The 121,896-nt window shown below is 46.7% G+C and overlaps 1 protein-coding gene across 1 annotated transcript; it reads left to right on the top strand.

Annotated features, from left to right (window-relative positions):
- The first annotated feature begins 12,967 nt into the window (after positions 1–12,967).
- Positions 12,968–98,623, top strand: RCAN1 (regulator of calcineurin 1). Its single transcript, XM_004474472.4, has 4 exons — positions 12,968–13,225; positions 91,954–92,127; positions 94,129–94,288; positions 96,879–98,623. Exons 1-4 carry the CDS (start codon positions 12,983–12,985, stop codon positions 97,049–97,051), a joined length of 750 nt encoding a protein of 249 aa, XP_004474529.1. The 5' UTR covers positions 12,968–12,982; the 3' UTR covers positions 97,052–98,623.
- Positions 98,624–121,896: the final 23,273 nt, after the last annotated feature.

Here is a 121,896-nt window from a genome sequence, read left to right as displayed (position 1 = left end):
TTGCTGATGTGGGAGGAGCGGGGTGAGGGGGTGGGGGGTAAATGGGAACCTCATATTTTTTGAATGTAACATTAAAAAAATAAAGAAAGAAAAAAAAAAAACGGAACTCTAAGAAGCAGCCTTACAAAATTTGCTCTTCTGTTCCTTGAAGGGACGTCGCCCATCATCCATTTATTTCTCCATTCCTTCATTTGCACCTTCCTTCACTGTTTGTCAAGTGCCTGAGGCTGAGGATGCACCCACAATTATAGGACGGTTTCTGCCCTCGAGGGACACAAAGGTCCGGTGCCTCCTGGGTGCCTGACATTATGCTGGGTCCAAGGGCCCACCACCGCCCCTGTCCGCAGGAGGCTCACAGCTCAGTAGAGAAGAGAGACGACCGAGATGTGACAGCACAGGATAGCTGGATGTGACAGGGAGGCGCTCAGTGACAGCATCACGGCCGGGCACGCCCCATGCCCCATCACTGAGGAGGGGCCAGGGGACCGGAGGCTGCTGGTCGGGCTGCCCGGTCCTGAGCAAGCTCCTGCTGACCGAGAAGGCGCCCAAGTCCTGGGCCCTGCCCTGCCGGAGCTTCCTGGGAGGAGCAGCGACTCCGCGTCTAGAGACTGGCTTCGAGGCAGGCACCAGGAGTCCAGATTCAGCTAGGAGGCCGCTGCGGAGGAGGTGACAGGTACGGCGGCGGCCTGTGTGGGAGGCCCGGGCACGCGCGGGCGGTGCTGGGGACAGGACTCTGTGCTTCTGACCCCAGCGAGGAACCACAGGGTGGAGGTGTGGGAAGCGCCGTGGTGGCCGCAGGCCCGAGGTCAGAGGCCACAGTCCTGGTGCCCCGAGCTGTCCCTGGCATAGTCTTGTCTGTTCCCTGGTGATCTGTCCTACTGGGTCGAGATGCCATGTGGCAGGGCAAGACCCCCGCTCACTGGAGTGAGAGAGAAGTGTCGGGCTTCGGTGAGTATTTGATTTTTTCAAAGAAAAGGAAGGAACAAAAGGAGGAAAGAAAGAAGAAAGGGGGGAGGGAGGGAGGGGAAGGGAAGGGAGGGGAATAGAGGGAGGGGTGTGGGAAGGGAGGGGTGTGAGAAGTGGGGAGGAGGACTGTGGGAAGGGAGGGGAAGGGAGGGGGTGGGAAGGGAGGGGGAGAGGGAGGGATGTGGGAAGGGAAGGGAGGGGGAGGGGTGTAGAAAGGGAGGGGTAGAAAAGGAGGGGGAGGGGAGGGGTGTGGGAAGAGAGGGAGGGGTGTAGGAAAGGAGAAGGAGGAGGACTGTGGGAAGGGAGGGGGAGGGAGGGGCGAGGAAAGGGAGGGGTAGAAAGGGAGGGGGAGGGCTGTGCTGAGGGAGGGAGGAGAGGTCATGCTCTGCCGCTTCACTGTGCGGGAGACCCCGGTGCTCACGCTGGCTCGGCTTCCGTGCCTCGGGGGTCGCGGGCACCTGCGGAGACCGCGGGAGCCCCAGGTAGCGGCGACGGGACCGCACACCTCCTTTACTTCCAGCGGTGTTCTGTTACTGCGGTTCCCAGATCCCCCTAAGTGGGCTGGTGGGTTACGCTGTCTATGAACCTAGCTAGTCCTCATTAAAATGGACAAGCTCTTACACAAATGCCTCCAAAGAAATGGCAGAAGCGGCTTCTCAGGAAGCCGGCGGCGGCGGACCCGGAGCAGCCAGCAGAGCGCGCGCCTCCTTCAGCCGGCGGGAGCCCCTGCCTGCCAGATTCTGAGGTGAAAGGCATGCCCGTAGTTTACAAATAAATAAATTCACAAACGTAACCTGACCCTCGGGCTCCATTTAACAATGCGCGAGGAAGTAGCCAATTTTGCTTTTCCTGTTGCTCTGTGGTGAGAACACTTCTTTTTAAACCACGACTTTGGAAAGTTTTCTGTCATTACGTGATTTTATTGTCACAGACGATGTGTGACCTCTATAAAAGCTCTCTTTCTCACACTTTACAACTTGGAAGCAAAATTTTCCAACGTGTTAGAAAGCTTCCAAGGAGTTCTGTGGGTTTTTAAACCCATTTGTTCAAAACATGAAAGGAAACATCTCTCAATTAATTTGCAAGAACGACTCATTGACATCAAGGAACATGGAAATTTACTCCCTGGATCTGAGTCATTTTTTAAAAAAAGTAAATTGCACACTCAGTCGATGGGACTGAAAAATGAGTTTTGTGATTTAGAAAACAGAGCACAAAGAGGTTTCTCACAATCTTCTGCAAGGATGAAACATGTTTGATCACACCACTGTCACTAAAACAAAGCTAATAAGTAATTGAGAGTAACTGAAGATTTTTGAGAAAACGCCACCTTCCGCCCTTGTCCCTGCACAGTGTGCCATCCACAAAGCTCCTGATAGTACAAAAAAGTCAGACCATGCTAGTTACTTTCTGCTCAAAGGCTCCACCGGTTCCCCAACCCAACCAAGTGAACATCAAGGTTCTCACTGCATCCTACAAAGGCTACTATGCTCTGACTCCATCAACCACATGGCCTCTCTGACCTCGGCAAGCCCGTCCTCCTTTGTCACTTGCCATAGGCACACTGGCCTCCACATTATTCCTTCAGCTGGTCAGGCAGCTGCTGCCCCAGGGCCTTTGCACTTGCTCTTCTGCTTGCATGGTTTTTCCAGACGTGGGCATGATGCTCCCATGCTTCCTCAGGTCCTCGCTCAAGGTCTCACCGGGCTGCTTAGCTGAAACCAACCCCCCACCCCCAATTTCCTATGGAAGCTAAGGACAGCCTACCATCTTTCCCCTGGGGGCACAAATAAACCCTGCCTTCGGAAACAGGGGTATTGTCTTGTATCATAGGATGGACAGATAAATGTGGCCCGACTCCCTTCTTGGGAGTGCCAAGAGGTAAACAAATGCCCCAGCAGGTAGTGCTGTGCCCACACACTCTATCCCTTTTCTACACTGAGCACACATCAGCATTCCCAGACTAAGTTTCATGGCTCCTGGCCCAGCCCAACCCCTATATCTGCTCCAGGTGGGAGGCAGTGAAGTCCTTCCTCTATGACACCAGCACAGGTGGGGTGTGCACAGACCATCTCCCTGCATCGGCTGTGGCTTGAGACGACCCCCTGGCCGTGGAGGACCGACACCCACTAATGAAACTGGCCTTGCTGGTCTCTTTGCTACTGAAGTAAACGTTGTCCCACCCAGGGCCTGAGTGAGCTGTGCTTTTGTGGATGACCCTGATGCCTGCCAACCATGGAGTGGGGGGACCCCAGGACTGCTGTTCCTGGCGGCAGGCATTGGGATGCTCTCCTTCATCCTCCATGGCATGAGAACCCTCTCCTGGAGGTGGTAGCAGGTGTCTTTCTTCTGATTGACAAGTTAGTGCAGTCGGCAGGGCTCTGACATTTCCTATCCCTCTTCTCTGCTTTTATTGTTCCCTCTTTACATACATTCATATCACCAACATACCTCATGTTATATTTAATTCTCTCATTTACTGTCCATCTCCCTCAACAGATGCACCTACTACCATTTGTAAGTACACTTCATGAGCAAAGGGAGTTTTGTTTGTTTGTGTACTGCAATAGCCCCATGTCTTAGTTTGCATGTGGCTAAAACAAATAGCATACAACAGGTTGGCTTAAACAATGGGAATTTACTGGCTCACAGTTTTGAGGCTAGAAGTCCAAAATCAAGGCATCAGCAAGACAATGCTCTCTTTCCAAAGACTGTGGCATACTGGGGCTGGCTGCCAGCGATCCTTGGTCCTTGGCTTCCAGTCACATGGTGATGTGCTTTCATTTCTCTTCTGGATTTCACTGACTTCCAGCTTCTTCTCCACATGGCTTTTTCCTTACGCGGCCAATAAGAAGATTAAGGCCCAACCTCATTCAGTTGACCACACCTTAACAAAAAATAACATCTTCAAAGGCCCTGTTTACAATGGGTTCACATCTGCAGGAATGGACCAAGATTCAGAACACGCTTCTTTCTGGGGCACATAATTCAACCTACCACACCCCAGGATCTACAACAATGCCTGCCTCACTGTATCCTAATGAGAGTGAGGGCCCCCAAAATCAAAGTCAGGATGGGATCAAGCCTGAAGGAGGTGGACTTCGTGTCTGTCACTTTAGCCCTGCCCCTGGTGAGAACAGAGCACAAATTCATCATTCAGCCCGGGCTGGCTGAGCACACTCAGGCCACAGTTAGTGCTGTAGGCAAATAGACGTGGCTCCTACACTGTAGGGTAGTATCAAAGAAGGAACGCATGGGAGCAGCTACCAAACATCCCCGCCGAAGGGCACTGAGAGAGGAGCCCAGGATGTCTCACCCCAGCCCCTTAAAGGAAAGTGCTCTTGTTGGGATAGAGACGATGACATCTGCCAGGTCCCAGGACCGGCTGGCCCAGCACACGCAGCAGCCTTCCACGGACTGGGGTGGGAGGGGAAGAGTCATTCATTCATGGTCCATCTAGCGGTCCTCAGGACAACTCCAATGTGCAAAATAGCTAAGCGGTCCCTGCCCTCTATACCTACCCTAGAAGCTGCTCAGAGAGGAAACTCTATTTACCTGTTGTATTAGTCAGCCAAAGGGGTGCTGATGCAAAATACCAGAAATTGGTTGGTTTTTATACAGGTGCTTGTTTGGGGTAGGAGCTTACAGATACCAGGTCATAAGGCATAAGTTACTTCCCTCACCAAAGTCTATTTGGAGCAAGATGGCTGCTGACGTCTATGAGGGTTCAGGTTCCATGGGTTCCTGCGTTCCTGAGGCTTGCTTTTCTCTGGGTCCAAGGTTCCTTCCTCCCTGGGGCTGGCTTCTCTTTCCTCTGTGTGCTGACTTCCCGGAGCTCCAGTTTAAGTCTTCAGCATCAAACTCCAACATCAAAACTCCAACATCAGAAAGCCTCAACTCTGTCCTTTGCCATGCCTTTTATCTGTGAGTCCCACCCACCAAGGGATGGAGACTCAATGCCCTAATCACAACTCAATCATGCCCAGGTACAGATCAGATTACAAACATAATCCAGTATTTCTTTTTGGAATTCATCAATAATATCAAACTGCTACACTTGTCATCACATTGTTAAAAGAGTGTCACATAAGACAGTTCCAGCCTTCTACCCTATGGAATCTAAGCCCCCTCAATGGGAAGCAGAGTGGGCCTCACTATCTCAAAGTCCTCAAGACTGAGGAGCAAACATACATAAAGGGAGAATGCAACTAGGACTTACATTATCCTGGCAATGGAAGAACTTGTAACATTGATATAAAGGCAGTGATCACCAGGGGTTCTCTGAAGGGAGGGAGAAGGAATAATAGGTATAACATGGGACATTTTGAGGACATTGGAATTGTACTACATAACATTGCAATGACTGATACAGGCCATTATACCTTTTGTCAAAACCTATAAAATTGTGCGGTGCAAAGTGTAAACCACAATGTAAACTATACACCATGGTCAGTAGCAATGCTCCAAAATGTGTTCATCAATGTAACAAATATACCACACTAAGGAAAGATGTTGTTAATGGGGAAAGCGTTGGGGGGAGGAGTGGGGTATAAGGGAATCCCCTATATTTTCTATGTAACTTACATATAATCTAAAATCTCTTTAGAAATAAAGGGGGGTGAGGAAGACTGTTGCATAGAAGAGACGTGGGGAGAGCTGGGACCAAGTGTGCACCTGCAACCCTTCCTTTCTGAGTCCCCACCCTGGGCACTGTTGGGACATTGTGTCTAGCCCCCACACCACCTCAGGAAGGAGTCACCTATGTCAACATTTTATATACAAGGAAACGGAGACTTTGGGAGGTCAAGGGACTTCCCCAAAACCACAGAGATAATGAGGGACAGAACTGGAATTCCGACCAGCTCTTTCTGGCTTCAGGGCACTACACTGGATTGCACGGGCTGTGACAGGAGCAATGGGGCATTTTGAACCTTTAGAACTCACTGGAATGGCATGGGTCACCTTCGGCTGAGGCAACGTGATCCAGCTTTCTCTGTGGGGTGGTGGGACACGCTCCCCGTGATTCTGGATTAGTCGTATTGATCTCGTTTTAACTAAGCTCATCTGCAAAGACCCTATTTCCAGATAAAGTTTCATTCACAGGACCGGCATTAGGAATTGAGCATACCTTTTGGGGGAACACAACACAATTCAACCCATAACACATTTTGAGGAATTTGATCTCAAATTCTTCTTCTGTGGAAGGGCTGACCCTGCAGTGTATGTGCTCAGGGAGACACTGTCACCTGAGAATGAGGATAATAGGAGCTGGAGAATTTCATAAGCGAGGAAGCCACTTTGCAAAGAGAAAAGAAAGAGGTAGAGGTGCATGGAAAGGTCAAGAAAAAGCAAGCTGGCCCTAAAAGGCTGCTGGCTCCTGGACAGCCATTGAGTACTGCTTCTTGAGCTTTCAGAGGTCTGGCTGCCTTCCTGCCTTTGGCTTCCAGGACATACCCTATATCCTTAATTTAAAATCTCCCTTCTTTTAACTGGTTCCAGAGGTTTTGGTTAATTGCAACCAGAATTCTAATTAACACAGAATCCTAATATAGAGGCCACACAAGTCAACACACTTGAAAAGAGAACTTAGAGTAATGTAAAAGTCAATGAGCTTCCTTTCCAAATTTGGAAAGGCAAAATAACCAAATTCTAATATTTCCCCCCAAACCAAACTTATTACTCTGGCTTTCTAATTAAAAAGAAACAGAAATAATGTAAATTTACAACTCAACAACAGAAAGTCAAATAGCTCAATTTAAACACTGGACAAAGGATTCAAATAGACATGTCTCCAAAGAAGACATGCAAATGGCCAATGGGCACATGAAAAGATGCTCAACATCATTAGCCACTAAGACAATGCATATCAAAAGCACAATGAGATACCACTTCTGTCCACTGGAATGGCTATTATTAAAGAAACTAAAGATAACAAGCACTGCTGAGGATGCTGAAAAATAGGAACCTTCATACACTGCTGACAAGGAATGTAAAATGGTGCAGCCACTGTGGAAAACGGTTTGGCAGTTCCTGAAAAGGTAAACACAGAACTACCCCACTAGTAAGTATACGCCACAAAGAATTGAAAGCAGCAGGGACTCAGACAGATATTTATACATCAACGTTCATAGCAGCAGCATTAGTGACAATAGCCAAAATATGGAAGCAACCCAAATGTGCATCAGCAGATGAGTGGATGAACACAATGTGTTATATTCATGCAATGGAATATTACTCAGCCTTATAAAGGAACGAGGTTTGAATACCCTATAAAGATGAACCTTGAAGATGTCAGGTCGAGTGAAATAAGTCAGATACAAAGGAACAGAGACTGTGTGATTCCACTTACATGAAATAGCTAAAATATGAAAACTCATAGGGACAGAAAATAGAGTACAGGGTACCAGGGGTAGGGGGCAGGGGAAATGGGGAGGTCATGCAAATGGGTGCAGGGTGGTCCTTTTTTTTTGGCAGGATGGAAAAGTTCTGCTAATGGATGGTGGTGAGGGTGGCGTGGCATTGAGAATGAGATTAATCCACTGAATGGTATGCTTAGGAGGGGCTTCCCCTGCCCTGCATAGCTGCTAGTCTGTTTCTGGTGGGAAGGGAAAGTTTATGTTGTATGTATAACAATGATCTGTATTAGTCATCCAAAAGGAGTTCAGAAGTACCAGCAATCTGTTGGCTTTTATAAACGGTATTTATTTCTGGTAGAAGCTTACAGTCACATGGCCCGAAAGAGTCCAACTCAAGGTACCTGTATTAGTCAGCCAAAGGTGCTGATGGTTTTATAAAAGGTATTTATTTGAGACAGAAGCTTATAGTTTCCAGGCCATAAAATATAAGTTACCAAAGTCTAGTGCCATGTGTTGGAGCAAGATGGTTGCTGATGTCTGCGAGGGTTCAGGCTTCCCGGCTTCCTCTTTTCGTGGGGCTCATTTCTCTCTGAGCTCAGCTGCCCATGTGTTTACTTCCCGGGCTCCAGCTCAAAACTCTGAAACTCCCTTCTCTGCAGTGCATTTACTCTGCACTACCAATGTGGCCCAATCAAAGCCTCAGTCATTATTTAATCAAGTAAGAGTGAAACCTCTGAATCCAATATAATCTAATATGTCCAGAGGAACAAACTAGTTCACATAATCCAATATTTTTTGGAATTTATAACCAATGTCAAACTGCTACAGTACCCCAAGAGGTACTTTCTCACCCAAAGTCATTTGCCCACGTTAAACAAGATGGAGGGCAATATCTGCAAGGGGTTAGCCCTCCTCTTTCACTTAAGGCTCTGTGGTCCCATCTTCCTCCAATCTCAGCTGTAGGCTCACAAGGCTCATCTCTCTCTGGGCTCAGCTGCAGCTGTAAGTTATCAGGCTCATCTCTCTTCCCAGGGCCTCTGCTGTGTCTATGGAGCTGTCTTTATTCCTCTGTGTTCTTCTCCTGTGTGTCTACTTCCATGTGAGTCTGTTTTATCAGCCCAAGGAGGCTGGGACTCAATGCTGTGTTGTACTCTAATGACGTGGTTGAATCAAAGCCCTAATCGTAACATAATTTAATCAGACATCTCAGCTGAATGTAATCCAATCAAAGGGTATCACACCCAGAGAAACAGAGCAGTTTACAATCAATATTTCCTTTTGGAATTCATAAATAATATCAAACTGCCACAGGTGGAATGGGAAAGTTTATGTTGTATGTATGTTTCAAAAATTAAAAATAAAAAGAACTAAAGTGACAATGAAAATCAAATGTAATACAACATTCTGTGCAGGATATAATAATGAAGGAGAAACATCTCAAAGGGACATTACCGGGACCAATGAAAAATTGGAATATAGATGTTAAGGTTTATATTAATGTTAAATATCTTGAACTTGGTAACTATACTTAAGGTGGTTACATAACTGAACATCCTTGTTCTTAGAAGATATACATGGAAGTATTAAATGTTTGAGCATGATGTATACAACCTACTTTCAAATGTTCAGAAAATAGATGAAGGATGGATAGATAGATAGATAGATAAATAATATAGACAGAGTTAAATGGTAAATGTGGCAGAATGTTAAAATTGGTGGATTTGGCCATCAGGAAAGGGGTTTGTTGGAGTTCTCTATATTGGTTTTGTATTATTTTTGCAATTGTCCTGCAAGTTTGAAATTATTTCAAAACAAAATGTTTAAAAAAGAAGAAATAAAAATAATGGAGATTTAAAGAGTGAAAACTAAGTAGGGAAAAAAGTTTCTTTCTCCAAAATAAAACAAATCAAAACAGCCACAACAAGATTGCATGGTATTCTTATTCATTTCATAGTAGGTAATAAGTGAGGATCTTGCTAGTTGAGTTACTTAAGGAGTTTATTCCTTTGAGCAGTTTTTGGAACAGATCATTCCTTGAAAAGTAACCACCCACTCAGAAACCCAGCTATTTGCCTTCTACCTTAAATAAATTTTTAAAATGTCTATAATTTCCCATTATGTGAAGAAATGCCCTTGGTTCATTAAACAAGCATTCAGCAAGTGCTTACTGTACACAGCCCCATACAATTTCCAGAACAAAAGAGGGAGTCAGTGAAAACTGTCATACTGTGAAACTTTCCCACCTGGCAAATGAATAGGTTTGTTTACCTACACACAGACATAACTGGGCTGCAATCATGTAATAAGAGACAGGTGCTAAGAACAAAAATAACCAAACTTAGCTTTCTGAGGGACTCTTTTTATATCTGGTCATTGTAAATGGGTGACACGAAAGAAGTGCAAGAAGGAGGAAAATGAATAGGAGGTAGGATATACGAATTAAAATTTATGCTACCTCCTCCCATCATTTCAAAAGGATCCCTGAGAACAGTTCCTGGCTCATTTTGGTTCCTCTCCCTTCTGTGTATGTGAAGAAATGGATCAAGGCAATGAAAAGAAAAGTCTCTCCAGGTAAATATTGAAGCAAGATGCCGGGATAGCTCCAATGCTATAGCTGCAACAAGGGGGACAGGTGACAATTCCCAAAGAACGCTGGGGATTTCTATATGTTTTAGGTGGGAACAGCCTCTTAAAAGATTACCTTTCAGTTCAATTGATTTCATTCTTAGAAATGGATGTACTAATACCCAAGGAACACGCTTTGCAGTTTCTTCCCGAGCTGTTGACAGATCACATCTTCACTGTTTTTCCCTCCTGGGGAGAGGCCATTGATTTTGGTGTTAATACATTAGTATCTGTGAATGCACATGGCAAAGCTCTCTGTCTTTCTTTAACTTACAAGACATGGCTGAGGTATCCATTACCCTGAAAATTTATTTTCTATGTGGAAATTGTATTTTCTATCTGTCATCTTATTACTAAATGTCACCTGCAATAGGATAAGGCTGCTGAGCTCCCAGGTGTGAAAGCATGATGGTAATGCTATCTACTGAGCTCTTCTATCATTTTGCACTGGTGTTTTGAGAGTTCTCCAACCCAAAGCATCACGCCCAGTGCTTTCGCGGAGGATCTCGGGGCATGACCTCTGGTGGGCTGCACAGGGAATATTGACCCTGCTCCCCAACTGAAGCCCCAACCACTCTTATCTTCTGCTCTCAATCTTCCTACCTCTTTCTTTCCCTTCTTTTCCTCTGCTTTAGTTTTCCTCTACTCTTTCCCACCATTTTCCTTTGGTCCTTCCCATTTATCTGTTTCCTAAAGCCCTAAGGTTGAAGGCAGCACTGCAGATAGCGCATAAGAGCAACTTAGTATCTTCCTTGGCCATCTGCTGCCCATTTCCTTGCAGGAAGACCATTGAGTCTCTTTGAGCCTTGGTTCTAAATTCTGGAATAACAATAGCTGGTGGTGAGGATTATATGAGCTACTCTATGTGAACAATCATTAACTGTTTAAGTGCTATCCAAATGAAAGTGGCATTCTTAATGGCGCTACATAGACAAGCAGTTGATATGTTCAGTGATTTAAGAAAAGCTTCCTTCATTGCCTGGCTGCCTGGGGAGGGAGAGAAGGAGAGAGGTGGGAGTCCAAAGACACTGAAGGAATGTTTGTTTTTGTGTGTATCTTAGTAATGACCAACTGCATTCCCAAGTGGATTAGAGAAACTTTTGTATCCGCCATTCTGCAAGAGGTTGTACCTGCTCGTTCCTCTCTTGGCCCAGCGGAGAACCAGTTGTGATGTTTTGCTCTGTGTGCATTTCAAGTTTCAGATCTGCTGGTGGTTTTCCTTTGCATGTTTTGTCCCCCAGGCCCATTCGGCATGCTGTCAGTGGCTTACTGGGAGCCGGCAATGAAAGGGCACACTGTCCTGAGGATGATGACAGCAGGGACACACCCAGCAACGGGTTGGCTGGGCACTGTTTTTCCAAAACTGGTGCCTCATCCCCTTTGTTTCCCTTTTCAGAATGTCTGGCTGAGTTTACAGAGACTTTTCGGCTCTGCAATGTCATTCACCCTCCATTACTTCATCTCATCCCGTGTGGTCTTTATCACATTCTATTTTTTTAAAAAAAACAATTTTATTGAGATATAAACTCACATACCATAAAACTCATCATTTAAAGTATACAATTCTGTGGTTTTTAGCTTAGTCAAGAGTTGTGCAACCATCACAATCCAATTTTAGAACATTTTCATCACTCCCCAAACAAAACCTGAACCCATAAAGCAGTCAGTCCCCATGCCTCCCCACCCCCTACTCCCCATCACCCTCCGGTCTGTGACAACCACCAATCTGCTTTCTTCTCTGTGGATTTGTCAATTCTGGACATTTCATCTAAATAGAATCACCTAACATACAGCCTTTTATGTCTGGCTTCTTTCACTTAACATGTTTTCCACGTTCATCCATGTTGCAGCATGTATCAGAACTTCACCCTTTTATATGGCTAATTGTATGTATATACCACCTTTGTTTCTCCGTTCAAAAGTTGATGGATATTTGGGTTGTTTCCACTTTTTGGCTACTGTGAATAACGCTGCAAGGAATTCTGCTGTACAAGTATCTGTTTGAATCGCTTTCCTTTTGGCTAAATACCTAGGTATGGAACTGCCCAGTCATATGCTAATTATATGTTTAACTTTTTGAGGAATGGCCAAATTGTTTTCCACAGTGGCTACACCATTTTACAACTCCACCAGGAAAGCTGGAATTCAGACCCAAGTTTTCACTCTACTAGACTGCCATGGCAGTGAAGGAATTTTCACTATATTGCAGGAAGAAAGAGAGGTATAAGCTCATTTGAAGTCCTTTGCTTCTCCTCTACAAACTCCCCAAAGGGAAGGTCTGACGCTATTATGTCTTTTATCTCTTCTTGTACATAGTACAGAGTGGTAATTCAAAAAATTTCTTCTAAGTATATAAGTTATGAATAAGGACATAATGACGAATAAACTGCCACATAAAAGTAAGGTATTGTTATCAGGGTCTAGTTCAACTCTTACTTGCGATACATATGAACAATAATTGCAAGCACGCAACAACCTCCCAAGGGTTACCACACACGGTAATGGGCAGGACTTAAATTCCCGAAAGCTGGCCCATGTCCTTTAAAACGTCACCGCATGGGAACCACAGAAGCGCAACCTTCCCAGCCACCATCCGGGCGCCCAGGACCCTGCTTGGCACCATTTAGCAGGCACCAGCTGTCGGAAGAGCGGAACTGGCTAAAAAGCCTTTGCCCCTAACTGACATGGCCGCCATTGAGGCTTCCGAGTTCTGGCGGCAGAATGAGGGGCACGTGAGGAGAATCCCGCTCCTTTATTGGCTTTCTGTACTGGGAGGGTGGGCCTCAATAACCCTGCAGGGGCCGGCTTTAAAGGGCCCACGGCTAAATTCCCAGAGCTCCGCCCTCGGAACTGGGCGGGCAGCGCGCCGTGCGGGGTTTCCACCCCTCCCGCTCGGAACCGCGGCTTGCGGGGCGGGCACTGGGAAGCCGCGTCTGCGGGAGCGGTGGTGAACCGCTCAGGGTGCGGCGCGAGCCCGAGGGGGTTAAGCGCGACGTTCGCGGGCGCGGCGCGGACGGGAGCGCGCGGGCGCGGGGATGGAGGACGGCGGGGCCCGGCCGCGGCTCGGGGCGGAGGCGGAGGCGGCCGGGGCGCGAGCGCGGCCGGGGGGCACGCTGCGACCCTTCGCGCCGTTCCCGGGGGCGGCCGAGGCCGACGAGAGCGGCGGCGACTGGAGCTTCATCGACTGCGAGATGGAGGAGGTGGACCTGCAGGACCTGCCCAGCGCCACCATCGCCTGCCACCTGGACCCGCGCGTGTTCGTGGACGGCCTGTGCCGGGTGAGGGGCGGAGGGCAGACACCTGTTGCCCGGGGAGGCGGGCGGGAGGCTCCCCGCGGGCAGGGGCAGCCCCTCCAGCCCCGGAGGCCGGCGGGCGGGGAGGCGGCCCCGGGACGCGGGGACACCCCGGGGCGCCCCGCCGCGGCTTCTCCTCCTGGGGCCGCGAAGGTGCGGGTCCGCGGACGCCCGAGCGCCTGCTTGGCCGCGCGCAGCCCGCCGAGGGGTGTTTTGGGGGCTCGCCTTTGACCAGGGCTGGGGACCGCCTCCCAGCGACGCTGCTGTCGCCCGGCGTCGACTCGGTTTGTCGGGGAGGGGGACAATCAAGGAACGACTTGGCCGCGGAAGTGGCCGGGAGCCCGGTCCTGGGGCTTTCACCACCCATCCCTGCAGTTACTGCGTCGGGGGAGAGGGGGGGTCTCCTCATTCATAGGCATGAGGAGACAGACGGTTGAGCGGCGACGTGACTCACTGCTCATAAATAGGACGTCGCTGCCTTCTCAATCTGCCCTATTGGAAGAAAAGCCTGTGTTTGGGTGAGGATCCGTGGTTGCTCATTATCCTGCGGATGGCCAGTTTTGGGCGGATGGTGTTGAGGGGGAAGGGGCTTTTAGGATATTTAGTCACGAATCTTAATTCCTGGAGGAGTGAGTGACACAGGCCACCATCAGGGACACTCAGCACATGCAGAGCTGATTCCCCCCTCCCCCTCAAGTCTACACAAATTAGACACTTTGAAGGGTGAGGGGGCAGGTATGAGTAATCAATGGTGGGGAGGAGGAATTTATTTCAAATCTTCGACTATTGTGCACAATCAAATTTTGGACCATGTGGGCTTTGCAGAAGGAAACACGTCTTTGGGAGATGGCCCATTAGGAGAGAGCTGTCAGAAAGGGGGAAAAAAAGCAGTGATGCTTTCAGTGCTTGGCTTTGGGTCTGTTTGTACTGTCGATGAACTGTAGTTGAAGGCCACTGCCAAGAGGAAGCCACTGTGGAAGAGGGAATAGTGTGCTGAAGTCCCATTTATTTATAATTTATATGCCCATTTACTTTCGGAAAAGATTTACAATGGCTGTGTGCTTAGGTAAGCTTCTGCGCATGCTTTCTAGAGCAACAAATGTCCTGAACACAGGGTCTTATTCATCTTACGCTAAAATCTTTTCTTGTCTGCCGGCCATTTCAAGCCTCTCTCCTGGGGGTTGGAGGCCTCCTTTGTGACGGAGCAAGGTCGGGTCATGTTAGAGTCCATTGATTTGCGTGGGTGTCCAGCAATTCATCGTTTTAATTTTCCCCAGGAAGTGTTGGAGTGACTCCTAAAAGTGCCGTGTATGAAAATTTGCCCCTGTGGCTAGTTATTCACTTAAGAAACGGTTCTGGAGGCTCTAGTATAGGGGATAGCAGTGTGCCTTGCCTTCAGGCGCTGACACTCTTGTTGGAGAAGACCCCCACCACTGGAGATGAGGACTGGGGGAGGAGGAAAAGTCCTATTTTACACTAGATGACCAAGGAAGGGCTTACCAACAAGGTTTCTCTTTGAGCAGAGACCAGGTGCTAGCAATCATTCCTAGCAATCATTCGTTCATTCTTTTGCTATTTGTGGAATGTTTCCTTTGTTCTGGGCACTGTTTTAGCCCATGGGATGTGGTGGGGAACACTGTGAGTTTATGTTCTAGTGGTTGAGAAGGAGATCTGCCATAGAAAAAGCAAGTGAATAAGGTAATTTCAGATAGCAATGAGTACAATGGAGAAAAGAAAACAAGGCGACAAGATAAAGAGTAAAGGAGAGGAGGGTGGGGAGCTGAGTCATAGCAGTCAGTCCTAACAGACACTGACCATTCCAGAGGCTTTAATGAAGAACTGGGTAATTGGAGCTGGATTGGGGGAATCAGCAAAAGGAGAAGTGTTGCTGGAACCCTGGGGAGGAGCCACTTGGCAGGAGCTGTAGTCCTGAAGGTTTGCAGCCCCCACCAAGGATGGAGATGCTAAAGCAGGGAGCAGGCAGGGAAGAAATGCCCCTGCTCTCCCCCAGCCCTGAGCAGCCAGGAGGGAAGGGAGCCCAAAAAAATACAGACCAGAGGCAGGGTCAGGAGGGTGGAGAGGGATGGAGACTGACTCTGGGGACAGGACACATACGGGTCAGCCTGCATGGAGCCACTTTAGATTGAATGGCCTTGGAAGGCCTCTCTCTCTGAACAGCTGGGACTTGGCTGATGGGAAGAACCTTGTTGAGATATTCGTGTGGCCGGCTGTCCAGGCACAGGGAATAGCATCTGCAGCATTTCAAGCGCAGGGATGCATGCGATGTATTCAGAAAGCCTGAAGGCCTGCTTTAGGAGGTAGGGAGTGATTGAGGTTGAGGCTGGAGGGCAGCCAGGAGCCATTCACCTGGAGGGTTGGGAGCTACCATGAGGATTCAGATTTTATTGTAATTGCAAAGCTGGGTAGAAAATGGCTTGTGGGGAAAGAAGCTGGGTGTTCCCGAGGAGAAGCCAGGAGATTGGTTAGGATGCTGTCGGAGTGGTCTAGGGGAGATGGGAAGTTGGCTGACCTAGGGGGTGGTGAAGATGGAAAAAGGGGCAGAGCTTCCCCTTCTCTCCATTTGGAGGCACTGGAGCTTAGAATGGAGAAGGGCTTTGGCCTGGGTTGCCCATTCATTTTACAGGAATAAGATGTAAAGCAATAGGTCAAGACTTAAAAAACCAACTCAGCTAAGGTAGTTGGTGTACCTGAGGGCAAATAGCTGGTCAGCAAGGCCACCCTAGAGCGAAAAGCACTGCAGGTCCTTGTTCCTTCCAGTTAACAGTTTCTCATTTAGCTAAATCCATCCCTCTGGAGGGAAGACAATTATTCTAAAAGCCACTCTTCCTTGAGGCTGCCATGTTCCCCCTACTTGAAGACTGGTGGAGAGTCATATCTGGTAGGTGGACCACTCACAGACCTGGGCCCCCTTCATCCGCTCTCCTATCAGCACTGTGTTGGGGCCATCTGGGTGAGACGACTGTGGAAAAAAAGGACTGCAGCAAATTTCTTTGCATATGTTTATATCATTCTAGAACCTTAGTCTTGGAGGAAAGGAAGAGGTTGACTTGAACTACTAAGTCATTTGGAAGTTTACATCTGAAGCTTGTTTGTGACTATAACCATTTGGCCCGCTATGTAAGATTTCTTTTTATTAGCTGGATTAGCATCAATATTGTAAATAAATTAAAATGAATATGTTAACTAAGTGTATACCTAAGAAGTAACTAAAACTGTATTGTCATTAATTTAAAATAATGTTATTGAAGAGTTTCACACTATTACAAATGAACACTTTTATTAAAATAAGGGTATTTTCTCTTTGTACCCAGATTTGCTTAGCATAGTCCATTACTGTACTCTTTCTGTGACCCTTTTTTCTTGTTTTGTTCTGTTTTGCTTAGAAAAGCAAAGCAGTGCTTTGAACTAGTAATTACATATGCTTTTGGACTATTGGCAGTGGTTAAGTTGGCTTGCTCGAATACGGGTTTAGTCAGTTGTCACCAAGCTAACCAGGAATTTAACGAGTTCCCAAGAAATATTGTTAGTTTCCAAGCAGTAAATATAGTTCCATTAAATAATGGAAATTAATACTGTTTTTCTTCTGCTGTTTATTTGATTGCTAGAGCTTTGCCCAAAGGCTAAATCAGAAAGTGCTAATCATAGAAAAATTTACTCTTTCCTATTGAATAAACTCAATTTTCTTAAAAAACAAAACCAACAAGCCCACTTAAGATTTGTGATACTTCCATGAGCTTCTTTTAGTAACAAATTATCTGATGGGCATAAACGGAATGTAAGTATGGCCTCAAAATCTTTCTATCCGTGGCTACCCCTGACCAGTGACCAGAATCTTAGTTGCACGCTGGAATCCCTGGGGAGTTGGGCAAAACTTCCCCCACCTGGGCAGCCTCCAGGGCAGTTCATTGGAACCTTGGAGGTAGGCAGATGGGAAAGCTCCCCAGGTGATTGTAGGTGGTAGCCAAGGTGGAGAACCACTGGCCCACCTGGAAGCGTTAGGCCTGACCAGAGCATCCTTCCTGTGCAAAGATCATTGAACTGGAAACCTGGGTTCTGTGACTGGCCAGAGAAGGAATCCTTTCTGTGCCTTGAGGTCCCAAGTCTGAAACTAGAGTCAGACTGTAAGCTCCCTCCTGAGCAGCATCACAGCGATCCTGTGCCCTTGGGCAGGTGAGGATCTGCCCGAGGGATCTTGCTTCACCTCGGATTACCTTCCTATGCCTTTCTAGGCATTGGTTTGTCAGTCCATGTCCTTGTCCTCCTGACACTTTGTATTTCGTGAGACTAGATGTCCCTGATCTATAACGGGATGTCTGAAATGTTTTGGTGCATGTACTTGGCTGTGTGTCTGCCCTTTCCTATGGCAAGTCGGTCTGGTAGCACTTTGTCAGCTGTGACATGCTAGCAGGGTAGTGACAGTTGGGTTGTAGTACAGTATAAAATCCAGTCATTTTTAGGCCATTTCCACTTTGTATCCTGGTGTCATAGCACACGGTATCTCAGACTAAATTATGCATGAAAATTATCTAATGGACCATCTTCCTTTTCCCCTTTAACTTTAAGGTTTAAGGCCTTAAACCTTAAATGTGGAGAGAGAAAATCATCTTATCTCCAGTAGGTATGGTTTCATTTATCTGGGCATTTTCAGATTGTTTCTGTAAAAAAGAAAAATCTGTGTGTTCATATGTAGAAAGTTGAATTTGGAAGTCACCTACTTTCCCCTGATTTTAGAATTCCCTCCTCTTCAATAAATCAAACGTTCTTTCCTCGCCTTAGCTTCCTTTAATCCGCCTCCCCACTCCTCTCCCTGGCAAGTGTTCGGTTCCCTTTTCAACTTAATCTGCCACCTCCGTACATTGCTCAGAGCATTTTTCTTTCCTTCAGTAGCAGTTGCTTTAAATGTTATTACCTGCCACTACAGGCTTTTCAAGCCCCAAGACAATTACATAAGGGAGTGAAAAATAGGCTTTGTGATAGAAGAGAATAGCTAAAGCGAGCCTGTGGATTCCAGCGTTGATGTGTTTCAGGTTGTATTCTTCTCTTTGTTCCTTTGTGAAAACGTAGTCAGTGGACACAATTCCCATCTGCCCTGTTCCGGGAATGCCTCATTCCTGTTAGCGATAGCAGGTGGGCACACATCAGTGTGGGTGCGTGCTGGGCTGGGGGGCCGGAGCCCCCTCTCTGCACGTTGTCGGTGCACTGTTGTTAGAGACCGTGCCAAGGGCCGTGGAGGGTGCCACTCATTTGAACTACAATTCAGTTGTGGAGAGAATATTTTCCTAATCACTATCAAAACACAGGGATGCTGACAGTTACCCAGACCCTAAATGACCCGGCTGGGTTCTCTGAACATTAATGGGTGTACCATTGGCGATAGGAAGTAAACATAGCTCGCCTGTCGTTCTCGGGCAAAAGAGAAACATTTTCACAACATCAGGAAAGTATTATTAACGACCTCAACTCTACCTTGACACCGGGGAAGGGGTTGGCTTCGTGTTATATAGATTTCTGCCACGGTTGAAATCCTTCATTTGATTCAGTAGGGGTAGGTTTTCTGTTCCTTTGACCTCTAAAGACTCAGTTGGGTTTAATATGCTCACATTTCCCCACTGAAGTCTGCAGGTGAGTGCCCAGGGCAGCATAGAAGTCAAGGACGTGGCCTGTGGGCGTCCCTTTTGACCCCGAGGCAGCTCTCTGTCCTACCTGTGCTTTAGTTTCCCTGTCTGTCGAATGGGGGTTTTAATAGAACTTACAGTTTATTAAATACATAAAATGGTTGGCCTAGTGCCGGGGACATCGTAAACACACAAATAGATTTGTGTCTTCTTTATCTCCTGCCGTGTAACAAATTCACCCAAGACTTACTGGCGCAAAACAATCAACATTTATCATCTCCCGGTTTCTGTGGATCAGGAATCCAGGCGTGGCTTGGCTTGGTGCCTCAAAGATCCACCGGGGTCCATCCTACGGTCCCATCCCAAGGCTCGGCCGAAGGAGCCTCTGCCTCCACGCCTGCTCGCGTGGTTGTTGGCAGGATTGGGTTCCTCGTGTGGTGTTGGACTGAGGGCCTCAGTTCCTCAGTGGCATTTGGCCAGAGGCCGCCCTCAGTCCCCTGCCACGTGGGCCCCTCTAGAGGACCACGCTGCGACTGGCTTCCACCAGATCGGGCAAGAGAGGGAACGCAGAACTCCACCGCTTTTGCCGTGTTCTCTTCATTCGAAGCCAGTCGGTAACTACAGCCCACACTCAGCGGGAGGGGGACACCAGAGCGTCGCGGCGCGGGGGGCCATCTTACAAGCTGCCTTCCGCAGTTAGCTCTTTATTAGCACTTTTTTTTTTCACTGTAAACTATTTTGACTTCTGTGGGGCACTTGATGTTTAGAAACGTTTACTAAGATATTTTCTAATCTGATTTCTTTTTTTAGAGCTCTTAAAAACTCCATAATGAGTACAGTTTTAGCCCCCACAGTTTCACATAAAATGCCTCAGGGATAGGATTATAGTCAAGTTATTATGTTTCTAAAGTATCAAAAGCTGGTCCCTGCTGCCTTTCTGAAAGAAGAGCTTGAGGCGCTAAAGCCTTTGTAACTTGGGAAGGTCCAGTACTTTTCCTTTCATTACTTATTTCAGCAGGTGCAGTTCAAAATTCCCGTGTGTAATCATAATTAACACTACGGAAAGAAGTATTTGAGCTTGGCCTGAATTCAGAATTAATAGGCAAAAATGCTCCTTTTGGCTTTATTTCCTCAGCATTAACAATAGCTTGTTTTACTTTTATCAACTTTACATTTTATATTACACTTTGTGCTTTGTTTTAAAGATAAAATACTTTCTGTTAATTAACGCAAAGGGATTTGTGTGTAATGTGAATCGTTTCATCTTCACAAGAATCCACTGAAATGGGTGCTCTTATCATCCCCATTCTACAGCTATGGAAGCTGAGGCTGAGGCAGGCCAAGTAACCCTCCCCAGGGCGCACAGCCAGTTAGTGTTGCTCCTTTGAGGCAAACCCAGTTCTGGCCAACTCCGAAGCCCCTGCTGCAGATCAGCCGTTTACGGAATGGCGTGACGCACCGACTTTTTCATATACCCTTCACATCTCATTTAAACTCTAGGACAGCACTGTGAAGAAAGTATTTTTACCTTCCGGAATCTGAGGCCCAAACAAATTTGACTCCTTATTTTTCTTTCAGTTGCTTATTTATGTTGAGCAGATGCTTCTGCAGCTTGTGGTGTACCCTGGGGCAGCGCTGGTGATGCACAGACCTGGGTTTGAATCCTGCCTCCTTATGCACTCAATTCACTCACACACTCATTCATTCAACAGGTCCTTACTGGTGCCTGCTATGTGCCCAGCACTGTCCTTGGTTTCGAGACCCGCTGTGTGACCCCGGGCAAGTCAGTCCTCGCCAGGCCCCAGCTGCTTCTGTGCCAAATAAAGACACGATCCCCCCACCCCCACCCCACCCCGACCACCCCTGTTACGGTGAGGGTGGGTGTGGCAAAGGGGCATGGCCCTGGGCAGCCCTTGGAGGATGGCAGGCACCCTCTCTGCCTTCGCCGAGCTCGCAGGCTAGCAGGGAAGACCTAAGATTACTTTCCTTCCACATTTAAAACATCTTTTGTATTGTGTCGATGTGTAAATATAACCAAAGAAATGCATAGATCCATCGTGAATAGTGTGTCTTTGGGCAAGTTATTCTGTCCCTTCGTCTGTAAACTGAACAGATTGAAGTGGGTGGTCCCTGAGACATCATTTCTGGCTCTCAGAACTCCATGGTGGGGAGCAGATGTAGCTTCATGGCTGAGTGCCTGCTTCCCTTGTATGAGGTCCTGGGTTTAATCCCCAGGACCGCCTAAAAAAACACAAATAAAAACTCGACTCTCATTCGGGAGCGGATGTAGCTCCGTGGCTGAGCTCCTGCTTCCCATGTACAAGGTCCTGGGTTCATTCTCCAGTCCTCCGAAAACACACAAAACTCCACAACTGTGCTCTCCTGGGGGTGGGACCTGGCCCATTTTCTCCTTGCTCTCCCTACAGCCCTGCAGGTACATCAGGCTTTTCCGAGTTAGAATTTCCCAAAAAGAATTTATCTACTCTTGAGTCCAGTTCTCTTCCATCCATTTTTTCAGCCCTTCCCCCACATGCCTGTCTTGCCCTGCATTGATCAATGGGGGCCTACCTGCTGGTTTGTGGCTAGAGAGGAGGTAAATTTCAGTCACTTAAACTCCGCTTCTTTAATTGGTCTTGGAAATCAAGTAGGATTGATCTGAGATGACCTTCTTGTGTTTGAGAGGCCTTTCCTGACCCCGGAACAGAGGCTGTCCAATTACCACTTGAGGGCTTGCCAAGGATGTAGCCTCACAATGCCAAAACACTCGAGTGAGCGTTCTTTAAAAGTCCATCAATTTTTGGAGAATTTTCCAAGTCTCATGGTAGCTCTTATTAATAGGGTGACAGCATGTCCTGGTTTGACCATGCGGTTTATGGCTGTTGTCCCAGGTAAATTGTTAGTAGTACCCTCTAACTCTTAACTTTAGATGATAAATTATATAATTAATAATTATACCATTCATTATTATGACCCTATTTATTTACCATTTACCATTTGTGCCAACTATTTTATGGGCATCATTTCACTTAATCCTTCTCTCTCTAAGATAACCCTCTCTCTATGATAAATACCATTATTTGCCTAGTTTTTGGCAGAAGAAGCCACCCTCTCCCTCTGCAAAATCAATAAGCACATAAACACCATGGTATCTGGACTTACGATTCTGAGCATTCTCACAGTAGTACCGTGGCAGAAAGGGCCCCCTCAGGCTTAAATCGTTCATTTCTCCAGCGAGGGATTCAGGCTGAGAGAGGCTATGCCGTTTTCTCAGGAGTGCCCGCTCGATATTGGCAGATCCAGAACGTAAACTCAGGTCTCCTTTTTTCCAGCCCAGAGTCTTTAAATCTTTCATTTAATTCTGTATCCCCCCCGCCCCCACCTCCCCCTCCATCCAAAAGACTCAGGAGCCTCCAGATGACAAGCTGGGTGTCTTGAGGTGACTCGACCTCAGCTAGGACAGGGTCAGCTTGTAACAACACAATCCGACCCCAGCCCCTCTGTTCCAAGGGTGCCCAGGGTCTGTGGCCAGAGAGCTTTGCAGCCAGAGCCTGTCCCATGCTGTTAAAAAGACCCAACAGTCGCCACCAGGGGGAAGTAAATTCATTTCTGTTTCCTGATGGAGCCTGTTGGTTGGCAGACTGCATTTCAGCGTTAAAGTCAAGAAAGCGAATTTCCAGAAAGGAAGAAGCCGTTCCTTGTGCCGCAAATGAAGCGATTATAAAGGTAAATTTGTAGGTGGAACTTGGAAGTGAAGAGAGACCCCTCTCCCCCCCAGCCCAGCCCCCACCCAGCAAAGCATGCGGGTGAGAAAGCCCCCTTCCGCTGCGCCTGGGTGCTGCTGCCCCCTCTGGTTAGGATACAGAGCACAAGGTGGCTGTGCCCCCCGATTGGAAAACCTTCAAGGGCTGGCCCCACCCCAGGTACGCCTCTGTGCACGTGCGCAAAATGTCCTGCCTCACGCTCAGTTGAGTGTAAGTTCTATGGAATACGGCTCAAATTATTGAAATAAATACAAAGGGAACAACCACTCAGATGAAACAAATGCTTCATTGCAGGGAGACTGAGCGTTTCCTGAGCAGGCTTCTAGTGGTGGATTACTCTGGATTAAATTTGAAAGGAGAAGCTTGTGCTGGTGGGTTTTGGTGGGTAGGTGGGCAGTGCCGTGAGGAGGGAGCTTCCACGCTGGACAGTGGGAGTTTGCTGGGCTGGAGCCCAGGTGCTGGGGAATTCAGACACTACATTTCGGTTCCTGTGAATGGCCACCTTTGCGTTTTACTTAATTTTTAAAGTTTTTAAAATTTACCCCCCTCCCCACCCACTGTTGTCTGCTCTCTTGTGTCCATTCGCTGTGTGTTCTTCTGTGTCTGCTTGCATTTTCGGTGGCACCGGGAATCTTTCTCTCTTTTTGTTGTGTCATCTTGCTGCGTCAGCTCTCCGTGTGTGCAGCACCACTCCTGGGCAGTGGGCAGGCTGCACTTTTTTCGCATGGGGCGGCTCTGCTTGCAGGGTGCACTCCTTTGCATGTGGGGCTCCCCTACACCAGGGGACGCCCCTGCATGGCATGGCACTCCTTGCGCGCATCAGCACTGCGCGTGGGCCAGCTCACCGCACGGGCCAGGAGGCCCTGGGTTTGAACCCTGGACCTCCCATGTGGTAGGCGGACGCCCTATCTGTTGAGCTACATCCACTTCCCACCTTTGCGTTTTAAACCGTGGATCTCATGTCATAAGCAGGGACACTCCTGGTGGCTCCTAAAGCAGGACCTCCTGTCAGAAAGGTTGACTGGGTTGCCGTTCATACTGACCTTGGAGCCCTGGCGGATGTTTGGAGCGTGATTCAGAGTCAGCCTGAATCTCTCTCTAGAACAGCCAAATGAACGTCCAGTGGATCTTCCACATCCAACCACTTGCCTTACTGCGACCCAATATTTACACAGTGGTTTTCATTTTTTAAATCAATTCGGAGTTTGTGTATTTCTCCGACGTGATTCATAAATCAGATGAGGGCAGACGCTTTCATCCTAAGGGGTTCTGTTTTGCCAAATATTCATTTGATCCTCGATATAGATTGGAAAATGCTGTTACCAAGTCATAAGGTACTTCATAACCTCTATATTTCTTAGAGTCTAGCCGTTATTTAGGCCAAGTTCAGGAAAGTACCCTCGTCCCTCGGCACTGTGAGCCTGCCTGAGAACGTGGATTTAGTGTGAAGTGGAGGGGGGAAGGTAGTGAAGTTTCAGGGCCGGTAACCTCCAGCGTTTAGTAGAGCGGGTGGGTATTGGGGGGCAGCCCCGGCCCTGTGCTGCGTGGGGGGCAGTCGTACCCGCTGGCGGCCTTGCAGGCTGTCCGAGATTCTGAGCCCCTTCGCCTTCGTACCTGTAAGCCCAGGTCTCAGCAGTCCCTTCCCTTCTCCAGGTGTGGGGAGAGTTAGAGTGCAGCGAGGCCTGCGATAGACTTCCTGAAGACAGCGAGCAGATGCCCAGGAAATACTTGTTTCGTTGTTAGAGATTGATGTCGGGTCGCTAATTTTTATTAGTGTGTTCATTTATTTTCCCCTCCTCCTTTTGTAGCGCAGGGATCGTGGTGGCCAGATCACCGACTTGCAGGTGTCCCTGGTGCTTTTTATTAAGCTCATGCATTTTTACGGCTCAGCTGAGCACGGAAACACACCGGAGGGTGTGTGCACATCTATCAGCGAGTGCCCTCTTCCTTAGGTTAGGGACAGATGCTGGCCATAGTTCAGAGCTGGGCGTGGTCCAAGGTGGCGAGGTGCAGAGGCTGGGCGGGTGGGCCTGAGAGCCATCCTGCCTGGAGCCAGCATCTAGCCGTGTGACCTTGGGCAGGTCCCTTAACTGCTCTGCATTTTGGTCTCCTTGTTTGTAAAAGGAGGATCGTAATTGTGCCAACCTCATGGGGGGAAAATGGTATGCATGAAGAGTTTAGAATAACCCCTGGCTTGTAGGAAGAAAACCATAAACCCTAGGCTTCCTGGCAAAATAAAAAAAAAAAAATCAGTGCTCCTGTTTGGAGATAAGGTTCGCACCTCTCCATTGTCTCTCTCTGGGCTTGAATGCCTTGCAGGGGACGGACAGAGCTTTTCAGAAATACATGGCTGCCTGCTAAATCTCTGCCTGTTCCACCAGCGGGCCTCTAGCGCTTTTGACCCACATTCTTTGCCGTATCTAGTCCTCAAAGGGCAAAATCAACTTGTGATCTGTCTTATCTCTGAATGCCGCCTGGTTTCCATTACCTTGGGCCAGGAAAGATGCTCTTCCTTAATGAAATGCATGCTGTCTGCTTAGTACAGAGTACCCTGCTGTGCTTTTAATGAAACGAGCCAGACTTTACTAACTCGGTTTTTACCCGGCCGCTGGCCACCCGGTTTCAGTAATGTGAGATGGTTGCGTCAAAGTGCTGCCCCAGTGGGGAGTGAAGATTGAAGTGTGGGCATGAGCAGAGCGTGAGCTGGACCGTCAGTTCTTAGGGCCAGTTTGCCATGCTTTAGGTCCTTATCCAGGTTCTAGCTGGAGAGCACAGCCAGTACTTGCTGGCTGGAGGGAGAGGTGGCTCACCAGCTGAGGCAGGTCTGCGCTGGGCTGACTGTCAGGGGATTAGGGAGAAATCCCTAAAGAGCGCAATTCATGATAGGCCTCAGCCACAGGTCATGACATTGGTCCGGGTTGCTGTGTGATTTGGACAGGAATGAATTATAAAAGTAATATTTGGTCATAAAAATAAATGAAAGAAAAGTGTTTCCCGAAAGTCTCCTTTAGAGATGGCCTCTAAGTTTTGTGTACGCTCTTTCAAATATCCTATGCGTGTATAAACATATCCTGTTTGAGAGATAAATGCATTTAAATATATAGCCCTTGTGTATGTTTACAACAATCTTCTACTACATATACTATTTTGTTGCTTGCCTTTTTGAGTTATTGTGGGCATCTCTCCAGTTGATTCAATGCCGTCCTTTTCATGACTGCCTGGTATTTCATAATATTGAGGTAACATAGCTTACTTAACCAGCAGTCTTTATTGATGGACAGTTAGGTTGTTTCCAGTCCCACTGCCCCATTATAACCAATGTCACCAGCCGCATCCTTACACGTATATCTTTGCTTACTTGTATGTCTGTGCGATACCTTTCTAGAAGTGGAATTGCAGAGTTAGAGGGTCTGGTTATTTTAAATTTTAATACTGCTAATTTCCTCTCTGAAATGTCTATACTCACAATTACTGGCACCAACATTATATAAGAGTTCCTCTTTCCCCTCTTTCTTATCAATACTGGGAATTATATGTCTTTTTGGATTGTTGCCAGGATCTTTGATAGATGAAGACAAGTTATCTTCCTGTTTTAATTTGCTTTTCTTTAATTTGGAGTGAGGTTAATCATCTCCATGTATTTATGAGGCATTTTCTTTTCTTTTTTTTAAAGGTTTATTTTATTTCTTTCTCTTCCCATTTCCCCCCATTGTCTGCTCTCTCTGTCCGTTCTCTGTGTGTTCTGCCTCCACTTGTATTATCCAGTGGCACTGGGAAGCTGCGTCTCTTTTTCATTGCATCATCTTGCTGCGTCAGCTCTCCATGTATGCGGTGCCACTCCTAGGTGGGCTGCACTTTTTTCATGTGGGGTGGCTCTCGTCGCGGGGTGCACTCCTTGCACGTGGGGCACCCCTGCATGGCACAGCACTCCTTGCGCGTGGCAGCACTGGGCATGGCCTGTTCACCACACAGCAGGAGCCCTTGGGGACTGAACCCCGAACTCTCCATATGGTAGATGGATGGTCTATCAGCTGAGCCACGTCCGCTTCCCAGCTTCTGTTTTCTATAAATTATTTATATCTTTTGTCACTTTTCTGATCAGTTTTTGGCCTGTTTTAAGAGTTTTTGTATATTAAGGAAATTGGTACTTTATCACGTGTATTGCAGCTATTGTCCTCAGTCCTTTGAGTTTGTGTTTTTACTGCACAGAAATTTCTATTCATTTTTATTTGTAGTTTATATGTGGAAATATTTACATCATGTCTTCTAGATTTGCTTCATACCTAGAAGGACCTTCCCTGTGCCAAGATTATGTATGGTTTCTTCTAATAAGTATTTTTACATTTTTATTTTTGGTTTGTGTCTTTAATTCATTGGCTATATCAGTATAAGTGTATTGGTCATCAGGGTTCTACAGAGAAACAACTGAAATGTATATATAGATATATTTATGTATGAGGTTTGTTGAGCAATTGGCTCACATAACCGTCAAGACTGGCAAGTCCAAATTCCACAGGGCAGGCTGCAAGTGAGAAACTCGTTGCAGGTGACATTGAATTCCCCAGGAGAAGTTGGCTGTTGGGAGTCCTGCTGGAATTCTTTCCAACTGCTGAAATCATCGCTAAGACCTTCAGTTGACTGGGCGAGGCCTTCAGTTGACTTGCTGAAGGCACTTTCTTTGTTGATTGGTGAAATAATCAGCCACAGATGCAGTCAACTGACTAATGATTTAAATCCACTAAATAGCCTCATTGTAGCAACTGCTGTGACCAAACAACTTGTTTCACCAAACAACTGGACACCATCACCTGGTCAAGTTGACACATGAAATTAATGGCCACAAGGAGTGGCTTAAGTTTCAGTTTTTCTTTTTTGCTTGTTCCAGTACCACTTATTAAGCAGTCCATTTTCCCCTACAGATTTGAAATGCTGCCTAAATGATAAATATATTTTCACCAGGACTCTGCTGGTAGGTTGAGAATTTTGGCCATTTATGAACCAGTTTCATTCTCTTAAGGACTACAGCTGTATATTTTAACCTTCTTTACCAATTAATAAGGCTCATCCTCTCTCTTTATGCTGCTTTTTCAGAATTTAGTTTCCTATCCAGTTTACTTCCCTCTTTTTTGTGACCTCTAGAATCATTCTATCATATTCCAGCTATCCAACAACAACAAAAGCATAAAAATGCACCAGTCAAACTTGGTATTTTATGTGGGATTGAGTGGGGCTTATAGAGTTCCTTAGGGACAACTGATACCTACAAGTCTCGTGTTCTTTATGGTTGCTCCATTTATTTGAGCTGTCATCTGTGCCACTTAGTACAGGACCATAATTTTCTTCATATAACTCTTTGGTTGTTATTTGTGTTCTATATTCTATATACACATTTTTATGTAAACTTAAGAAATGTATTAAAATATGAGATCTTTTATTTTCATTTTACTTTTACTTTTGTATGAAGGAAGTTGTTGCTTTTATATATTAACTTTGTAACCAACCACATATTGTTTCTAGTCTTCAATTGATTATTTTGTGCTTTCCAGACATAAAACCATATTATCTGCAAATAATGATGATTTTGCCGCCTTCTTTACGATACTTCACATTTCTTGTTTTCTTCCTTTTTCCAAATGCTTTGCCTGCTACTTCAACATTAAATTATAGTGGTGGCAAATGGACATCCTTGCTTGTACCCAATTTTTTAAGAGAAATGGACTAGTGTTTTGTCATGGACTGTAATCTTGGCATAGCATGGTATTTTAACTCACCCTCAAGTATCATAGATGAATACTTTCCTAATATAGACCTGGTAGCACAGAGCAAACAAATCCAGTTCTCTTGTATTAATTTTATATAGGTTCTAACCCAACACATAATGCTTTTTTTTTTTTTTTAAAAGAGTGACTTAAAAAATGTTCTGTGAACTCTCTATCTCCATCTGCCCAGTCTTGATGCTGCCCAGTGGAACTTTCTGTGATGATAGAAATGCCCCATATCTGTACTGCCCAATCCAGTAGCTACTGGCCACATGTGGCCACTGAACATTTGAAATGTAGTTGATGGGACTAAGGAATGGAACTTTTAATTTCATTTCAATTAATTTTAATTTAATCCCTGACTTGCTTTTGAGTACTTAAAATTTGGCTAGTGTGACTTAGGAGTTGAATTTTTAATTCTGTTTAATTTCAGTTCATTTTAACTTAAATAGCCTCACGTGGCTAGTAGCTACAGAATCGAGCGGCAGGATGTTAGCACTGGAAGGGACCCAGTGCCTACTCAGTGCGACTTCTGCATTTTATGGGCAAGGAGACTGTTCGGAGAGTTTGACTTGGCCCCAGATCACACGACACACTCATGACCAAACTGAAACAAGAAGCCCAGGTGCCTTGTTCTTAGTTTTGAGCTTTTCTCACTGAGCCTGACCCCTCTTTGCTCCCTCACTTCCCCTTTCCTTTCTTAAATAATAACGGAGGTCCTGTGTCTACCGGCAATACAATACACAGTCCAGGAAACTTGCCTTCGCCTCACTGGCTCCTTCTTTAACGCCTGGCTCCACCCAAAGTGACTGTGCAGTTAGTGACTCCTTGGCAATCATTTCACTTTCCAGTGCAGGGTGCGCTCCACATAAGGGCCCTGCAGCTGCCTGGGAGTTGTTCATAGAGGCCAGGGCCTTGGGAGGCCAAGTCATGGCCATTTATAAGGGGCCGGGGTCTCTAAGGCCAAGTCCATGCTCGTTCCTAGAGGGCCGGGGCCTCGGGAGGCCAAGTCCATGCTCGTTTCTAGGGGACTGGGGCCTTGGGAGGCCAAGTCCATGTTCGTTCCTAGGGGACTGTGTTCTCAGAGGCCAAGTCCATGGTCGTTCCTAGGGGGCCGGGGCCTCGGGAGGCCAAGTCCATGCTCGTTCCTAGGGGACTGTGTTCTCAGAGGCCAAGTCCATGGTCATTCCTAGGGGGCTGGGGCCTCAGGAGGCCAAGTCCATGCTCGTTCCTAGGGGGCTGGGGCATCGGGAGGCCAAGTCCATGCTCGTTCCTAGGGAACTGTGTTCTCAGAGGCCAAGTCCATCGTCATTCCTAGGGGGGGCAGGGTCTCGGGAGGCCAAGTCCATGCTCCTTCCTAGGGGCTGGGGTCCCAGAGGCCAAGTCCCTGGTTGTTCCTAGGGGGCCAGGGTCTCAGGAGGCCAAGTCCATGCTCATTCCTAGGGGGCCAGGGCCTCAGGAGGCCAGTTCTTGATCTTTGGTAGAGAGGCCCTGGGTCTTGGGAGGCCACATCCCAGGTCGTTTGTAGAGGTCTGGGTCATTCTCTCCGGGGCCACTTGGCAGCACCTTGACGTGCTTTGCTTGGCTAACATGATGCCCTGGGGCATCTGTTATTTTCTGTTCCTTTCGCTAAAACCTTTTAAATATCGGTGCTTCCAGCCACACAGCAGGGCTTGTTACCGGTCTAAAGCGCAGGAGAACTCGGGTGTCAGTAAGCCAGGGAGGTGGGGTGGAGAATGAACAAAGGAGCCTTCAAAAGGCTCTCAGCCAAGGGCTCCAGGGTAGAAAGAATCTCTCAGCAACAAAGGGACCCTGGCTTCGCTTACAAGTCGTTCTGAATTCTTCTCACCTCGGGTTCCGGTCGCCAGCTGGGACCACTGCTTTCCCTCCGTCAGTCCTTTCCGGTGAAGTCGGCGTGGACTCCCCAGTCCGTTCTTCACTTTCTCTGGCAGAAGGCCCGCCTCAGACCTGAAGGCCACGAGGAGGAGCTTCAGAGGTTGAGGCCACAGACAGGGTTCCGTTCCCTCTCTTCGCACAGTGGCCAGACTTTGGGGCAGCTCCCTTGGCCACTCTGTGCCTCAGCTTCCTCACCATGAGAGAGGCAATCACAGCAGTCACCACCTCAGGGGGCTCCAGTGAAAACTGCACGAGTTGGTGGGTGGAAAGTGCCCCGAGAGGATGCCCTCCACAGACGTGAACTCTTTTTTTTTTTTTTTTAAGATTTTTAAATTTTTAATTAATTTCTCTCTCCTTCCCCCCACTGTCTGCTCTCTGTGTCCATTCACTGTGTGTGTTCTTCTGTGTCTGCTTGCATTCTTGTCAGCGGCACCCGGAATCTGTGTCTCTTTTTGTTGCATCATCTTGCTGCCTCAACTCTCCATGTGTGCAGTGCTATACCTGGGCAGGCTGTGCTTTATCACGCAGGGCGGCTCCCCTTGTGGGGCGCACTCCTTGCATGTGGGGCTCCCCAATGCAGGGGACACCCCCGCGTGGCACGGCACTCCTTGCGCGCATCAGCACTGCGCGTGGGCCAGCTCACCTCACGGGTCAGGAGGCCCGGGGCTTGAACCCTGGACCTCCCATGTAGCAGGCAGACGCTCTTATCAGTTGAGCCAAATCCGCTTCCCAGGCATGAACTCCTGTGCACACAGAGGCGCTGACCCTCTGGCTCTGAGGCCAGGTCCCCGGCCCTCCGGCTCCTCTCTCTGGGGCCCCTCACGAGGGTTCTCAGCACAGGCGTGGTTGACTGCATTGCCCCTCTGTGAGCGAAGGGCTGCGCGGGTGGCCCCCAAGGTGCCCCTTTCATGGTCGGGCACCAGGTGTGTCCCAGCTCTGCAGTGATGGCCAGGGTCTCTGATAGACAGGGCTCAGTCCCCCTCCGGCCTCCTGGGACAGAAGGGCAGTGGGGTTGGGGGGAAAGGCACTTTGTGCTGCCAGAGAAGGCAGAGGGCATGCAGGAACCTGTCGGCCAAGTAAGCGGTCCACTCCTCGGGTGGGAGAGGAGCTGTCCCCTGGGAACCCGAGCCAGTTCCACAGTTTTTCTTGGCTTCCATAACTGCGGCCGCCTGCAGAGGCCAGCTGTGGAACCGAGCCCCAGACGCTGACTGAAGGAATGGGGCATGCAGAGATGCAGTAGTTTACTAGATCAGACTCGGTGTGATCTGGACACAAAACTACCAGCACTCTCTTCTTTCATGGGTGTGGCTCAGTTTTGTCTTTTTTTTAAATGGTCAGGGAAAAGGCCTTGGAGCACTTTATTAGAATTTAAAAACCAGGTCTTCTCCTCCCACCTCTAAGTACCCTCTCTTATTACCTCTTGGCAGAGGGGAAATGGCCCAGGTGGGTTTTGCCATTTATTCTGCACATCCAGTGTACGGCAAGAGATTTCTGTGGCGTGCAGATTTCCGTGGCGTGCTTATTTAGCAAAGGCTTTCGTCTGCTAGTTCTGTACCAGGCACTCTCATAAGTGCTTCAAACGTGAGCTCATTAAATAATCCTCACAAAACCCCGATGAGATACATGCTGCCATTGTCCCATTTTATGGCTGGAACAACCGAGGCGAATGAGGGTTGTGCAGTAGAGGGCGGTGCAGGATTTGAACCCAGGCTGTCACCTGCCGGGGTCTGTGCTCCGCCTCCCCTCCTGAAGCGGCCTCCTTTCTCAGCTCCTGCCTGCCCACGAGATGGCCCGACCTTCCCCTGACCCCGTGTCCTGCTCCACCCTCCGTGAATTTTCCTGCCGTGTCCTTCGCCCACTCACCTGCTGGGTGTTTGTTTTCGGTAGGTCTACTTTCCAACTCGAATGCCAGGACAGAAGTTCCTCCAGTGTCGTCGGTCAGCTGTGTGACATTTTTGTCCCCTTTCTGTTTTGCAACCACTCTGCAAACAAGTCTGCCTTTGATGCTGGGTAAGAGGATAAGAGTGCAGATTTCACCTGCCCTCCTCCCTCAAACTCCAGGGCTAAAGGAAAAGCATAAACCAGCCATTCCACCCTGCCCACATAGAGAATTATAAGTTTGTGTGGGGCACGGGTGGCCGCAGGTATGAGCCCCTCTTCTAGACTGTTCCGCCGTCCTGGGGCCCGAGCCCGGCCTGGGCCTGGCACACAGGAGCCTCCTGCCCGCATCTGCTGCGGGAACGACGGTGCGCAGCTTGCTTACGTGGGAGGAAGGGAGGCCCAGGAAGGCGGGCGCTGAGCACAGCTTCCCTGAAGGGGACGCCCGCGGCGGTCCTGGCCTCGTTTCCCAGCCACTGCTCCATCTGTTTATTCGCTGGGCCTACTTCCCGTCCGTTCTCCAGGCCCCGCCGTGGGCTGCTCGGGGGTCTGGCCCCTGCGTCTCCCTCAGCCAAGCAGGCAGCTGTCCCCTGGCCAGCCTGGGAGGGAGGCCCCCGGGTCCTGGCCTTGCCCCGGCCCCACGGCCTAGAAAGCACCTCAGCCCGTGTCATCAGCCAAGTCTTACTCATAAAACTTTGTTTCATAATTTTTGACGCTCTCTACAGAGGGTCCGCCTGGGATGGGCCTTGCTGTGGTGAAAATAGGGAGCGCCTTGCCCGGCAGCGACAGGCCTGCAGGCACGATGGGTGACCTGTACTAATTACGAGTAGGTCTAACCGCGGGGCCGGCCGCTATCTGATGATTCCCTCAGGCCTCCCTCTGTCATCAGATTTCTCGTATGACACTGCCAGCGTCTCCACGAAAGCACAGAGGGTACCGTACGGACTCCTTGTCCTTACACACGGGGGACCAGGCTCTGTGTTGACCCGGGGCAGGGAGGGCCCAGCTCTCCTGAGAGCGGAGGCCAGCGTCCCTTCCCAGACCTTCCCGTGCCCCGGCGCGCAGCCTTGGCTCCGATCGCCTGCGTGCGGCCCCCCTCTGGCCACCTGCCCCCCAGGGGCGCTTCCAGGACACAGAGCCACCATTGTCCCCGAGCCCGCCTGCCCCCCCAGTTGGCTCAGGTCTGTCTCCGCAGACCGACGTCTCTATTAGCCCCTGGAGAACCGAGAGGTCGCACAGGCCAACCCGGTCAGCGGGCAGACGGCCTCAGGCAAGCGCTAGAGACCCAGAAAACGCCAGCAGCAGAGACTTGGCTCTGTTGGCTCTTTAAGGCTGCAGAAACGAATGCGGGTCATGAATAAATGATTGTCTTCCTTAGACCTCGAGGCCTGGCGTAGAATCATGGCAGGCCCCAGGTGGCACCAGCTGGGGGGGTGTGCGCGTCCCCGAGGGCGCGCCTTGTCCTGTCACACTGACTCGTCGCCTAATCCCAGTGCTGAGAAGATGGGACTTCTTCCCCCCCCCCGCCTGGGCTTTAGCCACCTGCTGTCCAGTGTTTATATTCAGAAGAAACGCAGCAGCCTGGTACTGATCCTCGGGTCTTAGGGAATCTTTTTTTAGCCCTGTCAGCGGGCAGTGCCAAGGGGGTGTGGTAGCGGGGCTGGGCCGCACCGTCATGAAATAACTCAGGCCGGGCCGATGACGGGCTCGGGAGCTCGGTGCAGCGAGAGGGGGCCGGCCCGACACCTGGGTCCCCGTGACCGTGCAGGACTTCTCTCCAAACTGGAAGCTTGCTCGCTCAGGGGAGTTTGGGTAGTTTTCCCAGTTTTTTCTGGTTCCTCCTCCTTTTTCCTTTTTCCGTCTAAACCCAAATGGGGAGCTTTGATAAGGAGAGCAGGATCTGGAATTCTCTCCGGGCAAAGGGGGAGGCACATTTGATGGCACTTTTTGCGGCTCTATTCCCGGTCGTGTTGCACTTGGCTGTGGCACCACTTCCCTTGTAATTGGGGGGGCGGCCAGGAGGGGTCAGTGCAATGAAGTTAGTCCTGTGGACCCGTGAAATACTGGACATCAGAGTGTCGGCGTACCGGCCGTAGCACCGGCCTCGTCAGGGTCTTTAAGCCCTTCATTTAGGTAATTCCTCGAATTGGGGTCCAGTGGCGGCTTAAGAGACCTCCACTTTATTTAGTCTGAAAATAGCTGTTCTTGGAGCTCAGCCTCCATTTCCCTCCCCCATATCCAGACCCCTCACGGTTCCCAGGTGGCAGCGCCCCTCAGCTCCTGCCCCCCTCTTCGCCCCCACACCCCTTCTCCCTTCCCTACAGCCACACTTTGAACACCCCTGTTCCCACTCAGACCTACGGGCCACTTCCTGGAATACTTGGTGCCCAGAAAGCCGTGACACCCTCCCCGCCCATCCTGCTCCCAGCTGGCCCCCTCCCCTGCACATTCGTTCCCTGACCTGCTCTTTTTTCCTTCTCTGCACCACTTATCCCCGTGACACACTGGCTTTTACTTACTCTTGTGAAGTCTGCGCAGGCAGGTGTTCTTTTCCTTTTTTTTATTTTTTATTTTTTTTATTTCTCTCCCCTTCTCCACGCCCCCCCTCCCTCAGTTGTCTGCTCTCTGTTTCCATTTGCTGTGTGTTCTTCTGTGTCTGCTTGCATTCTTGTCAGCGGCACTGGGAATCTGTCTCTTTTTGTTCCGTCATCTTGGTGCGTCAGCTCTTAATGTTTGCGGCGCCTCTCCTGGGCAGGCTGCACTTTTTTTGCCCTGGGTGGCTCTCCTTACAGGGTATACTCCTTGCATGTGGGGCTCCCCTACGAAGGGGACGCCCCTGCGTGACACAGCTCTCCTTGCGCGCATCAGAACTGTGCATAGGCCAGCTCATCACACCCGTCAGGAGGCCTGGGGTTTGAACCTTAGACCTCCCATGTGGTAGGCGGACACCCTATCCATTGGGCCAAATCTGCTTCCCTCTGTTTCTTTTTGTTCACCTCTATACCCCCACCTCCTAGAACTTGCCCAATGCACAGTAGGCACAGGAATACCTATTGATTGAATGAACGAATGAGTGAATGAATGAATGAGTGAATGAATGAATGAGTGAATGGATTCTTCCTGAGGAAGATTTCCACGGGCAGAACCTGGATGTGAGAAATGGCCCTGGGCTCTGCCTTGATTTTCACAGTCTTCGTAATGAAAGCAGTTCTCGCGTGACCTGGCAGGGTGTTGCTACTGGAAACTACGTTGGCATCACCTGGGCACGAGTCCTCAGGGCACAGCTTGCTGGGTTTTTATAAAAGAAGCAAACCCTCATGTCACCTCCCAGATTAAGACTTAGGAGAACATTTCTCTACCACAGAAGCTTTTCTAGACCACCCCAGTCCAGTCATTCTGATCACTGTCTATAATTAGCCAGGTAGACGTTAGGTTTCAGCAGTGACCTAGTTTGAAAGTATCCTTGAGATTCCGACCTCCTCACGGGTTGGAAACGTGCCTTCTAGAGCTGTGGGACGCAGGGCGCCTCCAGGGTGTCCAGACACGCTCTCAGCACAGTACCCGGCCGCGCAGGGGCAGGAAGAGCAGCCGCCTGCTGCGTCGGAGCCCTGTGAGGGGACCAGGTGCTGCGTCTGGTGCTAGGATGGGAGGTTTGTTAACATTAGAAAGAAAAAGTGTGTCAGGATAACGTGGAGAAGACAGTTAAGGAGAAGCGATTTAGAGAGGGAACACAAACGTTCTTGCTCTAGGTGTCTAGTTTTCATTCCCTTTTTTTTTTTTTTAAGATTTATTTGTTTATTACTCCCCCCCCCACCCCCCGCCCCTTGTCTGCTCTGTGTGCATTCGCTGTGTCCACTTGAATTCTCATCAGGCGGCACTGGGGATCTGTGGTGTCATCTTGCTCCTTCAGCTCTCCGTGTGTATGTCACCACTCCTGGGCGGGCTGCATTTTCGCACGTGGCGGCTCTCCTTGCTCAGGGGCCATTCCTCGCACGGGGCACCCTTACACGGGGGTGTCCCTGCGTGGGCCAGCACTCCTTGCCCATAGCAGCACTGCTCATGAGCCAGCTCACCACATGAGCCAGGAGGCCCTGGATATCGAACCCTTGGACCTCCTATATCGTAGGTGGATGCTCTATCTGTCGAGCCACATCTGCTTCCCTAGTTCTCATTCCCTTCTGACCCACAGCACTGGCTTTCACAGCCTGTGAGCCTGGCTCATTATACAGTCATTTATTCATTCATTCTTTCCCCCAACCAACGTTAATCGAATAGCTCTGGCAGTGAGACCCAGAGGAAACCAAGCCATGTCTGTGCCCACATGAAAGGGACATTTTCACTGGAGAAGCAGATAGTAGTTTTTAGACAGATTGGCTACAGATTGTGGTTACTGCTGTGAATAAAGTCGTTGTGGACCTGTGGCGGGGACCTGGAGGGTCTCTCTGGGGAGGTGACATTGGAATTGAGATTGGAAGGATGTGAAGAGCCAGGTAAAGGGCCAGCCAGAGGGAAGGGCTGGTTCAAAGGCCTCTGGCCGAAAGAGCATGTGACATCACTCAGGAATGCAGTGTAGACAGTGTGGACCAGAGGACAACTTGAAATGGTGAAAGTGTTCTTGTCTTCCTTCCCAGCTGGGCCAGGTCTTCTCTTATTTGTTGGTGGTTTTATCCTTTTTCTAGGAAAACCAGCATCCTTCTACCCAATATACCCTTTTAAGACTTTAATTTTTAACCCCATGAAGCTAGCAGTGAAATAAAACTTTAAAAAGCTCTCTAGTTGTATAGTGCTTTCTTACCCACAAAGCTCTTTCACAGATATAACTTCTTGAGTTGTAGTATGAGACCCCAATAAATAAGTCCACAATTAGACCCCTCTTTTTCTTTGTCTCATCCAGAGTATCAATACTATCTTTATTGGGCTCTACTTTTTTTTTTTTTAAGATTTATTTTATCTATTTCTCTCTCCTTCCCCCTTGTTGTTTGCTCTTAGTCTCCATTCACTGTGTGTCCTTCTGCGTCCGCTTGCATTGTCAGGCGGCACTGGGAACCACTTCTGGGTGGGCTGTGCTTTTTTCACACGGGGTGCACTCCTTGCATGTGGGGCACCCCTATGCAGGGGCGCCCCTGCGTGGCATGGCACTCCTTGCATGTGGCAGCACTGCGCATGGACCAGCTCACCGCACAGGTCGGGAGGCCCTGGACCCTCCATATGGTAGGCAGACGTTCCATTAGTTGAGCCACATCTGCTTCCCTTTTAAGTAAACTTTTAAACTGAAGTATAACACACATATAGGGAAGTACAGAAATCATAAGTGGATGACTTGTACCCACTCGTATCTGATCAAGAAACAGAGCCCTACCAGCCCCTTGGAAGCATCCTTCATTCCCTCCCCAAACGTCACCTGCTGCTGCCACCCCTTCCCCCAGGAGAACCACTCTCTACCTCCCTCACCCTGAATTAGTTTTATCTGTTGGGGTGTTATATAAATGGAAGGAAGTTTTTAATTATTTGTGTCTGATTTCTCCTCAATAGCCATATTGTTGCATGTAGCAGGAATTCATTCATGTTCACTGTGTGTGCAATTTAGTTATCATTCTACTGTTGATGGCCATGTGGATGTTTCCTGTTTGGAGGTGCTGTGTTAATGCTGCTTGAACGTTCTCCTGTGTGTCCTTTAATGTTCATAGACACACATTTCTTTGGGTGTATGTCCAGGAGTGGAATGGCCCAAATGTGCCCACATTTGCCTTAGTGGTTACTGCCTGCCAGTCTTGTTGTGAGTTCAGTCATGTCCTCCAGAAAGACGTGTTTACGTCCTCACCACGGGCCCCCTGAACATGGCTTTATTTGGAAACAGGGTCTTTGCAGATGTTATTTGTGTGAACGAAGCCAAACTGGATTAGAGTGGGCCCTGATCCAATATGACTGGTGTCCTCATGAGAAGGGGAGAGGGCAGACGGACAGACCCAGGGGATGAGGCCGTGGGACATCTGAGGAGAGGTCGAAGCCCAAGGACTGCCTACAGCAGAAGCATGGAAGACGCCAGAAAGGGTGCACCCCTGCCGATTCTGGACTTCTGGCCTCCAGACCTGTGAGACTACGAATTCCTGTTCTTTTTAAGTCCTCCGGCTTGTGGTATTTTGTTCTGGAAGCTATAGGCAACTGAGAGGAAGCTCCCAGACTGGTGTCAGCTCAGCTCCAGTTGCCCTCATCTTTTTGCTTGCTACTGTTAGATTTTCTTTTCTCTTATTTCATTTTCTTTGGCCATTCTGGTAGGTTCTATGATGGTTTCTCGGTGTGGTCTCCATTTGCATGTCCCCAGTGATAAACGATGTGCAGAGCATCTTTGATACCTTATTGACCATTTGCTCTCATCCTTTATGATGTTTCTTTTCAAGTGTTTGCCCATTAAAAAAAAATGGGTTGTCTTTCTTTTCTTACTCATTTTTAGGAAATCTACATATTCCTGACCTAAGTCCTTTTTTGGGTTTATGTGTGGCAATTCTAATCTCTCCTTCTCTAGCTTGCCTTTCACTCTCTTAATGGTGACTTGAGGAACAGAAATTCTTAGATTTCATGAAATCCAATTTATTAATCTTTTCTTTAATGATCTTTGTGCCTTATGTGTCCTTTTTACAATATCCTTGCCGACGCTAATGAAGATATTCTATTTATTTTGCGAAAGGCTTGTTGTCTTACCTTTCATGTTTAGATCCACAGTTCATCTAGAATGTGTTTTTGTGCATGTTAGGAAGGTGGGGTTGAGTCCCTGTTTTCCCATACGGAGAGCCAGCTGACCCAACAACATTTATGGAAAAGACTAACATTTCTTTATTGCTTTACCTTGTCCCCTTAGTCATGTATCTAGTGCCATAAAGGTGTTATTCCAGCTACTCTTGCTGAGTAACAAATCACACCCTGCTCCCCCCACCCCCAATCGTAGAGGCTTAAAACAATCTTTTACTTTATTCACTAATCTGCAATTTGGGCAGAGTTCAGTTGGAACCACTCGTTTCGGTCCTGTTTGGTGTCTGCTTGCGTGGAGCCAGAGGATTTACTTCTAAGATGACTCATGCTCGTGGCTAGCAAGCTGGGGCTGGCTTTTGGTGCTGGTTCATCTCATGTGAATTAGACAGTAGAAATAATATCTTAGCGCATGCCACTTTTGTAACTGATGCATTATTCTATGAGTGCCTGTAAGTCTGCTCCTTTTCCGTGTGTTTTATAGGGTCCCTGAAGACCTTTTAGAGCTGTTAATATTATACATTATCACCAAAATAAGTTAAAAGGGTGCTTGAAATCTTATAGAGGTTTTAGAAATTATTCAACTGTTTTTGAAATTCTGTTAACGAATTTTCTTAGCAAAAGAGAAAATTTGTTTTTTAACAGCAGACTTTATCAGTGATTTTTATAATAATCAGAGTATACAGTTGGCGTAAGATTTAAAGCATTGGCCTTTAAGCATACAGAAGTGGTATATTACATGCACATCACAGCAAGATTCTCAGATAATTCCCGGTTCAGTTCCTAATGTCACACATTGACAGATACTGTTAGGTACTAGTGGTTAGTAGGCATTTTATTTTGTGTTGGGATTCGTGATGCTCTGAAGAACCCTCTGGTGATGTAAAAGTGAAAATATTTGGGGTCCAGGTTTGTTTTTAAAAATAAAAGTACCAGGCAAGCAGGTGCATGCTTCTGTAATGGTTTGAAGAAGCCTGGCCTGTTAACTGTTTTTAACTTGTAAGTACATGATCCAACGTTAAAAGCAGCTTAGGATCTTTGAAGTATGTATCTCCTGTTGACCGATGTCTTCTGCTTCCTTTATAGTTTTTCCTGTCCCTAATTACACCATCTCACCTAGCAATTTGATGAACACTTTAATAGGTATTAATATCAACAGGATTATATTTCATGGGAATGTAATTTTCCATGGAAATCAGCAGTAGAAGAAGAAAGGGTCAGTAAAAGAAAGCCTTTTGCAAGGATATGTTTGAGGAGTTATCACAAGAACAGACTCTACCTGGGAAATTATTTTACAAGGTACAGGTTTGTTTTCTTTTGTTTTCTCTGAATGGAAACATTCAGAGTAAAGAAATACTGTGACTCTGGAAGGCTGATTTTTCATTGCCATTTAGGTTTGGAGTTGTTTGGTAAATTCATTCTGAATAAGACATTGGTTGTTTCTAACATAACTGAGTTTCTTAGTTCCCTTTGGATTCTTAATGTCTTTGACATCAGGTTTGAAATTTTTCTCACTCTAGAATATGGACTAAAGTCTACAGTCAGCAAGTCATTGCCTATTGGTGGGCAGGGGTCACTGGGGGCACAACCTGGCCTTAGCTAGCCTGGCCTGTGGAATCCAGGTCTCTTCAGGGCGAGATGCCTTCCTCCTGTTCATTCCTAGTGTTTTTTGTAAATAGCAGGAGGTTCAAAGAAACCTTTTCCTGATGTAACTGGGAGTAAACCAGGAGCTTGTGGTTAAGCTGAAATGCAGAAGTATTGAATTCTGCCTTGTTAAACAGAAAAATCTTTATTATAATCTATATGAACTTTGCTAGGGTTGCGGGGAGGGGCGTAGGCGAGAAGGTAAAGTTTATTTGGGGAATTAAGAGGTTTTTGTTTGTTTTTCCTTTAAATCTTTTATTTTGAAATAATTTCAAGCTTAAAGGACTGTTTAATTTTTTGCAAAAATAATACAAAACTCATACAGAAAACTCCAATATCCCCCCCAAATACCCAGATCCACCAATTTTAACATTTTGCCAAATTTTCTATATCATTCTTTCTTTCTATTATCTATCTATCTTACTATTTAGCTATCTTCTGAACATTTGAGAGTAGGTTGTATGCATCATGCTCCTTGAGCACTTAATACTTCCATGTACATTTCCTAAGAACAAGGATGTTCACTTAGGTAACCACTTTAAGGGCAGTTATCAAGTTCAAGAAATTAAGCATCGATGTAAAGCTCACAGTTTATATTCCAATTTTTTCATGGGTCCCCCTAACGCCCTTTTGAGACTTCTCTCCTCCATTTAAATATCCTGTGCAGGATTATGTGTTACATTTAATTGCCATTTTCTCTTCAGTTGCTCTTTTTATTTTTAATTGTGGAAACGGACACACAGTATAAACTCCCATCCCAGCCCCTCCCAAGCATACCATTCAGCAGATTAATCTCATTCACAGTGCTCCACTGCCACCATCCATTAACAAAACTTTCCCATCATGCCACACAGAAACCCTTCACCCATTAGGCATCAGCTCCCCATCCCCCCTACCCCCCAAACCCTGGTAACCTCTATTCTATTTTCTGTCCCTATGGGTTTGCGCATTCTAGCTATTACATGTCAGTGGAATCACACAGTCTCTGTCCCTTTGTGTCTGACTGACTTCACTGAGCCCTACGTCCTCAAGGTGCATCCAGGTAGTGGCATGTCTCCAAAACTCATTCCTTGTTAAGGCTGAGTAATATTCCATCGTAGGTATATACCACATTTTGTTTATCCACTCATCTGCTGATGGACATTTGGGTTGCTTCTACCTGTGGCCTATTGTGAATAATACTGCTGTGAATATTGGTATACAAATATCTGTCTGAGTCCCCATCTTCAATTCTTTGGGGTCTATACCTAGAAGTGGAATTGTGGGTCAGAGTTTTTTAATGGCAGCCTCAGCCCTCTGCAATGGCTGCTCTGGCCATGGGACTCTGTCACTTGCAGTTAAGTTTATCAACCTGTAGAGATTCACACACCGAGCAATCTTAGCTCTTTCAGGGTGTAGTAAGATTTTCTCAGGAACTGCTTAGCACCGTTGTTCCTAAAACAAGCATTAGGCCTTTCTCTGTGATACTCTTTAAAATGTCACTGGCTTCCATCAGTCACTCACTCCTTTCCTTCGTATCCCACATCCTGTCCATACCAGCAGGGTCTTTGGGTTGCTCAGAAGATGCTGTGAGTTCAGCTACTTTGCAGCAATGCCACCATCTCCTTCCTCTAAGCTGGGTCCTCTGCTGCCTGGATTGTTGTGAAGTGCCTCCTAATTCTCACCTCCACTCTTGGCTCCTGAAACTCTGACTGCACACCACAGCCAGTGGTGTTTTTAAAATAAAAATCAGTCCTGGTCACGCTCTTGCTTGGAATTCACCAGCAGCTTCCCAGCATGTTCTGTGCAACCTCCAGATGCCTACCTGGGCCTGGCAAGTTGTCCGTGAACTGGCCTGCCTGCCTCTCCAAACTCACCTCCTCCCCAATCTCTGCTTCCATCACGTGCTGCCCTTCTGGCTGTTTCTCCAGCGCACCTAGCGTGGCCCTCCTTCAAGGCCTTCTCTGCCAGGAATTCTTGAATGTTCTCCCCTCAAATAGCCACGTGGCTTACTCCCTGCCCAAATGTCACTCCCCCAGGGATGTCTCCACTGACCTCTTAGCTAAACCAGCGCCCCGTGCCCCCACCTCTCCTGTCACCGTCTGTTCTCTTCGTTGTCTTAAAGCCCTTGTCGCTTCCTGATGTCATAGCTCTTCATTGCTCGTAGTGTGTCTTGGCTAGACGTGAGCTTCGTGAAAGCTTTGTCTTGCTCACCATTGTAGATGGGGCACCTCCTCAGTGAATAGGTACGAAACTGATCAGCGAAATTCTAGGACTTAAAGGGTTCCAGAGTGCCCGAGGCTGAGGTAGGCAGGTTGCCTTTAATAAGTTATAGACCCCTCTTCTGGTCCAAAACAGCCACCAGGTGAGACCTGCATCTTACCCAGGGCACAGCTTGTCGGGGGTAACTAGTTGAGAAACTCCCTGCAAGGGTAAACCACCCCTATGGCCTGAGAGAGACCAGGCACTGTTGGCATTTAGGTAACAGATTCAGAGCTGGGAGGGCACTGACCTGGGCTGGTCCCTGATGCTGTGACTTAAGTAGAAGGCACTGCCTTGCGAGAAGGCTGAGGAGCTCCTGGAAAGACCCTTCTGGCTGAATGCACGCCATCCACATGTGGCCACGAGCTGAGCTCCTCACTTAAAAAAATACCTATGTATTTTTTCTGCTGATATTGTATTGAAGCACTCATGTCGGGTATCCTGGTTGTGTTTAATGTTTTTAGGGCCTGTAAGCAATAGAGGCTTTTCATTTTTAATGATATTTTCACCGCTAATGGCACTGATCTCTGGGAATTGCTGTGGTTTTTCTTTTGGGCCTGCTTGACTTCTGTGATCAGAGTTTAGCAAATGGAAAAAGGAGTGTTGGGTGGGTTTTTTGGGGGGGAGGGAGGATTTTTTTTCCCCCTGCTCCTCCTCCTTCCTCTTCTGCCTCTTCAATTTGAAGAAAACTTTCAAGTAAGAGGAAAGGGGGGATATGAATAAGACTTTCTCAGATTGAAAACTCCTTAGGGGGCAATAGCAATTCATTTATGACTTTCTGAGATAACCACTCTGTTTGGTTTGGTTTGGTTTTTCACTCAGAACCTTCTTTACTGTGCCGTGTCCTGGAACTCACAGGAGAGGCAGCCCAGGAGCCCTGGCCCTTACCTCTAGCAGCATCTGGCTTGGTGTTGGAAAGGTGACCTTCCCTTCTAAGGCCCTTTAAAGAATGCGCCAAAAGCCATTCTTAGGGAGTCTCCCGCAGGCTAATCACTTAAACTTTCCAGCCGAAGGGTATCTTCACTGCCTTTTCCTGTAGAGCTAAGACTTCTCTGGGGCCACGGTAGCCAGAAGGGCCCCAAACTCCTGACTTGCTGCGCAGCACCTGTAGTCTCTGAGTTCTCAGCTTATCTAAAGACGTTGTAGAAGTTTCAGCCTAAAACTCTTCTCTTCCTCCTCCTCCCCGCACCCCTCCCTCCACCCATTCGCAGACAACCCTGGCTTTCCTTAGCTTTCGGTGGCCTTTCATGACTTACAGAGTACTTGGGAGACAGTGGGCAGCAGGTGGCAGGTTCTAGCAGCTCGGGACCCGGGCCCTGACTCCCTGGCCAGGCGTTTAAGCTCTTGGATTGAATTTCCTCATCCAGAAGTGGGGGAAATACCGCATACCTCTTAGGGTCGTGGTCCTGAGGTGAGGGGACGTGGGGAAGGCACCCAGAGCTCCCCACACGCCCCTCAGGTGCTCACCCGGAGGGTGCTCGCCTCGCACCTGCCCTCCTGAGGAGCCACGGCTCAGCTTCTGCACGCACGGGTGCTTCACACTCCAGGGGCTGCAGCCCACAGTGTCTGAAGCTCAAAGACACAACGAGATAATAGCCTGTCGAGTGAGCTGCAGTGATAGTTTCACGCGAGCCCTGATCTGGTTATTCTGCAGTCACTCAACCCCTGGCGAGAATGGATTGAGACTTGGCACTGCTGCCAGCACCCGCCAGTGTCCGTGTCATCCGGAAGAGGGAAGGACACCCCGTCATCCTTTCCACTCGAGCCCGAGCGCCAGCAGGGTTCCTGAAAGGAAGCTGCCGCTGCTGGCCGGGTGTGCAGAGCCCCCTCCTCCTCTACCTCCGGCTCTCGATGTTCCAAGGACAAACTCGCCTTACCTGTGACCGGAAAGCTCCCAGATCCCCCTCTTCTTTGGAGTCCTTCATTTGGTCCCCTTTTACTCTGAGCTGCTGAAGACGTTGCAGTGCAGACATTTGGGGTCTGAAAGCAATGCAGCGTGACACTCTCTTTTCCCCTGCCTCCCAGTGTTCCCTGTAAAAAGTCAGACGGATAGCAAATGTCACGCAAGTTTTTCCCGACAGCCCTTGGAGATGGACACCTTGGTGGTGGTGATATCTGTTTTACAGAGTGGAAAGGGAAACAACAAAACCAAACCACAAAGCAATGCACTTCGGTTGAGGTTCATATGGCACACCAGTGACCCAGCTGGAATTAGAGCCCAAGGCCAACGACCTGCCGGCCACCACCTCCTTCTGCTGAGCTCAGGCAGGTGACTGACGCTCTCTTTTCCTTTTGGAAAATTCTTTCAAGGGAAATGGGAGCGTGAGCTCTGTTTAGGACCCCTGACTAATCAACTTTATTCACTTTTCTGTAAAGCAGAAGAGTTACTCATCCACAAGCATCGGTCATGTCTGAGCAACGCAGCCACACAGTGTTAGGTTTCGGGTCCCAGGTACTGACTTGATCATGAGCATTTACTAACTCCATGCATTGCATCATAAAATTTCAGTCATTCCCAAATCTGGCTGTTTCTCAGAATCTCCTAGAGAGCTTGTTAAGAGCTCAGAGGCCCCAGGCCTGCCCCAGGATTCTGTCACTTTCCTGTGGCACTTTCAGCAGGCTCCCCCAGTGACTCCTAAGCAGGCAGCCTAACATCTCTAACAGACCCACATTTGAGAGTCACTAAAAACAAATCCACTTCTTTATGGGTGCCTGTCTGTTTGTTTGTTTTTTAAATCTTACCCAGATGAGGACCCAAAGGCTAAGTCGATCCTAACATGAGATTTGGGCCCAGAATCCCAGCTCTGCTCTCATTGGGGTTTTGGGCTCTTCACCCAGTGTTGCGGTGAACATAGCCCGATGGGGCGGCCAGGAGTGTCCAGTGCACAAGGCACTGCATTTCGGTCCACACTGCCGGCTCCTGGGAGCATCCTCCAACATGCCCAAGGCTCATCCAGACCCCTCAGACGACCCACGGGGCTCAGGAGACCCTTGGGAAGGGTTATTTGTGGGGGCTCCTGCACAGCCTTCTCTTCCTCTCTTAGCCGGCCCATCTCCCCAGGACCGGAGCAGACACCAAGGTGGGACCCCAGCTAGACTGCCCTGTCTATTCTTATCTCCCCTCCGCTGTGGGAGCAACCTGCCGAGGCTTCCTGCCCTTAGACAACAGAGAACAGCTTCAGGTCAACATCCCATTGAGAAATGATTGTGCTTGTAGGCTGTGGATGGGCTTCCTGCTATCCAAGGATTTCCTGTTTGGTCCAGCAGAGAGTTGGCAAAAATATGTAGTTTGCTCTGCCTCCAATTCCAAGGGAGCCCGGCTCATTGCTGCTCCCAGCAGGAGCCCTCTAGCCTATGGTTTAATCCATTTCTCATTTTCTACCTGCAAGATCATTCTGATATCTCTCTTCCATCCCTCTCCTTCCTGAAGTTTCTCCATCTCATCTTCTAACCCAGTTCTAGATCAAGGAGGTGGGCATCTCTTCCCCAGACTGAGTCTGTCCTCGGTCCTCATTTGCCACTGGATCTGATGTGAAACCCTCATTTGTTTACTGAAACTGTGTATCCTGGGGGGCATAAACGTGAGGCAGCCCTCACCAGCAGTCAGAGAGCCACAGAGCCAAGCGTAGACGGGCAACCTGCCACATACCATTTCTGCATCGTGTACTCAGAGCGCTAACGTCTGGTGGTTCCGTACCAAATGGCTCACTCTACCACGTCTTGGGGAATTGTTGCTTTCATGCCTGTTGGCCCCGGGTCTCTGACCTTGGCTCTCCCAGCTCTCTTGCCCTGTCTCCATCTCTTTCAAGAGTCAGTTGACCGACAGCCATGTGCATCGCCATGCTTCTTTGCCTGTCTCTGGACCCATCTGTCCACCTCCTGGTGGACCTTCCATTCGGACATGCCACACACATTTCAAGTCCTGTGTGTCCAAGACCAAGCCGTTGTCTTATTTCTGTACTTCCTCTTCCTTTCTGTCCTGTCCACGGGGGTTCATGCCAAGTGTAAATGGTCTGTCACCCCCATTTATTCAGCCAGAAGTCCTGAACATTTCCCCCCATTTCCACTTCTCTCGTCACTGCCTCAGTCAGCCTCCTCCCTGGCTCTCTTTGCTCCTCTGTCACCCTCTAACAGCCCTCTCCTCTGCCACTCTCCTGATCTTTCTAAAAAGAACGATTTAAGCCTCTCACCTCCCTGCTTTTAAAATTCCTCCAGTGTTTACCCGTTGTCTGTATGATCAAGTTCAAGATCCTTACTTGGCCAGTAATGCCTTTCCCTCAGCCACTGCTCACGCGTCTGTCCCATGCCCAGCCGCCACCTAGCGCACACCTCTCTCTGCAGGCTGTTGAGCAGCTGGGGTCCCCGGGGCTCGGTGGGCTGCAGGGTGGAAACTGCAGTGGCCTCCACCCAGAGGCCTGGCCTTCTTCCTGCGTCAGGCTGACCCCTGACCCTTCAGATAGCTGCTGCTTAGCCAAACTGGACTCTCTTCCCAACCAAACTCTGATCTCCTTGAAGAAACTCAGTAGTGCCAGCTCCTAGCACAGCTGCTTGCCATGTTATAAATTATTAATAAACGTTGGGTGAGTGAGTGAATGAGTTAGCAAGCCACTTAAGAACTAAGTCATATGTTCAAACCAAAAGAGAAAATATAATTTATTAGATATCTTTGGAACCCGCCCCGCATGCTCATTTGTATCAGAAAATTCATTTGACTGCAACAGATCTCCTGCTGAGCAGTAATTAGACTGCCTAGAAACTCTGCCCAGACAAGCAGTTCTTGAAAACATTCACTTTTGTGTTTACCAAAACATGCCCATGCATTGTTCTTAACCTGCTGTCATTTGCTTCTTTCAGGGACTGTACACTTGCTGACTGTTTTTGGTTTTTTATTTAATAAAATCCATCTTGCTTTGAGGTCAAGGGCACACGAGGCAATCTTTGACCAATTTAAAGTAAGAGCAGAGCTCCACTGAGCCTGGGAGGTGACAGCTGCCCACCTCGCAGATGGCGGGTGTCTGCGTTGGATAGCGTTCTGAGGGCTCTTTTCTCCTTGCCATGGGCTGGTCCGGAAGTTCTCCAGACCCCTGTCCCTGCAGGGTCCCCAGTTCTTATTGCTGGAGGGGATAGCGCAGGTCAAGGGCATGGCACACAGACTGGGATGGTGCAGGCGTGAGCCTGCAGAGCTCCGGAGTTGGTTATCGTCGTATCTGACAGATGGAGTTGGACATCATGTCCTCGTATTGGAAAACAGAAGGAAGAATTAGGAAGACCACTGTGAAACCACAGAATTTCGTTTTTGAGATGCTTTTTTCTTTATTAGAGAAGTTGTAAGTTGCTAGATCACTCATGCATAAAATACAGGATGCTCTTATACCACCCTTTTATTAATACCTGGCATTGGTTTGGAACATTTGTTAAAATTAATGAAAGCACATTTTTATAATTGTACTACTATGGTTTATGGTTTAGCTTAGGGCTCACTGTTTCTGTAGTGTATGTCCATGGATTTTTAAAGATTTTTATTCTGTTACCATATATACAGTCTAACATTTCCCCTTTTAATCACATTCAGATATACATTTCGGTGCTGTTAATTACATTCACAGTGCTGTGCTACCATCACCATCATCCACTACCAAAACATCTCCATCATTCCAAATAGGAACCCTGTACATTTTAAGCCTTAACTTTTCATTCCCTATCCCCACTGCATTCCCTTGATAACCTTTATTCTAGTTCCTGACTCTATGAGTTTGCTTATTCTAATTATTTTAAATCAGTGGGATAATATGATATTTGCCCTTCTTTGTCTGGCTTATTTCACTCAACATGAATCATAGAGTTTTATCATCGGGAGATACCTGAGGAATTGTCTCGGATGAACTAAATTGTTGAACTCTTTTTTTTTTTTTTTTTAAGATTTTATTTATTTATTTAATTCCCCCCTCCCCTGGTTGTCTGTTCGCTGCGTCTTGTTTCTTTGTCCGCTTCTGTTGTCGTCAGCGGCACGGAAGTGTGGGCGGCGCCATTCCTGGGCAGGCTGCTCTTTCTTTTCACGCTGGGCGGCTTTCCTCACGGGCGCACTCCTTGCGCGTGGGGCTCCCCCACGCGGGGGACACCCTTGCGTGGCACGGCACTCCTTGCGCGCATCAGCGCTGCGCATGGCCAGCTCCACACGGGTCAAGGAGGCCCGGGGTTTGAACTGCGGACCTCCCATGTGGTAGACGGACGCCCTAACCACTGGGCCAAAGTCCGTTTCCCAATTGTTGAACTCTTGGTCTTGAATCAAATCTCCCTCAAGGGCTCTGACATGTGTTTCCTGTCCTCTCACCATCATAGCTGGGGCACTTGTTTTGTAGCATTCCATAGAACCCTGGCTTCTGGGTGAATTCTCTTGCTTGCTTGCAGTAACTGAGAGTAATGATCCCTCAAGGTGTGATTGAAAGAGCCCAAGCTGCAGACCCAGACGGGCCTGGCTCGGGCCTGGCCAAGTCCTGTGAGTTTGTGTCCCCATTGATAAAATGGCTCGCTGCTTCAAAGAGTTGTCCTAATGGTGAAATCAAGTGGGTTTGCCACACTGTGTGATGCCTGGTTCTGAGTGGTCTCAATCAACTGCTTCCCAGTGTTCTCTCTGTGGTTCAGTTAGTGGGTGTTCGGCTGTTAGTGGAGTGTGCTCAGGCAGTACTCATTGATGATCTTCTCTTTCTGCTTTATTAGTCAGCTAAAGGGTTGCTGGTGCAAGTACCAGAAACCTGTTGGTTTTTATGAAGGGTATTTATTTGGGGTAAAAGCTTACAGTCACAAGGCCCTAAAGAGTCCAACCCAAGGTATCATAAGAGGTATTTTCTCACCCAAAGTCTGTTGCCAAATGTTGACACCAGATGGTGGGTGATGTCTGCAAGGGTTCGGCCTTCCTCTTTTCCTCTTAAGGCTCCATGGGCCCAGCTTCATCCCATCTCAGCTGGAGGCTGGAGGGCTCGTTTCTTTCTGGGCTCAGCTGCTCTGATCTCTTCACAAGATTAGTCTAGACTGTCAGGCAAATGGCTCATCTCTCTTCCAGGGGCTGTAGGATCAGAGTTCATTCCTCTTCCATGTCTGTGGCCTTCCTCTATTCCTCTATATTTCTTGTTCTGTGCTCAACTCGAGTGAATGTCCATATATATATATATATATATGTCCCAGTAGGGGGCAGGGACTCAAACTGATTTGCCCTAATGATGTGGTCATATCAAAGCCCTAATCTTTTTTTTTTTTAATTTATTTTATTTATTTATCTCCCCTTCTCCCCCATTGTCTGCTCTCTCTGTCCATTCACTGTGTATTCTTCTGTGTCCATTTGCATTCTTGTCATGTGGCACTGGGAAACTGTGTTGCTTTTTTATTGCGTCATCTTGCTGCATCAGCTCTCTATGTGTGCGGAGCCACTCCTGGGCGGGCTACACTTTGTTCACCCAGGACAGCTGTCCTTGAGGGGCGCACTCCTTCTGTGTGGGGCACCCCTGTGCGGGAGATACCCCTGTGTGGCACAGCACTCCTGGTGTGTGGCAGCACTGTGTGGGGCCAGCTCGCCACACAGGTCAGGAGGCCCTGGGTATTGAACCCTGGACCCTCCATATGGGAAGCGGAGGCTCTATCAGTTGAGCCATAACTGCTTCCCATCAAAGCCCTAATCTTAACATAATTCGATCAAAGGTATCTCAGCTGAATCTAATATAATGAAAGGGTCTCACACCCAGAGGAACAGACCAGTTTAAAAACAATCAAATATCTTTTTTGGAATTCATAAGGAATATCAAACTGCTACAGCTGCCTTCTAAAAACCACTTTGACCTTGCATTTTTTTCTCTTTCACCTCCTGGCACAGATATTTATAGAGTTCTGGGGTTGACCCCTTGAAGGTGGGCTCACCTTGGGAGCAACACTCTCAGCCCTAGCACTTGGCACACACAAGAAGCTTGATTGATGGAAGGGAGGGAGCAAGAGAGGAAAGAGGCTTGATAGTCATAGCAATTTGAGCGTAGCAGGTCCAGGCAGGGAGAAAACTGTTGTGCGTTGGGGCACTGCTGTGAGTGCTGAGGGTGGGGCCAGGCCATTCTGCGCCCCCCAAGCCTGGATGGCAGTGAGGGGCCAGGTAGCAGTTGCACAGAGAGCTCATCTCGATCTGGTCTCTGAGAAACCACAAGCCCAGGTTTTGTGTCCACCAACCGACCCCAGGATGCTGTTCGAAACTCAGTTGATGCAAGTGGACCAATTTTAATAGATACCCTCAAATTTGGGAATCAAGGATTTAACCTTTTTTTCTAATTTCTTCTTTTAAAAAAAAAAAAAGATTTATTTATTTCCCCCCTTCCCTTCCTCCCGCCCTACTATTTTTGCTGTCTGTGTTGTCTTCTTTTCTCATTTCTTCTAGGATTCACCAGGATTCGATCCTGGAGACCTCTGATGGTGAGAGAGGTTCCCTGTCAATTGCGCCACCTCAGTTCCTGGTTTCTGCTGCACTTCCCCTTGTCTCTCTTTTTGATGTGTCGTCATCTTGCTGTATGACTCACTTGCGTGGGGCACTGGCTCACCACATGGGCACTCGCACAGGCACTGGTTCGCCACACAGGCATGCTTTCTTCTTTTTCAACAGGAGTCCAGGGATTGAACCCAGGTCCTCACAGATTGTAGGCGGAAGCTCTGCCACTTGAGCTACATCTGCTTCCCATATAATTTCTTCTTGATTTCCATCTCCCTCTCCAAGTTCCACACCTGCTAGCCATACTTTTATACTTTGGTGATAAACATGTACTTTCTATGCTGTAGCCATTTTCCCTGTTTTATTCATAAGTCGACTCTAAAAGCAGAAATCAGTCAGCAGGATTTACATTATTATAGCTATGAAAATATTTTTCAGTTGTGGGCCAAGCAGTTGGTTAGGATAGTGTTTCCTCTTAAGTATTTCCCAATTAATGACCTAGGAGGAACTTGAGGAGAATGCCCTTAGCATCAAAGGCAAATGGATGCTCCGTTTTTATACTCAAACAACTGATTAAAATCATGTCATATTATGCTGTACTTTATATTTGGAGCAGATGTTCCTAAACAGCATTTTTATTTTTCTTAGAGTTTCTATTATCTTTTTTTTTTTCACGTGTTATATGCCTTATCATATTCTCAAGTTTTTGCATCTTCTCAATTATGGCAAATATTTTACTATTCCCATTGTCCATTCTGTCTTAACCATTCTCAAGATCTGAGACATAACTGTTCCCAAGATTTCTCTTCACACTTTTCCTCAGTTGGATCCATTGATTGGCAGATCCCATTTCTCTCTTTTGTTGTTTCTTCCTTCATTTTGTTGGACTACATTCACATTAACTTCTCCCCCCCCCCAAAAAGAAAAATAAATAAATTGATTTGTTGAAAATACCTTAAAACATATTTATTTCTTCATGCTTGATTAATAGTTTATCTGCATGTTGAATTCTCCAGTGAAAATTGTTTTCTCTCGAAACTTCTCGGGAAAGGACCCTTTGTTTTCTAGCATTCAGTTTGACTCACATGAAGGCTGATGTCAGTCTGATTTGCATTCCTTTGCAGATGACTGATTTACTTTTCTTCTTAAAATGTCTCTCTTCATCTTTGATACTCTGAAATGCCATATGAATGTATCTGCATGTGGGCCTGTTTTCATTATAGTCTTTATATGGTGAGTTCTTTCCATTTAAAGACTCAGCTCCTTTAGATCTGAGAAATTTTTTTTAATATTCCATAAGCAGCTCCTCTCCTCTTCCTCCTCCTCCTCCTCCATTTTCTCTTTTCTTTCTGGGACTCTTAGTAATTGAGTGTTTGGTCTCCTAAATTGATTCTCTCTATTATCTTTTTCTATATGTGTTTTGGTGATGCAAATAATTTTGACAAATTACCTACTAATTGGAAAAGTGATCCATCTTGTGATAGCGATAACAAAAATTACTTGTAGGAGTAACCATAAGATGGAGTAAGGTCTTGGAAGAGGCAGAAAGACACAGAATCGAGGGAACAAAAGAAGGCCTTATCTTTGGGAAGTAGGAGGGATGCTTCTCATTGGCATAGTCAAGAAGAAACCAAGAATGAATCAAGATAGAGTAAAAAATTGTAGTATGGAAGTGGAAGTTCAGGTCATCTACTTAGACTGAAGAGTTGAAGGTATAAAAAGGTATAAACACCTGCAGCAGAAAGAAATGATGAATGGAACTCTGACCCAGCAACCTTGAAGGTCCATCTGTAGTTACATAGGATATATTTGTAGAGGGAACAGTTGGTCTGGTTTTATATTGTTCAGGAGTAGAAATGAAATTTGGCCAGACAAGTATGGCAAGGGGACCTTGATAAGGGAACTCAACCATGGCAAGATATTTCCATCGGTGATATACTGAAAGAGATTATTTAGTGTATAGATAATCTAATATATAAATAATTTATCTAATATATAAATAATTAGCCAAAATCCCTTACCCCCAATCACCATGCCAAAGTTTGTACCAAAGAAGAACTAAGAGAAAAAGGAAAGTTGGAAATTTTGGTCCCCAAACTTGAGGGTCACTGCTAAAACCTTTGCATTTGCACCCATCAAGTTTCCAATAGTATCCTGGAGTCACTGTTTACAAAACCAAATCCTCACCCAAGAGAGTAATACTGTGCATGCAGAATACCCAGCTGGTGTGTACTTGAATGGAGGAGCAGAGTCCAAAGAAGGCAAATTCACTGACGTACATGGACTTTAGAATGTCCAGTCTGGAAGAAACCTTAGAGATCATCAAGTGCAGTGGTTTTGTAATTGTTTTATTTTGTTGTAGTTTAACAAGGAAATGCTTTTTAAAAATGAGCTCTTTCATTGAACCCCGACTTAGAGCAGAGCAAAGCAGAGCTGCCCACAATCAGCTCCCTTCACTTCCTGAGCCATCTCCACAGACCCCAGAACTGCCCCCTGCTTTTAGAGTTGAGCCCAAAAGGGGGCAGGTAGGGTTAGAACTTGACTCACGCTATTGGGTTCCATTCACTGTGCCCTTCTCTGGGCCTTCAGAGAAGGGGAGGGTCCTGGACCAGAAGGCAGGAGCAGGAAGCCAGACCTCTGACCTGTGTGCTTTACTGGGAGGGCACAGGCCATCAAAGCAAAGGGGTTTTTTTGGTTTGTTTGTTTTACCTTATGCTCTTGTGAAATATCTCCGGCCTAAGGGAGTTAACTGCTTGTGTGCCAGTCCCACAAATATATATATGGCTTTAGATAGACTACAGACTAATTCAGCAGGTTTTCCAGCCTACACCCTCAGGCAGCTGGGAACTGTGCCTCCCTGGCCATCGAAGCGGACACGAGGCCTCTCCTGGCAATAGGGTTCCCATTCTCTGCCTTTTCTTGGTCACTGATTATGTTAGTGCCAGTTAAATTTGGTCCTTGAAAACCATGCAGCTAAAAGAAGTTTGTTTTAGGTCATCAATCAAGTTAAATATTTGTTTTAATGGTTAATTTTTAAGCTATTAAATTTTCTTCTGTAGTCTCTGTGTGGCATTGATTTAAAGCGAATTGGTTGGCATCTTGAAGAAAATGTGACTTTTAAAATAAAAAAAAAATTTAAAATTAAAACAACAACAGCAACAAAAAGAGCCCACCATTAAAGGATAGAAATGAACCATCAGAAAATCTTAGCGATGAAGGCAGTAGGGATGATGACTTCCAAAAGACAGCCATGGAGACTATGTCTTCATGTCTTTCCCGGCGCTTTACGTCTTTCCCGGCAGGAGCTTTTTCAGGAATTCAGCCATGCTGCGTATAGTCTGACCTCATGTGGCTAAGAGGTTGTCGTTGACATCCTGTTCTGAATCTTCCATGTTTAACGGACCTCTTAAACTACTGGGTCTTAAATTCTTGGAGATTTTATGCAGCAAATATATATATAAATATATAAATATATATATATATATATATACACACACACACACAAATATATATATATATACACACACATGATTTATTCTAGTCTTTCGGAAAATTTTTGAGCCAAAAACATTTTCTTTCCTTTCTTTTTCTTTTATTAAAATGATTATTCCTTTACTTGATTTGTTCTCATTTCTCCAGTTCATATTTTATCTATGACACATTTTCGAAACTGCATTTTGAGAAAGGTGCAAAGACCTATTTTTCTGCCATCTGGAATCCTATAGATGGACTGGTTTTCCTTAAAATTTCTACAGTGCCCCCTGACATATTGAAAACTCACCCAGCTTCCCTGACTCTGTCCCTCATCCCCCGACCTCAGCGCGTGATCGGGCGATGCCACGGGCTGCACCCAGCAGGCCGGCCAGCCCACCACCTCCACCCTTCTGTTTCTTAGAGGATGGGGCTTCCGCACTCATCTCTATCGCACACGAGCCCCCTCACGGCAGGGCCACTCACATTCTGTGGTCTTTGCTCCTCCGGAAAGGAATTCATTGATGACTCAGGCAAGGGCTTTAGCCTCTGGGTTTGTTTTCCTCATCTGTAAAATAGGAACAACACCTACCTCCAAGCCAAGATAGAGTATGAAAAAGACAATCTACAGGGTTGCTGGCTCATAAGATGCACTTAAGTTGTTAGCTGCTTTCCCCTCCCTCTTCTTTCATTTCCTCCCCATCTATCCCGCTCTCTCAACATGAGGCTGTTCCCTTCACCCCAGCCCCTCACAGTCTCCATTCTAGAAGGTCCACCGCAGTGGTTTCCCCACTGCAAACTGCGTGCAGCGCCTGGAGGGTGCCCGGCCTCCTGCTCTGGACCACCCAGGGGGCCGGGACCCCCTCACTGTCCAGCCCCCCGCTTTCTCGTCTGTAGCTCAGGATGTGTCTCCTTGGGTTGATAGTTGTGGGGGGTGGGGTTCCTAATCTCTGTAAAGGTGGACAAACAGAATAATTTGTAAGTATTTGTATTACATCATTTTTAAATAATGTAGAAGCCCTTATTTGAGGCCCAGGCTTTCAGGCCTTATGGAGATTCCCTACACAACAATTTTCTAACTTCAAAATTAAATTTTATTCTAAAAGCTCCAACTGGAAGCCTACCATTGAATGCCTGGGAGGGATTTGCCCACAAGACCAGTTTATATTGGCGCTCAGGCCAGCCCACAGAAACCCTTAGAACCCTCAGTGTAACTAAATGATTCTGGGTTACACTGTTTTAAAATTTGTGCAGGAGAAAGTTCTAACAGAAAGGAGGAGCACTGAGGGAAACAACAGATGACGTAAAATCTGACTTGAAGAGGCCGTGGGGTCCTCTTGTCAGAACTGAAAGGCAGGTCCGAATGGCCCCGGTTCTGTGGGTTCCACCACAGCAGCCAGTGAGTGCAGTTACTTGGAGAAACGAGGCTCCTTTCTGCACATTCACTCCCCTGGCACATGATTCCACTGGAATCCACCGCCTGGAAAGCCAGGCTGACGTGAGGAGACCCCTCTGAAGCCCGTTCAGGAGGAGCTGCCAAGGAAGTTGGGGTGGAGGGTGGCCTGCCACCTCTACCTCTCACCAGCAAACCCCCTCCTCAGACTCGTCACTTCCCTGCCAAGTCGCAAAGCTGAACCCTCAGAGTTAAACCACACTCGGGGGGCAGCTACAGCACCCATCTCATGCCACAGGAAGGCCTTTCAGTGGATTTGGGGGGGCAGAGGGAGCTGCATCAAATACAGAGCACCTTCAGTTTGCCCTCCTGCGTCATGTGAGCGTAAAAGGCACCTGGATTTCAAGGTTGAATCCTGACTGGAGGTGGCTGACGGGCACCAGCAGCCAGCTAAAGTGCTGAAGCAGGAGGCTGGCTTCAGCATGCGACTGGCACTGCCTTTGAACGAGACCGGGGCGAGCTTTCGAAGCTGCAGCTCCTGTGTCCAGGGAAGGGAAGGCTGCCCTCCCAGTGGAAGCTTTTTAGAGCGCATGTCCACACTGACCTGCCAGCTCCCTGCCTGACCTCAGAGCCGAGCCCATCAGGTGGAAGCTGGTCCTGCCTGTGAGAGCCCTGGGAAGGTGCCTGTTTCATTCAGGTTGTCTGCCATCCGAGCAGCAGACTGAGCTCTGGGGTATCAGTGGCAAAAGTGAGGCTCATGGTTCCTCCCCTTTTTCCTCATATATGACTGTTTCATTACAGCAGCAACAACCAGTGGTGACTCAGATTAGGAAATTCCAGTGAAGCCCGATACTTGCTAGAGACTTCTTAGGTTGAAGGTTAAACCTTACAAAGATTTCCCTACACATTCTTTTAGTCAGTAATTAGCCAGAAGTTTCGAGGTTCAAAGCTGATTTGAGATTTTTCTGAATGGTTACGCTTATCTTCCTAGCAGGGCTACATAGTTGAGCCTATGCTCCTAATGTGGTAAGGATTCCAAGTTTCTTTTTGGGAGGGAAGATGTGTAGTTTTTTTTTACTTTGAAGCGCTTGACTTGTGGCTGTACACTTCCAACTTACAGCGGTACCGAGAACCACTGGGGCTGGAAGGGTGGGTTGGTAGAGGGCAAAACTATACCATTTCTGAGACCTTCAGCTTAAGCCGTCAGGTCGAAGAACACTGACATGAGGTGCTCTCCTCGGCCCCCTTTTCAGGGGGGGTTTGGTTTGAGCCTGCCTGGTCCTGAGTGTGTCTCCCGAGTCAGGCTGCGTGGATCCTCTCCGCCTCATGGGAACTGGAGTGGATGTGTGTGTGTGTGCATATGTGTGGGGGGTGTATGGGGTGTGAGTGCATGTGTATATGTGTGTGCCTTTGCGTGTGTGTGTGAGCATGCTGGGAAGGGAAGAAGGAAAAGAAACTGGAGGGAAAAAGCGGGGAGCATTTGGTCCCTTGTGAGAAGCTACAGAACAAAGAACCATATTCCTTTAGTGGGGTGAGGATAGGGGGCAGGCAGTGCTTATCCTGTAAATCAGGCAACAGGTACACCTGCCCTGGACTCCTTGTGTCCCCACATTAGAACTGCTCTGGCCATGCCCCATGTCCCCAAGGGGACATGCCCACCCAGACCCCAGACCCCTCCTATTAGGGCAATCCTGGGTCCCCAGGACCTTGGAACTCCCTCCCCAGATGCCCACATCCACTTCCGAGGTCTGGATGGGCCCCTTCCTGGGACTGAGGCCCAAGGGACAGCTGTTTCCTGGAGCTGTGGACAGACCTTCAACACGAAGGCAGGTGCCCACCTGCAGCGGGCAAGGCCCCTCGGGCACAGGAGAAACAGAAGGGTCAGTTTCTGTGAGGAACTCCGAGGAGTCTGAGGACCCTAACGTCAAGCCTGGCCTTTTCTACAAGGTGGACTGGTAGAAAACATTTTAATAGTTTCTGGCTTGATGTGTAACTCAGCCATTTAGACACATGATATATGGACTCCATTTGTCCCTGAAGGTGGCCTGCTGCAAAGCCAAGTCCCATGATATTCAGCAGCTTGGGAGTTCACACAGAATTTGGGAGCCTGGGCCTGGGAAAAGGCTTTGGCAGTCCCTCGCCCAGATGCCCTGGTGCTGGCCCACCTCCCCGGGTCCTTGCCATGCGGTGACCGCAGGCCCCAGGAAAAGGCAGCTTCCTCTGTCCCACGGTGGCCCATTTCATCTGAAGTGGCTCTGAAATAGATCCCCCTTCTCTTAAGCCAAGAATATCCCTGCTTCCACTGAGGTGTCACTCAGTCCATTCCGGAAGGGCAGCGGGTTTGCTGAGCTGTTGAGAGTGTCCCCGCCCGGGGGCAGAGCAGAGCAGTGCAGGCTAAGGCCTTGCGCCGTGAGGGGCCGCGCACACAGGAGCTGGGGAGGGGCCTCGTGGGCGCTGTGCCCACGCAGAGCCAACGCTGAGCAAGAAGTCCCGTCGAACGTGGACCCGCCGTGAAGCCCTTTGCATCTAAAGATGCAGCATCTCTTCGTGGCATTTATTTATTAAATGCAAGTCACACGGTTTGCAGGGAGTACATGGAAGTAAAAGTCCCCGAGTCCACCTAAAGCTGTCATTAAACAGTGACAACAAATAAAGTGGTGGGACGTGGTTAAGAGGAGCTTCTGGTGCCCCTCAACAACATGCCTGCTTGTGTGGCCCCCGTCTTAGCCACCGTAACGCCGTGACTCACTCCCCCCACTGACCGCTGAAGGGCGTCTTCTCACGCATTAGGCTGTAGGTTGTAGGCTCCCCAGCCCCTGGGCCCCTGCCAGCCGGGTGGGGAAAGAGGCTCCGCTTGTCCAAGCATGGAGTGGAGCCCGCTGTGCCCCCGGCACTCCTCACCCCTCCCAGACAGGTGCTTCTCGGACAGCCCGGGGGGAAGACCCGTTCTGTTTTCTTCCAATTTCCAATCTCTTGCCAACGGATATTTTTGTGAAAAACAGAATAAAGATGATTACAAGAAGAATGTAGTGGAGCAAAAAGACACACGAAATGCAAACCCTAACTTTTTATCAGGAGATTGGACAGGTAGACGAGTCTCCTGTTAATTGCTGGAGAAGATTCTAAATGCCTTTTCTCAGTTTCTCTCTTACCTCGAGGCAGACTGGCCCCCGTCCACAGGCCCCACTTTGGGTAGCACTATCCTAAAGGACCAGGAGAGGTCAAACCCTGAATTAAAACCTATAAATATCTATATGGATAATTTGGCTATTGTCCTACAATTTTCAGGGGAAAAAAATCAATGACCGACATGGTCGATTTGCCTTCCTTTTAATTTACCTCTATCTTGCCGTGGAACAGGCTCGTCTTTTCCCTGGGTGGGTGTTCATCTCCTGCTTGTGTTCGCTGGCCTTTTCTGTCCCCAGAACGGCTGCCTGGGGCCAGGCCCTCCTCACCCCCTCCCTGCGCAGGCAGCCTGTCCCGGCCGCCCCCCTGCCCCGGGTTCTCCTTTCAAATCAAGCCCTTCACGGTGCCAGAGTGGCCTTCTCAAGTCACCAGCCTCTTCCCGGCTGAAAACCTTCCCGCCCTTCGGCAGCGCTGCTTCATCTCCTGCCGCTCCCCGCCTCCCTGCGCGGCGCTCTGTGTCCTTGCGGAGAACGAGCGCCCACGTTGGTGCTTTGCCCCAGATTTTTTTCTGTCAGCAGCAGCAGTGCCGATTTAAACCTCTTTATCCAATTTATCTTTATAAATGTAGGAATTAATTTCCCCAGATGGAGCTGCAAAGCCCAAGACTGTGGGCCCTTAAACCCACTTGTGCATGTTGCCAACTTGTCTTCAGAAAAGCTGAGTCACTTTTCAACGTCAAGGCCAATAAAGCCTGGATTTTCACTCAAATAGATTGTCTGTTTTGGCCCGATGGCAGCTCTGACCTGAAGGAGACAGCGTGTCTTAGGTTTCTCCTGGTTAATGTGACATGAAGTGACCTGCTTCTGATGTAAGCCTTCCAAGGCCAGAGCTTTGCCTCCCGTCCACTCTTACCTGCAAACGATGAGCCTTTTTTCAGCCCTTGACGGGGGATCGTGTTGAGGCTTATTGTTTTGAGGTGAGAAGTTGAGGTAATTGGCTTGTTTACGGAGATGCCCCTCCCTGTGTGTCAAAGCTAGGAGGAGACAGAGAGCACCTGGAAACTGCAGGGTCACTAAGTAAACGTGTCTTGGACATGCCGGTGGCCGAGGGTTGGCGTGGAGGCACCGTCGATAGGGTCTTGGATCATTTTGGGGTAAGATTAGCCTAACCCACGTGTGCATCTAGTGTGTGCCGGAGGCTGTGAGCATTTTACTCACGTCTCCCTGAGTCGTCAGGACAGGTGTGTGAGCTCTGTACCACACAGGAGTCTTCACCCATTATGTGGGCGAGAAAACTGAGGCTGGCGAGCCCCAGCAGCCCAGAGCCCTAGTCGCCACTTGTCATGTGCAGTTTAACTTTTGCAAGTCGCCTGGCTCGGGGTGGGGGTGTCCTCGGGAAAGTGTCCTTAGACATTCCAGGGGGAAGAGTTCCGAGGGGAGATGGGCTCAGACGGTCCGTCCACCAGTGACCTGCGGCTCTTCGCTGGGGCTTCTGCTGAGGGTGTGCCACGCAGCTTCCCTACGTGCCGCTCCTACAGCCGGCTCCCCAGAAGAGGTGGCGTCTCGGGAACACGTGGCTCGTCGTGGCCGTCCCATCCGTGGCCGGGGAGACGTCACTGCAGAGTCCATGAGCTCTCCATGGCGTCTTCATTGTTTTTTTTTAATAGATTTTTTTAAAGATGTATTTATTTATTTCTCTCCCCGCCACCCCCAGTGGTCTGCTCTCTGTGTCCATTCGCTGTGTGTTCTTCTTTGACCACTTCTATCCTTATCAGCGGCACCGGCAATCTGTGTTTCTTTTTGTTGCGTCATCTTGTGTCAGCTCTGTGTGTGCGGTGCCATTCCTGGGCAGGCTGCACTTTCTTTCGCGCAGGGCGGCTCTCCTTACGGGCGCACTCCTTGCGCGTGGGGCTCCCCTATGCGGGGGACACCCCTGCATGGCAGGGCACTCCTTGCGCGCATCAGCACTGCGCATGGGCCAGCTCCACACGGGTCAAGGAGGCCCAGGGTTTGAACCGTGGACCTCCCCATGTGGTAGACAGATGCCCTAACCACTGGGCCAAGTCCGCTTCCTTTTTTAGTCAAAATGTGGCCTTAAGAGATTATCCCTGAGGGAAATGGAGCAAAATGACTTTTCTGCGCCTTTGTCATGGAATTCACAGAGCGTGCAGGTGGATTTTCTGGAAGTGCTTGTTGTGCCTGCTTTCACAGGGACCGTGAGGCAGAGGTGGGGGTGCCGGCGCAGTCAGTACAGCCCCGCTTAGCCCTGGTGCCCTGGAGTGATGACGACCTGGGATTTTTCTAGCCCTTGGGTTGAAATAAACAGGATCATCAGCCTCTAAAGGGCCTGATTCCCGAATTGTACCATGCCTATTGTAAGGACAGGTGGGCAGGAGCTGACCCAGCGAGGTTCACCTTTGCTCAGCAGACGACTGTTCCTGTTTCAATTCATGTTCAGCTTCTCCTCTTTTTCCTAAAGATGTTACTCAGGTAACTACCTTCTATGTAAAATTATCCAGAAAGAGGTAAGAACTTTCCAGAAAGTTCTGGTTCTTGCCAGTGTGCTTTCAAATTTTCGAACCAACCAATTAAAACTAGCAGCAATATATATATATATTTTAAGGAGGCACCAGGAACTGAACCCGGGACCTCCGATGTGGGAGGGAGGCACCTAATTGCTTGAGCCTCCTTTGTTCCCTGCTTTGTTGTCTCTCATTATGTTTTTCGTCTTGTGTGTCTTGTTGCATCATCTTGTCACGTCAGTTCGCCACCCCTGACCATTGCGCCAGCTTGTCCTTCTCCTTGTCTTCTTTAGGAGTCACCAGGAACCTCTTCTCCTTGCTTCGTCGTGTCTCTCATTATGCTTTTCTTCTTGTGTCTCTTGTTGTGTCACAGTACGTCAGCTTGCCATGTTTGCCTGTTGCGCCAGCTCACTGTCTTCTTTAGGAGGCACCAGGAACCAAACCACAGACCTCCCGTGTGGTAGGCAAGAGCCCAGTTGCTTGGGCTACATCCACTTCCCTAGCAGCAGTATTTTTAATCAGTTTTATTGATACATATTAATAAAGCAAACAATCCATCCAAAGTGCACAGTTAGTGATATTTGATGTAATCATATAGTTGTGTAGTCATTACTTCAATCATTATTAGAACATTTTCATTATTCCAGTAAGAATAAATAATAAACAACAAAACTCAACCCCTTAATAATCACCTGTCAATCTCGCTATGCCTCCCCTGCTATTCCTGTTTCTGTCCCTCTAACTTATTTGTATTTATATTTTTAATAGATGGAGTCAAACAATATGTTGTACTTTTTGTCTAGTTTCTTTTCACTTAATATATATATATATATTTTACCCTTAATGGAAGATTATTAATATATTACTATACATTACTATCCATAGTTTGCTTTGGTTGTATTTTTGCCTGATATTAACATCTTGTAACATTTATATACATTTGTTCAGTTTCAAAGAAAAACAGTCTTATATATACAATATTGTCCACACTCATATTTCACATGAGGTTTCTCTATGTTATGCAGTCCCATGTTACATTTTTTAGCTTTCCTTCTAGTAATACACATACCCTTAAATTCTCTTTAAACCACTGTCATACCCATATATTAGCACTGCTATAATAGTTACAAGCATTATGATGTGCTTTCACCATGTCCATTCATTTCCAAAGTTTTACAAACATCCTTTTTACCAATTCTTCACAGATTAATCTTCAGCTTTCCATTCTCTAACCTCATTCTATTTTCTAGTGACCTATATCCTAGTTATTAACTCCACAAGTTTACACAATATATTTAGTTCATAAGAGTGCAGTCATACAGTATTTGTCCTTTTGTGTCTGCTTGCTTCACTCAATATAATGTCCTCTGGGTTCATCCATATTGTCATATAGCAAGAGCATTTTTAACTCTTGAAGGAAGATAAAATTGTTTCCAATGTATTTTTGCTTATGCAGAGAGCATTTGAATATTAAATAGGTAAACAACTACTTCTGGTATCAAATATGGTGCAGCCATGGCTCACAAATATACTCCTGGATTATTTTTCACTGAATTAATAATAAAAATTTTGAAGTATCCACTTGCCAAAAGAAACTTCCTGTTGTAGGAGAAAAGTCCATAGATTGGGAACTTTTATCATGTATTTTTGTGGATTGTGATTTCAACACAGCATTGGTTTCTAAGTGGGTATAATCTGAGCAGCTTTACTGGAACCATTACTCTTGTTTCTTTATTTCACCACTATTTCTCCATTCAACCTCCCCCAGGCTCCCACTGTGCTTCTGAAAGGGATGTATCATTCTTCTGATGTCTTTGTGCAATTGTGTGGATATGTCTGATTCTTAACACATTATTTTCTTTGTGTTGTCACTTCAACAAAATTTTCTTCTGGTTTGTTCCTAATGTATTATATTAAGTATCAGAATTATTAAAGAATTGCAAAATAGTTTCCATTATAATTTTCATTATTTAAATAGCTTTATAAAAGTCCTGCTTTTGTAAGGATGTTTTCCAGGAAACGGATGTCCTAAAAAAATGAACAATCTTGAGATAAACCTCCATATGGATATCCATTGTTTGCTTCTGTCCTTTTTCCTAAAATTTTTATTCTTACTCTCCATTACTTCTATGTTCTAAGTATGAAATATTGAGAAATGATAAAGGAAGATCCTTTTAAATGCTGAACGAGAGTCTAGGTGGATATCTTCTATGAAAGTAATGTCTGAGAAATAAGTCAGACTTGCATATTGTATGATCACTTGAGATGGTTAAAGTGGGAAATTTTGAGTTGTATATGTTACTACAATAAAAAGCTAAAAAAAAAAAAAAAAAAAAAAGGTTATGTGGGAGTCGCTTAGCAAAGAAGTGTTTGGTTAGCCTTCCTCCAGCACCTTCCAGCCCCCTTCCCACATGGGCTCTCCTGACTAGTACCTGCATGGGATGCTTGCATCTGTGCCAGAATTTGCCCAAGATCAGCAATCTCTCTTGCTAGCTTAGGCAGATTCTGGCTTTGTGTTAGAGGGCTCAAAAATGCATAGAACCTGACTTCTTGGATTAAAAGATAACATAAAAACCACAAACTTCTTAATGGTCCAACCTCTTCCTCAATTCAGAGCCTGAGACTTGAATGAGCGCACTGACCCAGTCCCTTAAGTACTGTTTACCGGCTCATCACAAAAATCTGAGGGCTGAGCTGAACCTGTTGCAGTACTATTTTATGGATTTTCCGGAAGGAGCATTTGGGTGCAGCCATCCTGGCTGACAGAGTCAGATGGCTCAAATGGAAAGGTTGATGTTGCCAGTTAGGAGCTACGCAACCAAGGGCAAGTCATCTGAACTCGCCAGCCTCTCTTCCTCACCTGTAAAGGTAAGCCTAAAAGCACCCATCCTGTCATCCTCTTGGGGGTTAGGGAGACTCAAATGAGTTAACCTATGTGAAAGATCTTGTCAGCTTCAAAGTGGAAATTGGATGTAACTTAGAGTCATCGTCAGTGAGAGCCTACAGAATAAACTGGAAAATGCGAGCTACCATTAGAAGATTGTCAGGACCTGCATGGAACCAGGTTCCGGGTATTTTAACTGTCTTAATGCAGAGAACAAGGGGTTATTTCAGAGCATGGCATTTGAAGCATTAGGCTTATTAGACCATGACTGCATGACATTTGTGCACTCACAAATGGGTTCTTTATCTTCCTCTTTGCCTCTGAAATTTATAAAAATGCTTTGGTGGCTGCCCATAATAGGATTCTTTACGGAACTGTATATTAAATTGCATTTGAACTCATTCTTGAGCATATAACCCATTATCCAGAACAAACAGGGTTTGGTGGCAGTTCTTACAGAAGAATCCTGTACTGAGAATTAATCCTAGATTGTATTAAACTTCCTGACCCTACTTAATTTGTCAGGCATGGTTTCTTTTATGTTTTCCCCCTAATTCTGGCCTTGTTCCAAATTTTCCAACTATTCCTGGAATAAGTAGGCTATGTTCATCCGTCTTTGCACTCACAATTTCCAGTGACTCTAATGGGAATTTCATGCAACTAGGATGACAGCAATTTATGATCTTTTTTAAAAAATGATTATTTGGAGGCCTATTTTTAGTATTCAGGTGAAACGTTTTTGTAATGTCCTGTTAGCATAGATATTAATACACTTGAGTATTAATATCTCTGCTGTGCTTTCCCACACTTTGTTCATTTATATAAACTGAATGATATTCTACTTGATTATATGATCTCTCCCTTCCTGGCTTCAGGGCAGTGGAGCTAAAGTAGGGGCCTTTATCTCTCGTCTCTTCCAACCCACTGGTTTTGCAGCAGACGGATGAGATTGATATGTGGGAGATGCAGTGTTTTGCCATCATACACCAAAACTTGTCGTTGTCAAAGATGGAACTAGCCTCCAGCCCTCCTGACTTTCAGGCCATTTTCATCCTTGTAAGATACCATAGTTCCTTGAGAATTTGAAACAAGTCATTTCAGAAAGCCAGGTTTTCAGTAGAACTGAAGGATATATAACCTTTTGATTGTGCAAAATTTCTTTAAACATTTTTGCAATCAGTGTCTTTCTAAAGAGACCATCCAACCCTGTCTTCTTAGGCAGAGAAGAAAGTTTCTTTTGATAATTTTCTTTCTTGCTAATTCTCGGTAATGCCTTCTCTTGAGGGTCCCAGTTTATCAGTCATCCTGAGCTTCAGTCACTGTGACTCCACTACTGCAGGTGGAGGTGGTGTGGGGATGAGGTTATAGACAGGGCCTGAACCTGGGGCTGCTTTCTTAGGAAAGGTCACTGGCTCTGCAGATCTTTTGATCGTGACTTTTCCCTTGGCGTTTTCTCCGTAAGCACAGGCGCCTGGGTGGGGCAATATGGCAGCCAGGCTGCCTGGTGATTCAGTACCTGAAGCCTCAGCCTGCCTTCTTCTGGAGAGTTCGCTCACCTTTTAGACTTATTTTCTCTTTTTGTAGGGGTGTGCAGCCAAATGTCTCACGACTTGCCATCAGAATGAAAAGTGTTATACTTTTCCCATCTGTAATACCATGACCATAGGCACCTCCTTTACAGCTTAAACTCGTCACCATAATTGTGGCAGACTATTTTTGGATCATTCTTCACTATTTTAATTCTTTGTGTTAGGCTGGGTACAATCATTGTTGCTCTGCTTCAGATTCTGATTTTGAGTCAAACCTCAAAGAGAATTAGGTATAATGTTTGGCCTCAGTTTCCTCTTTTGTAGAAAGACCATAGTACCTACCTCGTGAAGTAATTATGAGAATTAAATGAATGTGACCGGCCTGCCTCAGTAGCTGGTAGATAGCACACTTTCAGTTTGTTTCCTGCAATTTCCCATCATCTTCATCATAGTCATTAACACCATTCGCTGCTAATGCTATTACAATTATTTTCTGTGCAAAATGGATACCACCTTTTCTCTTTACTATGTGAAATGTGAAAGTCGTTTTAATGTTTAAGGAAATTATCTTACAATTTAAAAAACCACCACACGGTACTTGCTAATATGCACCTTAATATGTCATTCAGTTTGGCATCTTCCCCAGACTTGGGGAAAGTTCACTGTGAGAGTTAAAGCTACATGCCGGGATTTCGACGTGTTGGGTTGGGTTCCATGTCTCACCGCCCCTTGAGTCATGCCCTGACTTGAGCAACCACAGGCTCTGCACCAGGCTTTTCTTAGATGAGATGAACGCACACAGCGTGCAACCTCCACGCCTCCCTGGAACGTTGTGGAGGTTATGAGTTAGTGTTTCTGGAATGGTGGGCTGGAGTGGACCATAGAAGGTGAGATGTTCGAGTGTCCCTCCTGGTCTAACCTCTATGATCGTCTACCAGTGGCTCCGGCCAGGTCTTCACCCAACGTTTTTGAAGTACCTAAATGTATCCAAATGTTTTCATGCACAGTGCAGTGAGAGCACACTTCTTAGCGCAGCCGTTTGCCCGTGCAGGTCAGGTGACTGGATGCAGGAGAGACTCGGGTCGTCTCTTACAACGTAAGAAACCGAAACTTAGAGAATATTTGCTCTTCACCCAAATGGTGGCCTGAGACATTTCTCAAACTTTTTTCCTAGCACTTTGAAACCGTTCTGAATATTTTCCCTAGTAATTGTCTGCCAGTGATCTTAAAAGTCAATCATTTTCAAGACATTTCTGTTGTCTACTTTTAGTGTTGACCTGTGTGTTGATATCAGAGACCTTACGCTCTTGAAAAAAATTTAAAAATCAAATTATGTATTTTTCAGCTTGGTGAAGTATACATTTTATTATGAAAATCACCTTGTACCATATTTATTTAGAATTAGTAAGGGTAGTGCTGACCTCTTTTAAATTCCCTTATTAATTCTTTGTACTTCCTTTTTTACCCCTTTTAATTCTGGTGTTTTCAAATGCATTCAAGAGAGGATTGTCTAATGAGCCCCAAATACTCAACTCATCACCCAGCTTCAAAATTATCAACATATCGATCTCCCTTCCCACCCTTACACCAGTAGAGAATTTTAAGCCTATTCCAGGCATCATATCATTTCATCTCTATGCTTCTTCAAAAGATAAAAACTCTTTTCTCAAAAAATAATTAAATGGTCTTTCTTAATATAATCAAATGTGTTCAAATTTCCCCAATTGACTCATGAATATTTTTTTACAACTGCCTAGCTTGAATCAGAATCTGTTAAGTTGCAACCATTGCATTTGATTCATAAATTTCTTCCATCTGTTTTGTTATTTGGGTTTCCACCCTATTTTTTTGTTGTAGATATTTCTTAGTAATTTGTATATGAAGAAACTGGGTCGTTTTCTGATACTTTCCCACAATCTTGAGAGGGCGATTGCATTGTGTTCACATTTTTTGGCTCCTTCCTTTATTCCCTGAGTTTACTGTAAATTGGTAGGTCTGGGACATGGTCAGAATCAGAGTTTTCTGCCTTTTTTTTTCAAGACTTTTTCGCGTGTAATATTCAGCATTTACTGTGCATCAAGAGGCACGTAATGATTGGCTGTCTCTCCTTTGTGATGCTGAGATCTATCCAACCCTGAGTTCAAGTGTGATCAACCTGATCCAGCTTGTAAAATACCCATCAACATTTCACGTGGTGGTTTTACCAGCTGTTGCTGACCCCACCCGCTAGAACCTTCATTTCGTTATGGTTTCGGCTCCTGAAACCTGACTGAATCAATACATAAATTCAGTTTGAAAGAAAGTATTCACTGATGGGTATAGAGATACTGAGTGGTTCTTAATAAAGGAATGGATTTCGCCTTACAGCTTATTTATTTCCTTACAAATAGGTGTGGAGTTGAATTCAGTAAGTTTTGGTCCTGAGCCCAGCACTCTGCTATAGGCCCATCTACTGGAATATAGATATACTTTAGAACCCATAGACATTGGTTCATCTTACCAATTTATGGCCAAAAGTTTGTTTGAGATTTAGAGTTAAGATTTTTAAATTGTACCTAGGTTTCTGGGTTTTATGTCTCATCCCATTTTTTATGTGGAATAACCTTCATCAGAAGCATTTCAGGAAATGAGAAAAGTAGGATATGGTTATGAGTCAGCTGTGGAAAACTACAGCATGGAATGAATTAGTCAGAAGAAGTGTTTCAGTGGCCAGCATGAGCTGTGTGCAACCAGGAAGTGGTATGCCTTTCCATGATTTTTATTTTTTTTATGTGCTGTAAAATCATGTGGCACAACAATCCAGAGACCTGAAGTCTTTTTTTTTTTTTTCCTAATCATAATTTTTGAGATAAAATTGAAAAGCACTATGGAGCAAATGCATCAAATCTCTTTCTGTAGTTGGTCACGTCTACTGTTAACTCAGATGGATTTCCTCCCCTCCTTTCAGCTTTATCGGGGCTGGGGTCATTCATCCAAAATCCCATTGGGGCTACGAGGTCAAGTTGGAGAAGCAAACAACTTTGACAGAGTCGCTACTACAGAGGGTCGGCATCCGTCCACTTCTTTTGTTTCTGAATCTTTGCGTTCTAATACCCCTGGTGCTTGCTGCTTATAAAACCGTGCCATTTATGGTCTGGTATTTTAGGAAGGCACTCTGAAATCCACAGTAAGGCAGTTGCGTTCCAATTGTCCATCATCCTGTGAAAGAGCAAAGAAAAACTTGAGGAAATTGGGTGGATTTCAAGTCGAAGTCATGTAGGGTCCATAAAACTGCATCTCTGGGATAAAACACAGAAAATGCAGTCAACCACTAAAGTTGCCATGGGGAGGGGGACAATTCTTCATTGTCTTATTGGTCATCTAAGTCGGTTAAAATATAATCTAGTCAGTCTCTTCCCTGGCTGTGATGCTTACTTAGTAAGTATACATATAGCAGTCAATAATTACAGCTTGACTTTGTATAAGTTGTATAATTGATATGAATTATTTATAAATATCTTAACCAGCACATCTAATGGGATAATTCAGTCACAAATGGAGCTGGTGTACGAATAATCACACTCCCATTGAAAATCTGTGGAATTCTAAGGCCCTTGGCAACCTGGTAAACATTTTACCTTGGAGAAATCCTGTACACCAGGCTTGCCCTGTTTTCCGTTTGTGGCAAGCTCGCAAGGTTCCTGTGGAGAATTACTGGTCGAGGAGGTAGCCCAAGGTGTTTCAATTGTTCTCAATGCATAGTATCACTTGGCAACACGATGGTAATAAGCAGCACTCTCTTCCCTACCTCCTCCCTAGGTGAGTGCGTCTCAGACTTGACTGTGCATAGAAATCACCTTGACCCTTGGTAAAATGCAAAGTCTGAGTCAGTGGGGTGGGCCCCAAGAGGCTGTAGTTCCCGCAAGCCCACAGGCGGTTCCAGGACTGCTGGGCCAGGGACCACCTGACTGTCAAGACCTCGATCAAGGCTATTGCTAGAAAGGAACACGCCTGTATATTCAGCAAAAACCCAGACCCTCAAGGGCACCCTTGCCTACCATAAATACTTAACAGAGCCCCTCTCTGTGCAGGACTCCGAAAGAATCTCGTGTCATCACATTAACCTCCACTGGGTGGAGAGGTGCCCTCTGGGCATCTGGAGGGGGGTCCTCGCCCGCTTGAGCACCACTGACTTCTCTGCCCTCCACGCCCACGGCTCCCTACCCCATCTCTGCCAAAGCTTTATAAAAGTCGGGTAATTCCTTCCTTTTCTCCACTGACTAGACTCTTTTTTAGCATGAGGGATATTTCTAAAGCTATCTCATCATCCACCTCCTCTCATAGACCCATAACGAGGCTTCATTCTACGATTTTTTTCACCCAGTCCACTTTTCTTCATCCTTCAGAATGCAAACAAAGGTTTCAGAAAGTTCAGAGAGGCAAGGTCGGGTTTCCATCTTCGTGACCCAGATGGGAAATGCTAGAAGGTCTGCGAATGAAGAGTTAAAAGGCTTGAGACTCTTTTAAGACTAATTTAAAGAAAGACTTAAGAAAGACTGCTCAGCTGAGGAGTATCCCAGCATTGTGTTTGAGAATCACCAATGGTCAGAAGATGGTTTGAGAACTAGTTAAAGAAACTGCTAAGCCAAAGTGACAGAACTGCTTTGCACCTCCTTTTTTTCCCCTTGGTTGATCCATTGGAAATAGATTAAATCTTTTTAACTGGTTATTTTTTATTATGGTGGAGTTTTCAAATAAGCCAGCAAATCAGCACCATTATTTTAAAATCCTAGGAAATATGATTCAGGGTCTGTCATTATTTTTTCCAAGGAAGAAACTATTATAGATATTTTCTGTAAGGGTAAATTTCGGTAAATTTTCCAATTAGAAGCCAGCCAGCGGATCTCCCATCTATCCGGTTTGAAAAGAAGCAGTGTTCAGAATGTAAGAGTAAAAATAGTCACCATTGGCATGCATTCTTTTCTGATGTTTCTCTTAGTGTAAAGGGTGCCTTTGAAAGCCTTTCCACTATTTTCCTTGGGCCTTTTGTTTAAAAAAAAAAAAAAGCACCCCATTCCAAAGGATTGCCAAGAATGTGGCATTTGAAAACGCGAGTTTAATCATTGTCACAGTGTTGCTTGTCTTATTTTATCAAATCAGTGAGTTATGTGGTTTTGCACATATGAATGAGTTACTTACCACTTGTTATTGGATCACGGCAGGATGGGAATTTGGAATGTGGGGCTGCCATCAGATAGACAGGACAGCTCAGCCCACACCCCTGCAGTTGGAATTTGTCAGAAGGTAGCTGGGTGTGCTGAAGTGTGGTGAACTGAAGCTATCGGTACATTCCAGTCTAATCGTTTTCTTCCAGAGACTTTTCCTTGAAAATATTAAGGCAAACTGTAGATAGGAACTCCTGCTCCTACAGAGACCGTATGTGAGGATTTTCAGTTTGACCACATTTTATATTGTTAAAGGCTCTTCGGTTGGAGGTCATAAAAACCCCTTCGAAAATGGCATAAATATCCCTCAGATTTGGGTTATTTTGCTGTTCTCACATCGAGTTTTTAAAATGGTTGTGTCTTCATCTTAGTGGAAAGCTGGCAAACCTGGAGTTTTAGCTGTGGAAGTAAGAATTGCAACAGTAGTAACAATATTCTAAGTGATATTTTAGGCCACGGGAGAGGGTTTTAGGCCTGTGTGAGATTCTCTGCGAAGACGTCTGGTCTGCAGGAATCCAGCGGGCACGTTCCGCGGAGAGCAGGCCGGGCCTTTGCCGCTCCGGGGCCCTGGCCGTGCCTCCCGCGTCCCCACCCCAGCGCACCACTACGTGCCGCCCTGCCGCTGCCGCCCCCCAGGGCACCCGGCGCAGGGAGGCCGGAGCACCCGAGCGACACCTGGTACTGCCTTGCGTGGCTCCTGGGGTCAGCCGGGTGGTCAGGTCTCCCCTGGGGGGCTGCCAGCTCCTTGAGGTGCCCCAGCACCCGGTAAGGTCAGTGCCCGGCACTTAGGAGGGATGAATGAATGAACGAATGAATGGATGAGTGAGTGAATGCCGTTGGCAACCTGCTTCGTGCCTACCTCCCTTCCAGAAGTATTTTGGAAGAATGTCGGCCGTGGAGGCGGCCACCTTCTCCAGTCCCACGTCCTTTTCTCCCCACCCCGGCACCGGCTCGCCTTCAGGGCCTGCCGTCCTAGGTGGTGCCCGCCTCGTGCAGCCTCGTTTTGCTTTATGTGTCTTGGAGACAAGGCGGATGCTGTGCAGTCCTGTTTTAACCTGTGTCACCAGCGCCACGCTGACTGTGGGAGGGTATTAATTTTCTAAGTCTACCTCCCTAACTTGTCATTACTGGGTCTTAGGTACCCACCATGCATAGTGATTTTGAGCAACCACAGTGAATCCCCTGGTAGGCGCGTTTCCAGACGCCAGAGCAGGTCCTCGCAATACCGCCTAGACCACGGCCAGGTTAGAAATTGACCACGGCTGTAAAAACAATAAAAATGATAATGACATAAAGTCATAGGAGAAGTCCTCAAAAGTGCCTTCGTGGCAGCCTGCACGTGTTGAACGCAGCCGGCCAGACCGCAGCTGCTGGCCGTCCCACTCCCTGCCCTCCCCTAGTGCCTGCAGGGGCCACCGCCGAGCACGGGGCTGGGCATGCCAGGACCCGAGCCAGACATGCGAGACATGGTATCTCGGCCTTGGACAAAAGACACATGTCTTTTTCTCACCTTCTAGGATGGACACAGTAAGAGCAGGAGCGACTGGCGGCCAGGGAAGGAGGACTTCAGACATGTGATGTGGTCACATCCCAGCAGCCACCAGACAAAACCTCTTAGTCCCTTTCCTGGGTGTTTGACCACAGGAAGCCAGTTTGTCAGCAGTGCAATTTAGCAAAATCACCAAATCTACCCCAAATCAGGAGCTCAGAGAGGAAAAGCGTGCATTTCTTCGTAATTGCTTTCTACTCTACAGTAGTCCTTTGCTTGAATTCCCAAAATAAATGTAGGGGAAATAAAAACAGTCGCTGGTAGAAATGTGGACCGTGTTTGTGCTGCCCAAATAACAGGGACATTTCACAATAATTGGTTTATTCTGACAGTACAGAAGGCGGTAAGATTACTGATTATACTCAGCAACGCAGAGAGAAAGATGTTTTTCGTGTGAAGAAAACCCATTTTATGAAAACCCAGTGTTAACAAATCAGATAAATAAGGGATGAGTCCACTTGTATCCTATTTTGAACAAATATTTTTCCTGACAAAATTGCATATAAATGGTTCTTATTAAAAATTGAATCATTTATAATAAAGCCTTATTCAAGGCAGTGTATACTGAGCATTTTAAATTAGCATGTGTGTGGTGGAGTGCAGATGATAAGAAGCATTTCCTATGTATTTTCTCTTTCAATCCTCAAAACAACCCCTGGAAGTCAGTGGCCTCATCGTCCTTGCTTTAGCGATGGTAGAAACGGGACTGGAGCTGGTCCCTGTATCCAGACCCCATGCTCTGTGACCACACCCTGCTGCTTCAGTTACAGCAAAATACTGATAAAATGATGATGATACCGACAATTGTGGATAACCCCCACTTCATTTATTTAGCCTTAGGGATTTTTACAAGTGCCTCACTTCTGTATTGCATTAGAAGAGCCTTTCACTCTACCGAAGGGCTCCTTCAAACCCTTGTCTTGCCTGCACGAACGTCAGTGTCGTCCTCCGTCCCCTGACGTGCGCAGGCCGTGCGTGCCTGGGACCTTGACTACTTGGAGAGCCCAGATGCTGTCCTCCGTGGTCCTTCTCGAATGGACAAGTGACACGGGGGAGCAGGAAACCTACAGTCCTGGATTAGACGAGTGTGTATCACTTGTCCTATCTACCCTCTTCCTTCTCTTCCTGTGATAACAGACACATTCAGCAGTTCAAATGACGCCCAGGGTCAAACTCATCAGGGGCCCCTCTGAACTAGAACCTGAGGCTTTTCACTTCCAGTCTGGGGTTCTATCTCCTTACCCGGTTTGTCTCCACCAAGTTCAAGGTTTGGGAGTCGCTGTTAATTAAGACAAATAAGAACACTAAGGTGACGAATGCCCAAAAGATAAGTGTTAATCAATTGGATAATGGGATTCAGTTTCAAAAATTTACTTATGTCCAAATTTAGAAGGTTCTTAGTTTGAAACAATATGTAAAATGAGCTTCACCTGTCATGAGGGCCCAGCCTAAATACAAAATTAGAGCTGGGGTTTAAATTTGTGTCATGGAAAAATAAAATGTCTGTATCTATTGTGCTATTGCCTTGCTTATTTTTATAACCAAGCAGTTTTTAGATTTTCACAAAAACATTTTGACCAAGTTTTCAAAAGGATAAAAGTTATCAAAAATGTTAAGGCAATATACTCTCAGGATTTAAGTTCTCTGCAAGATTGAAATTTTTGAAGTAGGAACACAGTATTTAAAAGCTGCTTTATTGAGATCTAATTTACATACCATTATAGTACATTTTTCATCTTTGTCTTTATATTGTGATAAAATAGTAAATATTTTACTTACTGCCGTAAGAAATACTGTTTTCATTGAAAACATTCCTGATAATTTAGAAACCTATTATTAACTTCTACATCTGTTAATTAGTCTATTAATGTCTAGTTCAGAATGTGCTAGCATGAAGAAATGTTAAATTTTCCCTTGGTGCCCTAAAATAAACCCTTGGGGGAAACACAGTGTGGAGCAGCCACCTTGCTGAGAACATTTACAGGCTAACCATAGCTGCAAAAGTCTACCTTCCCTGGACTTTTAAAGAGCTTTTGCAGAAATCAAAGATGCACCATTTCATGAAGCAACCTGTTTGGATTATTAATATATTGTTTGTTCCAAGATTCTTTTTTTTTCCCCAAGATTCTTAATCGTCCAGCATAACTAGCAAAATGAATTTCATAGGAAGGTTTAGAAGTAAAAAGTGCATTGTAATGTAAACAAGATGTCTTAATTCAGTGTTTTTCAAAAAACTGGCCAAGTGCAAAGTCAGAAGCACAGGCTTAGAATCCACAGACTGGTGCAAAATCCCGATTCCAAAGTCGAGTGATGTTAGCCAAGTGCTTAACTGAGCTCATTCTCCTGGCCTCTTCATGACAGTTTTTCGCTTGTTCGGCTGGGATTGTATTTTTCCAACTGAAACCTCTCCTAGGAGCATTCAGGTACCTGGCAAGGGAACAGGTAAAGAAAGGGGGAGGAGTGAGGGGCAACAAGTGGTATGTGAATAGCCGTGGACATCCACCTGGTCGCCAGGGAGGCTTTTTTTCTCGGCTCCACCAGAAATGCCCCTTGCTCTTTTGGTGGTGCTGAGATGGCCTGTCCTTTGGCCCAGGCCCTGGGGGGCCAGGCAGTGGGGAGGGGGGCCCTCCCCTGATCCCGCTGCTCATGTGTTTGGGCGTGCATGGGCCCCGCCGAATTTTTACGTGACCTTTTGTGCTCCAAAGAAAATACCACCCATGAAACTCACTGTGAAGACCTTTTAAAAAGGGTGGGCCTCAGAAGAGTTTTGGGGCAATGTTTGTTCATGTGAGCATGTCCATCCCTCTTATCAGAAAGTCATTTTTAATGTCATGTACTTGTGACTAATCATTTTCTCCACTTTTTTTTTTTTCCAGAAAGGACATGGGTAATGGGTCAAGCTACTTCTACCTTTCCTGTTTCCTCTTTCAATGGGAAAAACACATTATCTTTCCATATCTCAAAAGGAATCGAACTTTTCTTGTCAAATACACATCTCAGGGAAAAACCCTTGCTATTAAAAGCCTGCTTCCTCCTATTCTTCAGTTCCTGGTACAGTGGAGGTTGGTTGTACCCTCTGATTTCTACTTTCTGAGCTGGGGAGTATATAATGATTTGTTTGATTATTACTTGAGTACTCTACATTTATCTTCAAACTACGAAGACAATTTTGCTACAATCATTTTTCTTTCATTTTCTCCTCTGTATCAGCTTCTAAAATAAACAGTAGTTACACAGTTGTTGGCAATGTATTAACAGCATGATTGGGATATTTCAAATAATTTAACTGTCGATTAGATCAGGAAATGCTTTTAAGTTAAAACCGATAAGTTTGAAACAACAACAAATTGTTTCCCCATTTTCAAAGATCTAATGATAAGGAAGAAATCCCAGCAAATACTATACAATCAATATTTTTATGTCATTTTCTCATAATAAGTTCTCAGCTTGCTGGTAAGAAACGTTTGGGGCAGAGGCTGTTCTTAGGTGGGGTTTTTTTTTAATGGGAAAAAAGAAACTTTTGCATGGTGTGATTTCTAGCCATTGTCTCGTAAGTCACAGAAAGGTTTGTTTATCCATCTTATATCAGTAAATCACTTTCTTTTTAGCATCCTTCCAGTGATTGAAAAGCCCGTTGTATCTCTAGGGATTTTGTTATTTAAGATCGACTGAAGTCCTTCAGCAGTCCTGTATTTGTTTTTCAGCCAAGCAGTTGAGATTTAGACAATATCAATATCTTCTTTGGGCCTATCTGAAATGACAGCTTTAAAGGAGCCTGTATTCAAAGAGGTCCTTCTTTCATGTTGCACGAGAAATTAAATGAATGCATTTGATGTGCGGGGCTGTTCTGAGGACATTAGCACAAACCCGCTTAATTTTAGATGTTAGAGTCCACCACCCCCTCCCAGGGGCGTTTGAAAGTCCACGGGAGACATTGGGTGCAGCAGTGACCGGGGGTGGCTCCTGGCATTTACAAGTGTGTGTGGGGGGCAGGGATGCTTAACATTCTAAATGCAAGGGACAGTGCCACACAAGGAAAGATGGTGTCATCAAAATGCCACCAGAGCAACTGTGGAGAAGCACCGAGAGGCTGTGGCCGTGAAATATTTAAGTATGAGGGATCTGTGCATCTGGTTTAACTCCCTCCTCCTTCAGGAGAGAAACCGGCGTGTCCACAGTATTTTTTTAAGTGTTTTACTTTCACCCCTGCCCCACATTGCAGCAGTTTTTCAGCAGAAACCGCACAGACCCCGAGATGCACTTCCTCGTTTCTGGAACGACTTTCTTAGTCGTGACTCACAGCAGCTTGCAGGGGGGACACCAGCGCTCCTGTCCTCCACCAGCAAAATGCGCCGTCGGGAAACGGCGAGCCGGCGGTCAGCCTGCCCCTGGCCTGGCTCCGGGGCGTGCGCGGCACTGCCCGTCGGGCGGCGCTGGCATCTCCCCACGGGAGCAAGAGGCACAGCTGAACAGTGGCGGAACGCGCGGGGATTGGGGCCCACTTGCTTGAATTTTCCCTGCGTTTGCCTTTTGGTTTAGTTTCTCTGAGGGAGCATGTTCCACCAAGAAGTACGCGGAGGCGCCGAGCTGAAGGAGGGTCCAGCCCGCACCCCGATGCCAGGCGCGCCCCATCCGGCCCGCACCCCGATGCCAGGCAGGGGCGTCAGGAGAGGCTTCCCCAGATGCTCGCACCACTGAGTGGAGAGGAGAATTCCCCTAATAAATGAAAACTCCGAGCTTTGCAGGCACAAAGTCACACTGAAACCGCCCTCTCGCCGCCTTTTCCTGGGCGTATGTCCCTCAAGCTGCTGTTAGTCAAGCCTTTTTTTTTTTTTGAATATTTATTTTTTATTTATTTCTCTCCCCTTCCCTCCCACCCCCCCATTTGTCTGTTCTCTGTGTCCATTTGCTGCTTGTTCTTGTTTTTGTCCACTTCTGTTGTTGCCAGCGGCATGGGAATCTGTGTTTCTTTTTGTTGCATCATCTTGCTGTGTCAGCTCTCCGTGTGGGCGGCGCCATTCCTGGGCAGGCTGCACTTTCTTTCACGCTGGGTGGCTCTCCTTACGGGGCGCACTCCTTGTGCATGGGGCTCCCCTACGTGGGGGACACCCCTGCGTGGCAGGGCACTCCTTGTGCACATCAGCACTGCGCATGGGCCAGCTCCACACGGGTCAAGGAGGCCCAGGGTTTGAACCGTGGACCTCCCATGTGGTAGGCGGACGCCCTAACCACTGGGCCAAGTCCGCTTCCCTACTCGAGCCTTTAAGAGACTTCTGCGTACAGGCCATCTGCCCCTTCCTGACGTGGGCGCTTCCCCCGAGCAGGGCCGTATCTGCTTTACCTTCTTATCACTCTCAGGCGCTAGTCCTGGGCAGAGAAGATGGTCTGAAAATATTTGCTGTGTGAGTGGGGAAAGGAAGTTTAGGAAGTAGCCTAAATCCAAAAGACAGATTTCCACCAAATCGTTTTAAAGTTTTAAATGGTACCAATTATCTCTTCTGTTCTGTTTTTTTTCATGTTTCAGTACTTTATATTTAATACATCAATGATAAAAACATTTGTAAGCAACAGCATATAGCACAGCGTCAAGGAATTGTGCAGTTGGGTTGTGTAGTAGTCAGGATTCTCTAGATGTTCTCTCCAAATTCCTCTCTTTAGGTCGGTATTTCGGATGATCTTTAGTTCATTCGGTGAAAATGCAGCAGGCAGGTGAGGGTTGTGTGGTCGTTTTCTAGCGCTCGGGGAGTGCATGGAATGTTAAAAAAAAAATCAGTCCTGAGCGTGGTACAGTTGTCACACCTGCTAGGAAGGAAGAAGAGGATTTAACCCACCACATGTGGAGCCAGCGGCCACTTCCCTGAAGAGTCACGTTTAAGTCGCTGTGAAAGGGGGAGTCAGCCAGGAGATGTGGGAAATGCTCCCAGCCCAAGAAAACAGCCCGGGTGGCAGCCCTGAGACTTGCAGACGGACCCGTGGCGCTGTAAGGAAGCGGGGAGAGGACAGGGTGGACGAGCTGGCCTGTGGAGAAGGAGCCAGCTCGCAGGCAAGCTGCTGGACTCCTCCCGAGAGCAAGCGGGAGGAAGCCATTGAAGGCCTTCCAGGAAGAGAGGGAGGGACCGGGTCATTTGCTTTGGGCAAGGCCTGAAAGAGGAGAGCTAGTTTTTCCCTTTTCCGAAGCTCACCTTCCAGAATGCGTCCCCAGACCCTTTTTCGCCTGGTCCCTCTGGCCCTGTTGCTGTCGTGTAGGTTGCATAGTAACTGACGGGGTGCTGGGGTGGCAGCTTCATAACTCCTTCCTGAAAACAGGCCTGTCCTAAGAGGCGGGCTCATCTGTGCCCATGCGCTCCAAGGCGGCTCACCTCACCCACGTGACTGGCAGGTTGTGCTGGCTGTCGGTGGGGACCTCAGCCAGGGGCCTCCGTTCCCCTCTGTGGGCTGCTCGGGCACAGTGCCTGGGTTCCAAGAGCAAATGTCCCAAGAGAGCACGGCGCAAGTGCATGGCTTTTTTATGACCTAGGCTTGGAAGTCACCTGACGTTTCCACCATGTGGTATCAGTTGAAGCAGTCGCAGCTGCCTTCCTAGGTTCCAGGGCCGGGGACAGAGACTGCCACCTCTTAAGGTTCTACAAGACCATGTGGGACGAGAGATACGGTGGCAGCCTTCTTCGGAAAATTCTGCCCGCCACAGTTGCCTTTATCGTGTCTCCACACAGCATCCCCACCGTGCCGCACATGGCACCCTCGCTGCCCCTCCCTTTATGGGTACACCTTTCCCCCAGCCTGAACTCGAGCGTGTGTTCTAACAGAAGATTTTGCCTAGTGTATTAATTTACTGATGTTGATGTTTTTACCCTGAATTGCCTGAGTTGTTTTTACTGAAAAAAAATAAATTATGCAAAGGTAGGACTTTAAAGCAAATCCAGGACATCAGAATAACAAATAATACCACTTATCCAGTGCCGTGCAAAAATTCAGGTACTCAAATTGCTTCAAAAAGCAGATCCTTCATTTTATTCTACATGCTGGAAGACAAAGCAAATGTTCACTTTCCTAATGCCTTTTTTTTTTTTAATCAGGTAGGGATGAGAAAATGCGGGGACAGGTCCTTTTGCCACCCTTTTCACATCTAGCCCAATTTCCAAGTCCCTTCCTAATAAAGGATTTGTCGCCCAGCTGGGATAACTTCAGCCGAGGAGCGCCGCCTCCCCCAAATTCTCTCCCCTTCTAAGGGTATCCCAGCTCCCCAAATTGAGCCTCGTGGGAGTGGCAAGGCCCAGCCCATACCCTATAAGAAGGTTCCCCATTTGAAGAATTCCCTCCGCTCTCCGTCCCTTCCCTTCCCTCTTTCCTCTCCCCTCTGCGCTCTCTGCTCGTCCTTCCCCCCACCCCCCACAGGTATTGATCCCAGGAGCTCTCCCACAGCCTGTGACCTTGGGTTTGTGCCTGTGGGGGGGAAGGTGGGGGGGGCAGACAGACCCAGTTGACCACGGTTTTGTGCCCCCATAACTTCACCTCTGGGCCGGGAGCTTCTGCCACCCCCCGGGCAGGAAGAGCCCAGGTGGCACAGACTGCCCTGCCAGGAGGCTCTCTTAATGCAGTGGGCACCACTCCCTAATCGTCATCTCAACACTAGGAGGTGGACCAAACTGCAGCCTCCATTTTTACGAGAGCAGTTGAGAACGCTGTCTTCTCAAAAGGGCCTTTTAAAAAACCTTCCTTAGAAACCTCACCCTGGAAATAAGGGTCCGTGTTCCCTTCATCTTCCTAACCAGCGCCGAGGGTGCCAGCACCTTCCTGCCACGCATTAACTGCAGCCGCGTTCGTGCAGCGCCGAGGTCCTGCCCAGGCAGGCTGGCAGCCTCCCTGCCGCGGCCCGATCGCGCCTGGCCCCATACCTGCCGAAGAAAGCCCCGGAGTCGCGGTCGCCCCACCACAGCGCCCACCGTCCCAGGCACTTGCATCCTAGGGTCATTTCAGGAGTGGGAGAGGACATTCCACAAATGCCCACGGAGCCACCCACATTCCGGAATGCGCCGTGGCGGTGACTGGGTCTGGCAGGAAACAGCGCAGGGGGGCTGTGGGGGAGCCAGGGACCCGCTCTCCAGATGTCTTGTCTGATGTGGATTGTGGGGCTAGAACATTTCCAGCCGCGGCAAGGGGAAAGCTTCTCGCCTGGACACCTAGCTTCTCGTGCAGTGCCTGACTCTGGACTAATCTATTTTTGATGCATTATGGAATTAAGGCAGTGGCTGGAAAGTTCAGTGCCTTGGGGGGCGGTCAGCCAGCCGCTGTATTCGGGAAGGGGCGCGGCGAGACCATGGGTGGGGCACAGGCGTTCAGAGAGCACCAGCTTCCTGGGGACAGCTGCTCAGCTGCAGCCACCTGGCCCAGTGGGTCCTTCTCGGCCACAGTTGGAACAGGACATGCCAACAGTTATGTGAAGGGCGTATAAAACATTCTCCTCTTCTCCCAGCACTTGGCAAAAAACGATTTCTGAACTGACAAAGTTCTAAAATGGGTGCGGATACCAACTGTCCTTAGCAAAGTTACTGAAAACTAGTCTATACCTGGTGTTAAAGATTCCCAGATGCTTTCGGTTTTGCCCTGTTCTTCTCCCTTTCCTCCAGGTCCTTCTCCTCTTTTGACTTTTTTTTACCTGCATTTAGCCAGTTGGTCCCCACGTACTAACAGGTGCCACTGCAAAGGGCCAAGTGTGCTGGGAAGGCAGGGACAGCCATCCTGGCTGAAGATTAGTGTCTCCAAGATGAATTTGAAATATGGCAACAAAAGGAACAAAGCTTTTCCCTCTGCTTTAAACCCATAATGTTTTACTGGTTGGGAGTGAGTCTAGGGCTGGGAGAGGTGCTCAGAGCCAGGCTGGAAGGTCCCATGTGCCGGTGGCTAAGGAGAGTACCAGCTGCCTTGGGTGCCCACTCTGGTGCAACAGTCCTTGGCCAGTTTGTTGTTTTGTTTTTAATTTTTTTAGCACTTTCGAATGGTTTATTTCTCTCCCCTTCCCCCCCCACCCAAGTTTTCTGCTATCTGAGTCCATTAGCTGTGTGTTCTTCTGTGACCACTTCTATCCTTATCAGCGGCAGCAGGAATCTGTGTTTCTTTTTGTTGCGTCATCTTGTGTGCCAGCTCTCCATGTGTGTGCCACCATTCTTGAGCAGGCTACACTTTCTTTCACACTGGGCGGCTCTCCTTACGGGGTGCACTCCTTGCACATGGGGCTTCCCTACGCGGGGACACCCCTGTGTGTCAGGGCACTCCTTGCACGCATCAGCACTGCGCATGGGCCAGCTCCACACGGGTCAAGTGGGGTCCAGGGTTTTGAACCGCGGACCTCCCATGTGGTAGGCAGATGCCCTAACCACTGGGCCAAGTCCGCCTCCCGTCCTTGGCCAGTTTGTGTCAGTGCCCCTGGCTGAGGATGGCATAAAGCAGAAGTTAAAATCAATAGCCAAAGCAAGGAGAACCTGGAGAGGACACAACTACAGAACAAGTAAGAAGAGACTAACTAGGGCGGCCCTGGCCTCGATCATCTCTAAGTAAATGTTGCTCACTTAATCCGTGCCTGCCTGCCTCCCGGCTTTCCAAGTCAATAAGCATAGCTTTAATTTGCCTAAGACGATTTCTTCATCTTAAATATTCTAAGCATTGCGGTTCCAAGAAGTTCCAGAGCAGTGACTAACCTCCCTGGATTAAGGAAAGATGGAGGTGAATAGAGAAGGAGAGCTAAAGGGATTTGAAGCACACATAGAATTTAGCACACAAGATGGAACCCTGTATGAACAGGGACTTTATCTTAGGGCATAAATTTGAGCCTGCTCTTCCTCCCTACTTTGCCCAATAGCCAGGTGATTGACTTGTTAGATGGTTTTCCTCTTTCAGGTCTAGAATTCTTTGTCTCTTTTCTCTGTAGTCGGAGAATCAGCGCTGACCTGTTTTCTCCAGACGGTTCTGGTTGGAATCTCGGAGGCCCATCAGAAAATCCTCAGATGGGCATGTCTGGTTATCTGCAGCATATTTTCTTTTAAATGGTGACCCCCTCCCTGTGGCCGAGCAGATGTTATCAGTAATAAAGCGATACAAAAGCAGTTCCTGAACCCAAATCTGCCTCCACCCCCAGCCCATTCCCCAATTGTCATTAAACATGAACAGAAGCAGAAATTCCTTTAAAGACATAAAAAAATAAAAGGATATTTCTGCCATTCTCTTTTTTATACCTAATCATCAGGCAGGAGTCAAAAGAAAATTGGGAATTTAAGCACACTCCTGCTTAGACAAAGGGGCTCCAAACCTTTTTGCTCATGAGCCTCCTTAGGAAAAGATTTTGGAGGCATTTTATTTGTGAATTCCATACAAGTTCTGCTAGACACTGGGCACTTCATAAAACACACCCTAAAAACAGACATTTAAAAAAGACAAAGCAAACATACACTGCGTTGAATATGGTCTTCCCACCCTCAAAGGGATCGTCTCGGAGGCTCCTGCTCCGCGGAGCTACCAGAAGGACTCACAGTACCCTGCGTGGTGCCGCCTCAGTGTCCCACAGAAGGTGCCATCTGGTACTGGCGCTGGGAGACCCCCTGTGACCTCCCACAGAGCAGTGAAATAGAAAGCAGGTGTCTGGCCCCAGGTGAGCAGGTGAGCAGGTGAGCAGCCCTGGAGCACTGCACTTCTCTAGAGACCTGCGAGCAACTGCCTTCCCCAAGGCTCTGCCTCCTTCCGTGACCAAAAGACCAAAAGGAAATACTGCAGCCTTTGCAGGAAACAAAGGACATCCTTCAGTCAGAGACACCAAAGGCTCGGCCCTTGGGCGTCCGAGTCCTGGCTCCAAGCCCATTTCAGGCCCTCCCTGGTGCAGCTCTCCAGACTGGCGTCAGTGGGCTCCACCAGCATAGATCCTGCCTCTGCCACGTTGCCTGGCAGCTGCAAACTGAGCAGTGCTGTCCTCCCAAAGCTCTCACCAGGGTGGGGAGAGAGCCGTGTGAGAACCAGTTATTCTGCCAGGCAGTCTCTCGCATGGTGACATCCGGGGGTCACCAGGGCAAAGGAGAGAGAGAACACTGAGGCGTGACGGGGGCCTCTGGAGGACTGGCATTTGCAATGGGCTTTAAAGTATAAGTAGGAGTTTGACAGGCTGAGGTAAGACCAGAGAGAAGCCTGCAGAGGGAAGCAGAGGAAACGGGCCCAGTGGAGGGTGTGTCGAGGTCTCACTGCCCTGCCTGCTCCAGCCACCACCTCTCTGGGCACCCACCCCCACCTCTGCCCCTTCCAGAGATCAGAGTGGAAGTGAGATGTGTCCTCCCTCTGCTTGCAGCCCTCAGTGGCTCCCATCCATCGGCATATAAGCCAGTCCGTCCAGTGGGCGAAGGCCACTCATGTCTGCATTCCCAGCCGCCCTCCCACGCCCTCCTCCGTAGCCAGCCTGGGATGCTGTTCCCCCAACATCCCCCCACTTCCCGCAGGTCTCCCTGTCCTCAAATACCACCTCTCAGGGACGCTCCCCAGCTCGTCTTCCTAAACTTTCAGCATGCCCCTTCCCAGCTTTTCCTATCTCTCCTTTCCTCTTTATTCCCAGCACTTGTCAGGCACTATACATATGACATATTTTACTCATTCTTCTTGTTTATTGTCATTCTCCCTGTCTAGAGTGTAAGCTCCGTGAAGACAGCAATATTTGTTTTGTTCACTGATGAATCCTCACTACCTAGAGTAGTACTTAGGCAAATAAACAAATGAATGAGTGGAGGGATGAATGAATGGGTGGGTGACTACTAAGCAGAAGACTTGGTCCTCAACCTAAGGAGCAGTGGAAAGCCCTGAAGTCTTCATAACCAGAGAGGAATGTGGTCCAAGCTTGGCTCTGGGAAGTTTTACGTTGGGGATATGTACAACCTGTTTTTGCGCCTAAGAAATTGACCACAGCGCGGCAGGCTCAGAACGGGGCTCCTCATCCCAGAGCCACAGGGCACTGCCACTAGGTGAGCATAGTTCAGCAGAAGGAGTGTGGGGAAGTCCTGGCTATATGAAACAGTGTGCCCCGCGGAACCGTGGGATCCTTATCAGTGAATTGGGAAAGAGAAGCGCAGGTGGCATGGCCACCACCGACTGTGTTCAGGATCTGCCTCCTTCAGATGGTTCATGCCAGCACAATTCTGAATGTCATGCTAACCCGTTTGACAAATTCAAGAGAAGCACACGCTGCTCAAATAACTTCAGCTAGAAAACGATACAGGTGGGTAAGGCAGCTGCCTCGTGTGTGTGTGTCGTCATTTAGGTGGGGGGAACGAACTCTCCCCCCCATTACAGAGGGAAGGCTCCAAGCATTCAGGAACTGCTCCATTCCCTCAGAAGTTAACCTTTCGAATAAAAGGTAAGTTTCGTTCGCAGTGCCACCTCGTCTGAGTCCAGTGTGTCCTTTTCCTTCACAAGAGACTTTTGCGAATCGTCCCCTCCTTTGCCCAGCTCAGGTTTGCCCAGCAAAGCCAAAGCCCTCCCTGGCTTTGAATCCACAGCTGCCAGGCCCGTGGCACATTCTTGTCCCATTTGTGAACTCCTGGGGATCGTAATGGAAGTGCTGAGGTAATCCCAGCTATGCTTGAGGAATGCTGTAATGGGCACGACGGAATTCAGCATAAACCTCAATTTTTCCTCCCTGAAAATAGAAACTTCTTAATGAAAATATGCTCTAACTGTGAAGCCCGAGGAGGCAAATGCAGGTTAAAGAGATTCATTTATGATTTTTATAAGGTCAGTAGAAGAAACGTGAACTCTGAGTTCTCTCGAAGCTTTGCGTTGACTAAAACATTTTTTAAATCTCTTTCTCTCTTAACTTCTGGTTTCAGTTTTACTCTTTTTGAGGGCAATTTTTTGGTCTGCTTCTCAAAGGGTTGTTTCCAAAGAGATACTGCTGTGGTCGCTCCTTTCTTCACATCCCTTCAATCTGACGAGCGCACAAGAATCAAGAATGTAATTGTCTCCCAACCACCAAGAAATATCAAGTAGGAAAGTCGACTTTTTTTATGCTTGCTTTGGATAAATTTTTAATTCCCTGTAGGGAAAGCATGGCTTTTGACAAATCAGATTCAAAACGCTTAGGTGGTTTAGAAATTGAAGTTTGTGTGTAACCCTCGTGCAGTCGGAGAACAGGCGCTGTTAACAAGAACCGGCAGGTTGGCAGGTGGAGGGACGCTGGGATGTACTTAAAGCAGCGTCACCTCCGGCTTGGGGGCAGGTGTCCCAGGAGGCCCCTGCGCTGTCCCCGTGGCCACCTGGGGCACCGAGCTCTGCTGCGGAGCCCTGTCCCTCAGGGTGACACAGCTCGAAACACTAATCTGCTCCCCACCTCTTGCGTTAGGGCTCTGGTATCTGGTGATTTTTGCCAGATAGCATCCACCCAGCTGCCCCCGCTGGCAGCCCCCATTCGGACAAGCCCCTCTTCCTGATCTGAAAGTGGAAATGCTCACATTCACTAACTTTGATTCAGATGAAGCCTAAAATCAATTCAAAGGTAGGTACCGAATTCCGTGTTTTCTTAGGCTCTCTGGCAACCTAGTGAAAGAGCTGTCATTTCTACGAGCAAAGACAGTTTGACAGTCTTCAAATGCTTCACTGTGCTATTTTTTTCATCGCCATAAGGAAACCAAAATTGTAGATTTGGTTGAGTTCAGTACTGTTTTCTCAGATGAACAGAAATGTTCCAACTTTGCCCCCAAAAAAGTGAATTGGAAACTTCATGTCACAATTAAAAAAAAAAAAAGAAGAAGTGCGATTAGTCTCCTCTTCCTGCTCCAATCACCCTTGAACTCTGTCAGCCAAGGTGGACGTCAGGAGAAAGACCAGGCGGCAGGGGGTTGGCGGGAGGGAGGGCGCTGCCGGGAGGCTCCTGGCCTCTCTGGAGAGGTGGAACGCATGCTGCGTGGCTGGCCTCCTCCCCCTGTCCCCCTTACCCACTCCCAGAACCACCAAACTCTGCGTTTGCCTCCTTACGCTGACAATGTCTTGTTCTAGACAAGCACGTTCCATCCGAAGCACAATCCACTACGACCAGTTTCTCTTGGGGTTTGATGCAAGTCATATTGTTCCCAGGTTCCTATTTTTTTAAGAATACGTGTTTAGATCTTTTCTGGTTGGGAGTTCTGGGTAATTTGGCAAAGCAAACACCAGAACCGGTTTCTTACCTAACTCTACAGTTGGCAGCAAGTCACGGTGCATTGAAATTACGCAACACGCAACACTCCTCCAAGAAGACTTGGCTTTTCTTTTTTGGAGGGATACATGCTCTGGTTTGTTTTTTTCCTACAGCATACATTCTTTTAAATTATTGACTGACTGAATGATTTCTTTGAAGTTAATTTTTAAATGTGAATGGTGGGATTCCATGTAACTTTTAGAAGCTTAAAAGTGGATGTTACTAGAAGGAAAGTTAGAGGATGAAACAGGGAACTGTATAACACAGTGAACCCAGTGGTGGGTGATGACTGGTTGATAGTATAAATACAGGAATGTTCTTTCATGAACTATAATAGAAGCACGTCACTACCATAAAGTGTTAATAATAGGGTGGTATATGGGAAAAAATACACCTAATGCAAACTATGGGCTACTAACAGTGGTGTTTTAATATTCTTCCATCAGCTATATATAACAAAGGTACCACACTGATGCAAAGTTCAACAATAGGGGGGTTTATGGAGATGATGTGTTTTTTTTAACGTGACTTTTATGTAAACCGACAACTTCTCTAATTTAAAAAAAGTTACAGTAATTTTTCAAAAAGCCATTATGCTAAATGCAAGAAACCAGACACAAAAGTACTACACATGTTATACCATTTGTATGAAATGTAAATATAAGTAAATCTATAGGAACAGAACTAGATTCGTGGTCATGCAGAGCTGGGGAAGGATAGAGGGAGTAAGAGGTGACTGCGAAGGAATATGACGTTTTTCTCTTTGGAGAAATGAAAATGTTCTAAAATTGATTGTGGTGATGAATGCACTACTCTGGTTATACTAAAAACCATTGCTTGTACACCTTGGATGCGTTGTATGGTATATGACTATATTACTATCTCAATAAAACAGATTTTTAAAAGGGGGGGTGGGGTTCCCCCTTAACTTTCAGAGGATCAAGAGCTGTCACTGCATGCTCCTGGAGAATGATTTTTAAATAACTTGACTATTTTTAGGTTATGATGAAATTGGGGAGAGGGCAGAAGGACTTAGCCCGGACTGCCCCAGGGAGCTAAGCTGGTAAGTCACTTAGATGTTTAAAAAGTTGCAACATTTTGAAAGAGAATCCTGAGCTCAGTCCTCCCATCCCCATGTGCTTCTCCAGACTAGGTGTCTCACCTGAGAAGACCAGCTGCCCCAACTTTCAATCATATGTACTTTCTTTCTGTTTCTTCTTCTTGGACTATTTTGTAAAAGAACATTGCGTCTATGAGTCTCTAAGCAGGGCTTCTGAATGATTCTTTTTCTCCTATTCAGAGACTGGGTTCTTTAAAATGTTTTGGAACCTTTGCCTGCATGTAGTAGCCATTAGAAAATGATCGAAGTGTTGCATACTCCTCATTCTCAAATTGTAATAATCCGGCTTTCAAAGGAAAACCCCAGGATTGCTTTAGGGTCACTTCCCCCCACCCCATAATGCTAACAAGCAGGGACTGAAAGGTCAGTTAGAAGAGACTACATTTCAAAATTAATTCCACTTTTTTCTTTTACAAACAGAATTCATTGACCAAGACAGATTTCAGGATGTTTTCTCTAATGCCCCAATTTGAAACTAGCTGGGACTTTTTCAGGAAACTGCTAGGATCAAGCTGATCAAGACTTGTAGTTTCCAGGTTGCCTAAAGCCTTGAAATTCCCCTGGAGGCTAATTGCTGTTTACTGCCCGGACCTCTGTCCCCGCACTGCTGTAACATTTTCCATCTCAAGGAGAGTCGTCCCATTCAGCCGAGGAGCATGTTGTCCGAGTGCTGAATGGAATTACTACCAGTGGAAACTATGCCGCAATAGGGCTTGATAAAGCAGCTGCCAAGCAAGCCTCAGCTGTTTTTTCCATCCTCCCCAAGGCAGTTAATTAGCATAGGGAAAATGACTAAGGTGTTGACGTCACCTCTTTCCAGGAGAAACTTAGACTTTGTCCCAGTCTGCCTGCAAGCATGCAGGACTTGACTCAGGAATTTGCTGTCCAAACAGGATGCTCTGGAAGCTGCACTTTTTTACCCAAGGGGCTGGCCCTCGTTGCTTTATAAGCGCTGGCTCCAGAGAGAACCTACGGAGAGGCTCGCTTGGGACTTGACTGCGCGGGTCCCTGGTGCTTTCACTATTAAGAAGGCAAGATGCATTTTAGAACTTTTAACTACAGTTTTAGCTCCTTGATTGCCTGTGTGGCAAACACTGATATCTTCAGCGAAAGTGAAACCAGGGTAAGGCTTCTAATATAATGTGGCTTTTGAGCATTTCAAAGCATTACGCTAATGCGGACCATTAACTGAAATACTGGGGGGTACGTGGCTCTCTTGTGGGTTTTGGGGGTTTGGAATCAATCCAGAGTAGCTTTAAAAATCAAACGCTATTGCCTGAGGAACCGGGAAGGAATTTGCAAAGTTCTCAGTATTTGATAAACCTCCAGGACCACATAATAAGGCAGAACTTTGCCTCGTCTGTTGTTCATTCTGTATACGTTGGAAGTATTCTGAGGGTGGTGTTCTCCCAGCTGGAGTTCAGAATAATTTGAGTTTACTTAGGTAGTAAACGTTATGCGCTTTGCCAGCTGTTACAAGGGCTTGTCCCCCAGTTTTCAGATTTTTCTAGCTGGAGAAAATGCACCTGGACTGCAAAAACAAAAAACAACCTGGATAAATAATTTAAGTGGGATAAGAGTACCTTCTGGAAAGGAGCTCTCGTTGATGACAAAATATTATTCGTCATTTTATCACTGCATACTTTGACTTAAATGTAAGATTTTTTCCCGTAGCTACCCAGCTATCAGGTAAACTTTAAGACAGTTGTAATGTTGTATGTGAATGAATCCTGTTTCATATGCGCTGCTTGTTGAAGATACGGGGGGTGTTTGTGTCGTATGCTTTATAACCAAAGTCGTATTGGGACGTGTGAAGTTTTCTTTTTCTTTTTTTAAATCACAATTAACTCCCTAATTCTTTATGATGCTTGCGTGTCAGGGCAGTAGTGTTTGTAGAGTATGTCAAGATCTTTCATGTTAGACTTACGTGAGTAAAATTGTTCTTTTTTTTTTTTCATTGAGTGGAGACAGCATCCAACAACTGTAATATGTAGATAGACATTATTGGTTACCATCTAATAGTGATGTGAATTTAACAGATATATGTCTCACCTCTTGTGTCCTGGTCCTGAATCCCAACTTGAATTCTAAAAATATTCAGCAAAGTCACCTCTCCAAAATTCTGAATCATAACTTGACAACTGCCGTTGGTCAGAGTGCCTGTTGTTGAGCTCAGGCGAAAGGCCAAGTTTACTAAGCACACGGAGGCTGGAAAGCTGCGTGTGATCTGTGATGAGGGAGATAGAGGGACAAAGGTGCCCTGCCAGCACAGCCAGGTGAGATAAGATGTTAAGCATCTACTATGCCCAGCCCTCCCGGGAGGGTCACAGGAATTTTCATGAACTAAAGGGAAAAACAGGGAGCTGCGAGGAGGGCAGGCTTGTGCGCCATCGGCACCCCCACTTGGAAAGCCGGCCTGCGGGGACAGGCAGCCCCTGGGCGGCAGGTGCCGGAGCTGGCGGCCTCCTGCCGCCAGGTCGCAGCCATCGTTCCCTCCGGCGCTTTCTAGCTGGGACATTCTTGAACCGGTCCTGTCTCTGGGAGCTCTCAGCAGCCCCTCTGCCTTTCACGTGGATTCCAGCAGCCTGTCCAAAGCCTTGAACATGGGGTGAACTCTAGAAACACGGCGGCTCAAGCCCATGCCGTCTTCTCTGACCCTTCAGCTGTCCCCTCCCTCCATCTCCAGCTGGACTCCTGGGGATTGCAGTGGCCCTCCCAGGCACCCCCTCGCCCCGGGACCCAGCTAGGGCTGGATGTACATACGTCGTAAAACCAGCTTACAGAGATGAGTCCATTTGCAGTACATTCGCTTCCAAACCAGTATTATTTTGGAGAGTTAAAAAAAACAACAGACTGAAGTTTAAAACAAGAGAGTGAATTTTTAAAACCATTCCTTTACATTAAAGAAAAAAAAGGCGTTATTAATTTCGTTCGTTTTTCAATTCCAATTTTTTTTTTTTTTTCCAAATTAGCTGCAGTGCTTTAAGCCCTAAAGAAGGACTTTTGTCTTCTTTTGGGCAATGTCTAGCTGAGGATTGTTGATAGACTTTCAGAGCTGAAAGGAGCGCTGGAGACCAGTAGCTTCATTTTCAGGATGGAAATCCAGAGAGTTTGTGACTTTCCTAAGTGGACTGATTCCAGTAAAAAAAAGATGTACCCAAAAAACTAAACTAAACTAAAAAAGATGTACCCAGCAGCACCCTCAGCTGGGCGGGCGCTGGCCTTACCTGGACTGGTTGGGCCAGAGGTTAACAAGTCTCCTAAAGTGTACCTCCTGGGAGAATGAGCTTTCAACTTTTTAAAAAAAGTTTCTGTTTCTATTTCTGTAAAAAGTGGTTGAGTGTTGGGGAGCAGGTGTAGCTTAGTGGTTGAGCACCTGCTTCCCCATACAAGGCCCTGGGTTCAATCCCCAGCACCTCCTAAAAAAAAGTGTTCGTGTCGATCATTGCTCTGCTTATGAAATTTCATGACCATACTACTGACTTTCTTATAAAATCACCTGCATTAGGACTCCAAGGGCAGAAAGTGCAGTATATCCTCATTAGAGGGCCAATTCTCTGTCTTCTCTAAGAAACAAGTTAGGAGTTCTGGAAATGTCTGATAACTCATCCCCTTGATGAGAAATGTAATGAGGTTGTCTGGCCAAAGCTCAGGTGCAGGTCAATTCTAACTCCTTTTGTTTTTATTGTAATTTTTCAGGCCAAATTTGAATCCCTTTTTCGGACATATGACAAGGATATCACCTTTCAGTATTTTAAGAGCTTCAAACGAGTCAGAATAAACTTCAGCAACCCTTTGTCTGCAGCAGATGCGAGACTCCAGCTGCACAAGACCGAATTCCTCGGGAAGGAAATGAAGCTGTACTTTGCTCAGGTGAGTGGGCTTTGTGGACCTGTGAGCTCCTTCTCCCTCCCCCGCAAGCAGCTTCCACCTTGCTTGCCTTGTGCATTGATTAACACTCCAAGAATTCTTCTTGGGAAAGGCAAAATTCATACTCTAAAATTTCAACATCTCACCTATGTTTTATTTGCATTTCCTTTATCTTTTTTACATTGCCTCGTTTTTTTTAATAATTATCTTTCAAGATACATAAATCACAAAAAAATGTTACATTAAAAAATATAAGAGGTTCCCACGTACCCCACTTCCCACCCTCCCACTCCTCTCACATCAACCTCTTTTATCACTGTGGCCCGTTCATTGCTTTTGGTGAATACATTTTGGAGCACTGCTACACCACATGGATTATAGTTTCATTGTAGTTTAAACTCTCCCTCCAGTCCATTCAGTGGATATATAATGTCCAGCATCTGTCCCTGCAATAGCATCTATTTTAAGGAAAGAACAAGGTGTATCTGAAAGCAACCTCAAAAATGGTTTCAGCGATGCTCGGTGCCAGGCAAAAGCCTTTTGTGTTTGTTCTGTGAGGTGGTACAGGTAAGGTGTGCCACTGGGGACCATGGCTCCCCAGAGTCCTAAGAGGTGGGCAGCCGGCTTTAGACAGAGTCCCCTGGAGGGCACGGCTCCCGGCCCGTGCCTGCCCGAGCTGCGGCTCTCGTTCCTCGCAGGCTCCCAGCAGGCACTTGGCAGAGACCCACGTGCCTCTCGGCTCTGAGAAAGGAGAGGTCTGCAAAAGAGTCAGGGACCAGCATGGGGCTGCCTGCCCCAGCCTGAAAGGAAAACAAAACAAAGCTGCCTTAAGCAGACAGGTTGCGTCTAGATGCCAGCGAATCATCCTGCCAGCCTGGGTCCCACCCCAGCACGCCCTGGAGTCCTCCTCCCAGGACCTGAGCTGATAGGTGACCCCCGTCAAGGGAGCCCCCCGGGTTCCATTGGATGATGGAACGGGGCCAGCAGGATGGGCAGTGGGAGGGGAGAGGCCCTGCAGGTCCTTTCAGGCCAGTTGCCCCCCCCCCGGGACAGGAGCAGACCCTGGAGAGAGCTTCCCACCCAAACGCCTTTTCTCTTAGAGCAGTAGAAGTCCCAGTGCGCTGTGCTGCCCTGCCCCCTGGCGGTGGGCGCAGGTCTGGCCGGCTTTGACCTTGGGTCCACGGGTCCCTTCCTCTAGGACGATTCTCTTTTCTGCGTTGAGTGAGGGTTTATGGAAATAATTACTTTGGTAGGCTTTTTCTTCCTGATGATGAAAGTAATGCATGTTCATGGCAGGAATTGGGGGAAACACATAAGAAGTACAAAGGAAATCGATAAAAATCACTTCTAACCTTGCTACCCAGACAACTGTGATAAGATCTTGATGTCACTTCTCTCTGGACGGCCTTCTTATAAAGCCTCAATTCTTAAGTCCAAACCAGGAGCATAAGCTATTATTCCGTTTTCTTTTTTTCCATCTCCTGGAAGGCAGGACCTTTTACTTCATCGCATTCGGCATGCCCGGAGGCAGAAGCACAGAGCAGTGCTGGTGGGTGGGTGGCTGCTGGGCCACGGTGGGGCGGCCGTCCTGAGACCCCCACCCAGCTTTGCTGCCCTGAAAAAACCTGGCCTTCTGAGCCTCGGTTGATGTCTTGGCAGCACGAGGAGCTGGAAGAAGGGGATGCTAAGAATCTCCTAACCTCCTCCGCAGAGACTTTGGGTTTTCCATTCATAGTGAAATCACCTCTGCAATTTTCTGTGCATCCTACAGTCCCAGTGCCTGTGAGTCCCCGGGCCCTCGCAGGGGCTGTAAACATGTAGCTATGGGCGCCCCTTCACCTCCCCCCAGACAGCGCAGGATTTCCCCCTCGACACCCACCTGCCTGCCACCTGGACACCGACTTTCCTTCCACACCTGCCCTGGCCAGGCTGTCAGCAGGTGCTGTGGCGGCACGGCCGTTCCGCCCGCGTGAATCCCTGGCATCTCTTTCTCTCTCTCCTCAGACTTTACACATAGGAAGCTCACACTTGGCTCCACCAAACCCAGACAAGCAGTTTTTGATCTCTCCTCCCGCCTCTCCGCCTGTCGGTTGGAAACAAGTGGAAGATGCCACTCCCGTCATTAACTACGACCTTTTATACGCTATCTCCAAGCTGGGGCCAGGTAAGGCTGCTCCCAGGCGGGGGTGGCCGGGTGGGGAGGCAGCCAGGCCTGGGGGGCAGGGGCAGCGTGGCGGAGGCCCCAGGTGCGGCAGTGCCCCGTCGTCCTCGTCAGCTCACGTGAGCCTATGCAAGCATGTTCGTGACTCTTCTCTGTCCTTGGGTGTCCTCTGTATCACTGGAACTCACGCCGGGCCTGCAGGCTGCTTTCACCTCATCCCCTAGGGAAGGCCTCGAGAGAGCGCGAAGCTGGTCCTGGCAGGCGCCGGGTGAAGCCAGCCCCTCACCTGCTGAGCAAAGCCGGGGGGGCCTTGAGCTTGGCCTCCAGATCCCGTCGTGCCTGGTGGGGGTGCCCAGTTGGACTTTGGAAAGGGACACCAGACCTGCTTTTCGAAATTCAGTTTTGGTCAAGGTGACTTGGCCATTGAGTCCAATCTCACGTGCCTTTTTAAATGTGCGAGGACAGGAGCTTCATGGGTCAGAAAGCCCAGTCACGCCCATCCTCCCCGTATTGCCCCACGGGCCACACATCCCTCCTGACCTTGCCGAAGGAAGGGGGTGCCCCGGGCCTGTGGGGAGACCCCAGTGCCAGGGGGATGCACTCTCTGCACATCTACAAAGTGGATGTTTCCCATGAGGTTGTGAGCCATAGACATGATCATCCTATGAAAGCACTTAGGGCTTAAAAAAGCAAGGCAGTGTAGGTGGTCCCCGGCCCAGCTGAGGGGCATGGCAGGGTTGGGGCCCTTCACCCTGCCTTCTCCCTGAAAGAAATGGAATCAACGTTGAGACCAGCAGGCTGCTGCTCCCATGGGTTGTAGGTTTTATTTTCTTGGACCATCAGCAGTTTCCTACCAAAAAGATCACATTTCTGAAAATATCTCCCAAGCGGAAATGCCCGGGGTGGTATAAAGTAAGACTCACATTACATACTGCTAATCGGGCATGAAGGTCACGATCGTTCACCCCTGGCCGAGGTACCTGCAAGCAAAGCAGACGGCTCTAGGTTAAGGTCCAGGGGGCCCAGCTCTCCACCTGGGGACAGGTGTCAGTCTGTTGACCTGTTTGAAAGTGCCAGGAGTGGAAGTCCTTCACATCCCAGCACCTGCCACTCCTTTTCCGAATGGGCACTTGAGTAGTCTTTTTAGAAAATGGACATACTAAAATCAACTTGCCCTTGGTTTACCTAACCATGAGCTTGAATACTGTCCCACATTTTGGTTGTGACGTTCAGCCAAGAGGATGACAAAGATTTTGCAAAAAGGATCCTCAACCCTGAACTTTCTGGATTTTGCCTGATGGGTAGACGGATTAGGATTTGTAACGAGGATCTCGAGCAAATGGTGGATTCTCTATCTTGAGAGTGAGCGCTCTGGGTCTCCGTCCATCTCTCGGTGAGGGAGAGAGCAGAGGCTCTTGCACCTCTTGCAGTGCGGTCACAAGGACATGCCATTCTCACCTGGGGTGGAGAGGCAGCCTTCTGTTCGTGAGCAGGAGAGCCGCCACACCTAGAAAGAGGCAGGTCGCGCCCTCGGCTGCTGCTTCCCTTCGGAGCACACAGCGGTCAGAGAGGGGCCTCCTTCCATCCCAGAACTGCCGAGAAGTTCCCAGCACTAAGCTCCCCCCAACCCCTGTTTAAATCCCTGGCGTTTCTGCCACCCCCAGCCCTGCGTGACAGGCCAGGCTCCCTTTGAAATCATACCAAGACTGGGCCACATGCAGGGAGCGAGAGCTGAGAGTCTGTACCAAAGCTATGCACGCCTCCCCTCACGTGATGAGGCCAGTGAAGTTGGGGCCGTCATTGCCCCATTTTCCTGGAGGAAAGTAGGAAAGGCCCGTGAGCAGCAGCCCTCGAAAGTCAGTCCAGCTGGCGTGGGGCCTGAGCGCGCGACTGCTCTGCTGTCTGCCTCCCATCAGCGCCCAAGTTACAGACCCCTCCTCGAGCTAGGCGACACCTGGGTTCTTGGCTCGGGTTGGCTAGAATGTTCAGTTCCAGAAAGCTCACCCTGCCCTGGCTGGAGCCGTCCGGCCTGGACTCTACTGAGCAGAGCTGGGAAAACGCAAGAGGGCACGGAGCAGCCAGACAGGCACTCCTGGGCTCAGAGGGGGGTAGCTGCTGTCATAGCGACAGGGTGCCGCGGTCAAGGGGTTCTCAGAGCACTTGGCTGGGTGCAGCCGCTCCTGTTCTGCATTCCCGGGCCCTGGTGCGTGCTGTGCCTCTCAGGCGACACTCACAAAGGAGATGCAGGTCGTTGTTTCCAATCGTGTTTATTCACGCTGCCGCACCCGAGCCACCCTCTGGGGAGTGCTGGCAGAGGGAGAGGCCTGTGGGCAGTTTAGGACGCCTGCTGGGCACATGCAGTGTAATTTTAAAAATGCGTCCAACGCCCATCACATGCATCTGACTGTCCACAGACTCCTCCGCTGTGGTAACTTATCTCTTTCCGAAGGGTCCTGAACGTGTCCGGCTGAGTCTGGTAATCCCTCTGGAACGCCCGCAGAAACTTGGCCCAAGACCCCCACATGCCTTTCCCCGTTCTCTTGCTTTTCTGCTCTCGAGGACTCACCAAGTTACCCTGATTTTCCTTCCCTAGGAGAAAAGTACGAGTTACACGCGGCGACGGCCACCACACCCAGCGTGGTAGTCCACGTCTGCGAGAGCGATCAGGAGACCGAGGAGGATGATGAGATGGAAAGAATGAAGAGACCCAAACCAAAAATCATCCAGACCAGAAGGCCGGAGTACACACCCATCCACCTGAGCTGAGCGGGCGCCCGAACGGAGAAGTGTTCCAAATCCTCCTCACAGGGACGAACCTTTGACTGTGGAAGTGGCTGCTCCCACCTTAGGAGGTGGCAACTGCGGTCGTTGTGGCAGAAGTCCCAGTCCATGTTGCTCAGAAGAGAACGAAGGCTTTGTCTCCTTGTTCTCCTGCTGCACATCAGTCAGTGTTCACGGCACCCAGGATGTCCTGGGTGCATCACTGGGTGTGTGATGATTGCACAGGGACATTTGGAAACGCCTTGAGAAAACCGACTACGGTGGTGTTTTGTACTTGTTCTTTGCTGGGGGGTGGTTGTCTTTTGCCAAGGGAAGGCTGATCGGTGGGTCTGGGGAGAGTTTTCTGTTTCTAATCAGCCGACTGTGTAGAATCTCCACTGGTGGGAGAGGCACCACGCAAGGTGCCGGGTGCAGAGAGGTTGTTAAAACAACTGCAAGGGTGGGAGTTGTAGCACCTCATTTCCATCTGTTTTCTCTCGTGTTCTGATGTTCGTGCATGTATATTACTGGTTTTCAGAACTAACCTTTGTTCATATACAGTCACACCATTGTTGTTTTTCATCTCTGGGAAAACCAGGAAGAATTTAGAAAATGAATTACCCTTCCAGATTCAAGACTTTCTCCTCAGCAGCACACATTTTTCTACCTGGAGTTCACCCACTCAGCATCCCATCTGGTGCAACATGTAACTTGTGCTTTGCAAAAGCAGTTCATCTGAAATTCCTGTGTAGAGTCTAGGTTATGAAATTCAGAGAATAGCAGTTTCACTGCCAACTTTTAGTAGGTGAAAAATTTTAGTTTAGGCGTTTGGGGTCGGACAGAGGTTTCATTTGTTTCTTTCACATGGTAGTTTATATACATGAATCATAGCCAAATACCTTTTGGGAACTGTCAGTTTAGGTGGTTGGCTTTTACCCCCACTAAAACACCAAAATAAACTTGTAAATAAAGCTCATATTATATATTCATAACTGTTGTACACTTGGGTGAAAAATAGGGCAGTGAAGAATAGTGTAAGATGTATTAACCTACCTGTGAATTGTATGTTGTAGAAAATGCTGTTAAAATGTTTAACAGGACTCGAGTTCAAAGCATGTAAAGTGGATAGTCGGTGTGTGGTGACATGAGAGGGATGCAGTGCCTTTCCCCATCAATTCCTGATGGAATTGTCACACTAGGTTAGCATTTGTAATTTTTTTTCTAGTTGAAATGCATATGTCTGGTAAAGAGGTATTATACTTTAGCCTTACAATACCATAACAATGTTTTGTCATTTTGAAATACCTAATGCCAAGTAACAGTGCATGCTTTGGAAATTTGAAAGATGGCTTTCTTTAAGAAACAAATACGTTGCATTAAATCCTTTGGTGGTTCATATCATAATTGAATGTTCTCAAAACCCTGTTTACAGTTCTCAGTGGAGGGTGAAGCAGGTGAGAGAGACCATTGCATAGCTGTTCAAGTGTTTCTAGTTAAGTGCTTTTAAACGGGAGGGGCTAACCTCAAAATATTTTTTTAACTGCATTCTATAATAAATTGGCACAATATTGCTCTTTATGGAGAAGCTCTCTGTCATTTTATTTCTGAGGATTAACTGGTAAACCCTTTGAAGTCTAAACTCGTTTTAGGTTTAGAAACTCCTAATGCTTTGCTGTGTTATACAGACGGTCTACCAGAGCGCATCACTTAGAAAAAGGGAAAGTGAATACAATCAGAAGTCTTAGTATTTCCTTTTTACCGGTACAGAGTTCTGCAATGAATATCCTAATCACAAGCAAATCTGCCAAACAAAAACGTTTTTGATTGTTAATTGGCCGAGTTTTCTATTAGAAAAGATATCCACACAAGACACTAAGGTAGCAAGTCCGATCATGTTCAGAAAGTCTGTCCATACCGTTGACATCTCAGGCAGCATTTTCCCTGGAGCCTTGTTACAAGGGAGGTAACAATGAACTTCCTGTGCCAGCCCTCAAGAGCCCTAAAGAACCTAGTCCTTTATTTGCTGAATCTAACAAGTGACATTCACCTTGGTCATGAGTCACTAGGCATTTTGCCATGAAAATTCACATGCTACTTTTTCCCCCTTTTTTTGAGTAGTGCCATCGTGTCATTTCCCAAGAATGTCTGCCTGTTTTAAAGCCGTGTATTTTTGTTTGTTTGTTTGTTTGAAGGAGGTACCAGGGATTGAATGTGGGACCTCACACATGTGAAGCAGACACTCAACCACCGAGCTATACCTGCTCCCCTAAAGCCATATATGTTTGAGATTTAAATATGTTAGAAAATTCACACTTCAATAAGCTTGGTGGAATCTGATTACTGAGCAAATTAAAGGGCAGATTCACTAATTGGGCACATGGGGGTGGGGGGAGAGAGGGAAATATTTCCAAACAGAAACTTATCCTTTTGAATAACTAGGAGATTGCTGGTGAGCAGACTGGATTGAGATGCAGGCTGGCCTAGGATCCAATTTCATAATGGCCAGAAATATATCCCTGGAATAAATCAGAAATGTGTTGTCAGTGAACTCAGACTTCCAGTGGGTCCACTCACCTAACTGGGGATGTATACAGCAATGGTCCCATTTCCAGCAGAGCCAGAAGATCCTTAGGGGAATAATCAGAAGCCGAGAAGCATCCTTGCTCGTGACAAACTATCTGTGATACGTAGTTTTGTAGACAGTTCACGCGGCAGCCTAAGCCAGCCAGAGTTCTGGAACCCATCCTGCATGCAATGAGGCACCAGAACGGGTCTGGGACTCACACATTTCTTTTCCTGCCCTGCTCATGAGAGCCGCCCAGCCAGATGCAAAATGACAAGTGCAAAACTTGAATCTCTGGACTGATAATATGACACCCAGGCCCAGAGCCTCAACAGACTTCAGCTCCTACACTTTGATTTATTGGACTTACTCCACTCAGCTAACATGGAGTTGAAGAAGGTCAACCACCACAACATGGAGCCTAGAGTGTCTACAACTGGAAGCGGGAGGAGTGCATCCAGTACCCATGTGGAATCTAAGCCCTCACTTGACATAGGTGTGCAATGGACACAACCAATCCAATGTCCACAGAGAAAATGTGGAATGGGTGTGGGAACGGTAGCCATGGTGGCTGCTGGGTGTGGGGAACGGGAGGAAGAGAGGAGATGTGGAGGCGTTTTCGGGATGTGGAGTTGTCCTGGATAGTGCTTCACGGACAATTACGGGACATTGTAGATCCCCCCCAGGGCCCACTGGATGGAACGTGAGAGAGTCTGGGCTATGATGTGGACCATTGACTATGGGGTGCAGTGATGCTCAGAGATGAACTTACCAGGTGCAATGGATGTGTCATGATGATGGAAGAGAGTGTTGCTGTGGGGGAAGTGGGGGACGGGGGCGGTGGGGTTGAATGGGACCTCATATTTTTTTAATGTAATTTAAAAAAAAAATAATTTTAAAAAAACAAAAAACAGGTGGAATCAGGCAGAACACTTCCTATGCCATTGATTGAATGAATCTCTCAAATGGGTTTTGACAGAAGACATTTGTGATCTGATGTTAAGCAGATTAGGGCCATCTAAGAAATGAAAGTCGGTCTCTCAAACTTTATGCTAAATCAGATTGATGAGAAGAGCTTAACATTTCCTACAACTATTCATACTCAGGCCATAAAAATTGATTTGCCTTCAGCAAGTGTTCAGCATTCTCCATTTCCAGAATGACGTGTGAATTAATGCACACAGAGATTGGCAGTTTTGAGAGTTTTAATTTTAGGTGAAAAAATACAGAACTCACTAAGTCAATGGATTTTATCAAATATTAAATTATAGAGGATGAAATAAGCTATGTGGGCACATTATGGCTAAGAATGAATGGGCAGCTGGAGGATGTCATACTGAACAGCATTTGCAGAACCCTGTGGCATGTTTACTTTGATATAATATTGAAAGTGCATAGCAAGTGACATTCGTTTAAGAGGCAACAATTCAGAGGAGGAAACTGCAGAAGTAATTTACCTTGAAATTATTTGGGAACAAGCTAGAATATAAATAAATAAGATGTGCCTGCTTTCTTCCCTGTGTTCTGATAGCCTGATCCTAAAGGGAGTAATTTCGAGTGTGCTGCCCCTCCTGGCAATCTTTAATTCCCATCTGAAATTCTCACTCTTGTGACTCACCAGAAGTGACAAGGCCATCAGGCAGAGAGATTTTACTTTCACACACCTCATTTTCTTCAGCTGTCCCTTGCCGCATTCGTGAAAGGTCATTTCAATCACAGTTATGCTGCTGAGAAAAGAAGAAATTATTTGCCAATGATTGAGATGTGGCACCTACCTTCAGCATTGCTTTGCCTTTCACGATTCTGAGTTGGGATTTCATCACTGCTCTACACGGCAAGTGGGAGCCCACGTTTCCTCCTCCTAGGTGACCTCACACAGGCGCCCTCTACCTAGAATGTTCTCCCACTGCTCCCAGCCCAGCCTAGCTAACTCTACAATGTCATACTCACCTCTATCAGAATTTTGAGCAACTACCTCTGGAACTCACTCACTGACTCACTGATATTGTGCAGGTCCGGCACCAATGCCTCTTCCCCAGACAATCGTTCCCAGCAATTTCTTCTCTTATGTCCCCATAGCCATTGCTTTTTTTTCAGCAGGCGGAAGCAGGATGCCCATGGCTCTTTTTTTTTTTTTCTAAAGACACATTCATTCAGCCTCATGATCAGACTATTACATTTAGCAATCAACAGCTGCCCATGGCTCTTAGCAGACAGCTAGGAAAGGGAAGGAAGGAAGGGAGGGAGGCAGAAGAGAGGATGGAAGGGAAGGAGGGGATTTCAGAGGCAGAGAAGTGAGAAATCATTGAATAAAAAGCAAAATAAAAAATAAGACATGTTCCCCTTCTCCCTAGTCAGCAGAGCCAACAAGCAGCTCAGTGCTGTAATCCAGTGAATTATCAGGCTGCTGGAGCAACAAGACAGACAGATATAATTGTGTTGGGGTAAGATAATAGGTGAGAAAAGAAAATCCCTTTTGTCTTTGTTTCTTCTTAGAACAGGATAATTGCCCACAGGGTAAGTGGCTGGGAAGGGGCACTGTGTTGGTTTCCTGGCTGCTCTAGCAAATTCCACACAGAGGGTTGGCTTAGAAAACAGAACCGCGTTGGCTCCTGGTTTCAAGGCGGGGAGGTGGGCCTCCTCCCAGGACCATTAGCAGCATTCCAGCTGACCGGCAGGCCTTGGGTTTCTTGGCCTTCCTGTCACATGGAGACATCCTCTCCTCTCTCTTCCTGGTTCCATTGGCTTCCAATTTCCAGCTCTCCTCATGGCTTTCTCTCTTATAAGTCCTCAAATAGTAGGATTAAGACCCATCCTACTGGACATTGCATGTCCTCCCATGGCCCACTGGATGGAATGTGGGATAGTATGGGCTATGATGCGGACCATTGACCATGAGGTGCAGCGGTGCTCAGAGATGTATTCACCAAGTGCAGTGAATGTCTCATGATGATGGAGGAGGTTGTTGTTATGGGGGGAGGAGTGGGGTGAGGGGGGTAGAGGGTATATGGGGACCTCATTTTTTTTTAATGTAACATTAAAAAAATAAAGGAAAAAAAAAAAAAAGACCCATCCTGATTCAGCTGGTGTATTTGTTAGGATTCTCCAGGGAAACAGAACTGACAGGAGATACCTGTGACTAGTATATGAGAGTTTATAAAATTGTCTCATGCAACCGTGGGGATGCACAAGTCCAGATTCCATAGGCAGGCTGAAAACCAGGGGCACTGATGAAGGTCCTTGATGAGCTCCCCAGGAGACGCTGACTGTCTGAAGCAGAGATAGAAATTCTCTCCCTGAATGCTGAAATCACTTCTCCTTTGAAGGCCTTCAACTGATTAAATGAGATGTCACAAGTAGCCCAGAGCTTGCTTGATCAAACAACTGGTCACTGTTACCTGGCTGAGTTGACATATTACCTAACCATCACAGCTGGGCACACCTTACCTAAAAATAACATCTTTGTAGTGTCCTATTTACAATGGTTCACACCCACAGAAATAGGATTAAGACTATATTCTGGGGTACATAACCCAATCAACCATCAGCATCAAAGAATTTTTTGGACTGATGGAAATGTTCTCTAGCTTCATTGAGCAACATGATAGTAAGTAACACAGATGTATACATTTTTCAAAAACTCATCAGGGTGGATACCTAAAATGGAGGCAATTTGTTACATGTATGCCTCAATAAAGTTGACTTAGTAAAATATGAGGATAGAATTATGAGAGGAATAACATTTTTAAAATCTTGGACAATGGACAAAAGATAGGGGAAGGTCTTAGTTCTCATCATATCCTTTTTTTTTTTTTTAAGATTTATTTTTCTTTATTTCTCTCCCCTTCCTCCCCGCCCCAGTTATCTGTTCTCTGTGTCCATTCACTGTGTGTTCTTCTGTGACTGCTTCTATCCTTGTCAGCGGCACCAGGAATCTGTGTGTCTTTTTGTTGTGTCATCTTGCTGTGTCAGCTCTCCGTGTGTGCAGCACCACGCCTGGGCAGGCTGAACTTTCTTTCACGTTGGGCGGCTCTTCTTACAGGGCACATTCCTTGCATGTGGGGCTCCCCTATGCAGGGGACACCCTTGCGTGGTATGGCACTCTTTGCATACATCAGCACTGCACATGGGCCAGCTCCACATGGGTCAAGGAGGCCCTGGGTTTGAACCGTGGACCTCCCATGTGGTAGGCGGACACCCTATCCATTGGACCAAGCCCACTTCCCTCATTATATTCTTTTAAAAACATGCTTCTGGTATGTAGTGCTTTAAAAACATTCATAAATCTGCAAGGCAAAGCAGCATAGCATCCAAATTAGACTGCGAGCATTCTAATTAAGCTGCTTTTCTAGAAGAACTTGATGTGTCCATGACAGGTTGTTATATTTAAAATCAAAGTGTATTATACTTCTGAAATTTAGTATATAACTGATTTCTCATTTGTTCAGAACCAGTACCTTTCCACTTCAAGAATAATGTTCTTCCACATATAGTCAATGGAGGGTACAACTGACTTTAGAGTGTCTTTAAAATCAATTCACATTCTCACGAGGCCTCAGACAGCTCTGAACATACCCCACCTTTATTTTAAAAATATCTATTGAGATGACATGAGCAAATTTCTAGAAATGCACAACCTACAATGACTCTGGTATGCAAAGGGGGTTCAACATAAAATCAATTAATACAACATACTACATTAACAAATCAAAGGGAAAAAAACCAACATAATCATCTTGATGGATGCATCAGCATCCTTTCTTGATGAAAACACTTCAAAAGATAGGTATAGAAGGAAAGTTCCTCAACATAATAAAGGGCATATATGAAAATCCCACACCCAACATTATACTCAATGGGGAAAGGTTGAAAGCTTTCCTTCTAAGATCAGGATCAAGACAAAGATGCTCACTGTCACCACTGTTACTCAACATTGTGCTAAAAATTCTAGCTAGAGCAATTAGCAAGAAAAAGAAGTAAAAGACATCCACACTGGAAAAGAGGAAGTAAAACCCTCACTATTCACAGATGACACGATCCTATATTTAGAAAATCTCAAAATATCTACAGCAAAGCTATTAGGGTTAATAAATGAGTTCAGCAAAGTAGCAGGATACAAGATCAACACACAAAAATCAGTAGTGGTTCACATACACTAGTAACGAACAAGCTGAAGAGGAAATCAAGAAAAAAATTATATTTAACAATAGCAACAAAAAGACTCAAATATCTGGGAATTAATTTAACAGGAACGTAAAGGATCTGTATTCCAAAAACTGCAAAGCATTGCTGAAAGAAATCAAAGACCTAAGCAAATGGAAGATCCTTCCACGTTCACAGATTATAAGACTAAACATTATGAAGATGTCAAGTCTACCCAAATTGACTTACAGATTCAAGGCAATACTAATCAAAATTCCCAACAGCCTACTTTACAGAAATAGAAAAGTCGATTAACAAATTTATTTGGAAGGGAAAGAAGTCCCAAATAGCCAAAAACCTCCAAAAATAGAAGAGCAAAGTCAGAGGACTAATGCTTTCTGACCTTGAAGTATATTATAAAGTTACAGTGGTCAAAACAGTATGATATTGACATAAAGTTGGACACATTGATCAATGGAGTAGAAGTAAGAGTTCAGAAATAGACCCTCACCTCTATGGTTAACTGACTTTTGATAAGCCTACCAAGCCCAATTTTCTGGGACACAACAGTCTCTTCAACAAATGGTGCTGGGAGAACTGGATACCATAACCAGAAGAATGAAAGAGGACCCCTGTCACACTCCCTATATAAGAATCAACTCAAAGTGGATCAAAGACCTAAACTTAAAAGCTAGGACCATAAAACTCCTAAAAGATAATGTAGAGAACCATCTAAAACACCTTATAATAAGTGGGGGTCTCTTAAACTTTACACCCAAAGCACAAGCAACAAAAGAAAAAATAGATAAATGAGGCTTCTTCAAAATTAAACACTTTTGCACCTCACAGGACTTTGTGAAGGGGTAAAAAGGCAACCTACTTGATGGGAGAAAATATTTGGAAATCACGTATTAACAAGGGGCTAATATCCATGATATACAAAGAGATCCTACAACTCAGAAATAAAAAGACAAAACCTGAATAAACATTTTTATAAAGAAGAAATACAAATGGTGAAAAAAAAAAAAGACATGAAAAAATGTTCAACGTCACTGGCTATTAGGGAAATGCAAATCAAAGCTGCAATAAGGTATCATTTCATACCTACTAGAATGGCCACTATTAAAAAGACAGAAAACTACAAGTATTGTAAAGGATGTGGAGAGATAGGAACGCTTATTCACTGTTGATGGGAACATAGAACGGTACAGCCATTGTGGAAGTCTGTTTGAAGGTTCCTAAGAAAGTTAGATATTAATCCGCCATGTGACCAGGAAATACCGCTACTAGTTAAACACCACGAAGAACTGAGAACAGTGACATGAACAGATATCTGCATACCAATGTTCCCAGCAACATTATTCACAATTGCCAAAAGATGGAAACAACCCAGGTATCCATCAATGACAAATGTGGTCTATATACCTGATGGAATATTCTTCAGCTGTAAGAAGAAATGAAGTCGTGAAGCATATGACACCATGGCTTGCATTGGATGTAAGGGACAAGAGGGGTCCTGGGAGAGCAATTGGAGAAAATTGCCAAAGTCTAGGCAAGAGATAAGGGTGATCAAAGAGACAGAGATAGTGAGACCTCAGATTTGGGGCATACAGTCGGTTCTCTATTCACAGTGATTACACTCTCTTTAAAGTCACCCTGAACCCTGAATTAGTGAATACCGAACCACCGCCCCATGAACCTCTGATTGTGCTATTTTCATCAGCCAACCAGTACATTACCATGTTTTAGGTGTGCTTCTGCTCAAATTCACCTTCTGGAAAGGATATTGTTGACTCATTAGCCTTGAACTCCCAGCCAGCAGCATTATCACTCACACCTGAGCAAAGCTGATCTAACACATGTATTTTCTCCATCGCAACCCTTCTTGTACTTAGGGACACTAGACAGTACTTCAGCGCTATGCTTGGGGACCATTTTAAACAACAAAATTACTGATGAAAAATAATAATAAACCTGGCACTCAGTATACCGTGAAAAAGACTCTCATTTACAGCATGCGAGCTGAAACAAGAAGACAGAGTGTCCCCTTGTTCAACCTCAGCTGGGAATATACCCATTGGGTGATTCAAGTTTTCCACCTCTCTGTACATGTCTGTGAAGGGCCTTGAAAGTGCTGTGAGTATTGATTTGGGGGTTACAGATTAATTTTAGTGCTTAGGCAAATTCTCAAGTAGGGAATCTGCAAATAATGAGGATCGACTGTATTTGAGAGTAGGGTTGATGAACGTAGTGCTGGCCTGGATGTGCACATACTGGGACTGGGGAAAAGATGGTGCTTGTAAAAAAAAAAAAAAAAAGAAAAGGGTTCAGGAATGACTCTGAGGTGTTTGGCTTGAACACCTGGATGAAAGGTAATACCTCTGACCAAGATGCAATAGATTGAGAGAGAAGCAGATTTGGAGAGTGTATTAGTTATCTATTGCTGTGTAACAAATTATCCCCCAACTTGAGTTGCTTAAAGCAACACACATTTATCATCTCACAGATGCTATGGGTCAGGGATCTGGGCCTGGCTTACCTGGGTCCTCTGCTGTGGTTTCTCATGAGGATGCGATGAAGGTGTTGACCAGGCTCCAGTCACTTCAAGGTTCAGCGAGGTGGGGTTCCTCCCAGGCTGCTGGCCAGAGGCTGCCCTCAGTTCCTTCCAAGTGGATCTCCCCATCGGGACAAATGAACCCGAGAAAGAGCACGAGCAGGACAGACGTCGCTGTGGTTTGTAACCTTTTCGTGGAAGACACATCCCATCGTTTTTGCCATGTCCTATTCTCTAGACATGACTCGCTAGATCCAGCGACGCTCAATGGGTGGGGATTGCACAGGGATGTGAATACTGGGGGGGTGGGGAAGGTGGGAATAATTGGTGGGGAGGGAGCCATGTCAGGAACTGCCAGCCACAGAAGGGTCTCGCTCAGGGCTTGTGAAGTTTGAGATGCCTCTTAGGCATCTGTGGCATCTGTCTTAATTTTCCAGGACTGCCATAACAAAGTTTCCCAAAGGGGTGGCTTAAAACAACAGCAATCTGGTGTCTCACAGTTTTGGAGGCTGGTTGTCTGAAATCAAGGGGTCAGCAGGGCAGGCTTCCTCTGACATGCTTAAGGTTTTACTGTGGCTCACCAGCAATCCATGGCATTCTTTGGCTTGTGGCATAACTCAATCTGCCTCTTATCTCATGACTGTCTTCCCTGTCTGTCTGTATATAAATTCTGCCTCTGTCACATGGCTGTCATCTCTGTCTGTCTGTCTCTCTGTATCCAAATTCATAAGAGCACCAGTCATATTGAATTAAGGTCCATCCTAATCCAGTTTGGCCTCATTTTAACTCATAACATCTTCAAGATCCTCTTTCCAAATAGGATCACATTCTCGGGACCAAGCTTTAGGACTTGATCCTGTATCTTGGGCGGGGCGGGGAGCGGGGGAATAACACACAATTCCAGCCAGAATAACATTCAAATGGAAGGCAGAGTGCACAGATGGCTGTATGTGGTCTAGTCTTCAAGGACTGAAGGCTCAAATGACAAGCTTTTCATTTTGCTTCTTCTGAGGCAATGATGTCCTTCACCGCTTGGTGAGAAGCAAAGGACTTTTGGGGATTTCATGAAGTTCTTCCATGAGCCTGAAGAGCCACTGTCTTGTATCGAACATAACTAACAGTCTCATTTTATAAAATGCTGTATGAATTGCTAAAGTGTCTCTGAAACTCAGATAAATTGAAAAGATGTCTCTCTCCTTGAACTTCCTTCTTAGGAACTCTCTGAACCTGGGGCTTGAGCCCCGTGAGGAGGCACCTTCAGAATTGCTCTAGCATTGGCAAGCATATGGTCTTCTTTTGCTCTGCCAGACACTGTACTAAACCATTTCCATATATCATCCCATTTAATCTGCACAACACCAAAGATATGTGTGCTTTGCCCCAACTTACATTTGAGGAAACCAAGGCACAAGTGTAAAGTAAACTTACTCAAGGTCACCCAGCCAGGAAGTGGTCAGGAGAAAATTTGCACCCACATTTGTCTGCCTCCAGAGCTGCTGCTCTTCACCACCATCCCACACTGCCCCCTAATACTGTAGGTTGTGGTGGCTCATGTCCAAAGTTGGTCCCCAATGACTCACAGCTGCCGACATTTATGCTCTGGTGAGTTCCACTCCCACACTGAGTCTCTGTAGGCCCTGAGACTTGGTTTGACCACAGAATGTGGCAGAACGGATGCTCTGCCAGTTCTGGGCTTAAGGAGGTCTGGAATTTTCCACTTCCCTACTCTTGGGAGCCAGCGACCATGTAAGAAGACCATGTGAAGAGAGAAGCCATGTGAAGAGGCTGTGGAAGACGACATCCTGGGGAAAGAATGATGGCAGGGAGGAGCAGCAGGGACCCAGATAGGTGAGCAAAGCAGCCATCTTGGATGTTCCAGCAAAGTGGAGCCCCTGAGACTAGATGGGGAAAGAGGGATTGCCAGCTGAGGTCAATATCCCCAGAGTAGTGTGTCTGAATGCAATGGAAGTTGTTTTTATTAAGTTCGGGGTTGTTTTATTATCCCAGTAGATAACTAGAACACCGGTTTAAATCTTACAGCTGATTTAGCACTATTGGCAAAGCATAAACTGTTCAGACTATAAGAAAATACGCTGATTCTCCCGTTAGTGAAACATTTATATATCAGTTTTAAAAGGGAGGGGGGAAAACTTCTATTTGTATTGTGGTTCTGACCATTTATAGTCACTTCTATGGATATTTTTGTAAAGTTGTCCAGTGGAGTGGCTGCTTCCTACCAATTGTATAGTTCTCTTAGACTATATCTCTATCATAATGTTTGATTATTCTTAGCCCTTTCATTGTGTTACTTCCTAGGTGTTCACAGATTAGCTCATGTGAAACCAAGGCAAGACTTTAACTCTTTGTGTGCCCTAGAGAAAGATGGCGTATAATTCCAAGTGTGTAGGCACCATCCCTGCTCTAAAAGTCATTCTAAAAGCCAGAGAAAGTGTCTTAACATTTTTCCAATATGTGTCAATGTTGCTGAGTCACTGGCAGCCCACCCACCTGGTAAACCTGGGCCCAGTGGGGTTTTGAGGCAATGGCATGGCTAAGGCAACAGGGCCCATTCAAATTGTCCTCATCTTCATCTCTCTTCTCCTTATGTTAGTCCTCTCGTGGGGGTTGTCATTGAATTCCCCAAGAGAGATATGTGAGGCAGACCTGCGGGATGTGCATCTATATCACCCCCCATTAAAGAGGGGCTTTATACCTTAAGTCCTGATTCGTGTATGTGAGCCCAGGCTCTTGTTTTCTTCTCACTCTTCTACCCCACCCTTCCTCAAAAATGTCAGAATTGTGTATCCAACTGAGCACATCATCCCTCCCTTCATGTCTATTCCACAACCTCTGTCACCCATTCCACATTTCAATCACTTTTTTTTCCCCTCTTTTTAATTTAATTTAATTTAATTTTTATTTATTTCTCTCCCTTTCCCCTCCATTGTCTGCTCTCTGTGTCCACTTAGTGTGCGTTCTTCTGTGTCCACTTGCATCCACTTGCACCCTCGGCTGCACTGGGAAACTGCATCTCTTTATTGTTGCATCATCTTGCTGTGTCAGCTCTCCATGTGGGCGGTGCCACTCCTGGGCAGGCTGCGCTTTCTTCGTGCAGGGCGGCTCTCCTTACGGGGTGCCCCTTGATGGCATGGCACCCTTTGCACACGGCCGCTCTGCATGTGGGCCAGCTCACCACACGGTCAGGAGGCCCTGAGTATCGAGCCCTGGACCCTACCATATAGGAGGCAGACACTCTATCAGTTGAGCCACGTCTGCTTCCCTCAATGACTTTATTTTTTTAAGATTTATTTATTTATTTCTCTCCCCTTCCCCCCAACTCCGGTTGTCTGTTCTCTTTGTCTATTTGCTACGAGTTCTTTGTCCACTTCTGTTGTTTTCAGCGGCACGGGAATCTGTGTTTCTTTTTGTTGCATCATCTTGTTGTGTCAGCCCTGTGTGTGTGCGGTGCCATTCCTGGGCAAACTGAACTTTCTTTCACCCTGGGCGGCTCTCCTTATGGGGCATACTCCTTGCGCATGAGGCTCCCCTACACGGGGAACACCCCTGCGTGGCATGGCACTCCTTGCGCGCATCAGCACTGCGTGTGGGCCAGCTCCACACAGGTCAAGGAGGCCTGGGGTTTGAACCGCGGACCTCCCATGTGGTAGGCGGACGCCCTAACCACTGGGCCAAGTCCGCCGCCTCCATCACTTCTTGAGATCTGGTTATTCATCTTCCAAATACTTTTAAGATATGCCCCTTCTGATCCGCCCCCAGAGCCACTTCATTAACTCCGCCCCTCATGCCTTCTCATTAGAATATAAGCAAAGCCTCCCCAGTGGCCCTCCACCCCATCCACTCCTCACAGCACTGCCAGGGAGCATGCTAAAATGCATATCCAATCAGATGGCCACCTATCATCTTCAAGCCCAAGTCCACACTTGGTCTCCTAACTTCCATCTTCCCATGGAGACTCCAGACACAATGGGGTCTCTGCTCTTCTCTGGGGGCCCCATTTTCCTGCACCTCTGTGTCTTTGCCTGCAATGTCTTCCCTGACTTTCCAGCTCCTCATCACTCTCTAGGCCCCTTCTGAGACATCACATCCTCTGCAGCCTTGCCTGGCACCCACCAACCCTGCCAGCCAGAGCCACATGCACCACTCTGGGATCCTGGGAAGCCATCACTGTCACCAGCATGACCCTCCCCACACTGAACTGTCCATCTCCCCAGTCAGTCTGCAAATTCTTTCAGGTTTCTCAGCACCTAACAGAGTGCTGGGATGAAATAGCCACCCAATAAATATATGTTGGATAAATTGCTCACAACCCAACTCGATTCTTTTTTCCCTTCCTCTTTATAGATGTGGATCCCCCCGAATGCTATGGAGGTGTGCATAGTGGAACCTTAGGCAAAGTGGGTGATTCACATAAATATTTCACAAGGGTTGTTTTCTCAAGGGAGACAATGTACTCAAACATGGAAACCATGGCCTGACTTTTCCCAAGTGTCTCCAGGATAGCCTGGCTGCTCATCCCCTGTGCCCTCTGGCTGGGCTCTTGCCATCACCTGTGCCAGGTGAGTAAAGATGAAATGAGAAATCATAGAGTGATGAGAAAATATTTCAAAGACATGATTAGCCTAGAAACCCAGCAGTTTTCTGAGAAGTTGTCTCCTTAGAATGAAGAGCTTAGACAGCGGGATATTTCTAAGTTACAGACTTGAATAATGGCATACTGGGGCAAATAATTCTGATGGCACAAGAACAATTCCTTCCTGAGAAATTCTTTGTAGATGCCAAAGAACAAAATGAACCGCTAATGTAAAGCATTTATTTATCATGTAATCACTTATACAAGTCAGCTGACAATAGTATATGTTGGAATAATTTCTAACTAATTTTCTATAAAAACACTATTGTAGTTAAAAACATTTTCTCCGCAGAACCTTCTGACTTATTGTGTCAGCCAAGCATCTCGATTCTTTTCTGAATTCCACAACTGGTGGAAACTCTGCATGTCCTGGGTTGGGAATGACTGTTGGAGACCCCCTAAGTCATATCCTTTTGTGTGATCTGCTCTGACCTCTCCTGAGCTACAGCAACCAGTGAGGGCATTTGCACTTGGTATTACAGGTAAGGAGGGGGTGGAGATTTCTGCAAGAATCATACGGGGACATATCATCCAGGAAGGGCAGGAAGTCATTCCTACCTTTAGGAATCATGGGGAGAAATCTGAGAATGTTGGTTTGCAACCCTATTGTCAACAGGTCCTGCCCAGTCTTTAAGACCTGGACAAGATGGTTTCAGCCCCAATTCCATAGCTGAGGAAGTCCTATGTCTCACGAAATTCCTGGTGACTCCTGGGGTTTCCACGCTCTCCACCTGGCTCTGCCTCTTTTGTCCCATAGTTCCCAGGTCACAGAGTTCTGCTATGCCATCAATTTCCACCAGAAACAAAAAGGACAGAAAGAAGATCTTTGGTTTCGTTTTAACAGCTTTATTGAAATATAATTCCCACACCACACAAATCACTCCCTTTAAAATGCACAATTCAGCGGGTTTGGGTATAGATTGGTGCAACCATTATCACAGTCAACTTTAGAACATTTTCATCACCTCAGAAAGAAACCCCACACCCTTTAGCTACCAATCCCCGACCCACTACCTCCTCCCTGCCCAGCCCTAAGCAGCCACTGATCTCCTTTCTGTCTCTAGATGTTCGTATTCTGGAATTTCATATGATGGAATCATATAGTATGTGGTCTTTTGTGACTGCTTTCTTTCACTTAGCATACTGTTTTTAAGATTTATCCATGCTGTGACATGTATCAGTACTTCATTCCTTTTTATTACCAATTTGGGAAGTGGATGTGACTCAAGTGATAGAGCTTCTGTTTACCATATAGGAGGACCTGGCTTTGATCCCTGGGGCCTCCTTGTGAAAAAGAAGAGAAAGCATGCCCGCATGGCAAGCCAGTGCCCATGCGAGTGCCCGCCTGGTGAACCGGTGAGCACGAGTTCCACACAGTGAGCCACTGCCCGCACAAGTGAGTCACACAGCAAGACGATGACTCAACAAAAGAGAGACAAGGGGAGAGTCAAGGTGAAGCACAGAAACCAGGAACTGAGGTGGCATAATTGACAGGGAACTTCTTTCCAAATCAGGAGTCTCCAGGAGTGAATCCTGGTGAATCCTAAAAGAGAGAAAATGAGAAGAGAAGACAACATAGACATCAAAAAAACACACACAAAACCAGCAGGGTGGGAGGATGGGAAGGTGAAAATAAATAAATAAATAAAATCTTAAATTAAAAAAAGATTACATTGTGTGGATAAACCACACTTTGTCCAGTCATCATTTGATGGACATTGGGTTGTTTCCCCTTTTTGTCCAATATAAATAATGCTGCTATGAACATTTTTGTACAAATTTTGGGGTGGACATGTGTTTTCACGTCTCTTGGATGTTGTTCCAAAAAGAGATATTGATTATGTTTATAAACTGGTCTGTTCTTCTGGGCATGATACCCTTTGATTGATTTAAATTCAAAGGCTTTCTGGAAAGAACTTTTTAGGAGCAATATTTCCATAATTTGTTGAGCTGCATTTTTCTGTTATTTTATTTTATTTTATTTTGAATTTGAAATAAAGTTATTTAAAAAAATTAAAAAGCTTTATGTTTACTTGATTAAATCAAGATTTGGGCTTTGATTTGACGATGTCATTAGGGCACCACAGTTTGAGTCCCCGCCCCTTTTGTGAGCTAATATAAACAGATACTTAAGAACACAGAAGTAGATACACAGAAGAACAGAGGGAGCTCCATAGACACAGTAGAGGGCTTTGATCCTGCGGTCCTGGGAAGAGAGGAGTCATTCACCTGGTAGTTTGCAGCTGAGCAGGCCCTGAAAGAAACGAACCCTCCAGCCTACAGCTGAGATTGGAAGAAACTGGGGCCTCAGAGCCTTAAGAGGAAAGAGGAAGGCTGACCCCTCGCAGATGTCACCACCCTCTTGCTTGAACACGTGGCAACAGGCTTGGGTGAGGAATTAACCTTAAGTTGAACTCTTTAGGGCCTTGTAACTATAAACTTTTACCTCAAATAAATACCCTGTATAAAAGTCAACAGATTTCTGGTACTTTGCATCAGCACCCCTTTGACTGAATAATACAGGTGTATACCTAGGATTGGAATTGCTGGGTCACAGAGTAACTCTAGGTTTAATTGTTTGAGGAACCACCAGACTACTTTCCAAAGTGACTGTATCATCTAACATTCCCACCAGCAGTGTGTGGGGGCTCCAATTTCTCCACCTGCTTGCCAACACTTACTACCTGACTTTGTGATTCTGGCCATCCTACTGGGTATGAAATAGTATCTCATCATGATTCTGATTTAAATTTCTCTGATGACTGATGATGTTGACTATCTGATGTGCCATTTCTTGTTTTGGTCTTGAGGAAAGATCCTCATCTCGCAGGACACAGGATTCGACCATCTCATGGTCCCTCTCCGTTCTCCTTACCCTCCATGCTCCTGAGCCTCCCCACCCTTGAACACATAACCAGGTTCAAACTCCTTACCCTCCACTACAGAGTAGCCTCTCCTTCCTCAGGGGCCCAGCAGTGGGGTCTGCTACCCCTAGGTTACTGATGCAGGCATTTTCCTGACTCTGAGAGGGCTTCTCAGACCAGCTGCCTAGATGAAAATGTCTCCATCTTCTTACATCTGTGTAACTAACACACGGGAGGGGCTTAATGATGGATAGTTGTTAGTATGGTTATGTGTTTGATGTGAGTTTACTGTTTTGGAGTGCTATAAATTCAAAACATGAGGAGCTTGACCAAAAATTCAGATGGAAGGAAAGGGTTTGTGGTCTATATTGCAATTTGGGACCCTTGAGTAGCCCCCTTTTCAACGATCTGCTTCCCTTAAAGTAAAACAAGTGTTTTCTAAAGAAAAAGGAAGATGAGAAATCCACCCATGCCTGATGTTAGCCATGGTGAGATTTTGATGGAAAGCCAAGAAATTCTAAAGCTGTGCCTCTTACAGAAAACTGGCCTAATAAAGAGTGTTGTGAACTCTTATCATGTGTCGATACGAGCCTTGGCTGAATTCCAGTCTTGGATCAGTGCCTTCAGACATCTATCTGCATGTCACATATGTCAGTAGAGAACAATAGACAGTTGGTATTCAATGCACTCTTGTTGACGGATAGAAAAGCCAGGAGGCCAAATCAGGTGGAGTCAGGTGAGTGAGGGTGGGGGGAGAAAGGTGGGGGTTTGGGATTTCCTAATCATGCAACAAGGTGAGTTTCATCCAGGTAGATCCAAAAGGAGATTATTAGGACTGACAAACAACAAGATTTCTAAGGTAAGTCTCCACCCAAATAAAGGATTGGACTTGTGCTGGGATGAAAGAAGCCAGTCTGGATTTGGGTCCTTATTCCTGATCAATGGAAAGAGATGAGAAGCCAGCACACTGGGTGACTTGGTCAAGTAGATAAATCTTTCCTCAGGCCAGTTCCTTTACCCATTAAATTCATTTATTCATTCATTCATCCATTCATTCATTCATTCATTCATATGTTCACTCACTCACTGGACAATGTTAGATGCAAGGAATAAAGGTAATCAAAATCTTCATAATCCATGATTGAATCAAAAGGAACGATTGGACCATTCTACCTGAGTGGACCCAAGAAAGGCTCCATCAACCAGGTGATGCTTATGTGGGCTCTTGAGAGATGGGAAGCCACCTGCCACATGTACCAAGAAAGGAAAGGTGTTCTAGATGGCTGGTACAACAACAGCAAAAGCACATAGAAGTGGCATGTTCATCTCCTCTGTCTCTAATTCCCAGGACATCAATGTTCCTCTTTTAACTGGGTGCAGGACTTCCAGGTGCTAACACCAAACTCAAGACCCACCTAGGGATTCTAGTGATCCCCCAGGGCTTTCAGAAGGTCACTGTTATTATAGCGGACATTGCTCCACAGTGTTGCTGAGGAGCATCTTGCCTGATATTACCAGATGCCATCTCTAACTCACAGAAGCAATGAAGGCACCCACTGCAGAGTGGCAGCCTGCTGAGGAGGAGATCAGAGTTCAGGGTTGAGTACTCATGTCTGAGCTCATTCCTGGGCACTGGCAGGTGGCCCACGTACATAGCACATTCTTCTACCTACCAACCCTTGCACCCCAGGCTCCACTGGTCCTTTGATGCTCCCATATGATCACCAAACACTGCCTCCCACATCTTGGGCCCAGAGACCATAAACCTTCTCTTATCCTCCTCTCCACTTCCATCCTGTTCTCAGGGTTCTGCAGGTCCCTATTTATAGGCCCTGAAATAGAACAGGGATGACCTCATCCTCTTTCGCCAACAACCGAGTGGTTACCTTTAGGAAAATAACAAGGGTTCAGACCTGGGGGGTGGGAATGCCTTCCCAGGACAAAGAGTCCCTGTTCTCAACCCTGACTCAAGCTAGAAACCCCTTCTCCATTCCCACCAGACCACTAAGCAGAGTTCGCAAGATCTACCTGAGTCCTTGCTCTCACTTGTTTCCTGGAACAGATTGCTTCTGTGTTTAAGAGGGTGGGTGCCCTTAGAAGATCAGTTTGTTTGGGGGCAGTTACCTATTATAGTGGATAACCTTGACTTGCCTGGTCCTACTCTCTGCTGTAATCTGGACACAAGGAGAGTCCCTGATCTCCCTTCCTGATGGCCTTCCAGCAGTCAGCTTGTTTGTGCTTACTAGACTGCTCCATCTTCCAAAGCACTGCATCATACACACACTTAGTTCCACCTTCACTGAAGCAAGAGGCAGCATTGCCAGACCAGAGCAAGTCCTGTAGCTTTGGACCAAGGGTAGCTGAGTCTGGGTGACATCCCCTCCTTTATTCTCCCCCGAAGTTGAGGTTGGTGGGCAATTAAGGCACCCAGCCTAAATCAAGAGGTAGGGGCTGGTTAGGTGTTCATCAATGGTTGAATGAACCATGGTACACCCATATAATAAAGCGCTATGCAGCCATAAAAAAGCATGAAGGATATCTCCACTAAATGCTCTCAAATGACTTCTGAGATACATTAAGTGAAAATAAAAAACTAAAATTAAATGTAAAAATAAAAATACAAATATAATAAAATTATAAATAAAAATTCAAATATATATACCAACATAGAAAATGTAAATGTAAAATATTTAAAAATATAGATAAGAATATATGCATATTTTCTTATTATTTTAAAGAAACACATGAAAGATAAACCAGAAACTAATAAAAATGATTAATCATAGGGGTGGATAAAAGTAGGGTGGAAAGATAAAGATGGGAGTGATAATTCTATCTGCACTTTTTTAAAAGTTTTGCCTTTGCACCAAGTAAATGTTTTACATTTTACGTTGTAAAAAAAATGAAATAAAAAAGAGTGAGAAGGCATTGCATATCCCCTGAGGTGATGCAGTACCACCTTTGCAACATCACCTGTGAAGGAGATGGAGCAGCAGCCAGTTTACAGAAGATACTGGAGAGAGAGGATTAAGTTAATATGACACAGAGGAAACTGAAAAATCTAGGATATGTGGGGCATTTTACAAGTGACCCAAACCCACAAAGTCATCAACAATTAAAAACACAAACAAACAAAACAAAACAAAAAACTTTTGTGAAGATCACCTGAGGAAGGACTTCACATCAAATTGCAAATGAGCCTCTGTTCCATCTGCCACTTGAACCTGGCCTTGTATGCGCTTCTCCAGTGGTTCAAGACCAGCTGTTAGTTTTGAAGCTTCTGGCCCCAGTGACAGAGATCCCCACCTTCCCCCTGATTCATATCAAACAATTTGGTGTTATCTTGATTATAAGAAGGGCTCAGTAGGGACCAACGGTTCCGGTCTAGGGTGCCTTTATGTTGGGAGGGGGACAGCTTGGGTTGCCCAGAATCTTAAAACAACTCAGACAAGCCCATCTGTAATGGAGGTCTGCTCCTCTCTGCTCCAAGGGTGAAAGCACCAGTATGCTTAAGCATGTCCCTAGAGTTTGGATAGCTCCTCCTGATGGGTGTTCAGTGGCTCCCTAGTACTTACAAGTGGGATCTATCTGGAATACATCATTCCCAGAGCCCTGGGGCATTGCTGGAACACACTGTCTCCAAAATGAACTAGTGGTTGAAGATCCAACAGAAGGGCTGCAGACTGGACAATTCTGCCCGAAACCCAGTTCTGGACTGGGTCCCGTAGTCCAAGCATACTGGCCCTCCTTCTATGCCCCATTTCCATCTCATGAGATTTCCCAGCCATAGCCTAGGCCAGGTTCCCACGTTTCCTTTCCTCATCCCACCCCCCTGAAACCCAACAAAGGGTTCCAGCCTTTGTGGAATTAAACTCAACCTTTGTGTTTAATTTTGAGCCTTAAACACAATGGGCTGATCCCCACCCCTGGGGAGAGAATGGCAAACAGTCACAGGCCTCAAGATGGTTGCCCACATCTCTGCCTAGAGCCAAGCCACTTGCTTTCTGACCCAGGCACAGGGACCTGCAGAGTTCACTAAGACAGCACCAGAGCTGCTGGGGCTCAACCAGAAACCCGGGTGCCCAGGCCCCACCCCAGGCTGATTAAACCAGAGTGACTTGGGGTGAGCCCAAGCATGGGCAGTCTTTAAAATTTCTCCAGGATTCTGACATCCCATCAAGGTTGAGAGCCAGATCACGGGGGTATCTTTAAGTATCACTGAATCTTGACCAGATCCTTTGAGCAAAGGGAAAGGAAAGGCAGAAGAAGATCTGGGCTTTTTGAAATCCTCCCTGTGGAGGGTGGATGGGAGGGCAGAAGGCACTGAGACCTCTCAGGAGAGGGTTGCCCTGAGCCAGATGAGGGCTACCTGGAACTGAGCTAAAACAATGGTAAGAGGAATGGGAAGAAGGGAATGAGTCTGAGATGAAGGAGGGGATTGCCCTCACCATCCCTAAAACTTGTCCTTTTCCACTTTTCTCTGGCTCTTCCTTTTCTGCTCTCTTTAAGACAGTCTCCAGAAGAACTGTCATTAGAGTTTGCCCCAAGCTCTTCAGGCAAGCATTTCCCTCCTTGGAGTGGCAGAAATACCTGGTTATACTACTCATCAAAAGTAATTCTAATAGGCATTCTGGATAATTTTTGCCTATTCTTGGTTTTGCAAATTTTTGTAATGTCATAACTTTATTTAGGTAAAGGAACAACAAATGTATGATAATAAAGATATTGTTAAACAATTTCTGCTCCTGGTTCACATTCTTGTGGCTGATTTCAAGTTCCTGGGATGGAATACTGGTCTTTAAACTCAAAGATTTCTTCGGTTTTCTTCCCCAGAGTTCCTAAGAGTCTTGGAAAGAGAATAACTGGGTTTTTCAATCTAACTGATAATATAATTCCCTAAGATGGAATATCAGGTCATTGGTATAGGATTTTGGAGCTGCAAGTGTCTGGATAAGAGTTTCCAGATGAGTTTCGGATGTGGCCATCTAATCCCAGCATTGGGCTTGAAATTGCTTCTGCCGAGTCCAGGACAGTGTTGGCTCTTCAGTTCTCTACTGGGGTGATACCCCCTAGAAGGGCTGAAAGTTTCTTCTCTTCCTACCTCACCCCATTAGATCCTGTTACCACCTTGGGAAGACTAAGGAAATGTTTGAAAATTCAACAAGAATGTCGAATGCTGTAACTCTTTTTACCAGAAAAACCTCCACCTACTTCCTCATCCTCATCTTACGAGCCTTTCAGCAACATTTGACCCGCTAGCCACCCCCTCCTTGAAACACTTTAATTTCCCGACTTCCCTGAGGAGAGTCTCTCCTGCTTCTCAAGCTGCCCTTCTCAGTCTCCTTTCTGGCCATATTGTCCTCTCTGGGCTTCTCACCATTGGAGTGTCTCAGGGCTTGATCATCAGACCTCCCTTCTCTAACTACCTTTCTCCTCTCCGACCTCATTAAATCATGTGATATTAAATTCCACCAACATTCTGATACCCCCGGTGTAGGCATCCAGCCTGTCTCCTCTCTGAGCTCGTGATTCAACATATAATGGCCCATATTTAGATGTGGACTTTGGAAGGCATCCCAAATGTCACATGTTCAAAAACGGTACTTGCTGATTTAGTCGCCAGCCTTCCCAGACCTGCAGTTTCTCCCCATCTTTGCCACCACAGGTAAGGGCACCGGCTTCTCAAGCAGCTGCCCAGACCACCCTGGCAGCAGTGCAGATCCCCCTTCTTCACCTCTCACAGGCACTGCCACGTTATGCAGAGCCGTTCAGCGACTTCGGACAGCTCTACTCCAAAACGTTTCTCAGATCTGTTTCTCTTCCTTTCCTCTGCAGCCACCCAAGTTCAAGCCCCATCAAGGCTTCTATGGACTTGTGAGTGCTCAGTTCATGCTGTTGAGTGAATGACTGAGCAGGTTCCTTGGTCTCATTGACCTTCAAGTCTGACTGTTCCCAGTGGCTCTAAAGATACTTGTCAGCAGATGTGATTTATTTTCCACAAAATTTCAAGATTACATTTCATGAAAGATATGAGGTTAACAAGGGACTGGTGAAATTCACAGGTCATTAGTCTTTGACTTAGAACTTGTCTGATAAAAAAAGAAGCCAAAAGTTTCCATACTGCAAAAATCTCTACATCCTCAGTATTAATTGCAAGATACTTGTTCTTTTTCCAAGGCTCTTATTGTTCAATACAGTGTTAGTTACATGTCCATAGAGTTTTCAATTCTGGGGATAATTTTACCCCTCTCTCTCTGTATCTCTTTCTCTTTCTGTCTCTGTGTGTTTGTCTCTCTAAACTAGAGATAAGAGACATTCCAAAACTAGAGACAAGTAGAGAATAGTATCATGATTACCCATGTAAGTAAATTCAACTGAATCACATTTTGCATATGTACTTCAGGATTTTTCAACAACAAAAAAAATTGTAGGTAGAACTGAGACCCTCTATATACCCTCTTTGATTCCATTTATTTTCCTCTCTCCCCAGAGGTATCACTATCATGAATTTGTTATTTATAATCTCATGCATGTTATTACACTTGAACTACATTTTGTAAATCCATAAGCAAGATATGGCATTGCTTTACAGATGATAAGATTTTAAATGGTATCATATTTTAGGTGTTATTTGGTAAACTGCCTATTAATTCAACAATTTTTTTTAGGTTTATCCACATGGATACACACAGCTCTGATTCATTCTCATTTTCTTTCCATCATTGAAGTTCATTGCCGAGAACAATTATATAGAAAAGTACACAAATGATGACTGTCAGGTCAGTTAATTTTCATAAAGTGAACAAACCCATGTAACAAACATGCAGATCAAGAAATGGAACATTCTTGCACACCAGAAGTCCCTCACATGACATCATTTGCCCCACTTCCCCAAAGGAAAGGCTTGTAACTTCTAAAGCCATAGTTGCTGGTTTAAAATCTTTATATGGAGAAGAGGATGTGACTCAAGTGATTGGGCTCCCATCTGCCATATAGGAGGTCCAGGATTCGATTCCCAGGACCTCCTGGTGAAGGCGAGCTGGCCTGAGTGGAGAGCTGGCCCACGTGGCGTGCTGG

This window comes from Dasypus novemcinctus, chromosome 4 (genome assembly GCF_030445035.2).
Source record: "Dasypus novemcinctus isolate mDasNov1 chromosome 4, mDasNov1.1.hap2, whole genome shotgun sequence".
Classification (NCBI taxonomy): Eukaryota; Metazoa; Chordata; class Mammalia; order Cingulata; family Dasypodidae; genus Dasypus; species Dasypus novemcinctus.
This window is presented reverse-complemented; position numbering and strand designations above follow the sequence as displayed.

What these genes read in the sequence shown, in the direction of transcription:
- RCAN1 (XM_004474472.4), top strand. Translation starts at nt 12,983, where the DNA reads ATGGAGGACGGCGGGGCCCGGCCGCGGCTCGGGGCGGAGGCGGAGGCG. An exon ending in TGAAGCTGTACTTTGCTCAG is followed by an intron (nt 92,128 to 94,128) that starts GTGAGTGGGCTT and finishes CTCTCTCCTCAG; the next exon opens with ACTTTACACATAGGAAGCTC. An exon ending in TATCTCCAAGCTGGGGCCAG is followed by an intron (nt 94,289 to 96,878) that starts GTAAGGCTGCTC and finishes TTCCTTCCCTAG; the next exon opens with GAGAAAAGTACGAGTTACAC.